This window comes from Manihot esculenta, chromosome 7 (assembly GCF_001659605.2).
Source record: "Manihot esculenta cultivar AM560-2 chromosome 7, M.esculenta_v8, whole genome shotgun sequence".
NCBI classification, from domain to species: Eukaryota; Viridiplantae; Streptophyta; class Magnoliopsida; order Malpighiales; family Euphorbiaceae; genus Manihot; species Manihot esculenta.
Genome location: NC_035167.2, coordinates 31,086,302 through 31,230,051, shown reverse-complemented (window position 1 = coordinate 31,230,051; position 143,750 = coordinate 31,086,302). Strand labels below are relative to the sequence as shown.

Sequence of the window (143,750 nt, the reverse complement as noted above, 5' to 3'; positions counted from 1 at the left end):
GTTGTAAAGGTTTGCTTGCTTGTAAAGAAGGAGAAGAGAGAACATAAAGAATCTTGAAATGACTTGATCTTACTAAAGCAGAATATTTTGAGGAAGTGGAAGTGGATTTACTTTGAGAAAGAAGGATTCCTTCAGCTTTCAATTGTGGAAATCTAATCTTTTTAACTGTGCATGAGCCATTTTATAAAAAAAATTTTAAATAAATTCTTATAAAATCATATAAAAATTTAATTTCTTTTAAAATAAAAATTTTTTAAATTAAAAAAATATTAAATTTAAAAGAAAAGAATTGAATTCTCGTAAATTTTTTTATTCTAAATAAGGATTTAAAAGTAGTGATCAACAATTAAAAAAAAAAAAAAACCAGTTTTAGCATCATTACTCAAAGATGAACCTTAACTTTAGCCATTGCCTAATGACCAGCAGTGCACATCCAATTGTCATAGGCGCACTAGAGCACTGTGTGCGGCACTTGAACATGCCTCAACAAAGTACGCCTCAACAAAGTACGGCCTGTCAGGTTCAGCCTATCGAGGAGTTTTGCTGTTAGGCTGACTTAACTCGACGAACCGAGCTGAGCGCCACACTGCTGGGGTGATTTTTGGGGTTGGGGTCTCTCGGCACGTAACACAATGATTCCATTATCAGTTGCGGAAGATCGTTACATAAAAATTAAAAGAAAAAATTACTATATAGTCCCTTGATTAGGTTAAAATTAATAATATTTCTATTATTTTCAAAATTACATTTTAGGCCTTCATATTTAATTTTGTTAATTATTTATTTAATCCTTTTTTCAATTTAACCGTTAGTCAAGAGATTAAAAGGTGATGAGCCAGGAACAAAAATATTACTTCTAACAATAGTTGAAAAAATGGACAAAGGAAGAAAAGAGTATGACAAATTTACAAAATATAAGAATTAAATCATTAATTTTACTATAATACAGTAATAAATAGGTTTTTTTGTCAGAATTTAACACTTGGGCTGCATAGATTGTGGAATTGCACTTATAGCAAAGAAACCTATGGTGCAAACAGAATAGAACAAGTTTTTAGATAGGGATCAAACTATAAAGAGATTCAAATTTGATAATTGTGAATTGAGATCATCATTCAATCAGTTCAGTTTAAATCAAATTGAACTGATTAAATCAAAAATTAAAATTTTAGTAGTAGTAAAAATGAAATCGAATCGATTTTAAACAGAAATCAATTTGAATTGAACTGATCTGATTAGATTCGATTCAATTTCGTTTGATCCATAGGACTTTTTAATAGATTTTTAATAAATTCGACTTAAATTTTAAAAATTTTAACGAATAAAATTTAAAATTTTCTAACTCTGCATTGGCTCGATTTGTTTACACAAGTTAAAAGTGTAAGCCTAATTCTATAGATGATAGGTACAAGGTTCAAAGGTGTTCTTTTAAGTCCAATAAATTGAGTTACCCAGCAATTCAAGCCCAGAACTTTGGCTTATGTGTGATATATATTGTATGGTATAGCAATTTTGTTGATAGATTTTATGTTTCGGATTGAGATTGTAGGGTTTGAATTTATTTAAGATAAATTTTATTTATTTTCACAAATAAATGTTTTTGATTTTATTTTATTTTTTATTTTTTTTATAGTAATTGATTATTTGAAAATATAATAATTAATATTTTATTATAAAAATATAAAAAATAGCTAAAAATTGGGATAAGCTTGAAAATTTTCAATTTTATATATATATATATATATATATTTTATGTTTAGAGCATATTAGTTTTAGAAATTTTTTTCACACAAAAAACAATTTTTTTTTTAAACAAAAATTATCTTTTACAAAGAAAAAGTCATTTTCCCTACTTTAAAAATTTTTATTAATACAACTAAATATATATATATTTTTTTTTGAAATGGGAATCGAGATTGGAGGAGTAGAATCTGAGATAGTAAAATCTGAAATCTTTCAAATTTACTTAGATATACTTAGATACACTTACCATCAGACTAAACCTGTGAGTGTACTACTAAATTATATATATATATAAATGTATTAGTATCTTTTTTTTTTTTCCAAATTGCAGCCAAACATTGGAAATAAGATATTTCCTTAAAAGAATATTTCTATAAAAAAAATTCACATATACATGTGTTTAAAAGTCTGAACTTTTAAGAATTGTTGCATCAACTATAGGAAATCAGATAAATACTCTATTTGCTAATAATGCATGAATCTAATCTTGGAGTAAAGCACACATCAACAGCTTCCTGACAAAGAAACTTCAACTTATTTTGTAACTTACAATGCATAACTGTGTCATTCTTCTTCAAAGGAACACTAAGAAGCCTGTCCTTGAATTATAGCACAATGAAAAATTTGATGTGGCTTTGACATAAACTTCTGGATATAGCAGATCTGGCAAGATTCAATCTTTGGAAATCAGAGAGATGCAGATTTCCAGAAATCAATGGGCTTCCGTTGCTGAAATACAAAATTAGATTTGATTACAAACATAAGAATTTGCCATCGCATGACATATACCCTCCATTTGATATTTCGTAAGAATTAAATTCAATTGATTTCTTTTCTAACAATTCTCTTACTTGGAATCTTGGAATGAAAGACACAAAATTGAACTTTTGCATGATTTTGCAAGAATTCTTTTGAATTCTTTTCTTACAAAATGAACCATGTCAAACGAAGGGATATATTTCATTTAGATCACATCCATTCCCATCAACAGAAAATATACAGTGGGCAGTCTACAGTGAAGATTATGAAGAAGCCTATGAGGGAAATTTATACTTGGATTAGAATTCTTACTTGTGCTTCATTTAATTTATAAAATAGAATTACAATTCCATTCCCTTGAATATTTATTCTTACATAGAAAATATTTTCCACAGAACATATTTTCCAAATATAAGTTATTTTCTGCAAACAAACAGTGCTTTAGAATTTCTATGAAAAGTTTATAGTGTTCCACAGAATAGTTAAATGTGAACCAAAGATAAGAATAGCAATTGAACTAAAAGAAGATTTAGATTTTGGTACATTGAAAAATCTTTTGAGTATGCTTTTGATATTGTGGAGTCCATGGCAATGAAATTATCACCTTTTGTACTTGGCCTGCATCCCCTCAAACAAGGGTAACAACCACATTACTTGAGCTGGCTTAGCCAGCCTGGCTAAACCCCAACCAGGACCACCAATAACTCAACTCCTGCCTAATAGCATTTGGAGCTAGATCATGACGTATTTAATGTCTTTTAAGAAAAAGAAAGAAAATATTGATAGGACGGTGGACCTAGAATGGATTTAAAGTGTTTGTCTCTCAACTGCTAAGCAGACAGGTATTGAACCCACAGTAGATGCTATTCGTTAATCGCTGGACCCAGAACCCGGTCCGGAGTTTGGTATCTTTCATAGTCCACATTCATTGCTGTTCCAATTATTTTTATGATTTTATATGACTTCGTTAAATGAAATGAACAGAATTTACCTGGGCAATTGGTATCTTCGCTCTGACTGAGTCGATAAATGCAAAATCAATATCAGCCACAGTAATTCCAGTTGAGAGTCGATCTGCATACGAAAATAGAATCATATATAATTCATAAAAGTTGCAAAGGACGGGGAAAGCCAAGTGGACAAATCTTTTATAGCAAAAGCATCAAGTTGGTGAAGTAGACAGCGAGGAAAATAATAAAAGAAATGGTTGAATGTAATGACGTCAAGTAAGATTTATCAATCCCAGTAGTTAGATTCAAATTTACAATTTTGGGTCTTAGGAAAGAGGGACACCTATTTTAGTCAATTGGCCTATGTATAGTACTAGAGATGCTAGTTCTCACCTGGCAATCGACCAACAACTGTTCCCCAGGGATCAATTATTAATGTCTCACCATGGCTTTCTCTTTTATCATTATGTTTTCCAGCTTGTGCAGCAGCTATCACCTGACAAAACACACATTTAAGCACAAAGATTATGTGAGGTGGAGAAGCTGGAAATTTGTCATGTGAGGCACCATTCGTATGAAGAAAATAAGTACATAACTATTGAATATAAAAAAGAATATTCACATACCAAAAAAAAAAAACAAAAGCTACATCAATTGAAAAATGTAAAAAAGTAGCAACAAGATAGTAATTTCATAAAGACAAATTTTGAAATATTGATATTTTTTTTTTTTAGCTTTTAGAGAGAGTGAAATTGTATGGAGTAATGTTGTTCCCTTCCCCTTTTTGTGTTTCATATTATTGATCGATTCTCAATTCTTGGCAACCTTTACTTGATTTTTACATATGATACTTTACGTCTTGATTTTTATTCTAATCTAAAAAAAAAAAAAAATTATAGTGAGTCTTCTACATGAAAGTTTCAGCAAGCCTTGTTGGACCTAGCGGTTTTGATAGAAACATTTTTAAATGTACGAGAGGGAAAAATTTAGCTGGGGCAACAAAAAAAAAGTCTATAAATTATTTGAATTAATTATTCAAACTCTCACAAAAGATCTCAAACTTTTCAAAATCTCAATGGGGATACTTGCCCCACTTCTTATTCATGGTTCCATCCTTGATTTCATAAAAGATAGCAAAAGACAGATTGTCAAGAAACTAAGATTATCCTACAACTGTCAACTAAAATGTATTTATGCAATGATTGATTTAATGAATTATCACCAATCACATCAATCAAGGCAAGCTTAGTTCAGCTAAAGTGAAGGGATTTCACACATAGCATTGAGTCTCGATTGCACGAGCTCGAAGCAGAATCTCCCAGTGTGCCTGACCAGTAATTTTTGTAAAAGCTGCAGGTACCAATAGAACCTGCAGATAATGATAGAAGATTCAACATTCAAGGGTGACAAGCTAAAGACTAAGTTCTACGGTCATGTTAAGATATTAAATAAACCTGTGCTTCTTTTTGGAACCTGAGCTGCTGGTAAAGCTCTGGGAACCTTAAATCATAACAAACTGACAGACCCAAGCGTCCAACAGGGCTATCAACCGCAACTATATCCTTTCCTGGAAAGATAGTTGATACAGATTGATTACATATATAAAAAGTGTGACAGCATACAGTAATTAATAAAACAAGAGGCTAAATATCATAGAAGCTAAGATATTTTCTGAATGCATTGATTCACAGGCAAGGCGACTAACCATTATACTTTGACCCACAAAAATATAGGTTCATAAAATCTTTGTTCAGACTCAAGATCACTTGGCATGCATCTGACATTCAGTTAAAAACATATAGACCAGTAGCCAACTTATCTTCTCATATATTCAGAAGCAAATATTGAATTAAGAAGGAAATAATGTCACTATGTGTGTGTGTGTGAGCGTGTTAATTACAAGAAAAATCAGATACATAGATAGAAGAGCTTACCAGCTTCTGTAAAGCTGCTTTCCTTGTAGACTCTTCCACCAGGAACATCTACATCAAACCTTCATTTAAAAAGAAATCTTCTGTTTAAAATTTAGAGTGTTAATTAAGCTTAAATCACAGAGGTATTAGGTTTATGTTAAAATCAATTGAAATCAGAGACAATGATGTGATATGGTACATCTACTTTGGATAAGCTTTTCAAAATCATCAACTCTACTATTATTTTGTTATTATTTTAATTCCTTTTTGGATTTGAAGAGATGAAGTGTTGATTTTAGTCAATTTCTTCTTAGTCTGTTATTGAATTCTCTGTTTATTTATTTTATTTGTCGACTGTTTGATATGCGGCTACAACTGTAATAAAATTGTATGTTTTTGAGCAATTTTGTTACAACCTAGTTTTCTATAAATCAAATTTACATCCACATCCATCAATTAGACCACCACAAATTTGTCATCTATTCTGTTTCTGCTACCCCAACCAAATTACCACCAGAACTTTCTTCTTAGCCGACCAAAATTGCCAGCAGAATTTCAGGTATAGGAATTGGGAAAATCATCCCAAACCCAATGAAGAGGGAGGAGATTCAGCTTTCGGCAATTATTATATGAATGTTAATGATTCTTCTTCCAGCACTTTCATTTGCACACATGCATGAGCTATGAGATGCAGCATTTCCATGTTGTGATGATGTGTGTGCTGCTTAAAATTACTAAATACTGTTCTATTTTAATAAAGAAAGTGCACAAAGTCAACCTCAACATGAACGTGTTTCTGCTTTGAGAAAATGTTGCTTCTTCATAATTCTTTTATGAGATTAATTTTATTCTCTTCTCAATGTGAAAACGGGAACAAAGTCATCTACTTGTTCAGGTAGGGAGGTTATGATTACGTGTGAGAACATGGGTAAACAGCAGGAACCTTTTGCACTTGTGAGGATGTGAGAATGTGCAAGTCCATATGTATTTCTTGACAACTGCTTTATGCTATGATTGCTATCTTTCAACAACTAAACTACCCGACAAGAATGAGTCACTGAACATGACATATTTTTCCCTATCACTACCAGAAAATAAAAATCTTAAGTTCTAGTAACCCAAATTTTAAACCAAAAAAGTGCACATTTTCACTTGTAAAAAATTGCATTTAGAAATTTTCATAGAACAATAAAAGATGGGGGGAAAAGCATCGCACTAAAATAACAAACCAATTTATCTTACAAGAATATTTTCCGATACGTATCAATAATGTTCCCTCTGTCATCAATGATAACATGTGTGTTGCGCAGGTGCTCATCATCACATCCTTTTTCTTGGAAACCTCCAAGTGATAACCAAATGCCAGACTCTCTGTGATCCATGAGCGCAAGGGAATTACAAGGCAATAATCACAGGAATTATACACTATTCAGCAAAGAAAACCACAATGTTACATCAACAAAAGGGAAATATAAAACAGAAATGAGCAAAATAAGCAGTGATTGTGACAAACAAATCAAGGGAAACCAAGTAATTTATGCAATAAAGCAAGATCCCACCTTGCCAATGAGCAATACTGTTGCATGATGGGACCATCCAAAGGTTCTGCAACCTTAACACTGTCCCCATCCTTAGCCCCAATAAAAGAGAAACTCTCTGGTAAACAAAGCAATTTTGCCCCAGCAGCTGCTGCTTCCTTTGCACATACAAATCACAAACTATAAAAATTAGCTTATAACAGTGCCTTACTGCCTCACCACTATAATCAAGATTCCTACTTTTTCATGCCATAAAGTAATATTCATGCAGTAAAATTCAAAATTAGAGAACCCAACTAAAAAATTGAAATTTAAACTGCAGGATTGAGCAAAAATCTCATTTAAAAATAAAATTCAAAATTAGAGAACCCAACTGAAATATTGAAATTTCAACTGCAGGATTGAGCAAAAATCTCATTTAAAAACATGGAAAGGGGGTGGGGAAGGGAGAGGTGAGTTACTTTAGTAAGACGAGAGCAGGTAGCGAAATTGGCGGCGAGGTCGTTGATTGAGGTCATCTGAGCTGCAGCGACTCGGACTGTGGAGGCCGCCATGTCTGACTCGGCACGTGACTGAACGGTCAATGAGCGAAGCCGCAAGCTAGTGATTGTACAATGGTGAGTCTGGTTCCTTATTGTCGCAGTGAATCGGCCACAGTTGAGAGTGAGACTAGTTGGCATCGTTCGCTGGCGAAAGATCCTTAGAGATGTTAAAAACGGAAAAAAATGACAAACGACATCCCGTTTTCATTTTCCCTTTTTTGTCTTTGGCCATTATATTTTTCTAGGAAGTAATTATTTTTACCCCAAACTTTGAGCGATATTTAATTTTCAATAAAAAATTAATTAAATTATCTAAATATTTTGACATATTTTATGGATATAAATATAATTTATTCTTTATTTAATATATATATGTATATATATAAATGATGAGGTTGAGATCGAGGGATAATGAGATTGTGAAATTTGGACGATGTGGATTGATTAGAGAGAAAAATTAATGAATTAAATCAGTCTGAAGTGTAGTAAATGAGTATAATGGAGCTGGTATACGTTTGGAGAGATTACAATGGTGAGTCGGGTTTAGTAAGGATACATATATCTATGGTCATATAAGGTACTCTTGTAGTACATCCCATCAAACAAGATAAGAATGTTTTTGAAATGCTTTTAAGACGTTTCATTAATGGCAAGTAATTAGCTAATAAATAGTGAGTCCGGTAAACTCATGCTCCATCTAACATACATACTACAACGGTACTGGTACCATACATAAATTTAAGATTTTGTATGAGTAAGAGGTGAAGAAGGTCAGACTCTCGACTAATGATATAACAAGGTCAAGAGGGTGTTGATATCCGATCTGATCTTCTACCAAGGGCTTCTTTCCACAAAGACCTATTATATCAAGGCTCCCAATGTGGATGAGCGTATCGCTCTATTTTCTTTCCATTTTCCTCTTGATTTTATTGATACTAAAACTGGAAGAAAACTTATTTTCTTCCTCAAACAATTTGACTATGGTATTCTTTTTTCCTCTTTCTGAGTTCTTCCGCTCGATTTTTAAATTTTATAAAGTATCTTCTCGAATATTAACTCTCAATTCCATCTTGTTTATAAATGCCTTTGAGACAATGTGTTGAGAGTGGGGTTTTGCACCCTCAATAGGTTTGTTCCATACATTTTTTAAGCTCTTTAAGGCAAATAATGAGTTTTTAAATGGACTGGTTTGACTATATTCATCGGCCATAAGGATTCTATAAAGCATTAGGTTGAGCATTTTGTCATCACCGAGGTTAAGAAAACTTATGATTGGAACCTAGAGCTAGGATGGAGGGGTTACCAATTCTTTCTTTAATGCCTTTTCCCTACTTTCTGAATGAGAACAATTGTATTTTGCCCGAATAACATCCCTTTCTTTCAAATATGATGTTTTTAAATGTCTAGTTATTGTACGGTGTTGATAATCTGAGATCCAGAAAGAAGTAGAGTTTCTGTGTGTATGGGAAAACTTAGCCTGAATGGATCGTACTCCCATCTTTTATTCTTTTTTTTCTTTTCCTCTAATGACGCATAACTGCCACTTTGCTACAGTGCCACCTGTCGCTGTCACACAGAGTCGTATGTACGGGTATACCTGCCAGCCCACTATCGTCAGGCGGCCATTTAATTCCCTTTCAGCGCTCGTGCTGATAGGGTCACAGCATAGCTGGGCTTGCTCTCCTACTCCCCGTCACGTTAGATGAGCTAGGTTCCTCTCTGGTGAGCCCGAGCCCTCGGTCAGTCCGGCCTACTTCAACTGCGGGTTGGGTGGTGTGCTGATGGGTTAGCTTATGTAGTGGGCTATGATGGATAGTGGGCTCTGATGGTTTTTGGACCTGCCTCTTCTTCCAGAGCTTGACATCAGCCTGGGTGCCAGCGGCCCAGCGGCCATCATGTGTGCTTCTTTTCCACAAAATTTTGCTTGCTTTATCAACTTTTATGCTTAATTTCTTCAATCATTGTTTTAATTTCAATAGTTTCCATAGAAAATGTTTCCACCCCACAAAACTTTTTCTTGAATAGAGATGTCGTAAGGCAAGCAGTTGAGGCCTTTTGGACCCGGAAGACTAAGGATGTGATGGAGGAGCTACTGAGGCATTTTGGACCTGGAAGACTAAGGATGTGATAGACGAGCTACTCGGGATTGAGCCAGTGTCGATCAGGTCTCTTCTCCTTTTAGGACCTGCGGGGGCTAACATGGACCTAGCTATTGTTGAGGTCGGTCAGACTAAAACTGTCTTGCCTCCTATTGAGGATTCTCATAATCAAGGGGAATGCATAGAGATTCCCATTGTGAAGGTAGTCAGCCCAAGTCATTCCTCTCCAACTAATGAAGCTTATGAGGGTTTAAAGAAGAAAAATTCTAAGCAAGCCATGAGGGCTTAAAGAAGAAAAATTCTAAGCAAGCCACCAAGCCATCTACTGATCCTTCTAGTGTACCAGCAAAAGGAGAAGGCTCGTGATGGAATCCAATCGGACTCTTCTAAATAAGGGGATCACTATCCCTAGTTTAAAGAGGAAATCGAGTTCGAACCAGGTGGATAAAGGTAAAGGGAGCTCATCTCAAAACTCTGGCGGTGATCTTCCTATTGCTCTAATACTCAATGAGTTTGGGTTGCACTTTTAGCAAAAGATACAGCCAGAATTTCTAATTAAAAAATAATAATTTTAATTTAATTTGAACTCATAAACTATTAATAAATTTTAATTTCAAAATTTGCTGACTGGATATAGGTTGCTATGTGCTGTAATTTACTGGCAATTTATTTATTGTATTTTTTTTTATTGATTGCATTAATAAAATTTTATCAAACAAATAGATATATCATCCCAAATAGAGAGACGATTATGCCTAATAGATTCTCTAGTCAAAGTATGAGCAGTTAGAGCAGCATTATGACGACCTATCTAACAGAAATATCAGTTATAGAATATAATAAATATTTATAATTATTCAAAATCAAACCACTGCATAAAATAATTTGATAAAAATGCTCCTCAAATGCCTGTCTAAACTCCTGCATAAGATAATTTGGTAAAGATACTTCTCATTCTTTCTCATCTCTCGAGTATAAATCATTAAACTCTCCAGAACAAAACCATGGAAGAGAGTTTCTATGAGATAAAGCTCGAATAAGGTTCCAAGATTGACGTCATCGTTGCGATTCTGGAAACCCATAATAACTAGTAAACTTCCATTAAACATTACCTTCCAAAACAACTGAATCAATAAAATTTGAAGAAAAACCAACTATAGAAACAGACCCATGACTCTTCTACATTAATGAAAAGTCTCCTTCCGATCCTTGTCTATTGACTGAGAAGTAACCATCAAAATGTAAAAAACTACGAAAAAATTTCATACGAGAACTAAGAGCTTTTGTTTCCATCAAAAATAAAATGTCGAACTTGTAACTAGGAACCAAATCCTTCAATACATTAACTGTCCGAGAATTGCCGTCATAAGTTTGTCAAAGAGGTCTGCATATTCTGAAAATTAATTGGATTGTATGTGAGAAATATTTCCATCATACAGAAATCATAAATGACGATCAGAATATTTCTTGAGCTCGTAATAGGGACAACAACATCTTTTTCTTCATCGATAGTCAATTAACGCAGATTGTCTTCCAATGAAAAGAGGAAATAAGAAGTTAGGTTTAAGAAGGAGGAAAAAATGAGAATATCGAGTTATAAAGGATCAGAGAGTATAACTTCAAAAAAATTAATGATATTTATTTATTGTATTAAATGGTTAAAAATGGCCCTGGGTTTTTTTATTATTAAGCTCTTTGTTTGAAACTTAGTGTCTCTATTCCTGCAATTTATCAATAAGCTTAAAAAATAAAGACAAACTATCAATGAGCTTAAAAAAATTAATATATTTTAATACGGTGAACATTTTGATAATAAATATTTTTTTCTATTTTATAATTTTTATTTATATTTTTTTATTATCTTAAAATTATTACTTAATTTTTTTAAATTATAATAACATATAAATTATTTATTACAATTTTATTTAATTTTTAATTTTTTTTAAAATATCTTTTAATATTTAATAAAATTTAATATGTTTAAAATAAATATAATTAAAAAATTTAATAGAAAAATATATTTTTTAATGTGTGAAATAATAAAATAAATAAAAAATTATAAAAATTTCCACCGCTTTTTAAAAAATATAAATTACTTTTTAATTGTTTAATTATATCAAAATTAATATATGTTTCTTAATTTATAAAATTTAATTCTTTAATCTATATATTATGATCTTGTTAATTTAAAATTTTTTCTAACCAATTTTCAATAAATTCTTCATTAGTAGTCTATGATTATAAAAAATACCCTTGTAATAAAGTTTTTTCTTTAAATTATATAAAAAATTATCTGATATTATCAAAATAATTTAATTTATTTATTTTAACTTTATTAAATTAAAAACTATTTTATTAATTAATTTCTCAATTTTTAAAAAATCTATTAATTAATTCTTTTATATTAGAAATATTTTAAATTTTTTTATAATATTTAATAAATAAAATTAATGAAAAATTAACTAATAAATTTTTTTAATATTTTGTAAATATTAAAAAAATCTTACAATTATAAATAGTTTTACCTATTAAAAATTAAATTACCGGATACTTTTTTATTATTTTGTAAATTCATATTTAAAAAATATCGGTGCATTAAATTACATTTTAATATTTTGTAAATAATATTTTAAAAAAAAGGGAAAGGCTCTTATCAAACAAACCGTAAATTTATATAAAATCCGTACAATAAATTTCATATAAATAATATAGAAAATAAAAATATTGTTGAAAAGGGAAGTTTAGGATTTCTATAATAAGGATAAAGGAAGATGAGAGGAAGTTGCCTAAAATGGTGGGTTCGTTGCAGGTAAAAGTCAAAAAACCAAAATAAATAAATAAATAAATAAAACAGAGGTGAAAATCCAACAATAATAATAAGCACACGAAGAAATCACAGAGAAGAGAAGGAGAAGGAGAAGAGAAGAGAACCCTCTTATCATTGATTTCCAAGACACCATCTTTATATGTTGTTCAATTCCAATCCTCTCTTTCTTTATAAACCAATTACAACAAAAAATCTATTAACCAATCACATCTCCACAATCTCCTGCCCTCTTTCTCTCTTTCTGTCTTTCTCTCTCTCTCTCTAGATCTGCCTTTATTACAACCTTTTTTTCCCTGTTGGAACGCCTCCCCTCCCCAAACCCCCATTGATTCTCTCCCAATTAAACCCTTCAAATTTATGGGCTTTTCTCAGTTCAAGCCCTTTGATTGAAGGATTTTGCAATTTTTTTTCTGAGATTGGCAAGGTATGTTTAAACCCCACTTTTCAATTTTGTTCTGTAATTTTTTTGTAAACCCATGTGTTTACATTTTTTTTTTTCTGTTCACTTGGTCTTCTAGTTTATATCTTACTATTTCTGGGCTGTGCACACGGTTTTTTTTTTTTTTTTTCCAGATTGGTGTTCTTTTAAGTTTTATTTTGTGAAGCATCCATGGAGAATATAAGTTCACAAGGCATGTTAGAGAATTGCATGTTACTTGTTCTTGTGCTTTGGGTCTCGTTCGATGCATTTCATCAGAAACCCTCTAAAGCTTGATAGCTTCTTGCATGTTCTTTATCATTGAGATGATTGTTTTGCATTTGAATTATGTCATTCTCTATATATAGTTTCTGGGTCTGCCTATTAACATGTTATGATATTTTACTAAACAGATTGATAGTGTCTGTATTCTGATTTTTGTCTCAAAATTCATTGACTTTCTAGGTAGAGTGGAAATTTTCTTCAAATGCTGTGGTGTGCTATTATAGTGTAGTTTGATTTTTGTTTTTCGTGTATGTGTGTATGTGTGTCTCAAACTTGATGTTAAGCAGTTTATGGATATGCCCATGAATACAGCTAATTTGTTTGATGGCTTTTTATTTTTGCATTAAATCAAGATTTGATTTTTATACCTATCCACAATCTACTTGATACTCGATTAATGCTGCTTTCATCCTTGATCTCTTATTCTTTAGTTTGACACATTTCATTCGTTTATCAACTTACTATTGCTCCACATTATGGTCCATATGCCTTAAAATATCATATTCCACATTTATCGAATGTACTCCTTTAACTTGTGTACTGATGTGTTTGTGCTGCAGATTAATAGTTTCTTGCATATTGATATGTTTATTTGGTTTCTGAAACTTCTGATGTGGGGTTGGGGATTAAGGAGACAATGACTAGAACCAAGATTAGCTTTTGATAGAGCTGTTGGTTTCTGAGGACTAGTTTGATTGCTGGTCATTGGGGCGCTAATATGTGAGTAATGGTATCAAATACACTGATGAGGATTGTTGCACCTTGTTGGAAGCCTTCTGTTGAGGGTGATAGTTCTAATAGAGGTGGAGATGCTAGCGGTCGTGCTGATGGATTGTTGTGGTACAAAGATTCAGGTAACCATGTAAATGGGGAGTTCTCAATGGCAGTAATTCAAGCAAACAATCTGTTGGAAGACTGTAGCCAACTTGAATCAGGTCCAATGAGTTTGCTTGAAACAGGCCCTCAAGGCACTTTTGTAGGAATCTATGATGGTCATGGAGGTCCAGAAGCTGCTCGATTTGTAAATCAGCATCTTTTTGAAAATATCAAGAGTATGTTTTGTCTCCCCAGCTTGATGAATTTCATCAGTCGGCTGATATTTCATGTTGTTTTATACTATATTTGTTTTACTAAGGTCATCTTTGTCGTTTTCATTATCCCAGTTGGTCACTTAGAGTTCCTATCATCTGTCTATGCTTGTCATTATATTTTGTGCAATATTCCCATGCTTGGCATTTATGTTGATGTTTGGACTATTTGAAAGTTTGTATGAGCTTGACTCTAACTTTTATACCATATATGGTTGACTATGATTATCCGTGCTTTTAGACTGGTGACCTGGAGTTCTATTATTTGTCTATTCTTGTCATTATTCATTAGTTAAATATTTCTGTACACTACGAATGCTACTGATTAACATTTGCATTGATGTTTGACTTTTTGAAGTTATGAGCTTGACAATCACTAGTTGATCAGGATTATCTGTGTTGTTCTCATTCTCTTGGTCTGGTCCAAATCCAATAGAGGTTCAATTATTTTTCTATACTTGTCATTAGTAGAATGTAATTTTCCCATGGGTGGAGATGGTTACTGTTTCACATTTGTGTTTTTGTCTGGAAAATTTGAAAGTTTTTGAGCTTGGTCATACTGTCTTCTGTTTTGCTGCCACACGTTTTGTATAATCATCTTCAAGATTTTATGGCCACATCATCTTGGAAACTCAGTTTCTTGCTCCATTGAGCTAAAATAGAAGAGTTTGAGTGCGGAGCTTTGCACTCTAAGGTGCTTTTAGAAGTCATATACCATTCATATTTCTATCTCTATAACACAATTTGGAATATGGATTTATTGCTTCTAACAATGAACCATGCATAATGAAGGAATATTAGCAAACTTTTTGAACTGGTCAATAAGAAAAGTCTATGTTTGTGGTTGAATAGGAAAAGAAACATAAGTTGAGGCATAATTTTTCCCAATAAATGGAAGGTTTTTGCTGAGAATTTAGACCTTCTTTGAGGATATTGGACATTCTAACTGGCCATTTTCTATCGGAAAATAAAGTGGTACCGTGCTTAGTTGGAAATGCCTTTTCTGGTAATTTTATAATTAAAAGAAGTGGGACACCACCTTTAATCTAAACAATGACAATCTCCTTGGAAAAGACTATCAGCATAATTTTAATAAAGAATACAGTCACTTCTCATTTTAGGTCCACATCACGAGAATTTTTATGAAAGCCTTTAATTTGCTTCATGTATCCTAATTTTTGGCCTAATTCTTCTTCTGATAATGGATTCAACCCCTGATGAGGGCTTTATACTTTTTTCTGTAACTCTTCAATTGGTCGTTGGCCCCTGAAAAGCCAGCAACCTGTTAGGAGTAGGTTTTGTCTTCACCAGATCAATGAAAAGTTTAATATTATTGAACATAAAATATCCTCCAAAAATTTGCAACAGCTGCATGAATACTTTTGTGCTTGAAGAGCTTGAGGAATTTCATTTGTGTCACCCCCTTGACAGTGAGTTTTTTCCCTGTATGTATTGTCCATGCTAATTCAGAAACCATATCTTTTGTGTTTTTTAAGTGATCTATATACTCTATTCAAATGTGCAAGCACAACCACTTTTGGTTCTTTTCCTCTCCAATTAATTTTTCAATGTTAATGTAGCTAATGCATATCTTTACTGACTTGACAGCTATTCATGGTGCAGAATTTACATCAGAGACTCATGGAATGTCTGCAGATGTTATCAACAAAGCATTCTTGGCAACAGAAGAGGCATTTCTCTCTCTAGTACAGCAGCAGTGGCAAGATAAACCTCAAATTGCTTCTGTTGGTTCATGTTGTTTAGTAGGTATAGTGTGTAGTGGACATCTATACATTGCAAATGCAGGGGATTCTCGTGCGGTGTTAGGAAGATTGGATAACAAGGAGGTCAAAGCTGTTCAGCTATCATACGAACACAATGCAAGTATTGAATCTGTGAGGGAGGAATTGCAGTCATTGCATCCCGATGATCCACATATTGTGGTTTTAAAACACAAGGTTTGGCGTGTGAAGGGCTTGATCCAGGTGATGTTTCTCAATAGTTTTGAAATATCTTTCTCTTCTGTGATCTCTCTTTTTAAATTGCATATTACCAGTTTCTTCATTGTTTTCTCCCCTTTTGATTTCAATGCATCATGTTTAGTTCATGATACTATATAAGACTATTTCATTGAGGTGTTGGAGCTTCTTTTACTTCATGATGTCATTATTTCAGTCTTCTACTAGGTTGTCGAAGTTTTCTATTATTTATATAATGGCAGGTTTGATTGTATTATTATGGTAGAGTTGAAAATTCTCATAATGGGTAGCTAATAAGTTTATGGTGATATTATTTCAAAATTTCAAGAATCAGTAGGTTACATGTTATGAATACACAAGTACAAATCTTAACAAAGAATTTGCTTGGTTTAAGCTAGGGGTGGCAATATCGGATAAAACACAAACCTAGCACAAAAGTAGAGGGTTTAGTTTCAAGCTTATTATGCTTGTGTCATTATCATAGTCAAATCAGTTGTAACGTAAAACTTATCATATCATGTTACTGGTCAACCCTCTAACTTGCTAATGATAATTCTAACTTGTAAGTTGTGAACATTTATTACCTATAATAATTATATATATAGATCTAAACTTAAAATATTATCTCTGTTAAATTTGGGTCAGGCCTAACTCACCTCAAAGGCTAGCTCAAGAGGGAGGAGTGCTTATAGCTCATATAAGGGCCACATTACCCCTTTCCACAACCGATGTGAGATTCAACACACCCCCTCACGCCCAGTAAAAATCCCCTCATGCCCAGAAATTTTACTGGTGCGTGGCACATTTATGGGGCGCCCAACATATTATGGGAGGCTCTGATACCATGTTAAATTTGGGTCAGGCCTAACTCATCTTAAAAGCTAGCTCAAGAGGGAGGATTGCCTATAGCCCATATAAGGGGCACATTGCCCCTTTCCACAATCGATGAGTGATTCAACAATCTCTTTATATTTTATTATCATTAATCTATACTATAACTTAATTATATAATGATACACATAATTTTATTTATTTAGAATTATATTAATCTGTATAACATAATAGTTTTATATTAAGAGATTAACATGCTGAATAAGTATCATAAAGTATTAAATAGGTTGCATCAATGTGTTAAACATATGGTATGAAATCGAACGAGTCATAGCGCTAAATGGGTTTTGCATTGTTCTCTTATCTATTTAAAGATGAGTGGGATTTCTAACGTGATTAGTTTATCAGTAAACACAAAACCCTACTTTAATCATGAAGTTCTTGATTTTTCAAATCACTGGTGAGTTAAATGAAAAATATAAGGAATGGATTTTGTCGGGATTTGCTTATTTAAGGAATGGATTTTGTTGTGATTTGCTTATTTAGAAAGTCAAGTGAGATTAGTGAAGAACATGAAATGATTAAACATTGCAATCTGATGACTATATCTCTTTATACATCTATAGGAGATATATTAAGAAATTGTTACAAAGAGAAGATTATTGCATTGCCTGCCCAACGGTAGTATGCACAAACGGAGGCTTAATCAGTTGACAGAGTTTTGCTACTTTTGCAGATCTCAAGATCGATCGGTGATGCCTATTTGAAGAGGGCAGAATTCAATAGAGAGCCTCTGTTAGCTAAATTTAGATTGCCTGAATCCTTCAATAAGCCGATTCTTAAAGCTGAGCCAACAATTTCAGAACAGAAACTCGATCCTGAGGATCAATTTCTTATATTTGCGTCTGATGGCCTATGGGAGCACCTAAACAATCAAGAAGCAGTTGACATTGTCAACAATTGCCCACGTAATGTAGGATTTCCTTATACGTCTTTTTATTCTTTTGTATTTATGCGACGCATCGTGATTATGGCTATATGCTTATAACCAAATTCAGGGATCTCCTTTCATATTATTTGGCAATAAGAATCTGTATTTTGTTTCCTTTTTTCTTCAGATGGTTATCATTTCACCAGGTAAACAAACAGAAGGTGATTCTACCTCTGGCGTAGTATTTATCTCAAATGGCGGTGCTGGCTATTTTTCTTTCTTCCTTTATTTTCTTCTAGAATTTTAATAATGCACTACTCTAGTTGGTGCATTGTACTGGAGTTGGTTATTTTGAATTTTCACTTGCACTAAATTTTCTCGTGTTATTTTATTTCTGAGTTGCTTCTGGATAGACTTCAATATTCCATGTATTTGCAGGGTGTTGCAAGAAAACTGCTCAAAGCCGCCCTTCGTGAAGCGGCAAAGAAAAGAGAAATGAGATACTCGGACCTGAAAAAGATCGATCGTGGCGTGAGGAGACATTTTCACGATGATATCACTGTTATAGTTTTGTTCCTTGATTCAAATCTAATCAGTAGCAGCAGCTCCTGCCGGGGGCCTCTGATTTCGATCAGAGGAGGTGGTGGTACTCCGGGAAATTTCATCACATAGGTAAAAGAGGTTTGAACTCCATGATGCTTAATCCTCATTTCTTCATTTGTATCAAGAAATTTTTTCCCCCCAAAGAGGAGAGGTTAAGGAAAGAATTTTCGCATCTTCGTTTTACGATTCTCTATTGTATAGCCACGCTCCTTAGCTGATGAGAGCCTTCCATAGATATTAGACTTGATGCTTTAGGAGAAGGAAAAGAAAAAAAGGAAAATTCTGGTTATTTGCATATGATGCTTGATAAGCTACTACTCATTACAGCTATGATTTTACTCAGTCTTGTCAAGAACTACAAAAAAAAAGAAATATTTGCCATTGAAGTGAAATTCATCTGATGAAATATCAGTTTCGTTCATTCAATTTGCTCATGTTTATTGTGTTTTGGTTCTTCCATTTGATCTTTCTCTTGTGCTCTTCATATTCGTTTCCCCTTTATCCCCTTTGATTAATCATGCATCGAGATTGAATGGGGTTGATGATTCAAATCGATTCATTGGACTCCCACGATTCAAACCAGTTTCGGTTCGTTAAAAAAAGAAAAAACCTAGTTTTGGTTTGGTCGCTGTTCCAATTTGAAATGTGTTATGATTGAAAAACGGTTATGATTTCTGGCTTAGCTTTAGTTCGAATTTTTTTAAAACTACAATAATATTAATATTTATATATTAGAATATATAAATTTATAATATTTAAATTTATAATACATTAGTTATTTAGTTTATATAGGAAAAGAAATTAAAGAAACCAAATCAATCCATATGAATTTTATTTTATTTTTTTAAAAAAGATAAGAGTCAAACCGATTTCTTTTTGGAATAGATATTTCGATCCAACCGAACCGGGTCTTAAAAGGGCCAGATCAGAACTATTCAACTTATTATGTTTAAGGCATACCATGGGAGATAGCGGCTGTAGTTCATATGATGTCACTGTCTTGCAGTGAGAAATTAATGAAAATTTAATTTACTGCAAAAATAATTAAAATATAAAAGTCTGAAAAAAAATCCTTGAATTGCTTACCATATGTCACCTCATTTGTAAAACTCAAACATGTTAGTTTGATAAAGTCAGGTGTATTTATGAAAAAAAAAAATAGGTTTGATAAAATTAAAATACACTAACCGTTCATTTTTAAAAATTGATAGACATAAATATTCATATTAACATAGTTTAAAGATTAAAAAACCATCTATTTAAATATATTTTGATCATTTTAAACATAATTAATGAAAATGATGAAAGGAACTCCTATTTAAAATAATCAAAATATAAGAATTAAATAATTAAATTTTAAAAATAAAAGAATATGTGAATTAATTTTGACATATCTCATTGCATGTAATTTATTGTTTTTTATAATTTATTCTAAATTTGATATCATGCAAGTAATTTTATTAATTTAATTCATCAAAAATAAACTAATCATTATGATTAATATTGATGAATGACATCCAAAAATGGGTATAGGATCAGATGCGGTTTTTTTAGCTTAGTCTTTGTATTTTCTCCTCTTTATTTTAATTTTTTTTATTATTATTTTTGGGAGTGCCTTTCCGTCCTACAATTTTATCCGTATGCTACCTTTACGCAGGCAACCTATTATGAGTATGAAATACTGATTCTCGTCATTTAATTCCTCTTGACCCATTTGGACACAATACTTATTATTGTATGTCCTCGTGCGATTATTGGTAATTGGTCGAGCTTGTCTGTATTGATCTTCTTTGAACTTTATCCTGTCCGTGGGCTCATATCTCAAAGGTCTACGCTTCATCTCATACAACGTGTTGTAGGCCTGTATCGAATTTCTCAAACTCCCTTAAAATTTGTGCTATAGCATGTCTTGATAGTTCGAGACTCATTAATCATCAAGTGCTCTGTACTCCCTTACTAATTATTCTATGATTACTAAGGGAGTAAATTTCGAGGCCTCCATTACTTTTACTATGCTTGAGGAAGGGATTTCGATAAGTGCTACTTCTCTTTTCTTTCCCAATTTCGAATCTGCTTCTCTCTTCTTTCTCAATTTCAAATTTCACTTTTCATCCAATGCTCTTGTTCTTGCATCGTCTTTGCTAATTCGCTCTCTCTCTTTTTGTTATTTTAATTCTCCATTTAGAGATATGTTCCTGCTCTTCTCATGGCTTCTACTGAAATGTCGACAATGGACGATCTAACTTCTTCTTTCACTCCATCCTCTTTACTTCAAAATCTTCTTTGCAGCCTAATAGACACTGAAATCTTTAGGATTAGGACGCCCCTGAGCAATGAGAATAGTCCTTTCTGACCCATCACCCCTAGGTTCATTAGATGCCCAATAGAGAAGCAATTTGTTTTTTTCCTCAAACAACATGAGTTCGGGTTGACTTTCTCATTTACTCCTTTTTTTTTATTGAGGTTTTCCAGCGTTTTATGGTAACTCTCTGAATGTTGACACAAATTTTATCCTATTTATGTATTGTTTCGAGTCTATTTGTTTATGCTGGGGTTTCACCCCTTTCGTCGAATTATTTTCTATCTTTTTTCGTCTGGTGAAGTCTATACACGGGTTTCATGATTTTGGTCCCCGAGCTGGGTTGTCCATTTTTTTTTGCTACAAGATTCAATTAAGAGTTGGGTAGAGCATTTTGCTGTTGTCGAGCTAAAAGAAAGTTCGGGGGTCGAGTGGGACGTCGACCTATCTTGAAGGAATATATCTTAGGACTACAACGAGCTCCCTAGGTTGAATTTTATAAATCATATCTACCTTCTTCGACTAACCTCTGTGGAGAAACAATATAATGTCAAAAAGTGCTTGTTCATGTCCTCCCTTAAGGACTGTCATCAAACCAGTACTTTTGAGTTTTTCTCTTGCATTTTCTCTTTTTCTATACTGAATTCTAATTGAATCTTTTTTTTTTTTTCCATTTCTATTGTGCCATTGGACAAGAATAAATTACTTAAGAATTTTACCTTGTCCCAAGAGAATCTTAAAGAGACCCTATTGGCCTTTCGAGTTAACAAGTCTGTTGTCGAGGTTATCGGGGAGGTCTTCCATGCTGCGACCCCAACGTCATCCATCTGACCTACCACTCGCAGTCCCGCATCTTCATTAGCTCTAGTGCCAGTTCTAAGAGGCTTTCGTTCTGCTGCCTCTAGGACGTCTGCTCCTTCTAAGACACCGAACCCCTCTATGACACCTGTTGCCCCCAAGACGGTCCTAAAGACCCCCTCATTGTGAGCAAATCAAGGGAGGGTAGCTCGAAGGATGGCTCTAAATCTTCAGTTGTGAGTTTTTTTTCTCTTCAGGCAATTGGAAACATCACTATTGAGAGCCGTGCTGCCAAATGAGCTAGGACCTCTACGCCTGCTAGGGCCAACCCTTTCCCGTCTACTGATATGGGGTGGAAACTCTATCTTCTACCCCTGAAAATGATGTGTTGAATTTTGTTGAGGTCGGTGTTGATTCTATGCTGGCCTCTATAACTAAGATGCTATGTAGCAGGGTATTCAGTGGAGTGGTAGACGTCTCTGACCATCAATTCCTTGGAGTTATTTGTAACCTGGCTTGCTCCACTAAGCAGCAATCCACTTGCAGCTCGCGCTCCTTAGAGACGCTTAGGGACAATTTGAGAGAACTGCTTCTTATGGTGAGCTAATTGCCTTTCCTTTTCATATTTCCAATTTATGGTTTGCTGACATCATTCCTCTTTGTGATAGTCCTTAGGTACATTTATGAAGATTGATGCTCGAAACTGGTCCATCCACATCTTTATGGACCGTCATGTTAAGGAGGTATGATGAGATGAGAACTTGGCTGCCACGACGATGTGTTGTGAGCATATCATAAATTTCAAAGGGCAAGTCGCAGACCTCACCCGGCAGCTCGAAAAGTTAAGGGAGAAGGCCATTCGATCATCCCAATGGGCCTCTGCAGTAGAGTTCCAACGGGATGAAGCTCTTGCTCAACTGTCACTTCTAGAAGAAACTCACCGACAGTGGGATGAGGCTTTGGCCCGTGTTACTGTACTTTAGCATGAGCTCAACAAGCAAGCCGAGGACCTGAAATTCCTAACTCTTGCAGTGGAGAATTCTTAGCTTCAGCAGTAGTAACTTCGCCATGAGATCTCCACTTGGGAGGACATGTGTGTTTCTCTGCAGAGGGACGCTAAAGCTATCGAGGACAGGGTTCGCTAGGCCTGTGAGAAATAGGTGCAGGAGTTTAAGAATTCAAAGGAGCTGCAAAAGAAGATTTATGAAGAGGTCTTCTGGATGTTCACCACAGGCTATAACTAGGGCCTTAAAGCTGCCTAAGACACCCCATCCGTTCCATTGGCCAACCTGAGAGCTCCTGAGTTCGACTCTGATGGTAAGGCGGTTCGCTATGGAGAAGATGACAACCCTCTTCTGAAGGATCCTCCTCCTTTGCCCCCTACTTAGCCAAGAATTGACACCTCCCAGACTCCTAGCGGTAACGACTTGATTAGCTCTCTCCCTCTTCTCCTGCTATTTTTGTAATGAATTCTAATGGTGTAGCTAAATGATGGATAATGTTTCGACTCTTTCTTAGTTTTTTGTTTGAGTTTTACTTGGTTTTGGTTTAACGTGCTTTGAAACTTTATTTATGGCCTTAAACTAACCTAACGATTGCTTATCAGTGTATTTTATTACTAATTAATCTTAAGCTAGCTTTTCGAGTATTCGACCTTTGTCGTTCATTGACAGGAATGCAATTTGTTAATTCATGTAATTACCACACTATAGATTTTATCCCCATAACTTAGATTTTTTTCCTTCTTTCTCTACCACCGGTACCTCTTTTCGAGGTCTACTGTGTTTAGGCTTTTCTTTTTTTCATTTCTCAACTTGAATTTCTTGGTGTCAGGGGTTAATTTCTGAGGCTGGCACTTGCCTTGGTTAGGCTCTTCTTTCTTTTGTTCCTTAAATCGGCTTTCTTGGTGCCAAGAGTCAATTTTCAAGGTCAGCACCTGTTGTGATTGGGCTTTTCTTTCTTTCATCCCTCAACTCAGCTTTCTTAGTGCTAGGGATCAATTTTCGAGGCTGACACCTACCGTGGTTGGTCTTTTCTTTCTTTCGTCCCTCAACTCAGCTTTCTTAGTGCCAAGGGTCAATTTTCGAGGCTGGCACCTACCGTGGTTGGGCTATTATTTCTTTCATCCCTCAACTCGGCTTTCTTAGTGCTATGGATCAATTTTTGAGGCTAGCACCTGTTGTGGTTGGCCTCTTCTTTCTTTTGTTCCTTAACTTCGGCTTTCTTGGTGCTAGAAGTTAATTTCTGAGGTTGGCACCTGCCGTGGTTGGGCTCTTCTTTTTTTTGTTCCTCAACTCGGCTTTCTTTGTGCTAGGGGTCAATTTTTAAGGTCGGCACTGCCGTGGTTGTACTCTTCTCTCTTTTGTCCCTCAACTTGACTTTCTTAGCACCATGGGTCAATTTCTGAGGCTGGCACTTGTTGTGGGTGGGCTCTTCTTTCTTTTATTTCTCAACTCGACTTTCTTGGTGCCAGGGGTCAATTTCGAGACTAGCATCTACTGTGGTTGGGATTTTCTTTCTTTTATCCAAAATTTTGAAATCGAAAGATTTGAGGAGGAGAATCAACTCATAAAAAGAATTTTATTTCTTTCATATTAACATTACATCAAATTTTCTATTGGAAATACTTCTTTAGGTGTTGGATGTTCCAAGCGTGGGGCTTCGGGTTTCCCTACAGATCTTCGATCCTATACACCTTGGCTTAATGACCTTCGTGACTCTGAAGGGGCCTTCCCATGATAGCGCTAGTTTTCCTACAATAGCCCTTTTTCCAGTTGCTTCTAGTTTTCTCAGAGCTAGGTCACCTACCTTTAGATTTCTTTCATGAACTTTCTAGTTATAATACCTGGTTGTTCTTTGTTGATATGTTATTGTCTGTATTTGCACTTCATCTCTGTTTTCCTTCAGGGCGTCCAGGTTGCTTCTCAGCTTCTCACTGTTGAGGTCTTCGTCATTGAACTGTACCTAATGTGTCAGGATCTGCAATTCCATGGGAACTATAGCTTCTGTTCCATATGCCAACACGAATGGAGTCTCTCCTATAGGAGTTTGGGGTGTGGTCCGAAATGCCCACAAGATGCTGGGTAGTTCAGACGCCCAATGTTTTTTGGCCTCGTCTAATCACTTCTACAATCCTTGGAGGATAGCCCTATTCGTTACTTCGATCTGATCATTCGTCTGCGAATGGGCCATTGAGGAGAACTTGTGCCATATTCCCATATTTCGAGTGAAATCTCTGAATAACTTGCAATCAAACTGCTTGTCGTTATTAGAAATAAGCATCATCGGCAAATGATGTTTCCCTATATGAAATCTATCATTTTTCTAGCTGTAATGTTGGGGATCGCTTTTGCTTCAAGCCATTTGGAGAAATTCCACAGTTACTATCACAAATTTCTTTTATCCCACAGTTTTCAAGAATGGTCCGAGTATATCTATTCCCCATTGTGAGAATGACTAGGGGCTGGATATACTTGACTATGGTTTTGCCGAAGTGTTGATCGCATTTGCAAATCTTTGCTAGACTTCACTCTTTTTACAAAATCTCTTGCTTTCTTTTTCACTGTTGTCCAATAATATTCTTGCCAAAAAATCTTGTTGGCTAGGGTAGTAGCTACTTCATGAACCCCACAAATTCCTTAGTATATTTCTTTAACTATCCTCGATGCCTCCTTGGACCGTACACACCTTAGCCACAGGCTGGACTTCCCTCTTCGGTACAAAGTCTCTCTTACCACCTGATAGTTGGTTGCCTTAGCTGCAATTCTCCGAGCTTCTATTTTGTCCTATGGTAACTTTCCTACCTTGGGGTATTTGATAAACGAGCTCATCCATCTTCGTTCCTCATCTATCTGCATTATTGAAGCTGGCTTTTTGAAGGTCTGAATATTTACCTGCTGTATATATACCTCGTCTGTGAGTTATTCTAATTTTTTTGCTGATAATTTACTAAGTAGGCCTGTTTCTTCATTTTCATCTCGGGGTATCTGCTCATACCGGATTACAATTTCTTGTTTGCTCAATTCCCTTCCCAGTGCCTGTACCCTGTCTAGGTACTACTGCATAATTGGGTCCTTCGCCTAGTACACTCCCTTTATCTGATTTACCATTCACTGCGAGTCGCTATTTATTCGGAGGTCGGTTACTCCCACTTCTATGGCTATTTGCAGGCCATTTAATAGGGCTTCATATTCAGCCATATTGTTGGATATTGAGGAGTCAAACTGTAAGGCATAACCTACCTTAAGTCCTTCAGGCCCCTTCAGAAGGATTCCTGCACCACTGCCCATTGATCCTGATACCCCATCCACAAATAGGTTCCACGTAAACTTAGACTCAGGTTTGTTTTGATATTGTTGCAACACTAGGAACACTTCCTCCAGATCGGCTAAATGTTGTTCGAAGGTTTGGCTCTTGACTATCATGTCGTCAACATATACCTCCATACTCCTCCCTATTTGTCTTTTAAAGATTTTATTCATTAGGCGCTGATATGTGGCCCCTGTATTTTTCAAGCCAAAAGGCATGGCTTGGTAATAATACATCCCGTCTTCTATAATGAAAGAAGTATTTTCCTCATTATTTTTATCTATCGGAATTTGGTGGTATCCCAACATGGCATCCAAAGATGACAAATAATCAAAGTCGGCCGTGGAGTCGACCAATTTATTGATGTTTGGAAGTGGATAACAATCTTTAGGATAGATCTAGTTCAGGTCGGTAAAGTCTATTCATATTCTATATTTCCCATTGGCCTTCTTAACTAGCACAAGATTAGCCAACTATTGTGGATACATGATTGCTCTAATGAACCCTGCTTCTTTTAATTTTTCTACCTCTTCTTTCATGGCCTCTTGTTTCTCCCTGCCAAATACTCTTTTTCTTCTACTTTACTGGCTTTGCATCGGGAAAAATATTGAGCTTATAAGTCATTACTTCAGGCTTAATCCCTGGCATATTTGAAGGCTTCCAGGTGAAACTTGGTGCATGCTTTCTGATCAAAGCCATTGTCGTTGCCTTTTGGCTTTGTTCTAGGCCTGAACTTATATTGAAGACCTTTATGTTCTCCTGCTCCAACAATGGGAAGGCTTCTAGTTTATCCACGGGTTCAGTTCTAGTCTCTTTTCTTTCATCTCGAACTCCCATAACTTCAGGGTTAATCTCTTCCTCCTTGGTACTCTGCTCTTCTACCGTAGCATAGTAAACAACCCTAGCTTCCTCCTGCCTTCCTTGGACAACTCCAACCCCTTTATTAGTTAGAAACTTCATAGTTAGATATTTGCTGCTCGTTACGGCCTCAAAGTCATACAATGTTGGTCTTCCTAAGATGGCATTGTAACTTAATGATAATTTTACCACTAAGAATACGACATAGTGTGTGCGAGACAGAAGGGGTTCTCCCAAGGTGAGAGCTACCTTCACCTTCCCTTATATCGCCACAGGGGTGCCTCCTATTTCCTTGACTGAGGCTTAGTCTTTCTAATTGCTTTTCTAATATTCTCATATGTTGAAATACCCGATATGGGAGAAAATTCACCTTAATATCGTCATCCACCAGCACCTTTCGAACTATGAAATTATGGATTACTGCTTCGATAATTAGGGCGTCATTGTGGGGCATCTGTATTCTTTGTGCATCCTCAGGGAGAAGGAAATGGTCATCGGGGTGTGCTCCACAATCTACACGACTTCCATGTTGTTTTCATTTCCATTCCTTCTCTTTTTTTTTCCTTTTCGACTCATCCAACCTCCGGTTTCTTCCACTATCATATTGATCATGCCACTGGAGTTGTCGTTCATGGGCGCTCTGATCTGTCTCCTTGCTCTTTCTTTGGTCTCTCTCCGTTGTAGCCTTTGTCCTTCCATTTTTTTCATGAAGTTTTGAAGATGACCTTTCTTAATCAACCTCTTGATCTCATGTATCAATTGGTAGTAATTGTTTATATCGTTGCCATGAGTCTTGTAAAATTGGTAATACTTATTTGAGTCCCTTCTTTTTAATCAGCTTTCAGAGGCTTAAACTATTGTACGTAGTCTTTGTCTTGGATTGCCATGGATATCTCGACTCATGATACATTTAACGGTATAACCTCCACTGGCATGCAGGTTTGATATAGTCGTTGATCTTTCTTCTCCCATCTATGCACGCGGGTTTGACATATCTCATTACATGTAATTTTTCATTCTTTTTAAATTTATTCTAAATTTGATATCATGCAAGTAATTTTATTAATTTAATTGATTGAAAATAAACTAAGTGTTATAATTAATATTGATGATTGAGATCCAAAAATAAGTCTAGGATTAAGTGTCTTTTTGAAGAGTTTAGTCTTTATATTTACTTTCCTTTTTTATTTCAATCTCTTTTTTTTATCCTTTTCGAGCGTGCTTTCTCTGTTTTATATTTTTACTCTCTATCATCTTCATACGGACAGATTGTTGTAAGTATAAGATATTGATTCTCATCAAACCACGATTTAATTTCTCTTGACCCTGTTTAGACACTATCCTTATTATTACGGATTTTGTCTCGATACAATTATTGGTACTTGCTCAGGCTCATCTGCATCGATCTCCTTTGAATTTTATTCGGTCCGCGGCTCAAACCTTAGAGATTAAGTTTCATCTCATACAAGCTGTGGACCTGTACCAGATTGTCCTAGACTTCTTAAAATTTAGGTTGTAGCAGGCCGCGGTCCAAATTCCATTAATCATCATAAATAATAGAAATTATCTCAATTAAAAATTTTAATTATTCTTTAAAAATTTATATTTTTGATCATTAAATTAAAAAAAATTATGATGACTTCAATTTTTTTTCCTTTGAAAGGGAAAAGCCAAAAAAAATTTATTTTCACAATTTATTATCATTCTTTTTTTTAATGATTGAGGTGGGAAAAAAACCTAACTATTTTTTAAAATTTTTTTTAAAACATATTTTTATTTCTCCGTAAAAATAAGAAAAAAAATCATTCGCATGTTAATAATAAAAATTAAAGAAGTCATATATTTTATAATAGAAAACAAAAGATTAAAAATATATGTAATATTTTATTTTACTTTAAAATATTTTAGTATGTGTATTCATGTAATTTATAATAATATGATTAATGAATAATTATTTAATTTTTAGTTATAAAAAATTATAATATAATTTTAATTATAAAAATTGATTGTTATCTATTTGGAAAAGGGTTGAAAGTAAATTTTTTATTGTAAAAGAAAATAATAAAAATAACTTAAAACTATTCCCTAAAGATTAATTAAAAATTTTGAAAAGCTATAAAACTAAGAATTTTATTTAAAAAAATTGATATATGTGAATATAAAAGTTTCATTTTTTAAAAAAATTACTCTATTTTTTTTCCAAATCTAATTGAAAAAAAAAAATTGTTGTGAATGTGGCCGTAAGTAATTCATCCCGTCCCTTTGGACTCTTAACCAACAATCCAGTGGACTCTGAGAAGCTAACCAGAAATGGCGGCATTGGCAGTTAGCTACTTCAATGTTTCGTCACCACTGACGTCTTCAAGGGATCTTTCTACCCATTTCTCTTTCTCTTTCATCTCCAACAGTTCTGCTAGCTTCGCAAACGTTAAAAATCCCATCAAATTACACTCTCATTCACTTCAGTTTCATCAAGTTGCTTCCTTTCTGAGGAAATCAAGAGATGCACCAGCACCCACATCGGCTTCTATGGCTACTGGGTAAGCTCCTAATAAGTTTGTTTGGTAGCTGGGAAAATTAAAGAAAAAGATAATGAAAAATCCATGTCCTTTTCACTTGTTTGTTTTCTGGGAAATCAAAGAGAAACTGGATTGTAAGTTCTAAACTCTCTCATTGTACAGAAGTTGGAAAGAGGATCTCCCGCCAGCTCTAACTTCTACTTCAGACCCACCTCCTATATTTGACGGAACAACCAGGTATGGCCCAATTCTTATTGCTTGCATTTTTGGAAATATGCCGTGATATCTTTTAGTTGATTGTTGTGAGATATATGCATTGTACGTATTTGATTTAAAGTGTCACAGATAGTAAATTTTCTTATCGTTGGGTGAATGTTTAAGGTTGTATATATCGTACACATGCCCATATGCCCAGCGTGTGTGGATTACTCGCAACTGTAAGGTTGTTTCTCAAACTTAACTTGGGTTGTAGTTTTTTTAATCTGTATAGTGTATATCCAATATCAATTCAAGTTCAAATATAGTTCTTTCTATAATTGTGAGGTTTCTTCTTTACATTGGCCTATGATCCCGCTTTAGAAATCGGATATTAAAGATATAACAATCATATCTTGGCCAATTGGTTGAGTGGGAATTCATGTTCCTAAGTGTATCTAATCTAAGGCAGATAAAAATCTCAAAGTTAATGTTTCTCTTTTGGTCTATTTTATTTTATGCTGGACTCTTTTTCTGGGAGAGCAGGGATTGCAGGACAAGATAAAATTGGTTCCTGTTGATCTGCAAAATAGGCCCACCTGGTATAAGGAAAAAGTCTACCCTCCTAACAAGGTGAGTTTATGTGAAGGCAATTTGTTTAAGTTTTTTTTTTTTTTTTTCTTTTTTCTTTTTTCTTTTTTTTATTTCTCATATACCAGTGAATGCAGCAATGCACTAATCGGTCCTAGGATGTGGAAAACAAATACATATAAGTGTTACTACAGAACAAGAATGATTGTTTTTAATAATAAAATCCCAGTTGTATTAGCAATTTTTGATGAAAAATTAGTAGGATTATTTATTCCATGAATTTCTAGTGCCCGTCTATACAAGTATTTAGAGCTTGTAAGTTTCTCATTCTGTTCTCCTCAAATTATTTTTGCTTTCTTCTTTACGGATTGTTTATGCGTGGTACTTATGCAGGTACCTTCACTGGAACACAATAATGAAGTTAAAGGAGAATCTCTTGATTTGATCAAGTACATTGACAGTAACTTTGATGGGCCATCACTTTTCCCTGATGTAAGATTCGCAGCATCTTCAATTCTTGATTTAAGCCTTTATTACGATAAATATATCATGTTCTGATTCACAGGATACTGCAAAGAAAGAGTTAGCAGAAGAGTTATTTGCCTATACTGGCTTATTCAACCAAGCTCTAGTTTCCTTGTTCAAAGGAGATGCAAGTGAAGCTGGTAGGTTTGGTGCCTGCTTTGCTGCCTTCAACTATTCTTAATCCACTATTAACATATATAAACTGACGCCAGTGATGTACTGCCCCAGGTACTGCACTTGACTTCATCGAAACTACTCTTTCCAAATATGATGATGGACCCTTTTTCCTTGGCCAGTTCAGTTTGGTAAGGATAAAAAGATTCCTATACATGTGGATTAGTATCTAGTTTACACCAATTTCTGGCTTGTTTTTATTTTAATCACAGATTATAGGTAACAAAATATCTGGCTGTGAGATTATAAAACTGGGATTTTGTCTTTTACTTCTGTTTGAACTAACCAAGTAAGAGCTTTTGCTACATTTGCCACAGGTGGATATTGCATATGCTCCATTCATTGAAAGATTTCAGCCTGCCTTGTTGGATTTAAGGAAATATGATATCACTGAAGGCCGGCCTAATCTATCTGCTTGGATTGAGGTATGACAAAACTGTCTTACATCCATTTCCATTCGAGTATATGAATTCCTGCTCCAGTAGGATATTTATTTTGAAAACCAAAAATTTGTAGACTTCCTTATCCATGACGAGTTCCAATTAATCTTGAGTTCCAATTAAACATCAGGGGGTGAATTCTCGTTTATACTATATGAAAGTATATTTACTTTGTGTATTTTGATCACATCAAATCAGATCATATAATGATAAATGATTTGTTGAGCAAAGAAAAGATTTGTTTATTGGAGTAAATCAAGAATCGACTGTCTAATTGAATATTATTTTCATAATGTCTATTTTCATCATAAATATGGATTCATTTGTGATTGTATTAGTTTATCACCGTGTCTCAATTGTGTTCTCTCCCCTGTTCTCGTCTTCTTATTTGCATTCATATTAGAAATTTGACATATGGCTTCTGTGATTTCTGTCTTTGGTTATATCAGATACCTGAAGTATAGACAACATAAATTTGGTATTTCAATTTTAAAGCATTGTAACTCGTTATCAGCTAATCTAGATATATGAGAAGTCATTCAGCTCTGGGATACCTAGGCAAGCATACAGATTAAAAATAAGGAAACCTGAATGTGATCCTCATCAACCGGCTTTGTTTTACTTTGTCTCTATAATACCATGCCTGTTACTGGTTGCCACTATAGTGGTTCAGTTGATAGATGGCAATTAATTATATGTTGTACTGTAGTTAATTGAGTCAGAACTTTTTGTTTGCACATCAGAGGAGGCTGCAAAAATATTTCATCAGAATAATTAATTGTCTTTCGAATTTCCATCCAATTGCTTTTCAAGTGAATCAGAAGCAACTTTCTTGTATAGATAAAAAGTAAGTTCATGTGGCTTTTCTGAAATAAAATTTGGCAAAGCGGATTGGTGTTGCTCCCATGAACTCCTATATATATGTGTGTGTGTATGTGTATGTATAAGTATTTTTAACATAATAGTGGAAACATGGTAAATGTGAAGTTTATGCATACTGATTATTTACTTGCATATCATGTTATAAATTGTTGGTGTGCAGGAAATGAAGAAAAATGAGGGTTACAATCAAACCCGGCGAGATCCAAAAGAGCATGTTGAAACCTACAAGAAACGGTTTTTGGTATTTTTTTTCTGTTTCTGTCTGCTTGCTTGTGACTTTAAATTTTGGAAAATCACTACAGATTGTAAGAAATGATAGGAGTAACTTTTTTTTTTTATCTGATCTTATTTCTGGTGCAGGCTCCTCTCTGAACTCTGCCTCTCTCTCCAACTATGAAATCTGATAATTGAAGTCAGAATTTTCCTACTACAGTTAGGAAGTTATACATTTACATCTACATATCTTCTTCCTGGGAAGTATTATAATTTGACGAGATTTATCCCATGTTTGATATATTTTTGTTTTAGAATCATGTAGGTTTGCAACGCCAGTGTATTCTGATATCAATAAGCACTGATTCACACTTCTCTGTTATCAATGTGGTTGGCTATTTGGATGGACATTCCATAGTGAGCCTTTATTACCCTGCAGCCATATAGAACAACCATATCCAACTTCCTGCTCATCCTGGTTTCTGCTGCACCATTTTTCTGTAGGTCTATGGTAGCATCCCAAGCACCCCGGTAAGGCTTACATCCTAGTGCCTCGGCAGTTGCTTTCACAAACCCAACATTCTTCAATTCACAGGCTTCACAAACTTCTTACAGGCCTTGACAAAAGCCTTTATACGGGCCCCATATAAACTAGTACAGGTCTTGCATATCCTGTGATGGTGTAGGAAGCAATTTCCAATCTTACTTTTTCCCTGAACTCTTAAGTTCAACAATCTGAAGATTCTGCTATTTGCTTTATCTTCGTCACCATTTACCAATTAAACAGATTATTCCTTGACAGTGCTATGGCCAAATTAACTTAGATCATATCGTACCTCCACACTCCTTACTGACGCACTGAGGCCTGTGAGAAAAGCAATCTATCCCCATGTGAAAAATCTGAAGGTTCAGATTCAAACCTTGCCTTGCTATGAAGAATGTGGATTCTGAATTGTTACAGGCATGGAGATTTGAAGACTTCTCAAGTCCATAAACAGTATAATGCTGATAATTTTATCTTTGGTGATTTAATTTTGGTTTGCAACGGAAAAACTCACAAATAAGATCATTATCATCTCCTGCATGATCATATTTGATACACCTGCAAAGCAATTGTTGATGCACCAAGGAATCATTCATCTGATAATCAAGCGTCTCACATAATATTGAAAGTCGAGATTCAAATCCTAATCCTCTCCCGCAGAACAAAAAAAATATCTTATGCTAAGATTCTATACAGTATGGAGAATATATCGAGCACAAGCTCCTAAAAATCTGCCCAAAAAAAAAAACTCTCATAAATACTTGATGTTGCATATTCCGTTAGTATACACATCAAACTTAATCGGAATTTTCCTTCAGCTCCATCAGCAACTAAATCACCCCATAATGTGTATCTACCGAGATCCACCCACTGCATCAATGATACAGGAAGCTCCAATCTGCCTCTTAACAACACCAGTGGCTCTTAGCAACAAAGTGAAAAGGACTTTTTGTTTGGCCATGTACATACTAACATTTCTTCAGTATCGTGGGAACATATTTTCAGAAATCAGTAAGCCTTCGAGAGCCATCATAATAGCTATATCACTAATTTCAATAAAAAAGAGTAATCTAAACATGGGGAGTTCTTCAATAAAAGAATAACCTCCCCTTTCATAACATATCCAGAAACCTTGGCAAAGAGCAAATACACAAAGCGGGCCAAGTCAACTACTTCAGCAACACTCTCCATATCTTACTCATGTACACAGCTAAAGACCATACAGAAAGACCTGCTGAGATATAAAGCAAAATAACACCAGTAGGAACCAAAATCCCAGGTCCTCCAAGACTGCAGAAGAAAGAAAGGGCAGAAACAGAGAAAATCTGAGATCTCAGAGAATGATCAAATGATTATTTTGATGCATCACCAATTTGTAATGAGACTAGGTTGCAACAGCAGGAAGAACAATATATTTGGGAAACAAAATTAGTTTAAGGTACCTGCTGTCTCTGGTAGCCAGGAGGATGGTTAGTGCAATCATCTGTATCGCAGTTTTCCACTTTCCCAAGTTATTAACAGCAACAGCCTGTAAACATTTCATTCTTAAGATTTTAATTATAGCTAAGAATGAAGCATCTCTAGGATGAAATTCAAACAAAAGTTTTGGATAGAAAGAAAGACATGGTTAAAAAGCACAGGGAACAGCAAACAAACCTCTAGGAGTTCACTATTCTGTGAAGCAGCCCATTCTCTTACTGCAGACATAGTTATCTGCAATTAGGCAGGAAATTGATTTGTCAGATCAAATAACAAATCCTAAAATATCAAACAAAAGTATCCCACATAACCCCAAAGCAATTAAAAGCAAAACTCTAAAGAAAACAATGAAAAAGAAAATAACTGCTCCAATGGGAAAGCCCGCTCAAGTGGAAGTGCTAAAAGCCATTACAGTTAAAGCAAAATAATTCCAAGCAACAATATTACCTCCCGACCAATTATGGCTATTGATGGTACAGTCAGTAGCCATGGTAATTGTCCAAAGAATGCGACTTCCAGAGGTCTAGTACACAATAAGACCAACGAGGCAGCAACCATAAGCTGCATGTAGCCAGCATAAGAATCAAATATGAATTCTCAAATCATTCTTACAAGTTAAAATTAATCAAAATGGTTACTTCGCTATGCTTAAGCAAAAACTATATCGTTGAAACACATACTTTATCAGCCACTGGATCCAAAAATGCACCAAAGGCAGAGCCTAACCTCATCTGAAAAGCATTTAAGCATTTACTTCAATTAATTATGAATAACATTATCTGGTGGTTATAAACTGCAAAGAAATATCCTTGACTGGATTATACTCCATTTTAGTTATACCTTTCGAGCTAGGTATCCATCAAGCCAATCAGTAACTGCTGCAGCAATGAAAATACTTGTTGTAGCAGTTCTCCCCCAACAACTATCCACATAGAAAGCTAGAGAGCAAAAAATTGGTGTTAGATCCCCTCAAATCCCAGCCCATCTATATTAGCTTTTGGGTTTTTTAGGAAAGAACACTTTTCCAAGTCCAGAACCCAAATGCCGTTAGGTCCCATTTGATTCATCCTGCAAATGCTATGGAAATGGAAGTCACTTAAGACATCTCATTCCAGGATTCCCATTCCACTTTTCAGTTTTTGGAGGGCAAACTAAATGGGCTAAAAATAATTTTGATAAGTATATCAACAATCAAATTTCATTTCCACCTGAAATTAGATGAAATGAGTGACAAACCCAAAAATGAGATTCTATAGCCTGATTCTCTAATGGCAAAGGATAGGTACAGCCAACCCCATTTCCATTTGATTTCTAAGATGAACCAAATAATCCCTAAAGCCAATGCAGCTAGCTGGATAAAGCCAGTTAGATCTTACAAATATAGCATCATTAATTTTGATAAGTACATCAATAATCAAATTTCATTTCCACCTGAAATTAGATGAAATGAGTAACAAATCCAAAAGTGAGATTCTATGGTCTGATTTCTAATGGCAAAGGATAGAAAACCACAGCCAACCCCCACTTTCATTTGATTCTAAGATGAACCAAATAATCCCTAAAGGCAACGCAGGTAGCTGGATAATGCCAGTTAGATTCTTACAACTATAGCATCATTAGCAGAGATCATACAAATACTTTGACACACCAAATCAAATATTGATGCCATACAGTGCATAAACCCCAAATAAACATTAGATATTACAAGTATGACACCTATAAATTAGACTCACTTCCTCATCACCACATCAACGTGGACAAGAAAAAAAAATCCGCAATAAAAAGAAGAAATGCAGGCGTTCAATTGAATTGGAAAACCCAGACAAACGAAGCAAAGAAATGCCGCCAAGATCAAACTATGAAACCATCAAAATTCACCAACTGGCCATTGAAAAAAAATAGATACAATACAATAACAAGAAGCAACCCAGGCTTAATCAACCAAAAAAATCAGACAATTAAATGAATCAAAATTATGCTCATTATACAAATATGGGGCAAAGAAAAATCTAAAAAATGGAACGTACTGCTAATGAGAAGCGGCACAGCAGCGACACGACCGAGGGTTAAAACGGTAGGCAGCGTAAGCAATTTATTATAGGAGTCTTGTTGTTTATGATGATTTTGCAAAGACGGCGATGGCGGCTGATTCCGACTGCTTAAATTGTTATTCTCGTACCAATCAATCTCGTCAACCTTGTCCTCGGATCCCATATCTACTAGACCCGATTCGGTAGACGACGAATCGGACCCAGAGAAGCCTCCAGTTTTTGGAGCGTTAGAGGAGGAGCTAGAATTGCAAAAAAATAGAGAAAAACGCTTTTGGCCACAAAAAGCAAACCCTAATAAATTGTTACCATTGCTATTATAATAGGTACTATTAGAGGTAAAGGACGGGCAGGGGGTTAACCTGCGCCAATCGCTTCTATTCCTGTTTAGGGCTAAATTTAGCGACGGAGAAGAAATGTGAGGTGTAATAAAGGGAGCGGCAGTAGCGGCGGAGGAGGCGGTGGTGGAGGCAGAGGGGGAGGTGGCAGTGACAGTGCGGGCCCATTTGTAGGGTTTGCAGCAAAAGGAAGATGCCATGGTCAGTTTCAGGACTGCCATGATGGAAGTGGTCGGGTGGTATTGCTGTGAAACTTGATTGTCTCTTATTTTTTGGTTTTCCTTTCATTTTTTTTCAAAATCCTTTAAAAAATATTATTTGGTCTCTAAATTAATTTAATGTATATTTTTAAACTATACGGTATAATTCTTCATATTTAATTTAATTACATTTTTCTACCTTATTTTTTTTAATAAATTAAAAAAGATAAATACGCAATAAAAATATAATTAATAATAACTAATTAGAAATAAAAATATATATATAATTATAAAAATTTTAAATTGAAAATATCTATAAAAATTTAAAAAAATTAAAATAAAAAACTATGAGGTTCGTATAATTATAATTGAAATATTATTTCTTAAAAATGTTCTTTGTCAATGGCTATTGGACTCCAAGTTCTTCCATACCCTCAACAAAGTTATTTCTTAAAAATGTTCTTTGTCAATGACTATTGGACTCCAAGTTCTTCGATCCCATCAATAAAGGTGGTTGAGTTCTTTAATCGGAGTTTCTACTCATTTTGTTGGACATAGTTTTGATTTAAAATTAAATTTAATTAAATAAAATAAAAATAAAAATTTTAATACTTATGAAAATTAAATTAAATTAATTTTAAATATAAATTATATTATTAAAAATAATATATTATTATCATTAATTAATTTATTTTTTTAATTTTTTTAATTAAAATTAAATTAAAATTTTTTAAATTAAAAATTAAATTAAATTAAAATAAATAAAAAAATCAAACTAAATTATATTTATATATTTAATATGGTGATAAATATATCTAAATAAATCTGAGAAATCTCATGTATTTATATAATTAAATTGTCATATAATATTTTTTTAAATAAAAATTAAAAATTAAAATAGTAGAATTTGAAATCCCAGATTTAATCAGATGCATTTACCATTAGATTGAGTTTGTAAGTGTAAATTATTAAATAAATTATTAAATTTAAAAATTTATAGATTAATTAATTTTTAAATAGATCAATTAATTTAAATATTTAATATTTATAAAAATATATAATTTTCAATTTTTAAATAAAAATATATAAAAAATTATAAATATTGTTATAAAACATATATTTCATACATAAATTAATTATCAATCTAAACGCGTTGAAAAAATATATACCCACCATTTAAAATTTAAATCTAAACTTATCAGAATCGAATCCCTTCTAATTCTAATTTTATAGTATCTAAATTTATTTTATTAAAATTTAATTAAATTAAATATTTAAAAATATTCTATTTATTGCCATTTCCACATGGATTGATCGAGAAAACCGGTGAACACAATAATTTGCATTGAAGTAACTTGTTATGGGCTTATTGTTGAGCAGACCATCTGTCGAGAGCCAATTTGGTCAGCACAAAAAAGTGAGTAACTTTTTTTTTTGTTCTTTTAGCCGATGGAGTGAGCACATGCGCCATTCATAAGACTCCAAAGCCCTACTTGTCTGGTGAGAGTGGACCCACTATTTTTTATGTTATTGTCAATTGCGGTGTCACCCCTTTTGCTTTTATGATCCGAGATTTGCAGTTGTAAGTTCATTAATTATTAAAAATTAGGAAAAGGAAAAAGAAAATTATATAATTTCACTCTTTTTATTTAAAAATTTATAATTTAATATATATTAAAATAATCCTGTAATATTATTCAGTTAGTTAATAATAATAATTTTTTAGTATTATAAAAAAATATTAGTATAATAATTAAAATATAATTATTAATTAAAAATAAAAAAATATAAAAAAATATTATATAATTTCATTTATTTTTATTTTTATAATATGTAGTTCAATTTTTATTAAATTAATATTTTATGATATGATTAATATTTATTTAGTGTTTAAAAATTAAAGCTATTTATTAATAATATAATATTATAATATTATTTTAATATAAATTAAATTACATTTTAAAGTAAAAAATCAATAAAAATACAGAATATTACAATACTACAAATTATAACTCCAATCACATAATATCTACCATTTAATATTTAATCATTCAAATCACTAAATTAATTAATAGTTTTAATTTTAAAAAAATATATAATAATTTTTTTAAAATATCCATTAAATAATATTATTCTTTTATTTATTAATATTAAATGACTCAAAAATTAATAAAAAAAGTAAAATTACCTTAAAATTTTTAAATTGGCATATGATTTGAAATAAAAAAGAATTATAAAAAATGACTGATATTATGAGATGGAAGTAATATTTTATATTTTAGTTTTTAAATATTATTATTATTAATAAGTCAGTTTCTGTATTTTCAGAAATCTATTAAAAAGTTATTAACTTTTTTCTTCATTAATAAAAAAATTTTTCAGTCATTTTTTCCGTTAAAGATAGATAAATAATGAAAGAGAAACTTTTTAAAATTTAATTTTTCTCTCAAATTAAACTCTTTTCTTTGATATTATTATTATTAACAAGTCGGTATCTACATTTTCAAACATCTATTAAAATGTCCTTGTTTTTTCTCATATCTATTAAAATATGTTTATCGTTTTTTTTGGTCAACGAAATAGTCCATTCTCCTCCTTTCCTGCTCCTCCTACTCCTCTCCTCCTCCTACTTCTTAAAAAAAAGAAAATACGAAGAATAAGATGATGATGACGAATAAGAAAAATAAGAAAAATAAGAAAAATAAGAAAAATAAGAAAAAAAAAAAAAATCTTTCTCCTCTCCTTAAAGAAGAAGAATAAGAAGACAAATAGAAGAAAAATAAAAAAAGAATAAGAAAAAGAAGAACTGAAGAAGAAGAGGAGGAATAATCAATGAAAAATAAGAAGGAGAAGGAGGAGGAAAGAATGAGATAATTTGATCTTTTATTATATTTTTAACTGCAGAAATAGATGAAAGGACTATTTTGTTGACGAAAAAAAAAATAATAATATTTTAATAGTTTTTTGAAAATACAAAAATTGATTTGTTAATAATAGCGAGTATAAATCTTTCTATTATTTAATATATTTATTTTAATAAATTTAATTACTTAATTTTTTATTTTAATATATATATGTCCGTTATTTCTATTTTTTAATTTTTAATCGAATTAATTAGTTTTGAAGGATAATTTGAATTTAATTTAATAAATGTAATTTAAAAACACAATTATGTAAATTTTTTTATTTTAAGCCATGAATTATTTGATTTTGTCTAATCATGATTTTTTCACCTTTAAGCAGTTTAATTAATGAAAAATTAATCTTGATAAAAACTTGAATTCAACTAAATGAATGGATTAAAAAATAAATTAAATAAAAATATAAGAAACATTAAATTTTGAAAAAAATTATGTTAAGAAAAACTCATTAATTAAATACTTTTAATATAAATAAATTAATTAATAATTTTTTAAAATTTTAAAAATATTTTAATATATTTTTTAAATTTATAAAAATAACAGAGGTTATTAAATAGTATATTTACTGATTAAAATTAATAGAAAAATTAATTAATAATTTTATAGGTATTTTAATATATTTTTTTAAATTAAAAAATTAATTAATAATTTTTTCATATTATATATATAAAATAGTAATTTTATAATATATATCGCGAAACCAAAATCGTTTTACTGTGTATTTCGCTAATGGGACAAAGAAGAAACTGAACGGGAAAAAGAAAAAACTTTGGTTGCCGACACTATGATAATCTGATTGTTTGGTCTATAAGACATTACTCATATAGTTCAATATAAAAGATAAATTAGATATAATTCTACATGAAATCGTAATCTATTAAAATTTTTAACAAAAATACTTTATTAAACCTCAAACATGTAAATAAAATATAATTAAAAATAAAAAAATAACCCAAAAAAATAACTTTTGAATAGCTTTTTTTTTATCTTATTTTTCTTAATAGTTGAAAATATATATAATGGTAATATTTTATAATTTTTTATATATAAAATTATTCAATATATAAGTAGTGAATTATTAAATAAAAATTCGGTCAATCTTTTAGTATTATAAAAATTTTATTAATTAATTTTTCTGTATTAAAAAATATTTTAAATTTTTTATAATATTTAACTATTAAAATTAATAAATTAATTAATTAATAATTTTTTAAAATATTAAAAGTATTTTAATATATTTTTTAAAACTTGAAACAAAGTAATAAATGTTCGCATAGTATAAAAATTAAATATTAAAATTTTCAATTATTTATAACCTAAAACTCATTTATAGGAAAAGGAGGCGCTTTCGCTGCCAAGTCATATGGCAATGGCTCTAGAAGTTCTAACAAGTAACAACCACAAGTCGGGGTGAGTAATTGGTTTACTCGGTTTAAAATCAAAGCGAACTGAATGAATTGAAAATTGAAATTTTAATATTTATAAAAATTGAATCGAATTGATTTTAGTTAAAAATCGAATCGAATCGATCTGATTCGGTTCAATTTGATCTGTTTCGATTTTTAATAATTTTTTTATTTTTTATAATTTATTTTTAATATTTTAAAATTTAATTAAAATATTTTAATCTTAATATAATTTAATTTCTATATATTATTTAAAAAATATATTATTATCACTAATCGGTTTGGTTTGATTTTTTTCGATTTTTTCTAATTAAAATTAAATCAAACCGAAATAACTGAAATTTTTGAAATTAAAAATTAAATCGAATTAAAATATATAAAAAATCGAATCAAATTTTTAATTTAATTCGATTCGATCGCTACCCTAACCAGAAGAGGAGGAAGAGAAGCAATTGACTACTTCATATGCTTTGCCTATCCTTCTCTATCTTTCGCAATTTAAATAACAAATTATAATTGAAAGAGGTAAAAAAAAAACTGATAATGGTGAATAAAATTGTAGCTTGATTTATTATTATAAACTTGTCTTTCCAAGCATTCATTTATTTAAAAAAAATAATTTGTATTTAAAAAATATTTTGTGAAAAATAATTTTTTATAGAAAATATTTTTAATAAAGTAATTTATTTTTTATTATTTAATTTTAATTAAAAAAACATATTAATAAATTTATATATAAAGGTTTTAATAAAAATATTAAATCGTGAAAAATAACTTAATTTTTTATTTGATAAAAAAATATTTTTTATTAACTAAATTTTTTAAATTATTTGAATGTTAAAAAAATATGAAAAAAAAATTGTGAAAGAAATGGAACTAGAATTTATGCCATTTTATTTTCTCTCACACTAAAAAAATAACATTTTAAAACTCTAGCCTCCAACTTCTTTTTTTCACATCCAATTAGGAAAAGAAATAGCAAGCTTACAAGAAATTTGTTTTGAAGAAAAAAAAATACTATTTAGTTTATGTATAAAAAAAATTATTAATTGGTATTTTAGTTTTAAAAGATATATTAAAATATTTATGGGATTTTATGGATTTATTTATTAATTTATTTATTAATTTTAATAATTAAATATTTATTATTTAATTTTTATAATATGATGAAATAAAATATTTTAACTGATAAATTACAGTTCATTTAAAATAAAATTAATAATTTTATGATAAATTATAATAAAAATAAAAATATAAAAAATAATAAAAATTTACTATTTAACTTATATAGTACGTGAAAATTTATAAGTTAATTTTTTGATTTTAAAAAGTATATTAAAAATATTTTTAAAATTTTAAAAAATCTATTAATTAATTATTATATTAATTTTAATTATAAAATATTTTATTATTTAATTTTTAATATAAGAAAACTCTTAATTTTATCAAAATATATACTAATTAGACTTTATTTATTTTAAAAAATAATTTATATTTAAAAACTATTTTTTGACATAATTTCTTTTTTTATTGTTTAATTTTAATTAAAATATAAAATATATTAACAAATTTTATATATAGAGAATTGTGGAAAATAAATTTTTCAAAAATGATTTAATTTTTCTTTTAATCATAAAAATAATTTTTATTAACTAAATATTTTTTAATATTTCAAACATAAAAAATTAGAAAATATTTTTCTTAAAAGTATTTCCCATACAACATACGGGATTTTAATCTCTCTATTTTAATGATGTTTTAATTTTTGATAATATTTATAATTAAAATAAATAAAAAGATTAATTAATAAATTTTTTAAAATTTTAAAATAATTTTTAAAATAAAAAATTAGCTAATAATTGTTTTTTATAATTAATGAACTAAATAGTAATTTTATAAAAAATAAAGTATATAAAATCTAATATCCGAAATGCGGATCCCACCCTCCAATAATTCGTCTCCTTGCAATTGCACTGAATCAGAATTCTCAGATCTACGCATCGCACAGTGCTTCTCTGAAACACTTAAAAGAGTTGAATTACCAAAAAGGACAGGCTCAACGGTGATCATCCTCGGTTTTCAAGTCTCACATTCTCCGTTACCCTTTTTGATCGACTTACTAAAAAAGTCACCCACATGTAACAATAACCTGACGCTAATCTCGGCTCCTTGCATGTGCCTTCTCCTTCTTCACTCCCTCTCACACAAAACCCGTTCTACTAGAGTAGCAGCGTAGCAACCACATCACCTCTGTCTCTCTCTCTAAATTTAGTTGCAGAGATTGAAGGACAGCATCCTCCTGAGATCTCTCCTAACAGACCAATCAAATCGATCCAGCATGAAGGCCCAAACCAAGGTCGCCAAGCCCGGGAACCCTCTCATCGCCTTTGAGCACAAGAGGTATTTGTAATTGTACTCTCATTTTTTACTAATTTTCATCTTTAGACACGCGTCCTCACTCCTTGCTAGGTGTATTTCTTTGATCTGTCAAGTTTGGTTCCCTACTGTATATGTAGTTGCTGGCCATTGGTTGAAGTTCTCTGTAATTTCATTTGATCGCTGTTGATTAGTGTTGTGTTTTACGAGGATTCGCGGTTTTGAATTTTTTTTTTGCTTTGATCTTTTTTTTTTTTTTTTTTTTTTATGGGAAATGAGTGATTGATTAGAGATTTTTATGATTTTTGTTTCGGATATTGATTAATGTTGCTGACATTGTGTGATATTGAGATTAGTTTAGGAAGTAAGTGTGGTTTGTGGAATGTGGCATGGTTTTCTTTGAAGTAGTTGAGTTTGAGTTGGGGCAACGGGGAACGATATGGGAAGCAGAATCTGGGTTTTCAGTTGAATATGTTGTTGTCTGATTTGAGTCACCGATTTTGGAGGCAGATTGCAGGTAAGTGGAAATTCTATAATAATCCACATTTTTGTGTGTGTTATTTTTACTTTTGTTTGCTATGAAGAATTTGAATGGTAATTTTACGGATGGAGGAGGTATTATGTGTGTTTCAGTGTTTTGTCTGTTTTCGAGAAATCTTTTGAGTTTTTTTTTTGGTTATGCGGTTATAGATTCATGTGGACACGAAGATATTGAAGCTGAAGAGTTAATGAGTATTGGTTTTGTACAGGGATGCATATGGATTTGCAGTGAGACCCCAGCATGTACAAAGATACAGAGAATATGCTAATATCTACAAGGTTTTGTTCCCTTGCACTTTATTTCCCATTCAAATTAGTATTGCTAGTGCTCATTTTAGTTTCTGAGAGTTGTTGACCCTTGCTTTTGGTCACTGGTATCTTCAATAAGAGGATAGGAAACTCTCATTTGGCCTCATCTGAACTAAGCCATAATCCTACCAGCAATGAAAAAAAAAAGTGATTCTATTAGGCAATAGCTGCACTAGTTGGATTTTCTTGTTATCTTGATTGTTAGGTTAGTATTTAAGGAAAGTGGTCTAAAAGTTGATTGTTTTATACTCTATATTTGGTTGCCAAACATAGAGTAAAGAAACGATTCCAAATTTCCAATAGAGGGGAAAGTAATGTCCTTTTGTGATGCATTTTAGGAGGAAGAGGAGGAAAGATCAGATAGGTGGAAGAGTTTCTTGCAACGGCAAGCGGACTCTGAAAAATTGTCTGCAAATGGTTCATCTTTGGAGGAAGATAACAAGGCATTGCGTTCAGAGCAGGAGACCAACAATGGTTTAGCGAAGGGTGTGGAAGGAGATGATTTAAGCAGTGAGAAGACTGGCTCAAATGTTTTTCCTGAAGATCTTATAGAAAATGAAGAGAAACAGTTGAATGCCAATAAAAAAATTCATAGGGTCCAACTATGGACTGAGATTAGACCATCCCTTCATGCCATTGAGGACATGATGAGCATTCGGGTCGAAAAGAAGGGCAATCAACCAAAAGGTCAGCATGAGACTAAAAAAGAACATTCTATTGAAGATGCTAAATCAGCAAAAGGAGTTTCTGAAGAGGACTCAGAGGATGAGTTTTATGATGTGGAACGGTCAGACCCGGTTCAAGATGCCCCTTCAGGTGGCAGTGTTAGTGCTTCTGCCACAGGTGCTACTGCTGCTGATGTAACCCCTCTAGAATCTTTGTTCCCCTGGAAAGAAGAATTAGAGGTTCTTGTTCGTGGGGGTGTCCCAATGGCACTTAGGGGAGAGGTGGGCTTTGCACTTATTATTTATTTATTTATTCCATTTTAATTTTTGGCACATGAACTTTACAATTGATTTCACTCTTGCATTTCTAGCTCTGGCAAGCATTTGTAGGTGTGAAAACACGCCGTGTGGAGAAGTATTACCAGGATCTACTTGCTTCAGAAACTATTTCAGGAAATCATGTAGAAGAGAAGTCTGAATCTGAAAGTGTTTCTAAGGGTCCAACTACTGATCCTATAAGCATGCCTGAGAAATGGAAAGGGCAGATTGAGAAGGTCATTACATGGATGATCTTTCAGTTTTGGTGTGGATCCTGCTTTTATCCATTTGGCATTGTCAATACAAGTTTGTCAATTATTGGTGTTAATGCAGGATTTGCCACGAACATTTCCAGGTCATCCTGCTTTGGATGATGATGGTAGAAATGCTTTGAGGCGGTTGCTGACAGCATATGCTCGGCATAACCCCTCTGTTGGGTACTGTCAGGTGCTTGAAATGTATACCGCTTTCAGTGCTTGATGATATAAAATTTTTTTGTGCGACTAATTCTTATTTATTTTGTTGGGTTAAACATGTATGCAGGCAATGAATTTCTTTGCTGCCCTGTTGCTACTTCTGATGCCTGAGGAGAACGCCTTTTGGTAGGTCTCAAAGCTTGGTGAACATAATGTCTTTGGAATTGGATGCTATGGAGTAATGCGCTACTGTAGCAGCTATCCTATTTTTCTAGAGCAAGTTTAGCATCATATTTCCTTTCCAGATTTCTTGTCTGTGCATGCTTCTTAACGTGGTCTGAATTTTCAGGGCATTGATGGGCATTATTGACGACTATTTTGATGGCTATTACTCAGAAGAAATGATAGAGTCTCAGGTAATGCTTGCTACAGTTCTGTTTACAAACTGTCAGTCCTGTTTAGTGCATTTGTGCTTTTCCTCAGAAGATGGGAGACATAGGGTTAGATCAATTGACAGTTGTCAATGGATGTTCTGATTTGATGTTCCATTTTTTCAGGTTGACCAACTTGTTTTTGAGGAGTTGGTGCGGGAAAGGTTTCCTAAATTGGGTTTGTTATTTATTTATTTTGTTTTCATTGCTTTATTGCATATTATAACTTTCCTCTGGATGAAAATCTTTTGGTGATTTCTTATGTCAGTTTAACTTCTGGTACAGTAAATCATCTGGATTACCTGGGAGTGCAGGTTGCATGGGTTACTGGACCATGGTTCCTTTCAATTTTTATGAACATGCTTCCATGGGAAAGTGGTCAGTTTTTATGCTTTTAAGATGTGAACTTAGTCTTGTTTAGAACTGCATAATAAAGTTGGCTAATAAAGTATTGACTGTTTCTCCAATTTTTAGCATTCCTATTTTCATGGCATTTTTATTGCTCTGGTTATGAGCTTGCCTGTAATATATCATCCTTCTTTCACAGTTCTCCGAGTTTGGGATGTTCTTCTTTTTGAAGGAAATCGTGTTATGCTTTTTAGGACTGCACTTGCTTTGATGGAGTTATATGGTACTGGGTAAACTGTGTTGAAACTTTTATTTTTTACTGTGGCAGTTTGCTCTCCCTCATTTTTCATGACAGGTGTTTTTCTTTCTGAAACTTGACTGGGTTCAATTTTTGTAGGCCCCGCTTTAGTTACCACTAAGGATGCTGGGGATGCGGTCACTTTGCTACAGTCACTGGCTGGTTCAACATTTGATAGCAGTCAACTTGTATTGACAGCTTGCATGGGTTATCAAAATGTGAATGAAATCAGATTACAAGAGTTGAGAAATAAGCATCGACCAGCTGTTATAGCTGCAGTTGAGGAAAGAACAAAAGGGCTTCAAGCTTGGAGAGATTCACAGGGTCTGGCATCAAAGCTCTATAATTTCAAGCATGACCCCAAGTCAATGCTACTAGAAACAAATAAGCAGACTAGTGGTGATTTATCTCGTTCAGGGTCTGGATCCACTAATGCAGATGAGGTTCTTATAAGCTTGGCGGAGGACGCGGAGATAGACAGTGTTCCAGATCTTCAAGATCAGGTGGCTTCTCACCTCCACCCTGCCCCTCCCTTTAGCATAATAGAAAATTTGCAAATATTGAATGATGCATTGTACATTTGCTGATGCATAAATGATCTAAATTCATTTTGGTTCTATTGTAAATATGGGAATGATATATTGATTACTACTATTTTCTTCTTTTCCCTTTTATGCCTTTTTATTAAATTATTGTTTTGAACAAATTTATTCTTTGCTTTCCTTTGCTATGATGCCTGAGGCAAGTTGAGAACATGGATTTAATATTCTTTTCCTCAATAACATTAATTCATGCAGGTGGTGTGGTTGAAGGTCGAATTGTGCAAGTTGTTGGAGGAGAAAAGATCTGCTGTGCTGAGGTTAAAATTTTTTCTTCGTTCAATTTTGCTTACCATAGGGTCTCTACATGCTTCATGCCCCTCAAATTTTTGTGCTTTGTTGGTTATGTGGTAACTTTTTGCATCTTTTGTAAGTTAGGGCAGGCCTGGACCTTAAAATTGAAAATTTGGCAACTTTTGCATCATGGGGTTTTTGCACCTCTTGAAAATCTGAAGATGCTATTGAGTGGAGATTTGGGTTTTTGCATGTCTTGAAAATCTGAGGATGCTATTGAATGGAGATTTGCATTCTTCTTCTTTCTTCATCATGCAGTGGACACCTCATATGAAATCACAATGAATTTATTGAAATCAAGGATATTACAAACAAAAGATGAGAGGAAAATTTATGTGAACTATTTTTTCAAAAATTTTTTAACCATTTTCCAAAATGTTATAGTTCACTAGGATTCAGGGGAATGCCATGTAGCTTGATTGTGGCTTAGTACATAATAGCTTTTGGTTGAAGAAGCAAGGACTGGTGAGACCAATTATGTTGTATGGGAGTGAATGCTAGACATTTAATATATAACATACGCCAATGTATGGCAGAAGTGCAGATATTAAGATGGATGTTTAATAATCTAATAATTGATAAGCTTAGGAATGACCACATTCATAAGACAATGCATGTAGTATATACATAGTTTTTAAATGCTCAAGTCACACGAAGGCACCAAAGGCCTGGAGGTTAGGCAGGCAGGCACAAGCACACGCCTGAATGAAGCAAGATGCAAAAAGAAAGGGAATAATTTATTAAAATTTAAATAACATAGGATAATAATTTAAGTTTATCTACTCTCATAGTTGAATAATTTTGAGTTTTGGTGATATGATGATATTTTTGTTACAAATTATATTTATTTAATTGTCATTTACTTTTAACATCTTTAAATAATGTAATAATCAATTTAATGGCCACAATAAATCATATAAATTTAATCTACTGGAACAGTTATATGACACTATGCAATTTCATTTGATAACTTAGTGGCGTTAACAAGATTTTTTTTTGTCAAAAAGTAATTGAAATTTGAAAATACCTAAAAATTTTAAATCACACATATAAAACAAATTATGCTTAATTTTTAATATTAAAAAAAGCATGAAATAGAACACATGCAAGGACTGGCACAAAATTCCCAATATTGGCAATCAAAGAAAAATGGGCAGCATGACAACATAGAAGAGAGAGATTAGAGAAGTAACCAGAAGAAGAAAGAAAGAATAAAGAAAGACAAGAACAAAGAAGAAAAAGAACAAGAAAAAAAAAAAAGAATAAAAGGCGACTGAACTGTACTTCTTTGACCTAGAGGAGACTGGAGCAGATAAATGTAAGTGGTTGTTCTTCCTTCTTCTTCTTCATGTATGCTGCTGGGTTGAAATTCTTCCACATGTAACACGGAGGCGGACCTGGGATACACCTTGTGCTTGGTGTTGCCTTTTCAACATCTCCGCGTGGTGGCCTCTTAGGCACTGACCTTTGTGCTCTACTCACCTTGTGTCTCAGGGCGCACCTTTCACAACTATGAGTGCATATTGGATATAAAATGTGAGAGGGTTGTTAAAGATAGCTTGGTCGTATCCAACATAGAATGCCAAATGCCCTAGTAGGGAAAGGAAAGAAAAGGGAAGGAGGAGACTTAGGATGATAGGAAGGAAAATAGTATCAAAGGACTTCAGGAGTCATGAATATTAATGCAGATTTGGTATCTGACAGAGTTCAATGGCAGCAAAAGATCCATGTAGCCAATCCCAACTAGTTTGAGGCTTATGCTTTGTTGTGTTGTTGTTGTTATTATATTACTAACCCTCTACTAACCTTTTAGATCCTCAATAAATTTGCTTTAACTGTAGGCAGATGCAATCAATAGTTCACATGTGACTGAACTTATTCTATATTTTTTGATATGTGGTATCACAGTTGAGAAATTCTTTGCCGTCTTTTGACTGCATTTTACTGATACATGGATTGTTTTGACCATGCTCTGTCATTTTTTGCTGAATTGGGAGCGTCACCTCAAATTTTAGAATCTTTTGTTGATTCATTTTTGTGGGCATGTGTGTGTACGTGTGAGGGAGAGAGAGATAGGGAGAGAGATTCTCTGCACATGCCCTATGTTTTAATGGGTAGGTAATTTGGGTGGAGGTTACAAGAATGTTTACGACCACTATATGCAGTCATTTAGGCATAGATTTTTTTAGGTCTTGTCAGTTTGGTGTGGGATGCTTTTCTTTTGTAGAATTCAAGTTATTTTTATGGCTGCTTTCTAGTGGGATTGAGAGCCCTTTTCTTGTTGAAAGCATGCTTTTATTTAAAAATAAATTCTTAAAGGGCGAAGATGCCCAAAGATCCTGTAGAAAGATAATATTTGTTGTATATCACAATAAAAATTACAACCTATTTATACATGAGAGACGGTATCTAAACAGGAAGAAAAATCAAGCCTATGATTATGCAATCCCTAAGATTAAGTAACTAACCAATCTATCAATATTTACTTCCTATATTAACATATTTACTTCCTATAACCTATAACACTCCCCCTCAAGTTGGAGCATAAATGTTAATCATGCCCAACTTGTTACATATATAATCAACTCGAGTTCCATTTAGAACTTTAGTAAAGATATCTCCTAATTGTTCTCCAGTTCGGATATGTCCTGTTGATATTATCTTTTGTTGGACCTTTTCACGAACAAAATGACAATCAATCTCGATGTGTTTAGTCCTCTCGTGAAATACTGGATTGGAGGCAATGCGGATAGCTGCTTGATTATCACACCACAACTTAGCAGGCACCGAATTTGTGAACCCAACTTCTTCTAATAGTTGACGTACCCACAAGACTTCACAAACGGCTTGTGCCATGGCTCGATATTCAGATTTAGCACTAGAACAGGAGACCACATTTTGCTTCTTACTTTTCCATGAGACCAAGTTACCTCCCACAAAAACACAATACCCAGTAGTTGACCTCCTATCAACCTTCGAGCCGACCCAATCAGTATCAGAAAAACATTCAATATTTGAGTGCCCATGGTTGCCATAGAATAGCCCTCGCCCTGGGCCCCTTTAAGGTAACAGAGAATCTGTCCCAAAGCATCCCACTGGGCAACAGTAGGAGATGACATAAATTGACTTACCACACTCACTGAATATGCAATATCAGGACGAGTCACTGTCAAATAATTCAACTTGCCAATTAATCTTTTATACCTTTCAGGATCTGCAAATGGCTCACTGTCTTCTGTGGTAAGTTGCAGGTTAGGGGTCATTGGGGCACTACAAGGCTTAGCACCCAATTTTCCTGTTTCTGCTAACAAATCAAGAACATATTTTCTTTGAGACAAGAAGATGCCTTATACCGCATAACTTCGATTTCCAAGAAATATTTCAATAAACCCAAATCCTTTGTATGAAACTGTGTTTTAAGAAATTCTTTTAGGGATGTGATGCCAGTAATATCACTTCCTGTGATAACGATATCATCCACATATACTACAAGCAGAATTACTCCACTATCAGAATTTCTATAAAACACCGAGTGATCACACTTACTCATTTTCATTCCAAACTGTTGGACCACCTCACTAAACTTGTCAAACCATGCCCGAGGACTCTGTTTCAAGCCATAAAGGGATTTTCGAAGTCTACAAACCTTGCCTGACTCCTCCTGAGCAACAAAACCAGGTGGTTGCTCAATATAAACCTCCTCCTGAAGATCACCATGAAGAAAATCATTTTTAATATCCAGTTGATGCAAAGGCCAATCATGTGTAGCTGCCAAGGAAATAAACAATCGAACAGATGCGAGCTTGGCAACCGGGGAAAATGTATCAGAATAGTCAACTCCATAAGTTTGTGCATAACCTTTGGCCATTAAACGGGCCTTGAGGCGAGCAACAGATCCATCAAGATTTACTTTTACTGCAAACACCCATTTGCACCCAATAGCCCGCTTTCCTGGAGGCAAGGACATTAACTCCCAAGTACCATTAGTGTCAAGGGCTATCATTTCCTCTTCCATTGCAGCACGCCAACCAGGATGGGACAAAGCCTCAATAACAGTTTTGGGAACTGAAATAGAATCTAAAGCAGTGGCAAAACAACGAGAAGAAGAGGATAATTGATCATAAGAGACACAAGCTGAAATAGGATAAGTGCAAGTACGATTACCTTTACGAAGAGCAATGGGCAAATCCAAATCAGACAGTGAAGGATCAGTGGGAGTAGGATCTGTCGACGAAGAAGCGGGTAGCGGAGCGGAGTCAGAGTCCTCTAAGCGTCTGGAATACACATGAAAGATGGGAGGGCGACCTGGCACATGAGCGAAAGGTGTAGGAGTAGTCTGAGGAGACAGAGAGCGAACAGTGTATAACAAAAGGTCATCTTCCTCACCTTGGGTGTTTTAAACAGAGGATGGTGAAAAAAACGGAGTGGACTCAAAGAATGTTATATCTGCAGACATAAGATACCGATTCAGATCAGGAGAAAAACCACGATACCCTTTTTGACGTCGAGAGTAGCCAAAAAAGACACATTTGAGTGATTTGGGATCCAATTTAGTAACCTGTGGACGAACATCACGAGAAAAATAAGTACATCCAAAGATACGTGGCTCAATAGGAAATAAAGATTTAGTGGGAAACAAAATATTATAAGGGATATCACCATGAAGGATGGAGGAAGGCATGCGATTAATAAAAAAACAAGCAGTGGATACAACATCAGCCCAAAAGCATTTAAGTACTTTCATTTGGAATAAGAGGGCTCTGGCTACTTCAAGAAGATGTCGATTTTTTCTTTCGGCAACTCCATTTTGTGAAGGAGTGTCAACACAAGAGGACTGATGAAGAATCCCTTTTTGTAACAAATAAGATTGAAATTCTCCAGAGAGATACTCTTTAGCATTATCACTTTGCAATATACGAATGGGAACACTGAATTAGGTTTGGATTTCAGCATAAAACGCACAAAAGATAGAAAATAATTCTGAACGACTCTTCATTAAAAATAACCAAGTAGTACGAGAGAAGTCATCAACAAAAGTAACAAAGTACTTAAAGCCAGATTTAGACACAGTAGGACAAGGACCCCAAACATCTGAATGTACTAACTCAAAGGGGGACGAAGCCCGTTTATTGACTCGAGATACTGAAGGCAAACGATGATGTTTGGCAAATTGACAAGACTCACAATCTAAAACAGACAAAGAATGAAACTGTGGATATAACTTCTTCAAAGCTGAGAGAGAAGGATGCCCCAAACGATAATGAACATCAAAAGGTGTTAAACACGTGGAACATGCAAGTGATCTAGGTAGTTGCTGATCCAAGACGTAGAGACCCTCTGACTCACGCCCTCTACCAATAATCTGCTTCGTCGAAAGATCCTGAAAAATACAGTGATCAGAAAAGAATGAGACACAACAATTCAATGCACGAGTGAGTTTACTAACAGAAAGCAAATTAAATGCGAATTTAGGGAGACATAACACAGAGGATACAGAAAGAGAAGGGGTTGACATGACCAGAACCCATGACAAAAGATTTAGTACCATCAGCAAGAGTAACATAAGAAGTCGATGCATGAGACTCAAGATTGGACAAAATGGTAGAATTACCTGACATATGATCGGTAGCACCAGATTCAATAACCCATTTGGAGGATGAAGACACAAGACATGCAGTAGAGTTACCTAACTCGGCAATTGCAGTGGTAGAGGAGGAATTAGAGGATCTCAGAGATGCTTGGTATTGGGTGAATTGTGCTTACTCATCTTCAGATATCAAAATCCCCTGATCTGAAGGGGCCTCAACTGCCATATGCGCCATTTGTGTGCGCTGATTCTTATTCTGTAGTTTTTGACATATCTTCTTAGTATGTCCTGGTTCGCGGCAGTAATAACAAATGATTCCTCCTGAGTCAGAAGTAGAACCTGTTTCCCAGAATGCTGAGACCTTTTACCAGCATTAAAACCTCCCCTTTGACCACCTCTATTATTTTGTCTGCCACTGTCATTGCGGCTAACAAGGGCACTAGTGGGGTGTGAAGGAATTGGAGATTCTGTACGCAATACCTTAGTGAACACATCATGTAACGATGATATTTCAGAGTCAGAAAGAATCTGAGATTTAGCTGTCTCAAACTCTGGAGGGAGACCTGCAAGAAAGCTCATAACAGCCATTTGCTCTCGTTGAGCTTGTTGAGTTTTCACATCTATACTAAAGGGCATCAATACATTAAGTTCTTCATAAACTCTTTTAAAATCCATAAAATAGGATGTCAAAGTTCTATCATTTTTTTGGGCTCGGTAAAACGCCTTACACACATCATAAATACGGGAAATATTCCCTTTGCCAGAATACAGAAATTTCAAATACTCCATTAATTTTTTAACAAATTCACAGTGATTAATAAGACTAATCACCTCACTATGAATAGAATTTCGAATCTGCAGAAACAAACGAGCATCATCCCTCATCCAATCTCTACGAGTTTCATCAGTTGGAGGATCCTTGGTAAGATGATCATCCATTGCAATACTTCGTAAATAAATACAGAGTCTTACTCCAATCTAAAAAATTAGATCCATTTAATTTGTGTTTCGTGATTTTAGTCATCACAGGAATCACATCAGTTACAGTGGTTTTAACTTCAGCCATCAGAACAACCAACCCAAAACAATCAAAATAGCAAAGGATCAGAAGAACAGTACCCGTGAACAGTACCGATGAACAGTACCCGTGAACAGTGCCGATGAACAGTACCAAATAAAACTCCTCCACCCAACACCCGAACGGCAAACAAACTTCAGATCTGACAAGGGGTCGGTGTGGCGACTCCAGCGATGGTGAGATCCAAATGTTACCCTTTATGGATAACCCAAATGAACGGAGCCCTAAGTCTCCAAAAAAATTTTAAAACTTTACGAGAGAAAAGAAAAGAAAAATCTCTACGAGAAAGGCTCTGATACCATGTAGAAAGATAATATTTGTTGTATATCACAATAGAAATTACAACCTATTTATACATAAGAGACGGTATCTAAACAGGAAGAAAAATCAAGTCTATGATTATGCAATTCCTAAGATTAAGTAACTAATCCATCTATCAATATTTACTTCTTATATTAACATATTTACTTCCTATAACCTATAACAGATCCCAAGTAAGAGTGTTAAGCTTGAACATATGCAATTTTCTAGGTAAACTGTAAATCTAGAAGAATGAAAAGAAGGATTTTTGTCAGGTGGAAATCCATTTCAGAAACAATGTGCATAATTTATCTCTAGGTGATGCTCTATTTTTGGGAATAAAATTGTGTTGTCCTTTTCTCTAGGAAAAGGAAAATTCTAGTGATTACTACTATGTTATTGAGATCTGTCTTCTTTCTCATAATCAAGCAGTGATTTAATGCGGTTAAATTTTGCAGGGCAGAAGAGCTGGAGACTGCTTTGATGGAGATGGTCAAGCAAGATAATCGGCGGGAATTGAGTGCTAGGGTATATCCAAAATTACTTTCTTTGTCTCTTTCCCCTTTTCCTTCTTGTCCTCTCAAATGAGATTGTTCATTTCTTGCAATGAGAAAAGTGGTGAAGCAGGCTTAATGGTGAAAGATATTTTGACATTTCGGTTAGTTTTACCCCAAAATTGCAAAATTAGCTTCGTTTTGACCCACTGGTCAAAAATTAAAATTAGAAAATACAAAAATTAAATAGAAAAAGTCAATTTTTAGTGATTTTTAGGTTAGGAAGAGGAGACAGGAAAAATGTAAGAATTTTTATTAGATTAATATTAAATTTTTATGAGTGTTACTATTATTTTCAATTTTGACTAATTTAAGTCCGATAAAATTTCTCAAATTAAAAGTAAAAGATTTTAGGTACTTGAAAGAGCTTGAGAAGTTTGGGTTAGGCCTTGTTCTCTTGGAAAGTTCAAGGACAATGGTTAGACTGAAAATTATGCTGTATGCTATCTTTAGTGCAAGGAACTTATCACAAATGAATTTCCATTAAGGTTAAAGTACAATTACATTAGTGCAAAGGGACAAAACTGTGCTGCAGTCATCAAATGTCAATGGTCAACTGATTGTACAAAATTTTTTCCCCTTTAAATCTTGAAGTTACAAGTCGTGCTGCCATCCTTGTGTGGCTTTCTTCAAGGGTCATCCATATGAAAGAGGAATTTTGTTTTGTTTTGTGGTTTCGTCTTTTTTTGGTGGAGATATGGAATATGCAGAGATTGTGGAGGATTTTTGAAAATGAAAATGGAAAATTTTTTTTCAGGGAGAAGGAAGCACAGGAGCTTATGGCATGAACCATATTGGTTGTGCTCCTAAGTATTGGCTGACAAAGAACTTTGGGGTTCCTTGAGAACCATTTTCCCTTTATACATTTGTACTTATTGTGGGGCATTTTTCTTTTTAAGCTTTTTTTCGCCTTTTCCTTATGCTGGGCGCTTTTAAAGGTATTTCTAGCTAATGGTTTGAGCACTTGATACTTGTATCAATGAAAAAAGGATACAATATCCTTCTCATTGTATATTCCCCTTTTCTTTTTCTAATGAAATCTTCAGTTATACAATCCCCCTTCCCCCAAGATTATGATCATATAGTTGGTTGAGGGAAACATTTTGATGCAATACATAGTTATTGCATTAATGCATCCTAGCCAGCTCACTAAACTTCAGCCAAATGCATTACTCATTGACTTATTTAGGATCTGGTTGTGATCTATAGGTTGAACAGTTAGAGCAAGAGGTTTCTGAGCTGCGGAGGGCCCTTGCTGATAAGCAGGAACAAGAAAATGCGATGCTTCAGGTTTCATTGTTGCCCAACTGGGAGAGGGTGTTTCTTGTCTCTGATTGTTCTTAGGAATCTATGATAACTTGCTACTTAATGTAGGTTTTAATGCGGGTAGAGCAAGAGCAAAAAGTAACAGAAGATGCTCGCAGATATGCAGAGCAAGATGCAGCAGCACAGAGATATGCTTCTCAAGTTCTTCAGGTTTGTAAATTTTTTTTTCTTATTTTGAATGGTCTGCTGTATTTTCATGTATTGAAAAGTTCCGAAATTCTGATGGTTTCCACTCCCTTAATATTGAAAATAGCTATGTAAAAGTAGAAACTTTTCTTTTCCTTGATATTTTCACTATGGAACTTAGTATGGAAAAAGGTTAAATTGTAATGAGTTCGTGCAGTTTGCCATAATTAATGAGCCAATCCTTGTATTTTGAACTTGAATGATTTAGTTCCCAGCGATTATTTCGATTAATACTGTAGAATCCCACATTGGTTGTGGAAAGGGGTAATGTGCCCCTTATATGGGCTATAGGCACTCCTCCCCTTTGAGCTAGCTTTTGGAGTGAGTTAGGCTTGACTCAAATTTAACATTGTATTAGAGCCTCCCCATCTGATGTTGGGCGCCCTATAAATGTGCCACGCACCAGTAAAAATTCTGGGCGTGGGGGTGTGTTGAAACCCACATCGGTTGTGGAAAGGGATAATGTGCCCCTTATATGGGCTATAGGCACTCCTCCCCTTTGAGTTAACTTTTGGGTGGGTTAGGCCTGGCCCAAATTTAACAAATACATTGGTCTTTCCGTCTAATTTAGCTATTAGAGACACTTAAAAATTTTTACCCTTCCAATCATACAAAGTTTACAAAATTTGTCTGTCCCTCCCTCCCTCCCTCCCTCCCTCCCTCCCTCTCTCTCTCACATGTGCATGCTTCATCTCTCACAAACACACACACAGAAAATCGATCCAAATCTAAGAGAAATTTGCAACTTGCCAAAACAAAATGAATACAGAAAAACTCAAAATCAATATCAACAAGGGAAAAGCAAAGTAAAATTGCATCAATTGAATAAGGAAAACAGTCAATGAAAATTTAAATTCTTTACAAATGCTAAATAAGCAAAACCCCAAATGGCAAGAGATGATTTAAATTCTTTCAATCCCTCTTCACAATGTTGTACTCATTCCTCTCAATGCCTTCTTTTCCCTCTGGTTGTGCCAACAATCAACATCTGGAGCTTGAAAGTCGAATTTCTCTATTTGCCCATGAATATCCCTTTGCAGATCAAAACACCATGGACTTGATGCCATGCCAAATTTCTCCATTTTCCAAAGAACCACCTTTCTATTTTTCAGCAATTTGGCTAAGAGTGTTGTTGGGATCAACAGCGCTGGAAGAGCATCAAGTGTTAATTCGAATATTCAGTTGAAAGCAATGGCAGATAAGACTGAATGAGTAGGGCAATCTTTGGGTTTGATTGTCTCATTGTTATAGCAGCAGTTGCCATGAGGGAGAGAGAGGTTGGACAATCCAAAGTGGGTGCAATCAAAGATGATGACTTGTTCTTGAGGACCTGAATTTTGCATGGGAGAGATGCCTATGCTTTCTTGGAGAAGGACCCATCTCCCTCCTTTTGTGCTGGAGAAAAACAGATACACATTGAGAGAGAGGTTTCTGGGTTTTGATAATTTATCAAGAGGAGGTAACTCATTGTGAATTAGCACAAATTAAATTTGAAGGCAGCGGAGCAGTTTTTTTTCTTTTTCTTTTGTGTGCGTTGGCCGGGGGGTGAGGTTGGCTGGTTGAGGAGAGAGAGAGAGACTCAGGAGAGTGAGTTGGGGGTGTTAGGGATAGTGATGACAGATGAGGGTATCTAGGGAATAATAAGGTGCCTCTCTCGTTTAACTAGCTTGTCTGGTGAAATATACTGAAAAATTTGGAAGGAAGGAGGGATATATTTTCAAAATATATGGACCAAGTCATTTATTATGGGAAATTACAAGCGCTGTATGTAATTTACCCAAAAAAGTAAAAAGGTTTTTTAAAAAGTAGTCTCTTTCCATCTAGTTGTAGCAAGGAGCTTTATATATATGATATTAGTGAAGGCTGCTTGCATAATGGATCAGTTTTGTGCCTTAGCATGGAAGATTGCATTGGTTTTGTACAATATTTCTGATGGATTTTCTCTGTCCTGAATTTTCTTGCCTCATTTTATATCTTATATTTATGCAGGAAAAGTATGAAGAAGCTGTTGCATCATTGGCTGAAATGGAGAAAAGAGCAGTTATGGCAGAATCAATGTTGGAGGCTACCTTACAGTATCAATCTGGACAGCTTAAAGCCCAACCTTCACCTCGGTATGTAGTCAGTTTTGCTAAGCAAGAAGCCTCTAATGCGGCATTGCTTTGGCATGGATCTATGGGCATTCTTAGTATTGTAATTGGTCGTTTTCTTTAAATTTTTTAATGCATGGAGGTTAACTTCACAATTTTACCTTATATCTTTTTGTTTTCAATATCGAGTGCTTATCTACTTATCATTGCAGCCTCACTTGCGAAAAGAATAATCAAGCTAAGGAAAAACTTGGAAATATTTGCTTATTTGCAGTGTTCAATGTATATAAACAAGCAAGCAAGATGATTTATCTTATGCACATTTTTTGCCTAGTCATGTCAAGCACATAAGAAATACATGTTTTTTCCTGTATAGATCTTCTAATCCAGATTCACCACGGAGCAACCAAGAGCCTGTACAAGATATTCCTACACGAAAGATTAGTTTGCTAGCTCGGCCATTTGGACTTGGTTGGCGTGACCGAAACAAGGTTTGTCTTCAGTAGCTTAATTTTCCCTTGAATTCTTGGGTGCTTGCTTTGCCAAATAGATAGCAACTGACAAAGTAGTTACATTAGCAAAAATGAATTTGTAAGCTCTCTGAGATGGTGGAGAATTACAATAGGCAAAGTAGTTACCTGGATTTCCACCTTGTTTCAAAATTCATGGTTATGATTATTCACCCTGACTCCTGTGCTTGTGTTTTTCCTCAATCCAATGATTGTGCTAAAGAAAGGGGTTAGTCCGTAGCCTAGTATACCAATTTTTATTTAGGGAGTTTTTGCTTCCAGGCATTACTTTACCACCTAACCTAGGCATCCTATTCGTACTTGTCTCTGCTGGAATATTGTAGCAAGCCTTCTTCGCTGGAATAATGTTCACTGGGGCCCTTCGAAAATGGTATCCGAGTCTTGTTCAATCTTGTTAAATATCTTTTAAGAGCCATGATTCAATTTATTGGCTTAATGCCCAATTTAAACCCTATTCTTGTTAGGAAAGTTCAATTTATCCAATTTTCAACTTTTTTATCCAAATGAGTAGCCTAAAAGTATCAATTTAAGCTCAATTCAACTTAAAAATCAAGAATTCAAGAAATTTATCTTTTTTAATTTTTTTTTTTATCTAGATCAAGAGGTTTAGCGTTTTTTTTTTTTTTTTTGTTTAATTTTCGGGCTAAATTGAGCTTAATTTGAACTAATTTGGACAAGGTTGAAAATGGACTAAATTGTTCCCCTTATCTATTTATGTATTGATCCAGACTTGTTCAATGCATGTTGTTTTGCTGCTTTTCCTCTCTCCTTATTCTCCCTTTCTAGGTGGGTTGGTAAAATCCATCTTGCAATGTATGCGTTATGCATAACGGATAGCCCAAATTTATAACAAACAAGTTATATTTTATCTGCTAGTTTCTTATCTCTACTAGCTTATCTTATATCATTAGTTTATTATTAGATTTTGATCATCTTATCTTAATAATTTATTATCTAAATAATTATTTCTTTTAGTCTTTTATTTTAATTAGAAGTTGTGTGATTGTATAAACCTTCACTATATAAAGGGTTTATTTTTATTTAATAAAATAAGCAAAACAATTACAAACAAATCTAAGATGTGAGACTCTCTCATCAACGAGTCCGTAAGGTTAAAAGCTCCCTCTAATGAGCTCATTTTCCTCTATCCTCTTGTGATACGATCCGTGATCCGGAACTTTAATAACTTGGTATCAGACCAAGGCTGTCATGGGAGATCAATCCAGTTTACAACAGAAATTGAATGTCACGAGCAAAAAGAGATATGACCTTTGCTTGTAGCCATAGCTAAACATCTAACCTTAGCAGAAAATGCGGAAGAAAGATGAAATCTAGAAAGCTTAGTTGGAAGAGATAGTCACCAGTAGAATTTTTTTTTCCACTCAAACATATGAAAAGATAGACACCATACCTGCAGCAACAATGGTTCCAGACTATGCCAAACTTGACTTTTTCTTGTGCGATGGCATGGATGACCCATTATCTATAAGATTGTGGAGATTGTAGATCATAGTTTAAAAGACATGCATGAAAAAGTATGATGATAAGGGACACTCAGATGTTGCCTTTAATCCTGGCACCTGGGTTTGGGAAAATTTTCATTAGCTGACAGGCCTATCCTGAATCTGATGCTACGTGGGAGTATATCAATTATTTTCAAAATGTATAGCCTACTTTGAGCTTAAGGACAAATTATATTTGTAGAAATATAATATTTTGTTGTTGTTGTATTTCATAATAAAGATTACAACCTATTTATATATAAAAGACGGTATCTAAACAGGAAGGGAAATCAAGTCTATGATTATAGAATCTCTAAGATTAAGTAACTAACCCATCTATCAATATTTACTTGCTATATTAATATATTTACTTCCTATAATCTATAACACTCCCCCTCAAGTTGGAGCATAAATGTTAATTATGTCCAACTTGTTACATGTATAATCAACTCGTCCCATACAACTTAGCAGACATCAAATTTGTGAACCCAACTTCTTCCAATAGTTGATGTACCCACAAAACTTCACAAACGATTTTTGCCATGACTCGACATTCAGGTTCAGCACTAGAACGGGAGACCACATTTTCTCAGCTTGATAAAACGCCTTATACACATCATAAATACTAGAAATATCCCCTTTGCCAGAATATAGAAATTCCAAATACTCCATTAATTCTTTAACAAATTCAGAATGATTAATAAGACTAATCACCCTACTGTGAATAGAATTTCGAATTCGTAAACAGTACGCGATGAACAGTACTCGTGAACAGTACCCTATGAACAGTACTCGTGAACAGTGCCCGATGAACAGTACTCGTGAACAGTGTCCGATGAACAATACTCGTGAACAGTGTCCGATGAACAATACTCGTGAACAGTGTCCAATGAACAATACTCGTGAACAGTGCCCGATAAACAGAGCCGTAAGTCTCCAAATGTTACCTTTTATGAATAATCCAAATGAACAGAGCCCTAAGTCTCTAAATATTACCCTTTATGAGTAACCCAAATGAAAAGAGCCTAAGTTTCCAAATGTTACCCTTTATGGATAACCCAAATGAACAGAGCCCTAAGTCTCTAAATATTACCCTTTATAAGTAACCCAAATGAACAGAGCCCTAAATCTCCAAACGTTACCCTCTATGAGTAACCCAAATGAAAAGAATCCTAAGTCTCCAAATGTTACCCTTTATGAGTAACTCAAATAAACAGAGCCCTCAGTCTCCAAATGTTACCCTTTTATGGGTAACTCAAATAAACAGTATCAAAAAACGCCTTCACCCAATACCCAAATGGCAAACGAACCACAAATCTGACAAGGGGCTGCAAGGCGACTTTGTTATCTCTTTAGATGAACGATGAGAAACAAATATTACCCTAGATGGATAACACAAAAGAACAAGAGTCCTAAGTCTCTAAAAATTTAAAACTTGACGAGAGAAAACAAAAATAAATCTTTATGAGAATGGCTCTGATACCATATAGAAATATAATATTTTGTTGTTGTATTTCATAATAAAGATTACAACCTATTTATATATAAAAGACGGTATTTAAACAGGAAGGGAAATCAAGTCTATGATTATAGAATCTTTAAGATTAAGTAACTAACCCATCTATCAATATTTACTTGCTATATTAATATATTTACTTCCTATAATCTATAACAATATTTTATCTGCTAGTTTCTTATCTTTATTATCTTATCTTATCTCATTAGTTTATTATTAGATTTTGATTTTCTTATCTTAATAATTTATTATCTAAATGATTACTTGTTTTAGTCTTCTATTTTAATTAGAAGTCTATAGTTGTAAAACCTCCACTATACAAGGGGTTTAATTTTATCCAATAAAATAAGTAGAACAATTACAAACACATTTGAGATTTAAGACTCTCTCAACAACAAGTCTTGAGGTGTTAAGAGCTCCCTCTAATGAGCTCATTTCCCATCTATCATCCCGTGATGCGATCTGTGACCCAGGACCTCAACAGTATGATCTCTTTACTGAGTGCCAACTGTGTACTGCAAATCTATAGCCACAGGTTGCATTTTGTTTTCATGATGAGAATTCAGATTTTCTACGAGATTAGATTTATTATTTGGAGTTTTGGACTTTATTAACCTTAATTATGCTTGTTTGAGCTTTCTTGTCCATTTACTGAAGGTGCATGTAGTTTTTTTGAGTATGCTTGTCTTGAGATTGTTATTCTTATTGCTAATGCCATTATTATCTTTCAAGATTCGGGATTATCATCTGATTGAAGAGAACTCGTCAGTTAAATTTGTTCTTTTGGCTTAATCAAGGCACTGTATTTGAGACAGCTATGCTTTCATGGGACGTATAATTTTCCCTTGCCTTCAATGTGCTAATGAGGACAAGGATGTCCTCATATTTCAAATATAGAAATATCTGCAGTTATAGAAAACAGAGAAAATTATCCTTAAAAATCGCAAGCAACTAAATGCTGTTGTTCATTAAAAAACAAATAAAAACAACTTTTAGTCTGTTACTAGCGAGTATTTGTTTATATGCTGCTAAGTTACAAGTTGCTTGATGTTTTCAACTGAGGGTTGTAATTCAAATCAAATGCAGCAGGCGAAACCCGCAAATGTCGAGGAGGCAAACAATGGTAAATCGTCCAATGAGGTACAGATTCCAAGCACTGAGCAGAAGGATGCAAGTGGCGATTCAGTTCAAGAGTAGAGAAATTGCAGGTTTGCCATAGATGATACTACACGTAGATGTTGAAATCTCTAAGTAGATGTCGGCAAGGTAGATATTTTTTGTGTAGCAGTGCATTCTCGGTGAGAGAATAATAGAATAGATTTTTTTAATCATTATTTTTTATTTTTTTGATCTGTAATTTTTGAATCAGACAAGACTTTGTAGAGTTTTATCCATTGATTGTCTGTTCATTTAAACTGTAATAATAGTTGCAGAGGGGTGTAGAATGTAAAACAGACATGAGGTCCAAATAGTGAAAAGAAATTGTATAATCTTTTCCATGAGCGTCGCTTCCCATTTTTGGAGTTCTTTATTATCCTTTTGAATTTTTGTTGGATGGAAGAATGAATATGGAATGAACTAGCAAATTGCCCCAGGCTTTCAACAATTCATTTATTTATATTTAAACTTTAATATGTAATGGGGAAATTGATTTGTTATTGTTAGTAAATTCAAAGTTTAGTTATATGCAATGATAAGTGTATAATGCATACCAAATTTGTTATATTATATGATATTTTCTCAAAATAAAAAAACGTTAGGACTAGTGGAGAAAAAGTTCCAAAATCTTGAAGTTGAAGAAAAGGAAAATTGCTTCTTTATTATTATTATTATTATTATTTTGCATTAGTCAAGTTGACTATAATCATTGGATATCTTTTGTTGTTATTCTCTAATATATATATATAAAAGAATAGATTTCAAAATGATTGGATTTTTTTAACAAATAATATTAATTTCACAAAATAAATCGTGCTTAGCAATTAAGTGCATGTATTAAACAATATAAATAGCCTTTTAGCTAGTTATGAATAGGTTAAAATTAAATAGACGAAAAATATTTAGCCTTAAATACGTCTCATTATTTATGTATAAAAAACGGTGAAAGGTGAAGGCGATGGCGATATAGAGAAAGTGTTGAGCTCCGATCCTTTTGCCTCTGGACAAAGGGTGTCTGTTCTTTTTATTTTTGATAAATAATTATGGTTTTCTTTGTTTTGCTTCTGTACAAAGGGTGTCTTCTTTTTATTTTTGATAAATACTTATGGCTTTCTTTATTTTGATTTGATTTTGCTTGTGTCACCATTGTCGGACATGTCGGATATGAAAGACGGGTGATTATCGATATTAGAGTACTGATAATACTTTTGAAGGTGGTTTCATGGCTACGTTAAACTAAAATTATCATGGGCAATCTCTTTTTCGGTGTTTGCTGGCATTGATTTTCTAGAATTTTTTATTGCATGTTGCTATTGGAATGGTAGCCGGACGACCTGCTGGTTTGGTCGAATTGTGAGGGGATTTATTTATGTTTGATCTTCTGGCTTTATTTTTAGTTGTTTTGTGTTTATGGGGTTTTGTTTAGTCATCGCTGTAGCATTTGGAATGAGTTGTTGGTGTGCCGTTGACGTGCTGTGTGGGTGAGCATTCGGTGTATTTGCTATTGCGGCATGCTTTTAGGCGGATTCTCAGTGGCCGGTCTGTTGGGTTTGAGTTGGTTTTTTCTGGATTTGGACTCCTGTAAATCTAGCTATAGGCTTGATATTGGTTATTTTTAGTAAGCGTAGTCTATTTTGGCCAGTTTAATAATGCAATCTCTTGAATGATTAAAACGAAAAAAAAAAAACTTGTGAATAGATAAATATAAATTTTTCATATGTAGTGTTAAATATCTACCTGGACAAAGAAATTTTACATATTATATTAATATCATATAGAAGAAAGATTTGGGCAGAATGGGTTTTTGAAATCTTCGCTCCTTTAATCTTGTTATGCTTGGTAGACAGGGTGAAGAATATTAATCAGTTTAAACATTTGTTTTAATAGAATCCTCAAAACTAAATATTTTTGGACTTTTTACAGGCCGATGTAGAGCATAATCCCAGTTTTGTCTAAAAGAATTATTGTAAGCCCAAGTGTTGTTAAACAAAGGTGTAAGGTGGAGAGTTGGAGATGGAACTAATATTAGAGTCTGGGGTGGTCCTTGGTTAACAGAAATGAGAATTTCTATTTAGACACCCATCTGTAGATGGTTTAGATGATTTTAAAGTCTCAGGCTTGATAAATGCAGAGGGCACATCTTGGAACATGGACCTCCTTACTGGGCTTTTCTTACCTAATGATGCTAGTGCTACAACTATCTCCCGTATACCTTTGAGTGTGGTGCATAGAGAAGATGTGCGTATTTGGTATTTCACAAAATCTAGGAATTACATAGTTAAATCTGCTATCATACATGGTTCGCCTATGTTACCAATAATCCCTTAGTTTTTAATCTTGGGTTATGGAAGAAAATTTGGAAGATTCAAGTCCTCCCAAAGATTAAAAATTTTCTAAAGTTTAAGAAATATTTTAGCTGTTAAATTAAATCTAATAAGAACAGTTTGATTCGTTTATATTCTTATAAAAAAAATTTAATAAAGCAAGTATTGAAATCACTTAAAACAATTATGCAACTCTTACTAACTAGTTAAAAATTACATCATCAATAAATTTTTATATTATAATTTTTTATTTTTATACCTTCAAGATCTTGATGCTATATCCTAAACAAGGATTGAGAATTCCGCCATTATGCTACAGTAGGCTATTTTGAGAAATTAGCGATATTTATTGTCCTGGAGGATTTAAGGAAAAAAGGCATTTTCTTTCTTCCTTTTTATATAATTTCTGCTATGATTGCTTAAAAAAAATCTTAGGAAGGATTGTAAAGCATATATGTACAAAGTAAAAACTAATATAAAATGATGAAACTATTCCAACTGGGGAACAGGTTTTCTTTTTTTTTTTTTTCCTCAAAGAACTAGGAGAACAGGTTACTGAAGAATAAAGGCATGCTTGAATCTACAGGGAAAGGGTTAGGACTCAAGTGTTGCTTTTATAAATCATGGAACAAATAGATAATATCAATAATTGTAGATATAAAAAACCAAAAAGAAGCAACACCAAGCAAAAGCTGATGATCTTTAAAGTTGAATTCAGTTTCTATATGAATACTAGATACAAAGCCCCAAGCTCAATTGTACATGAAAAAATCTTGTAAAAGAGAGCAAGAAGATGGGAAAAAAAATAATAATCAATAACAAGGTCGAGAGAGAGAGAGAGAGAGAGAGAGAGAGGAATCTTCTATAGAAAAAACAGAATTGTTCTTGGGCATTGCACCTGCTATCTGGAGTAATGCAAAATCTGATCTACTGGCAAGGCCATAAATCATATGCAGCAGCTGACAATTGCCTATAACTAAACGCCATTCCAATGATCTTTGAATCATATAAATAACTCCGCTGAGAAATGCATTCTGTATTGCCACAGCCTGAACCTGAATGGTGACAGCAATATTATCATTGGTTCCAGGGAATGAACCTTCTCAGATTACTGTGCCTCCTAAATCCTTCTCTTACTGGCTACAAAATTCACTGTTCCCTTCTAGTTCTAGGAGTTGATGAGCCTGGACGATACGCTTGGACTGGTTGCGTCTCGGGATCATACCTTTGGGAAGCAAGATAGGTAAGGGCTGTAACTACATCAGCTATAAGGGGTCGCATGTTAGGCTGTTCCTGAACACACATTGCAGCAACAGCAAGAGCTTGGTACAAGCCCCTCACTGGATATTGTCCTTGTAATAATGGGTCAGCCATCTGCGCAAACTTCCTTCTATCTTTGAACAATGGCCGTGCCTGCATCACAGGAGCAACATCAGTCAGATTCGATTAACTAAATCCTCAGTAGTCAGTAAATGATATGCTATTGCACTAATGTTCTCCGCTAATTATAGTTAATACACAAAAACAACAAGAATTAATCCTTGATTCTAAACTAGCTTACTAGCCAAATTGCGATAAATTTAAATTTTGTGACCATATCATTTTCCATTAGAAACTTCCGTTGCATTTTTTTTAACTTCTATATATATGTATATATGTTCTAGCTTCATCCCAAAAGTATTTAACTCCATCTTTTTCCAACTTGATGAACTGAGCCTTCTTTTGATATTCAAGAAAATTATAATTAGAGCAATTAGAATATGACATCATTGAACTTTGCCCAAAAGGGGAGCTGCAGGAAAAAAAAATCACAAGTTCACAACAGCTAGGACTTGTCTGCAAAGGTTAATATTAGCTAATGGGTTATCTGATGCACTGTGTGTAAAGTTTTGAAAGCAGCAGTAAGACTGGTGGTTAACTCTGTCAAGAAGTCCTTAAGCATGCAGTAGTTGATCGGTGGCTAACCATGTTGAGATTTTATGTAAAATTTGAAGACCAAAGTGGTCAGACTTTATGGACATTGTAATGCTATATTACTCCAATCAAGAGTATCTTCAAAATGAAAACATAAAACTGCATACAGGAAGACTTAGCTCTCTTACCCATGCAACGAGATTATGCTCCCCAGCAGCTCTTGAATTGTCAATAGCTTTCCTTCCAGTAATAATCTCAAGGAGCACAACACCAAAGCTATATACATCTGATTTAAGAGTAAGCTGACCTGTCATTGCATATTCAGGTGCACAATACCCATAGGTTCCCATCACTCTGGTGGATACATGGGTTTTGTCTCCAACAGGACCCAGTTTTGCCAAACCAAAATCAGACAGCTTGGGATGATAATCTTCACCAAGTAAAATGTTTGAGCATTTCAAATCACGATATATAACAGGGGGATTAGCTTTGTCATGCAAATACTCCAAGCCCTTTGCAGCACCCGCAGCTATCTTCATTCTTGTATTCCAATCAAGTCGTTTTTTGTCAGGAGGGAGGTCTGAAAAACATAGCAGATAAAAGAAACATCACTAAAACACATTAAGGAAGCTACATGAAGTTGTGCATAACTACTGAACAAGAGAAGGCAATCTATCAGATAAGATTTTAAAAGACATAGAATGACACCATACTTCCATCTTTCCTGCGTAATGGTTGGCAGGATGAGTGAGAAAATTAAAAAAGCATGATCAAATGATTTGGAAAACTAGTAAATTTTAAACCATATCCAAGATATGAATGAATAAAAAAATCCAGCAATCAGATAGTAAATGAAAACTTAAATGGCTCAAAGTTGTTCAAATCTGAGATCAGCAATTAAGTAATACATTAAAACTTAAATGGTTCAAAGCACTTCTAACCTGCAATCTCTTTTGCCATGGAAATTTCTGCTTTGAGATTTAAAGAATCTTTTCTTAACCTTTTCAATGACATGTCAAATACACAAGGAAGATGAAATTTTAGTGGTCTAACAGCTAGAAATCAAAATTTATGCATATACCATGTAAATGGTCTTCCAAAGATCCTAATGGCATGTATTCATAAACTAAGAGTCTTTGATCTCCATCAGCACAATAGCCAATCAAGTTAACAAGATTAGGATGGTGAAGTAGGCTCAACATTAATACTTCAACAAGGAACTCCCTATTCCCTTGCAGCCCATTACGATCAAGTTGCTTGATAGCTACAACCTACATAAAACCAAAGTCAAGTTTCAAGTCTTACCACAATATTATGCAAACTGCAGCATAAAAAATAAATCAAATGCTGAACAAGTAAAACAAAATAAGCATGGTTAACAATAGTTCAAGTTAAAACTGACAAGCTAATGGTTTGAATACCCTTGTGTGTTTTTCAATTGTCTACTAAGTTTTAATTTTATCAACTTGATAAATTGTGTTAATTGTATCCAAGGGATTTGATGCACATGCTTATGCTACATTGTAATAAGGTGCAAAGCAAACACATGCATAACTTATTAACTTGTCAACTTGGGAGAATTAGGAGCCACTTGACCCTTGATAGACACCTAATAGTGGTGTTTTGAAAGATCCACCACCCCTCTCATGAAGTAGCATGAGATCTATATTTTGCAAAATACCAGTTTGGGACTCTTGGTCAAGTTAGCAATTTTATTCCACATTGGTTTATGGTAGTCTATCTCATCAGCAAATTAGCATGGGTATATGCCCCACAATGCATACAACAACAGAACACTAGCAACTAAGCCTCAATATGGATTCTTTGTCTCCACTTAGCTATGTTAGACTCCAAGCTAGCAAAAATGTCCAAGACATGTAAAACCTATAATATTCTTCATGTAAATCCAGTAAACAATTTGATTGACAGCTAAAGTTGTCATTGAGCCAATATGTCAGTAGTAACATGGTTTTAAATCGCGGTCGGGGTTATGGGTTTTAGAAATAGGCCTATAATGGCCGTAATACAACAGTAACAGCCTGATGCTATGCAAATCTTTTTTGAAGAAGTTACAAAGTTCATGAAATGAATAGATGTTGGTAGATATAAGTAAGATCAAGTTACACGACTATTTAATAAACACAAATTCATTAGATAAAGAATACAAATCTATCTTCTCAAACATCATTATCATTACTTAATCTATAGTTAAAATAATTATGTAGACAATAAAATTTAGAAGAGTTAAATTATTGATAATGGTTGTACTGTTAAGTAACGGCCGCTTGCAAATTGCGAGGGGCCTGAAATAAATAATGATGAAATGGGTAACAGCCTCCCAAAATCCCGGCCATTATTTGATTGTGTGAGCAGTTCTCAAACTTGAACTATTGAAATTTAGTATTGTTGGATAGAAAAGAGAAATGAACAAGGGAAGGAATTACATAGTTCATTTACAGAAGCTTACATTCAACACAAAACATGGAAGGACCATGTTTTATTCACTTGTGTTGTGTATTTTTCGTAGTACATAAAACTCCATAGGAAGATAACTTATATGGAATGTTGTCAATACATAATAAATCACTCCTAAATTTTGGTAATCAATCAAATTGTTGTAAATAACTTATTCCACGTTAAGGAAAAATCTCATTAATTCTAACAAAACCAGTTGATAATTTGAATCTATTGGAATTTAGAATTATAGAAAAGAAAAGAGAAATGAACAAAAGAAGAATTTATGTGGTTCGGCTATGGAAGCCTATATCCACGACACAAAACATTAAAAGTATTGTATTTTATTCACTTGTGTATTTTTTTTAAACTACATAGAACTCCATAGAAAAATATGTAATATATATGGAATGTTATTCAATAAATAATAAATTACTTAAGAGTATGGTCATCAATCAAATTGTCATAAATCATTTTCTAATATTCCTCATTAAGGACAAATCTCATTAATTTTAACAGGATCATTTGATTTGTTTATTTTCATTTTGAGCTCGAATCTAAATCAAGCGCAACCTATTCAACCTTGGTTTGTTAGTCTTTAAATGAGCTTGAGCTAGTTCACGCCATAGTTGTCAAAATCGAGGTTCAAATTGGGAATCGAAAATTAAATTGAATCATAAGATTCGATAAAAATTCTTAGAATTAATTAAAGATAATATATATTCTAAAATAAGTAAAAAAAAAACTTATTATTGGCATGTTTTAACAAATATATAATTATCATTTATATAATTAGAAATATTCTTTATAATAGAATACTATGTATTTGCATATAGTTTTATCTTATAAATTATAAACTTTGAAATTATAGACAATAGTTATCATTATAAATAAGTTGAAATTCTTATTTAAATTTGATCAAATAATTAAATAGTAAAAAAATTTTTAATATTAGTAATATAAATTGTCATAACTTGACCACTATAAATAGTTAAATAAATTAACTGAAAAGAAAAAGGAGGGAAAGAGAAAAGAATGGGTGGTGGAAGAAAAATAATGAGGAAATGTTTTAAATACACTTTTCATGGCAAAAATGAATGAGATCTTAAATTTTAAAAATATGAGGTCTGACAAATCTTTTATAAATAATTGATTGAATAGAGTGAGGACTCGGTGGATTCATATTGATTTACTTGATCCATTATTAATTCTTTCTTTTAGTAACAATTCAGGTATATTTGCAATTTATTCAATATATTTGAATCACTAGGATGCGGAATCGAATCGTGAATCATAAGATTCAAATCAAGAATCATAAACTTTAGGTACATTTAATATTCAGCCTATAAATTTGAATCGATTTGTTGGAAAATTGAATCATAAGATTTTGACAACAGCTTCATGCAGTTAACAAGCTAATCAAAGTTAAACAATTTTAATATTATTCTTATTTAGTGATGCATTTTTGCTTAAATAATGTAAACCAATAGTGATTTTATACGTTCCAACAAAATATATGTTTATTTTATAATTATCTCTATAGAAATATTATTTTCAGTAACATTTCTATAAAAATATTTATGTTGAAAATTAATGTTAAGCTGCCCAAGAGCTTTCAAGCCAAGTTTATAGTTGTTTGATATTATTCAATAAAATTAATCAAGGCTGAATTAGTGATCACGTTTGGCTTGTGTAACAATCTCAAGTTAGTGTTCTAATGAGCTATATTCAAGTAGGTTTTTTTTTGCGGACCCATGCAGCCAACGGGAAGAAGATGTTTATGAATTAACCTTTTAGAGATTATATCAAAGTAAATTTTCCTAGGAATAATTCAAGACAAAAGATACATATAATAGAGTCAATATATCTGTTACTTTTTTTTTTTTTTGCAACAAGTAAAATCTAAAAAGTGTAACTAACCTTATTGGTACTTTCCAATCTCCCTTTATATACTCGGCCAAAACCACCTTCACCCAATAGACAATCAGCCCTGAAATTCTTTGTTGCAGAAGCCAATTCACGAAACATAAATGTATGTACTGCAATGTGATCAGAGCTAGCATCTGTAGGGGTCTCCTTCTTCACATCCTGTCCCAAGTTTGGCTTTGTTTTACCTAAGGTAATAACAAGAAAACAAACATTGCAATTAATGCTACAAATAAATGAACCTGAAAAGTGTAAAACTACGTCAGCAAAGCTTGAAAACAGTTTCACTGCTGCATAAGTTTTATGTCACCATTCATAGTTTAGAAAGAAAAAAAGAATCGTAAAAGACAAACAAACAGTCAGCAAAGGCGTTTAGGCTTGGATCTTCTAACACCACAAGACAAGAAAACAACCAATCTCCATTATCAGTGTTGCATATTGCTTCCATAAGCACCACTAATCATGCAGCAGTAAATGAACTACAAGTAGTTTCCAATTATGTGGAACTCTGACATACTCACAAAAAGTAAGATACCACGCATTTAACTAATTACTTAAAAATTAAAATAAAATGAACCTTTTACAACCATCATAACAATAATTAAATATTTACATTTGCAATTACCTAGAAGTATTAGCTTCTAGAAAATAAAAATTTCATAGAGAATGCAAGACATTAAGATGACAACACAGAGAATTAACAAATCCACTGACAACACAAATTTACAAGAAATCAATCAACGATTATCCAATCAACATGGACACAATAAATGAAAATTGAAAAAGAAAAAGTAATATCGGCTTAATAACCTAATAGTATAGGGATTCTGGGATTTTACATTGTGAGAAATTATTGAAGGTAATTGAACACTGAATGGATCAAAAACCCTAGTAGCAATAGCAAAGACTCTAAAACCAGTCTAAAACTTGAACAAAATCCAAGTAGCTCAAACAAGTTATGAAGTTGAGCAAATAACTCAACATCCCCACATTGACCTAAAGAAACAATTAAACAAGCATCAACGAAGAAAATCATCCTCAAATTATATATTCTAGGTCATTCCAGATCAATAATTATTCCAAACCCAGAAAAAACTGATACACACAATTATGAAAATGACTCATTCCCATTAATTCCTATCATCTTCAAAGGGCACAAGCGCATTAAAATCAGCCCAAGAATATAAAAATCACAGCTGTCTGGGTTAGCAATAAAGACTGAAAATTTTTAAAAGCTTGATAGTATGTTTCAGAATTTTTTTTTCAATGAAATACCTGAAGAAGATGGGATCTGATCATCAGGCCTCTTCTTCAGAGTCTTCTTTGCATTTTTGCTTGACTTCCCAGCACAGGGAAACCAGCCCATCACTTGTTCTCTTTCTCACTTCAATGAGTATCACTGCAGAGGGGGAGAGAGATAGCAAAAACAGACCAAACACTGCAGAGAAAAACTCGGACAGGAGGGCTATTCTTGTATTGTATTATCTTTCTCACTCTTATGTCATTTTGCAACTATGCCCTTGTGTCTTGGAAAATTGTAAATCCAACCTCAAATTTCTTTTTTTTTAATAAATTTCCCTAAATTTGAAGATTTAATGAAAATCCCTCCCCATTATATGATAATAAATAAAACTCATTTTTAGCCTTTATTTTGAAAAGTATTTTTCATATTTTTTAATATTTGAGGTATTCAAGAAAAATAATCAATAAAAAATAATTTTTTAATTAAATAAAAAATTAAATTACTTTTTATATTTTAAAAATTTTATTAAAATTTCTATATATAAATTTATTAATATATTTTATTTTTTAAATAATAAAAAATAAATTATTTTATTAAAAAATATTTTTTAAATATAATTTATTTTCTAAAAATAAACTGAGCTGTAGAAAGAATAGTATTTACAAAAAATTGTTATTATTATTATGAGCATTTATAATAAATTATGAATGTGATGAGTTATTACATATAAGTAATTTTTTCTTTAATATATATTTGGTGAAATCATATTTTAAACACTCATAATTAATTATTTTTTCTTGTAAAAATTAATTTTTTAAGGGGTAAGAAAAGAAGAAAAAATGATTTTTGGGGTTGAAACAGAAATATGTATAAGAAGAATGCCACATGAGCAAATCCATGCTTGGTCCGGGGAAATACCTTGATTAAAAGCCAAGCATCATCAAAATAATTGTGTACATGCATTCTCATCGGTTGGAGCAATAAAGCTTTTATTTTTATTTGGTAAGTTACAAGCTAGTCGCCAGATTTATTACTAAAAATATATATAATTAATTTCTCTAATTATAATTTTTTAAATATTTTTTATTAATATAATAATTATTCATTCAAATTCTAGTGACCCACTATTAATTATAAAATGATTAAAAAGGTAAATTTATCACTTAATTATACAATGGATAAAAATATTATTTTTTTTAAATTTAAATTTACTCATAAATATTATTAAAATACTAAATTAGTTTAAATAAAACCTAAGTTTACTGAGAGGAGAGTAACACCTACTCCCTTCATATACAAATTATTTTTATATGAATTATAATAATATATAATTAATATAATTAAAAATAATAAAATATTTTTCAGTCTTCTTAAAAATATGTTTCACTTATATTATTTCATTACTCGTGTTATTAAATTACTTTTAAAATTAATAGATTTTATTTTTAATATATATTTAAAAATGTATTTTAATAAAATAATGAATAAATTACTATAACATATGATTTAAAAAATATTTTATAGAAGAAATAAAATATTTTAATTTATTATAGTCAATAAGCAATTGCATGGTAATTAAAAGAAAGATAATATTTTTAATCAAATCCTCATTAGAAAATAAACAATGGTCAGTGGTTGAATTTAAAGTCGAATGAAATAAATTGAAAATTAAAATTTTAATATTTATAAAAATTAAATTGAATTGATTTTAAATAAAAATTAATTTAAATTAAATTAATTTAATTCTATTTCATCTGATCAATTAAATTTTTTAATTGATTTTTTAATTTTTTCAACTTATTTTTATATTTTAAATTTTAATTAAAATATTTCAAATGTTATTATAATTTAATTTCTTTATATTATTAAAATAATATATTATTGTAATTAATCGATTCAATTTAATTTTATTAATTTTTTTATTAAAATTAAATCGAACTGAATTTTTTAAAATAAAAAATCAAATAAAAAATAAAAAATTATATCAAAATTTTAAATTAATTCAATTCAATTGATTTTTTTTTATTTAAATAAAATATACTCATCTCTATTATTGAATATGACAATTATTATTCTATTTTATAAAAAGATTTTATTTTAATTTTTATATAGTTTAAAAACAGTTTTTTAGTGAAGGTAAACAAACACTATATCGAGATGATTATTCAGTCGGTTCGATTTAAAATTAAATCGAATTAAATAAATTAAAAATTAAAATTTTGATATTTATAAAAATAGAATCAAATCGATTTTAATTAAAAATTAAATTGAATCGAACCGTTTTGATTCAATTCAATTTGGTTTGATCGATTTGAATTTTTAATAACTTTTTTATTTTTTACAGTTTATTTTTAATATTTTAAAATTTAATTAAAATATTTTAATTTTAATATAATTTAATCTCTATATTATTGAAAATAATATATTATTATCACTAATTGGTTCGATTTTTTAATTTTTTTATTAAAATTGAACCAAACTAAAATAATTAAAATTTTTGAAATTAAAAATTAAATCGAATTAAATTTTTAAATTAATTTGATTCAATCGATTTTTTTAATTTAAACCGAATACTGCACATTCTACTATTCAGTCATTTTACTAATAAATGATAATGCAATTTTTCATATTAGTGGAATACATTAAATGAATTTTAATAAATACAAATATTAAATTAAGAAAAACATAACAAAGTGCATATTTACACAATAATAGAAAAACCATTAACAAATATAATTAAATAATAAATTTATTTAATATTTATAATATACTTACCATATTTCATTAAATTGTTATTGTAGAAACAAACAAATTTTATTTTTTATGTATATTATATAACGTTGTATTAGTGAGATAATAAATAAATTATTATTTGAAAATCATATATTTTATAATTGAGGGAAAATTATATTTACCACTAAAAAAATAAATTATTTGTTTTTCTTTTTTATTTTATAATAATATATAAATCAATTATTATAATATTTTAAAAAAATTTATTAAAACCCATTTCAAAAAAAATAGTAAAATATATAAGTAAAAAATTAATAAAAATTATTTTTTAAGACACGTGAAAAAGCAATTATGAAAGGAAAGAATTATTATTATTATTATTATTATTTAAGTAATACGCGCAACTACTCCTTGAAAAAGACAGATTTGACCCTAATCAAAAGGTCTATGATCTTATTTTATTGTATATAATTGTCTTCTCATTGCCCTTTAAAAATAATTGGAATTTTTTTATTAATAATTATAATTCTTTTTTAAAATCATATCAACCAAACTAGCATTTTAGCGGTAAAATCGAGGGTTTGAAAAGAGCTTTTTGTAAAACCGTGTCTTAAGGTTTCATTTTAAGTATAATATTAATTAATAAATCGCACAGACAAACAAATTATATATATATATATAAAATAAAAAATAAAATTTTTATAATTAAAAAATATAAATTATTTTAAATTTTTTAATCGTATTCAAAGTTACAATAAGAATAAAATAATTCAGATTTCTCTTATAAAATTCAAAATTAAAATTTTCAGTTAAAATATCTTTAGAGTTATTAAATTTTTTAATGTATTGTATTTTATTTTTTTTACTTTTTAAAAAAATAAATTAAAAAATATAAACAACATTTTTATGTATTTTTATTTATATATTTTATTTTATCAAATTACATATATTCTTATAAAAAGTTTAAAAAAAAAAAAAAAACACATACATCATAAACATAAAAAAATAACAAAATTTAGAAAAAAATAATAAAACAATGTGAATGTGTTTTTTATTAAAAATTACCCATAAACAATAAATATAAACAATAACAAATTTTGTGTTGTTTTTCCATTAGCAGCAACTGGATAAATTCAGCAAAGATAAACTTCCAGTGTACAGGCGACGGGCTCCCTTCTGCTTCTTTCAGCTGCTCCTCAGTATCTTATCCGCAACTATTTTGCTCCCTTCAGCAGCCAAATGAATTCCCACCCCGGCAAAAAGCTCAACTTTTCTAGACAATTTTCAAGTCAGTAATAGTCTTCTCTACTCCACAAGAGAATCAATTTCATCCATGAAGCTGAATGAAGTGACTGTAATGGCTAATCTTTGTTCAGGATATATGGAAATAAGAGATATTCATCCATCTACTGACAACCACTTATCACAGGAGAGCTTACATGACCACAACATGAATCCTTAATCACAAATAAATTCATTTGAACAAGTCCATTTTAAGAAACATAAACAAAGTGCTAAACTCATACAACATATTAATATGACTAGCAATTCTTTTCATGCATTTCATTTCATCATCATACACAACATGTTCAAGCACAAGGGTTTATCACAATGGCTTTGTTTAGAATGATTCATAATAGAAAGAAATCAAAATAATTTGAATTTTTCTGAAATTCTTGATTGTAAACACCGGATGTATGTGAACTAGTGGGGTTAGAATTAGACCATTTATCTAAAGGGTCAAGTCAGGAGTAAACCAAGCAAGAAAGGCATACTTAACTATGGACAGAAAGCTTCCACACTGTCAATAGAAGCCTCACCAATTTCATGCATGTGAGATGGCAACCTTAAATTACATAGTTTCACTCAGAAATATTTTTCACTTCTTTTTTTATTTAACATTTTTTTTCTTCACTTCTGGACCTCAATAATTGCAATTTTTTTATTTAGCCTTGTGCCTGATCAAACCCTTCCACTCACTCTATAAACATGAATCATAAAAATGGTATCCAACTCCTTTGGGACGATTACTTTGGATTGAAGCAGGCAGGAACACTCGTTGATGCAGCTTGCCTCAAGGGCAGCTCATGAGCAAGCTAGAACGGAAGCTCTACCTCTACCTTTGAACCTTGTTCAACCTGAAACCATATTGAATGGTAAGGATATATATCAAGACATAGTTATTACAGTCCACACTTATACCTCCAACTCTCACTTAGAACTAATCCTCTTCCAGTCCATTCACCTTCTGGTGAAATGTTACCAGGACAAACAAAGCTTGTAGTAACCCCAAAGCTCCCTAGTCTCCTTAAAACAAAGCCTATATCAGTCTCAATACAATCACTTCATAACATCAGCTTTCCACTCACTCTATAATATGAAACAGAACAATGGCATCCAGATCCTTTAGGACTATTAGTTTGGATTGAAGCAGGCAGAAACACTCATTGACACAGCTTGCCTCAAATGCAGAAAGAAGCTCTACCTTTGAACCTCGTCCAACCTGAAACTACATTGAAGAGTAATTAAGTATATGGAAACATACTTACTACAATCCACACTTCTCCCTCCAATTCTGCCTTTCCCTCTATGCTCATTTCCTTAGAACAAATCCTCTTTCAGTCCATTCACTGCATTGTGAAATGCTACCACGACAAACCGAAAGCAAGAATCAATTATGGGTTAATCTAAGTGCATTGATATTTGGGATTATTCAAATAAAGATCAAGGCAATCGCATTGAGCTCTTCTCCACAAGATAGTAATTTCTCAATCATCAACATCATAGTAATTTCTCATTCTTTGTGCATGCTCTCATCAGCAATTCGATATCTGAAATCTGAAGATATGCAATCAATGAACAGGCTGGAAATTGACGGATAAACACCGGGTAGTTAACACTTTATGCTCCCACTTACACATGCATATATTGTTGCAAACATGTTCTCACACAAGAGAAATTAACTACTCTCAATTGAGGCAATTTGACAAGCAAATCATGAGCTATGAACTAATGATTTCTATTTCTAAAGCAATAACAAATCCAATTGAATTGGAAAAAAATACTCATTGAACATGTCTCAGCTGCAATCAATGAATAATTAAAATTTCTAGTAAAGAAAAAGGAAACGAAAATAGTGATTTTTATCTTTTTTTTTTGGCACCTGTAAATGGCCAAATTCTGAACCTTTACAGCTTAGGGATGAATCAAAGGGCAATTTGCCGGTGTTCAGACTGGTGAATAAAAAATGGAGCTAAATCTGAAACAAAATGAAAGCTACAAACCCACATCGAACAAATACAAGAGAGAGTGAAGTGCCATGCCTATAAATCAGAAGCTAGAAGCAAAAGGCTACATACTTACCTGGACGGGGTCAATGTGTGATCAGGAAGGTCCATGGCCTAGGTCAGTGACCTCCATTGCACTTAGGAGGGGTGCTGGTCTAAGGTCTCCCCAAGTTGGGAGAGCCTACGTCGTAATTTGTGGCAGAGGGGGCCTGCGTTCGCGCGGCCCCTACCAAATCTCAGACCAAAGTTATTTTGACGTTCATCTGATTACCGATATGTTCTCAGACAACGGAGTTCATGGCCGTCTTCTCCACTTTGCCGTCAACCTCTTCTATCCGCATTACTTCATGGTTTTATTAAATGGATTGGAAGCCCAAGCTTCTATATGCCCCCGACTCCGTTATGCTCCTTTTAACAAATGGGTTAAATGAGAGCCTAAATTTAAAATTTTTGCTTTTGTCGTTTGTTTTAAAGTGATTAAATTTGGATATTTTATTTTTTCTTGAAATTTCGAAGTGGATTTGAAAAAATTAAGAAACTTGATCATTTCGTCCCAAGTCTTTTTTAATCACGTATCATCCAGCGCAAGTAAATCTAACACCTTTAACTTCTTTTTTTTCCCGGATAATTTGCTATACTGTGCTCATGCAATTATATATATGCCTTAAATTCGAGTTTACTGTAATAATGTGCAGTAACATGAAATTTAATTTATATTTTCCATTCACATAGACATAATAAACACCCTCAGCTATACAAGCTTAAATCTTATATTGCATGAGCTATATTAAACATTATTAACAACATTAGTGGTTACGTTGTAACTATTTCAAAAGTAAAATTATTATTCTTTTTTACTTCTGGACCTCAATAATTGCAATTTTTTTGTAATTTAGCCTTGTGCCTGATCAAACCCTCCTCATCAACTGAGAACAGCTTCGAAAAGTGATGTGTGTTGTGTCAGAAGAGTCTAATTTCCAAATATATAAAGAACAAACACCTCATATTCTTCTGGCTAAAGTTCATACAATGTCATGCATCAAAATTTACAGTAAGAAAGAAGAGTCGAATATAAAGCATTAATCAAAGATGCTATGAAATATAAAATTATGTAAATACGTATCTAAGAGCTGAACTAGAGAAAATCTTTCGATCTACATTTCTTGTAGTAACACCATATAGTTAAAACTTAATACTCCCACTTGCCCATGCGTATAGTTTTGCAAACAGATTCTCATACAATAGAAATTAACAACTCTTCATCGAGGCAGTTTAACAAGCAATTCATGAGCTATTAACTAATGACTTCTATTTCCAAAGCAATAACAAATCCAGAATACAACATCAATTCGAAGAACTCAATTGAATTGGAGTAATATGCATTGGCCATATCTCACTTGCAATCGATGAATAGGGAATTTTTACCCAAATATTTATGCTGCTCTAAATGTCCAGATTCTGAACCTTTACAGCTTGGGGGTGAATCAAAAGGCAATTTGAAGGTGTTCAGAACGGGGAATAAAAATGCAGCACTGTCTGAAACTGAAGGTAAGCTAACAATCCCACATCGATGGAATGCAAGACAGAGAGAAATCTGACAGCTATAAATTAGAAGCGAGAAGCAGTTTAGAACATACTTACCTGGACGGGGTCAATGGGTGATCAGCAAGGCCTATGGCCTAGGTCAGTGACCTTCATTGCACTTTGGAGGGGTGCTGGTCTAAGGTCTCCCCAAGCTGGGAGAGCCTACGTCATAATTTGTGGCAGAGGGGGCCTGCGTTCGCGCGGCCCCTACCTATTCTCAGTCCAAGAGTTATATTGTTGTTCAGATGCCAACTCGTTTCCTGTTTACCGTGTCGTCGAGGGCGAGAGACAACACGGTTCATCGAGCTCTTCGGCTCCATTCTATTGTTAACCTCTCTAGCCCGCATCGTTCTGTGCTTTGCTTAAATGGATTGGTAGCCCAAGTTTCTGAAAGGTTTAAATGAACTTATTTTAAGTTCTTGCTAGTGGAATGTCTCTTCTCTATTCTCCTCTATGGTTGTCAAAATCGGACTTGCCGGTCAAACCGGTTGAATTGAGAACTGAATTATGAATCAGCAGATATTCAATTCAACCGAATTATGAACCAGCGGATATTAATCAAATTACAATATAAAAAAAAATATTTAAAATTTAAATTTTAATAGTTACAGGTAATGACCAAATTTGTGTGGGTGGGGGCGCAACTCCACAACACCTATTCTCCCAATTGATTGTGAACGAAATGACCAGATTTGTGTGGGTGGTGGCCATAAGTGTCCAGGTGGCGGGCATAAGTGTCTACCAACTTCTTTTCTCTCAATCGATTGTGAATGAGAAGATGGTTATACTCTCTCTAATTTTTTTAAAAAATAATTTGCTCTCTCTTTTAAGTTTGAAATTAAGTAAAACAAATTTGCTCTCAATTTATTTTTTGTTAACTATTTTCTGTGGATCGAGGCTATTTCTTCTCCTATATTGGTGTAGGACTAAAAGGCGATAATTATAGAATATATAGATTCAGTGAACATTGCAATTTCAAATATTTAGATTTAAATACACAGTAATTTTAAATAGTTAGAATTCGTTGATAATACGTGATTATGCATATATTATATAATATAATATAAAGAGAACATTTAGTGTATTGTTTAATTATTTTGATTCTAAAAAATTTATGAGTTTATAAAATATTTAGAACCATTTAACCACTTAAATTTGAACTTAAAATAAGTTTATACCTAATTCATGAAAAATAAATAAATAAAATTAATCAACACCAACACAAATAATAAACTTCATTAAATTTATGAAACAAATTGAAAATTGAAATGAAATTTACTTATAGCAAGTTTGTAGATACTTAAATCTTTAGCATTCACTTTGAATTTATTTTCTAAGAAATATCCATTTTGCTCATAGAAATCATAAAAAAATTTACAAAAATATTTGGATTATATTTTATACAATTAAAATATTTGATTTTATTAATATTTTTTTTTCTCTATGGAATGACTTTTCTTGTTGAGCTTAATCTTTTATATTCCATACCATTTACCATCTTTATATTTTCACTGGTTCCTTTTTTTTTTTAGAATTTAGAGTCAGTTATATACACTTACATCTATTTATTAAAAATATATATAATATAATTATTTTTATAATTATACAATAATAATATTTAATTAAAAATATTTTATATATTAACTATTCATATAATTAATAAATATTTTTAAATTTAGCATTTCTTATTTTATTGTTGTTTTTGCGAAAAATGTAAAAATTTTATTTTTTTATAAATAAATAAATTTCTATGTTCATAAAAGAAAAATATAATATTTCAAAATTATATCAACCCAATATAAGAATATAAATAAATATAAAATGAAATTAATAAATAAACACATATTAATTTTTATTAAAAATCTAAAAAACAAATTAAATGAACCTAGTCAAAACACTTATCAATAATAAATCTAAAATATATAAATGAACCAGTAAAAATTTAAAAATATTAAAATAATTCAAAAAATAAAAAAAACTATTTTTTATCCTCTTATCCTCTCTAAATTATATATATATACTTATTTATAAAATAGATAATAGATTACAGAATTTTGTGATTTAAACACAAAATGGCAATCATTAAAGGGGAAGAAATGCACTCTGATGTGTCCTAGCTATGCCACGTGTCAAAAAAAATTGTTGCATCATAGTAACTGGTATAATGACTCTTGAACCAGAAAAATTAATTTTGATTTTGAACTTAAATATCTAAATTAATTTAATTCGGCGATTAAAAATATATTATTAAAAAATTTAAATTTAAATTTTCATATCTTAAATTTCCATTCAAAAATATAATATTCATACTTTTATTTAGGAGAAAAATTGCATTTCTTCCTTATTTTACGAGTGTACCCAAACAAGGTAAAATAAATTAAATTTCTATTCTATTCTTTTCCATTCATTTCTACTCTTTAATTTCTCTTTATTTCCTCTCGTCGACTGAGTATCCAAACACAGGGTAAGAGTGCCAGCTGGATGAAGCTTTATATTTTTATACTTTTTGTTTGGTTAGAATTGATATTACTCTGAGTTATAAATTTTAATTTATGCTATAAATTATGAATAATTTGACAAGTATAATAAAAAAAGTAATTTACAATGGAGTAGGCTTAACAAAATTCATAATTTTATCTCTTAGTAAATAAATCAGTTTTTAAAATTTTGTTTTATTAATAAAATATATTTTTTTAAAAATTTATCGTTAACTAATAACAAATTAAAGCAATTAAATTAAATGACTTAAATTATTATAAAAATTAAAAATAAATATATTGTCTCTCGTGCTGTTGGTTGCTTTTACTGTAGAGATCGAGACCTCTAGTGTCCACGAGTCGTATGAGTTTAGCCAAAAAAAATCTCTGGATGATAAGCCTGGTCAATGAAATTTGTCTGGAAAAGAAAATTAGCTGAATTTGATTATAAAATGAGTTTTTTATAATTATTAAATTCTTAAGCAGTATTCATATAAATGAAAATATAATTTAATTATAATTTAAATCATATGTATAAGTAAAAATATCAATTTTTATATTTTTAAAATTAAATATTTAAATTTTTATATAATTAATTCATTTATATTAAATGTCATTTTATTCATAATTTTATTAATTAATTTTATATATTTAAATTATTTTTATAAATAATTATTTTTTTAAAATATAAATAAATAATTTTATATTAAATAAATTATATTTTATTTATTAAAATAATGTAATTGATGAATTTTTATATTTTTAAAATTAAAATTTAAAGTTTTTATATTTATTTCGTTTAAATTATAGTTTTTTTTATTTATTATAGATATTAATTTAAAATTAGTGAGTAGTCAATTTTTTAAAAAATTTTTAATTTTTTAGAAAACATTTTTATAAAAATTTATAAGATAAAATTTACTTAATACTATTTAAAAATATATAAAATTATAAATAGTTTTTAAAAATTTTGAAATTATAAATATAAAAGTATTTTTAATAAATAAAAATTAAATAATGAAAAGTATTAAAAATTAGTTAAATAAAATATTATGGATAAAAATTAATAAAATTTAAATATTTTTTAAATAAAAATAAAAAATAAAAATATTTAAATTATAATAGATAAATATAAATCAATTATAAAAGAATATAAATGTATGTTTTTAAAAATATAAAATTAATTTATTAATTATATTAAAATTTAAAAATTTAAAAATATTTTATTTATTTAATTAATTATAAAAAATTAAATATTTAATTTTAAAAATATAAAAATTAATTCAAAAATTAAATTATAATTTATCCAAATAATAAAATTTATATACTGTAAACATGAGCAGCCAATTTTACTTTGTTTAAATTATTAAAACCAAAATTTGATAATTGCTAACGGCCAAAAACCCTAAACCCATCAAAGAAAAATAGGGTGGCTGAAGGAAATTGATGGTAGCAATGGAGAATCGGAGTTTGAATCTGTTGGACGAGGCATTGAGTTTGGAGCAGAGGATGGAGCCATGGCCTCTGAGAGGGAAACTGCTTCTAATAGAGGATTGCGTCGAGACGAGTGGTTCCTTCGTGCTTCACCATCTCGTCAAGCGAATTCTCTCCCCCAACTCTTCCAATATTGTCATCTTCCTCGCCTTTTCTCGTCCCTTCTCGCACTACGATCGTATTCTCCGCAAACTCGTACCCTCTCTCTCTTTTCTCTATTATATGCGCGCGTGTCTATGTGATTTTTTTGGGTGGGTGAATTTCTTTATGGGAATGGAAGACTAGGAAATGAAGTTAGAGGATGTTTGTTTTCTCCTATTCTATCTGGTTATCAGAAGTGAAAGGTTAGATGTGTTTAATTCTGATCTATTATTAGGAAAATGGCTTTGAAAGGGCCAGTGGATGATTTCATTTGTTGGAATTGATCATGGTTGGGACTTTGGAAAGGGCATCATAATTTGGTGGAGTGTGTGTGTCAACTTAGTCGATTTCGTTTTGGTCATCGGATACAGTCACTTTATTTGTTATCTGGTGTGAAAAAGAGACCTTAATATGGGAAAAAAAAACAACTGTGCGAAGGTGAGAGGTCGTGAATTTGTGGATGCATTGTGATTTTGTTCTCACATCATAGAATTCGTGGATTTATAAGGAGTTTTGTGTTTCTGAGTCTAATTTATACATGGTAGCAATAGCATAGATAAGATGTTAATTTGAGGAGATGCTTTTTGAGTTCTTTTGGTCATTAGCGCATGTCTGCAAATATGAGAGAATGGAGTTCCTGGTGCAATGTCTAAAATATTTCATTACATTCTTTTTAATTTATTGATCTTTATATTGTCCTTTAATATGCATTGAGCAATTTGAGATCATCTAAACTGTAAATTGATCTTTTTTTTGAAGTGAGAAACTGCCCATGATGCTCCTCATTCATGTAATAGCAACACCTCTATTTCTGTTATAATGCAGTGTAGCTTACAGCATCCTAGAAAAAAGAAACTGGCAAACTCTTTTCCTAGGTCAGCCTCTTATCATCAACGATATTTCTTGTCTTTCCTCCCTTCTATGTATCCAACATATGTATGTTCCTCGTAAAGTTCCGAATCTCTTTTCCTTTTAAACCATGCATTTGGGATTTTGGGTGATTGGTTGATTACTTTATCTAAATGTTCTATTCATAGCCACATTAATGTATGTTTAATAACATTACTTGCAGTAACAGTATTACTCTTTTAAAGTGATAGTTTATCTATGTTTTCTTTAACTAACTCCTGTTTTCAATGTTTATATTTCTATTAGTAGTTTCTCCCTTTTTCTTCTTGTTGCTTAATTTGATTAAAGTCGGATTTAAGTTTACATTTTAAAAAGCTAGTATGACCTTTTTTCAATTCATATTTTATTGTGACCTAATTGACCCTTTATTATATTATAATTGGTTTATACATTTGTGTTTTTGCATTAGATGATTAAAAAAAATCATAAAAAAAGAATCCTAGAGGGACAATTTTTAATTATCTTTTCTAAGCATCATAAGTTAGATGCTGATGGATTTATAGGAATAACTTTTTCAATCTAATTTAGAAGGTAATGAATGTGGAGTGCAAATAGCATCACCTATCTATGTTAGGTTTTGTCTTGCCTTGTCCAAACCAAAGATGTGAACTATGGGAATATTGAATAATAGTTATCACAAGAAATGAAGAGCCATGAGTTTCTTTCCATTATGATGCCTAATATTACTTGCCAATAGAAGGAAAAATATACATCAATTCTTGAGTTTGCATGTTTACATGTTCTTGTAGCATCTGTATTCTGTCAAAATTTCTAGTCATTTTTTGAGTTGTTTGTTTGTTTTTTTCCCCCTTCAGGGTTGCAATCTAGTTGCACAAAGGGATAATAGCAGATTCTTTTTCTTAGACATGCTTATGCTACAGTGTCCAGGTGAGAAAATCAGGTAGTTGTTTTGGCTTGACCTTTTTAATCATTAATAAATTTGTTTAAGATGAAGCAACACGAGAAAATTCCAGGTCCTAGAAAACTACTAGTTTGACCAAATTACTCAAATATCTCTTTTTTTTTTGTTTATTTTTAAAAATCTAACATATTCCTTTTGGTCTTTTTTTTAGGTGAGAATTTTTTTTCTCCTTTCTAGGGATGTTTACCCTTCTTAATTGAAAATTGTCATGAACCATGATGAGAGATATGATTGTTCTAAACATGTTTTTGTTGGACTGATTTCATGACGAGGAGTCCTTTTGATTTTTATTCTTGACTAGATGGAAATGAAGAAAAAACTAGTGAAGGTGGATTTGCTGATTTGTATGGAAAAATACAAAAAATTATAAATGCCCTACCAGAAAACCACAGGAACCATGTTACCATCATGATAGATGATGTGTCTCTTATGGAGGTGGCTGCTTATGGCTCTTCAGATCATGTCTTAGACTTCCTGCATTATTGTCACACTCTAACATCAGATGTTGTAAGAAATTTTATGGCAATACTCCCTTTGTTTACCTTTTCCCATAATTCTAACTATTTGTTTCTTTTTTGTTGAGTAATACAATGTTTCCTGTGTCCTTGTTCTTCTCAAGGGTTGTTCATTAGTAATACTTAACCACGAGGATATATATTCAAGCATGGAGAGGCCTGTATTCATAATGCAGATGGAGTACCTTGCAGACATTTTGATAAAGACACAACCTTTAGCCACTGGTTTGGCTGCTGACGTGCATGGTCAGGTAAGTTGTGGTATCATATTTTAGTGTCTAAATTCTATTAGTAGCATCAGTTTGCTGTTTGTCTAAGTTGGTATGCTGGACATCTAATGAAACAAAAAATAAAGTTAGTTTAGCATGCTTTTTTTTTTGTGGCTAAATATATGTTTGCATCCTGAATTTTACCAAAAAAGTTTTGTGGCATCCAAACTTTGAAGACGTCCCATGACATACTGAGCTATTTAAAAGTGTAATTAAGATGATTTTGCGTTCTTAGTACAAGGTAGCATTAACTACAAATGCACAGTGTATATCTATAAGCCCCAAATCAATGGCCAAGTTTACCGTTAACAGTCCATAACCTAATAATAATACTCATATATAATTTCAAAGTTTTACAATTAAATCTCACTTCATATTTTCTACAGTCAAAGAATCTCCTCTACAAATTCAAATTGCTCTAGGAATGCTTTAGAAGATTTATGCTACTTACTAATTGTGATTGTGAAGTTATTTTAATTCCATTTTTAAACATTTCAGGCGAATTATAGGGTATCTTCAAAGTAGGGTGTCACAATACTTATGTAATAAAGTTTAAGGTTGTAAATATGTATTTTGCCTTTTCCAGTTCAAGTTTATTTATTTGACTTGTCTGTGGTTGATTGTGCCGTGATCAAATTCATGGCTGCATAAAAAATGAAAAGAGTTTATCTGCAGTTTAAAATAGGATTTGTGAATGTCTAATTTAGTTCAGCACTTTCTGTTCTGTTTCTAATCTGTCAATATGGCTGTAAATATGTTATACTTGTTTTGGAAAAGGGATATGCTTTCATATCAAGATTCATTCAGTAGACTTAACCATAGGATATGTCCATATTTTTTGCTGATACATCTCTAGTCTATAGTCTGGTACGACCATTTGTGTATAAAAACATCAGTCTTTAATTAGTTTGAACCTGCACTTGATGATTTTCCTATATCTTGTACTTGTGTTCTTATGTACGTTCATGCAACTACTTTTTGTGTTTTACTTCTCAAAAATAGCAAAATGAAGACAAATTTTAAAAGGACGCCACAATTGCTTTCATGTTCTTGATGAGCTTTAATGATTTGCTGTTGTACTTTTTAGGTTCCTCATATTGATATATTCTTTGGAAACTATCATGCTAGTCTTTCTACTATTATTGCTTCATCAATTACAACCAAGTCAGCACTTTGTTGCAAGAGTAGCATTTTAAATTGTAGCATTGTGATCTTTGGATTCATGTTTCCAACCGTTGTGTATTTTTGATTAGTTGCTGACAAGCATAGATTAGGTGTGGAAGCATCTTTTCAAACTTAAAAAGAGAGCATTCCTTTTTGATCTAATGGTTTTAAGATTGCAAATTATATTTTAAAGTATTTTCATGTGATGACTAGCTGGTTCTACATTCTATATTAACACTTTGCTTCAACTCCTTTGTTGCAGTTGACAGTTCTGAACACGGGAATTTGTAGTGGGAATGGGAACTTAAAGAACAAGATAAGCAATTTACAGTTCATGGTCAAGGAAAATAGTGTTGAATACTTCTATCCTGGGAGTCGAAGTTGAGGGGCCTGCCAAATCGCTTTTTGGAATGACTACAAAAAGAATAGACTCCTTATTGACAATTGACAGAGCTGCAATGAAATTTCAAATTTATTTCATGTTGGAGATGTGTCTAGCAAGGATAATTACAGGAGGACAGATGATATCTTCCACCAAGAAAGAGAAAAAGGTAGGGGGATTGAATTTGAATGGCTGGTATAATGAGTGGATTTTAAATTTATGTTTAGGTTTTCATTTTTGTAACCAGACTTGAAGAATGAAATGGCAAAAGTCAACACCAGTACATTTGGGTATTTGTAATTGATTTCATGGTTAATCTTCATTTCGGAACCATCAAGCATTGAAGAGTCATTGTATGCAGATTTTGCTGTTTTACTTTTATGCATCTAGTGAAAATTCATTTGGATCAGAATTACAGAGGATTGGAAGTTATGCAGAAAGAAAGATTTATCGGAGAGTAGAAGTAATGAATGATCTTCCCTATCATTTGTTCTCCTGGGTGTCCTGGTGCTAAACAAGCTGGCAATGGCATTGCGTCACCCCACAGCCAAAGGAATTGAACTAGGATCCAGCTCTGAGTTTGATGGCTTAATAAAATTCGAGTTATTTGGGTGAGGGGTTTAATGCTCCATTTGGGAAAATGTTTCTATTACAGTAACAGAGACTTGGGCAGTGCTGGAAGGTCTGAAGTTAGTGTAGAGTTTTGGTATTAAAAAGCCAATGCTGGAATGTGATAAGTTGGAGGTCCCTGGTTTTCAGGTGAAACAGTTGCTTAAAAAGGATTGAATACTTTAGCGAAGCATGTACTCAAATTATTTTGTAAAAAACTATCCATTAATTTACTTAGCCTACACCTATATCCTAAAGATCAACCCTAAAAAAACCAAGGAAAATTTTGACTATTTCAGTACTTCCCAACTTCAAAATTTTCCTTTGAAGACCCCAAAAAGACTGGAGGTGAAAAGAAAAAAAAAAAAAAGAAAAGAGAAATCTCCCTTGAAGCAAGCAAAAACATGTTTGTAATGCATCCCCCTGCATGGTCGGGTTGGCAAGCCATTTGGAGTAAATGTTAGAAGAATGTTTCCAACACTCTCCACCCTTAAAAAGTATTTATTGTGTTTTCTCTCTCCTTAATTAATAATTAATTATTATATTTTTTCACCAATAAAATGAAGAGTGTTAAAGTCAACTTCCTCAACAAACCACTGCCATTTAGATCCAACTATCCCCTTGGATAGCTTTGTGTGTGTTTGTCCAGAGGCATCTTCACCGAGGGAGAAGGCTACAGGACTTGACATACCTTGTATTTTACGTAGATCTGACAACATTATGTTGGTGTAGCGAATTTCCAGAGCACCTTCAACACCTTTACAAAGCAAACCAGGTTAAGGCCAAAACAATAAACAGAATGTTAGATCAGAAAAACAATGTTATTAAGGACTAAAGAAGCAGAGTCTTTCAAACACTCGTTTATGGAACCGGGTTCATGAAGAGTCTTATAAAACCACAGCACACACCATGTCTGAGTTTCTTTATTATTTAAGGTTACCCTTTCAAGGGTTACCTTCTGGTCGTAATAGTACACAACAATAGGGACCACATTAGTCCATATTCATAGGTTCAAGATGTTCTTCTAGGATTTGTCTTTTGCATAGTCTTGATAGAGAGAATGCTGCAACTTTTACCACTTAACACGCAAATTGCCCAGATGGAATCTAAATGCTACTCCCATGTACAGCTATTACCAATCTCATGTACATGATTCCACAGCACAATCTGGGATAGGGTCTGGTTAGCTACGTGCATCCTTATCTTTAATTTCTTTTGCTGCTTGTCGCATAAATTGACCTCGAAAACGTGGTCTTTCTTCTGCCAGCTTCTTTCTACTATGATATCGAACCTGGAAAACGATGATATAATATAGGCTTCATTTAGAATAAATCATTTACATGAAAAATAATTCAAATGGATTCTCACATAATCATATGCATGAATGCTACTTCTTTTGAAACAATTTTTTTAAAGTGAAAAAAAAAAATTTCATTCCAAACATGAAAATTGATAAAAAAGAAATAAACTAAATTGAATTAATACAAATTTCTTGATTTCAAATACGGGGATAAGGAGGAAAACAATCCCGTCCACTTCTCTCAAATTGATCATAGAAAGAAATTTTAGTACAATGCAAAAAGGATGGGTGCAACATTTTTGAGTCTCACAATCTACTTAGCTTACTCATATAAAATGGATAGGAAAATATGATGGTTGCGATGATCAAATATGGCTAAAGAAATTGGAGAATTGTTGCAAAAAACTTTTCATTTAGGTACATATTTGACCACTAAGTGCTGCTATTATAGGAATACTTTGTTTCTTGTAATAATGTTAAATTTTGGTTAGACCTAACTCACCCCAAAAGCTAGACTTAAGGGGAGGAGTGCATGAGACCCTTATAAGAGGCACATTAGCCCCATCCGAAACCGACGTGAGATTCAACATACCCCTTCACACTCACGATTATACTAGAACCTGACATATTTATGTACAAAGGTAATATTTGTTATCTATTACAATAGATATTACAATATAAATTGAGAGACCGTATCTAGAAAGGAAAGAAATCAAGCCTATGATCATGCAATCTCTAAAATTAAGCAACTAACACATCTATCAATATTTACTTCCTATATTAACATATTTACTTCCTATAACCTATAAAACTCCCTTCAAAGTTGGAGCATAAATGTTAATTATGCCCAACTTGTTACATATATAATCAACTCGAGTCTCATTCAGAGCCTTAGTGAAGATAACTCCTAATTGTTCTCCAGTTTATATCCTGTTGAGATTATCTTTTGTTGGACCTTCTCACGAACAAAATAACAGTCAACCTCGATGTGTTTAGTCCTCTCGTGAAATACTGGATTGGAGGCAATGTGGATAGCTGCTTGATTATCACACTACAACTTAGCAAGAAGCGAATTTGTAAACCCAACCTCTTCCAACAGTTGACGCACCCATAAGACTTCACATACGGCTTATGCCATGGCTTGATATTCAGATTCAGCACTAGAACGAGGGACCACATTTTGCTTTTTACTTTTCCATGAGACTAGGTTACCTTTCACAAAAACACAAATATCCAGTGGTTGACCTCCTATCAACCTTCAAGCCTGCCCAATTAGTATCAAAAAATTATTCAATATTTGAGTACCCATGGTTACCATAGAAGAAACCTCGTCCTGGAGCTCTTTTCAAGTAGCAAAATATATGTTCCAGAGTATCCTACTGAGCAACAGTAGGAGAGGACATAAACTGACTTATTACACTCACTGAATATGCAATATCAGGATGAGTCACCGTCAAATAATTCAGCTTGCCGACTAATCTTCTATACATTTCAGGATCTACAAATGGCTCACTGTTTTTTGTGGTAAGTTGAAGATTAGGGGTCATTGGTGCATTATAAGGCTTAGCACCCAATTTTCCGGTTTCTGCCAACAAATCAAGAACATATTTTCTTTGAGATAAGAAAATGCATTTCTTACACCGTATAACTTCGTTGCCCAAAGAATATTTCAAGGAGCCCAAATTATTTGTATGAAACTGTGTTTTGAGAAATTCTTTTAGAGATGTAATGCCAGCAACGTTACTTCCTGTGATAACAATATCATCCACATATACTACAAGCATAATTACTCCACTATCAAAATTTCTATAAGAATTTGTTTCAAGCCATAGAGGGATTTTCGAAGTCTACAAACCTTGTCTAACTTTCCCTGAGCAACAAAACCAGGTGGTTGCTCAATATAAACCTGCTCCTGAAGGTCACTATGGAGAAAAACATTTTTAATATCCAGTTGATGCAAAGGCCAATCATGTGTAGCTGCTAAGGAAATAAACAATCAAACAAATGAGAGCTTGGCAACTGGAGAGAATTTATCAAAATAGTTAATGCTATAAGTTTGAGCATAACCTTTGACCACTAAACGGGCCTTGAGGCGAGCAACAGATCCATCAGAGTTTATTTTCACTGCAAACACCCATTTACACCCAATAGCCCGCTTTTCTGAGGGCAAGGACATCAACTCCCAAGTACCATTAGTGTCTAGGGCCATCATTTCCTCTTCCATTGCAGCACGTCAACTAGGATAAGATAAAGTCTCAATAACAGTTTTGGGGATTGAAATAGAATCTAAAGCAGTGGCAAAACAATGAGAAGAAGAGGATAATTGACCATAAGAGACAAAAGACGAAATGGGATGAGTGCAAGTATGTTTACCTTTGCGAAGAGCAATGCGCAAATCCAAAATCAGACGATGAAGGATTAGTGGGAGAAGGATATGTCGACGAAGAAGTTGGTAGCGGAGCGGAGTCAGAGTCCTCTAAGCGTCTAGAATAAACATGATAAATGGAATGGCAACCTGGCACATGAGCGGAAGGTGCAGGAAGAGTCTAAGGAAAAAGAGAGCGAATAGTGTATAACAAGAGGTCATCTTCCTCCCCCTAGGTGTCATAAACAGATTATGGCGGAAAAAATGGAGTGGACTCAAAGAATGTTACATTAGCAAATACAAGGTACCGATTAAGATTAGGAGAAAAACAACAATACCCTTTTTGAAATCAAGAGTAGCCAAGAAAGACACAATTGAGTGATTTGAGATCCAATTTAGTAACTTGTGGACGAACATAACGAACAAAACAAGTACAACCAAAGATACGTGGCTCAATAGGAAACAAAGATTTATTGGAAAACAAAATATTATAAGGGATATCACCATGAAGGACGGAGGAGGGCATGCGATTGATAAAAAAAAGGCAGTAGATACAGCATCAGCCCAAAAGCATTTAGGTACTTTCATTCGGAATAAAAGGACTCTAGCTATTTCAAGAAAACGTCGATTTTTTCTTTCAACAACTCCATTCTGTTAAGGAGTGTCAACATAGGATGACTGATGAAGAATCTCTTTTTATGACAAATAAGATTGAAATTCCCCAAAAAGATACTCTTTAGCATTATCACTTTGCAAAATTCGAATGGAAATTATTGAGATTTTTTCTATAAATAGCCTAGATTTGTAGTGATAATTAGGAATATAATTATGTGATATAATTGGGATATGATTAGGCTATAATTAGGGAATTAATTTATTTTCTTACCTAGTACTCTTGTAAGTAGTATATATACCCCAATTGGCTTGAGAGGAATAATAAAGTATTTTCTCTCAAAGCTTCTGCTTTCTTCTTCTTCTTTTCATCATTAGTTTCATGGTATCAAAACCAAGAAACTTGGTTCACTTGTGAATGGCAGATCTACCACCTTGCTTTGGAGACTTTCTGGAAATCAGTTGGTCTCACCACCTAGCCCATCCTCCTTGCCGGCTTCCAATCGGCTTCCCGGTGAAGCACCGCCACCAGAACCGATGCCACGCACCTCCATGCCCTGCTCAAAGCAATCTGTCTCCGGTACACGCGTCGGCGCGTGAATCATCCTCCGGCGACCGTCTCACGCTGGCAACTCTTCCTCCAGCATCGCCTGGCGCCGGCGACTCCAACCCAGTAGGTTCGGTCACCTGCCTAGCCCGTCTTACGCCCTTTGTGAACAGTAGCATCGAATTTACTGTTCACAAGCACAAATCCTTCTTTTTTGCCAGATTTAGGTCCCTATTCAGTCCCTTGTTCCATAATCTCTCTTGACATGTTTGAGAAGCAGAACACCCTCAATACAGGTTCTGAGTCCCTTAAACCTTTCTTTTCAATTGCTAAGGTGAAGTTGCAAGGAAGTAATAACAGTCATTTACTCTCGTTGAGCTTGTTGAATTTTGATATTTGTACTAAAAGACATCAAGACATTAAATTCCTCGTATACTCTTTTAAAATCCATAAAATAGGAGGTTAGAGTTCTATTATTTTTCTCAGCTCGATTAAACACCTTACACACATTATAAATACGAGAAATATTCCCTTTACCAAAATAGAAAAACTCCAAATAATCTTTTAATTCTTTAACAAGTTCACAATGATTAATAAGGTTGATTACCTCACTATGAATAGAATTTCGGATCTGTGAAAATAATTGAACATCATCCTTCATCCAATTTCTCCTAGTTTCATTAATTGGAGGATCCTTGGTAAGATGATCATCCATTCCGATATTTCGTAAATAAATACGGATAGTCTTACTCCAATCCAGAAAATTAGATTCATTCAATTTGTGTTCTGTGATTTTAGTCATTACAGGAATCACCTCAACTATAGTGTTTTTAACTTAAGCCATGAGAATAACCAACCCAAAACAATAGCAACAAAAGAAACACACAATTAGAAACCAGGACGTGAACGGTACCAAAAACGCCTCCACCCAACACCCAAACGACAAACGAACCACAAATTTGACGAAGGGGCTGCAAGGCGACTTTGGCGAGGGTGACCGGAGCAGCAACGGACAGGACGCGCCTCCACGCGCCGGCAAGTGGGACGGCGTCAGAACCTTGTCGCAACGAGTGAAGAGCACTCGTCGGCCGGACACCCGTCGGCTCTTTAGGGCAGCTTCGCCGGGACTCCGGTGTTCTTCCTAGGTGGGGCTATAAGAGACAAATGTTATCCTAGATGGGTAACCCAAAAGAACAGGAGCCCTAAGTCTTCAAAAAAAAAAAAAACTCTATGGGAGAGAAAATTAAATTTCTACGGGAATGGTATGGCTCTGATACCATGTTGGAAGGTAATATTTGTTATCTATTACAATAAAGATTATAACATATTTATAAATGAGAAACCGTATCTAAGAAATGAAAGGAAATTAAGCCTATGATCATGCAATCCCTAAGATTAAAGGGCTAACACATCTATCAATATTTACTTCCTATATTAACATATTTACTTCCTATAACCTATAACAGGATTATACTGGAGCGTGACATATTTATGGGAGGTCCAATATTGGTGAGAGATTCTGATACCATGTTAAATTTGAGCCCGGTTTAACTCACCCCAAAAGCGAGATCAAGTGGGAGGAGTGCTTAAAACCCTTATAAAGGGCACATTACCCTTATCTCAAACCGATATGGAATTCAATAAATAAGAAAAAGAACAATTGAGAAGTTTTGTGTGAATTCCCTATCAAAGTATTTTTATATACAAATTACAAGACCTTGTTAAGACAACTCCTAAGAATCCTTGTTGACTTTTTTGCTAATTTCTAATGATATGATTTGATTACGAATTCTAGATATAAATTAAGATCCTTAATTATCTCTATAATTATTTACTTCCTATTTAGTTGTAATTTTTTTGTGTATAAATAATCATGTAAATCTCTTGTAAAGATTAAGAGCGAAATACAAGAATACTCCAACGGTCCCCCTGATTTGCAGGCTTAACGGCCGTTACGACCGTTACGTAATGGCTATAACCAACCGTTATGTAATGATAACGACCATTACCAGTAATTGAAATTCTTTTATATCCTTCCTCTTCTGCCTTCTATTCTCATTTTCATTAGTTTCTACACTTTTCAACAGCTTCAACTATATTTTTTAAGTTCTCTCTTCCCTTTCTCTTTCAAATTTCAATCTTCCCTACATATTTCTCATATAACCTTAGATCCATCATAAACTATTATATTTCCAAGCTTAATTCTTCTAAAAAGTTGGTTAAATTTATTTTTATCGATAAAAGTGTTAGTTTTGAGTTAAAATTGTATTTTGAGCTATTAGTTGACTCGATCTATAAAAATTATATTGATTTATTTTTCTTATTTTAAACTATATGATGTCTAACTTAAGTTAAATAATCAAATATTTCATGTATTTATGTTTATTATGCATTTGTGTATATTGTTCTGAATTAAATCTAATTAATATCATTTCATTTATGAACTTTGCAAATTTTTTTAAAAAATTTTACGTAGCGCCAAACCATTACCGTTACGTTACAGCTGTTACCGGCCTGTTTCCATTACTCGTTACTGCAAATGCGGCTGCGACTGCAATTTAAAACCATGATATGATCCAATTCGAGGCCAAATGTTGGGAAAAACCTTTTTCCTTCAGTAGAAGAGGCCCATGCCCATGTTCAACAAGAGGAAAGTCGCTAACATGGTATACTCTATACTGCACCAGTTGAAAAGGTTAGGTTGGCTACTAGTTTGAGCACACCGCAGCCTCCTAATTATGAGAGAGATCACCTGCATTGTGACTATTGTGGGAAACCGAGCATACCAAGGAGACTTGCTAGAAATTACATGGTCGTCCCACTAGAGGCTGTGGGGGAAAACAAAGTACCTCTAGAGCTCAAGCTAATTTATCAGAAACTGTAGACGAGCCCTTTAAGAAGACAACAGCTGTTGACTTCCTTTTCCCTAATGAAATTCAGTCTCAAGTGCCTCCTCTCTCATATTAACACCTCTTCCTCCTTTGGTGTCACATCTAACTTTGTAAAGTCAGATAATGCTTCCTCTCTTGATACTGTTCCATAGATTATTGATTCTGGAGCGAATAGACACATGACAGGCTTTTCTAAAGGTTTTCTCAATTATTTTCCTTCTCCAACTAAAGACAGAATCAGAATCACTGATAGCTCTTTTACTTCCATATCCGAAACAGGTTTTGTTATTTGTACATCCAATATTAAATTATCATCTGTCCTTCATGTTTCCTGTTTTCCTATCAACTTTTTATCTGTCAGTGCTATCACCAATGGTCTTAACTGTAAAATTTAATTCTTTTCTGATTATTGTGTTATTCAAAATCGAAAAGGATTGACAATAATAGACTGCATGATGACTTATACATGTTGTAAAGTGACCCAGGTTCTCCGATATCTCAAGCCTGTTTTGGAGAAAATAAGAATGTCAATCAATGGCATAGGGGCATTCATTATTTTTTATCTTAGAAAAGCTTTATCTTAGTTTGTTTGTTAGAACTCAGTTTGGTTCTTTATTTTGTGATGCTTGTGAGTATGCTAAGCAAACTATAACCTCCTATCCTTTGAGTCATAATAAAAATCAAATTTCTTTTATAACTATTCATTTTGATAAATAGGGGCCTACTCAAACTGTTTTATTATCTGGTAATTGATAGATTGTCACTTTTATTGATTGTTGCATTTGGATGACTTGGGTATATTTGGTTAAAGCGAAAAATGATGTCTTTTCTTGTTTTCAATCTTTGCACAAAATGATTTGTACTCATTTTAATACTAAGGTGAAAGTTTTGAAAACTGATAATAGAAGAGAATATATGAATAGTAGGTTTTCTAGTTATTTGGAGTCTAATGGAATAGTACATCAGACAAATTGCTCCTATACTAGTACACAAAATAAGATTGTTGAAAGGAAAAACTGGCATCTATTAGAGATAGTTTGATCTCTTTTGATCATCATGAACCTACCCAAAGCATATTGGGGTGATACAGTCCTTGTATTTGTTTATCTTATCAATCGAATGTCCCTCAAGGCCCTCGACTTTATGAGTCCTCTAAAGGTCCTACAAGGAAAGAATTTATAAATTGTTCCACTCAAAGTATTTGGATGTATTTGCTTTATCCATACTAGGACGGCGGAAAATTTGGACCTAAAGGTCCTTTAATGTGCGTTTGTTGGGTATTTTCCGATACAAAAGAATACAAGTATTATCACCCTCCATCCAGAAAATACTTTATAAGGATGTTACCTTCAGAGAAACTGAATCCTACTTCAGTACCACCCACTCACCTCTTCAGGGAGAGAATAATGAGAAAGAAGAGGTGATATCTAATTATGTGATTCTGAATGATCCAGTTCACGAGAGTTCTAGTAGTAGACAAAGGGAGACGTCTTATCAGAGGGAGAAAATTGGACGTTTGGATAAGTCAGATTTGAGGAGATATTCGAGGAGAGACAAGGAAGAAGAAACCATTATGCAGCCTACTCAGGGTCAAGAATCTTCCTCCTCTTTTTCTGATGAGTTATCCTCAACTCTTGAGATTTAGATAAACCCATTGCACAAAGAAAATGTGTTAGATCTTGTACTAAACACTCAATTTCTAACTTTGTTTCTCATGAATCCTTGTCTCCCTACTATAAATTATTTGCCTTATATATTTCCTCTATGCCTATTCCATAAGATTGCAATGAAGCTCTTAGAGATCCTAAATGGGAGCAATGATTGAAGAGATGAAAACACTAACAAAAAATGAGACATGAGAGCTTGTCTCTCTCCCACCCAGAAAGAAACTAGTTGGCTGTAAGTTGGTATTTACAGTGAAACACAAAGCTCATGGTACAATTGAACGGTTTAAAGCCAGATTGGTTGCTAAAGGTTTCACCCAAACCTATGGAGTGGATTATCACGAGATATTTGCCCCAGTTGCAAATATGAACTCAATAGTTCTGTTATCTTGTGCAGCCAACTTGGACTAGGACTTACAATAGTTTGATGTGAATAATGCATTTCTCTATGGAGACTTAGAGGAAGAGGTGTTCATGGATATCCCTCCTGAGTTGCTGATGAGAAGACCTTTGCAAACTAAAAAAGGCTTTATAAGGGTAAAGCAATTTCCTAAAGTTTGGTTTGACAGGTTTAATAGAGCAATGTTGATCATACTCTTTTTGTTAAACATCATTAGAGTAAGATCACCCTTCTTATTGTGTATGTTGATGATATAGTGGTAACAGATGATAACAAAGAGGAAATAACTCAACTAAAAAAGTTGTTGGCTCAAAAAATTTAAAATCAAATATCTAAGAAAGCTTTAATATTTTCTAGGTATTGAGGTGGTCAGATCAGAAAAAATAAATTTTTATTTCCCAAAGAAAGTACATTTTGGATCTTTTAGAAGAAATTGGTATGTTGGGGAGTAAACCAGCAGAATCTCCCATTAAAAGTAATCACAAGATGCAAGCAGAAACTGATGAGTTGGTGGATATTAGAGATTGATAGGGAGGTAGATTTATTTCTCACACACTCGACCGGATATAGTCTATGCTGTTAGCTTAGTCAGCCAACTCATGCATAACCCTCGCGAGACTATATGCAGGCTGTCTTTTCCATCTTGAGATACCTAAAGTGTGCACCAGGGAAATGACTTCTTTACTCCAAATATGATCATCTTCGAGTTAAAACTTTTACAGATATAGATTGGACAGAATCTCTTAATGACAGGAGATCAACCTCCTCCTACTGCACAATTATGAGAGGGAATCTCATCACTTGGAAAAGCAAAAAAACAAAGTGGTGTTGTTCGATCAAGTGCTGAAACAGAACACAGAGCAATAACCCAAGGAGTGTGTGAACTTTTCTGTTTGTAGAAATTATTGGAAGAGTTGAGATTGCTCGAAAGGGACAAGATAACTTTGTATTGTGACAATAAAAATTCACTCCAACATGACCGAACGAAACACATTGAGATTGATCGGCATTTCATTAAATAAAAATTAACAGATGGTGTCTTGAGCTTAGTTCATATGACTTCTACAGGACAGCTTGCGGATGTGTTTACTAAAGGACTTAACAATATGACCTATCACAATCTGACTTGCAAGTTGGGTATGTGCGACATCTATGCACCAACTTGAGAGACAATGTTGACTTATGTGTTGATTTCTAGTGATTTGATTTGATTATTGATTCTAGACACAAATTAGAATCTTTAATTATCTTTATAATTATTTGTTTTCTTTTTAGTTGTAATCCTTTGCGTATAAATAGGCATGTAAAAAGATTAAGAGAGAAATACAAACATATACTCAGAAATTCTCTAAATTCATCATAAACTACTGTTTTGTTAAAATTGGTTATGTTGTATTTATAAAAAGCGTCGGTGTCTTCCATGTTTCTGCCAATCTAACATTTTCTTGTGAAGTAATTGCTTTACAAAAAATAGCACCGCTTCACATATAATTGTGAGATAAGATGTATAAATTTCCTAAAGTTTGAGTTTTATCTATTCATGAAACAAAGTAATCGTACTTCCTTTAAAGCAAAGCATAGAAGCGAACTTTCTAAGTTTTTTTGTACTTGATTATTTTAATGCAATTTTATTTACCTTCTTATCAAAGCATCTCTGTTTTCTCTTCTGGCGAAATTTGTCCAAAGCAGCCTCTCTTTGTGCAGAACGGTTTTGATCAATTTTAATTATGCTCCCAATTCCACTTCCTGCTCTGAGTTTTCCAGCTGCCACATTATCTCTTTCTATGTTTGTTCCCCTGGGATTTAGAGCAATACTGCTTCCATTCAGTCCATTGCTTCCATGGTCACTTCCTGATGCACTCCCATTCAAACTGTAATTTCCAACACTGCCTATGGGTTTGTTCAACATGTTAGAGGACCCACACTGGGTAGCTGTGGCTGCCATAGCCTTCAATGATGAATCATCATGGGTGGTAAGCTGCTGCTGCTGCTGCTGCTGCTGCTGCTGCTGCTGCTGCTGCTGTGTGTTACGAACATGGTGATGGTGGTGATGGTAATGGTAATGATGATGGTGGTGTTCCAATTGAACCTGGTGGTTCGTGTCTCTTGCTTGAGTGAAACTGGTGTTAGAAAATGCATCATCTACCTTACCCTGCATTGTAGGTTGAGGGACAAGCATATGGCCATTCTGCACTGCCTGGAAAGCAGAAGAGGGATGTGGATCTTTAATAGTGGATTTGGGTGCAGGCTTATCATTGGATGCTGCTGGTTTGGTGAATGCATTATTGGTAATGGAACCCATGTCATTGTTGTTACTAGTGCCATTGGAATGCTGCTTGGGAGGGTTACTATTTGAGTTGGATTGAAAATTTTGCGTCGAGCCTGTTTTTAATGCCTCTGAACTATTATTAAGTGGAGAACAGCTGCCCGCATTCCCTGTTGGAGCCTGATTAGCAGTTGAAACAGCATTATACCTACATGACAATGACGATATTCTGGCTGTAAAATTTTGGTTATGTTGAAAAGGTCTAATGGTGAAGCAATCAGAATATAAAAAACATACCTTGAGAATGCTGAGAGGTCTGAATGTCTAAGAACATTTCGATCATGAGCACTGGTCCCGGTATCTCCAAAATCTCTAAGCCTCTTCAAACTAAGCTCGAGAGATGGGATCACATTATTTTCATCGACAACCTTATCTTTTTGATTGGACACCTTAGAGCTACTGTTTGGGATGTTAAACACCGTACTTCCTGTTTGAGGATCATTACTGTCAGTGATGACACCCATACCATCAGTAGCTCGGTTTCCCGAATCCCCCTTGGGTTTGTCACTGTTGATAGTCTCTAGTTGTGCTTTATCTATTTGCTCAACATTGTTCTTTGAGTTCATTTGAGGAAGTTTCTCTCCGTTATTACCCGGTACAAAAGCCACTTCTTTTCCACTTGAATGCTCAATCTGCAAATTTGGAATTCTAGGTACTCCAATGTCCAAGTCCTTGCCTATAACAACATTGCCTGAATGGATTGCAGAATAATTTCAAAAAAGTGAAAGCCGTTAACAATTTCTGCAAGCTAACCATGCATACCATGATCATCATCCTGCCCTTCACACTCTGTCATGGTCGCAGGCACCCAGTTGTTGCCAAATGCTTCAGGCCTTGAGTGTAGAACTTTGGCACAAGTGCTATCAGGCGGGGCAGCCACCTGGTCCCATGGAGACATTGGTTTTGGGCTGTCAACTTCTACGGGTCTTTTTGTCCAAGAGATCTGTAAAGATAAAAAATAATCATGCAGAAATTTCATGGCCTCACTATAGGATCCAACTTTGGTGTAGAAATCTGTCAATTATATTTCTTTACTGCCAAGTATGCACATATGCTTGCACTTGCAGACACAGATGCATGATGCGTTAATGGATCAATATATACACAAAAAGTTGCTCATCCTATAAGATTATAGTTGGCTACCTCTCATTTAACAATATCATAGCAACATAAAATTTAAGCATGACACTACCATCCAGGCATTTGTTGATTCTATCTAATACTAACAAACATACATAAATATAGCACAACAGGCATTGTATTTACGTGTTAAAGTTAAATTAGAAGAGAAAAAATACATAATAAAAAAGATTTGTGCGGTTTAGCTATGAGAGTTTACATCAAAGGACATAAAACCTCAAAGTGCTATATAACATAAACTTCCATATTTATAATAGAAGATCCATAATATATATGGCATGATACTATAAATTAAGGGATTCTCCCACTAAATGGGAATATATAATATCCCCAAATGGGAATATATGAAATTGTTAACTTATTTAGTGTTGACCAATATAGAAGTTCCTGATTAGGAGAATTTAGATATTTGGGATCCTAATTAGGCTTGATTATAGAGATTTTATATTTATAATAAATATTCCTAAAAATAGATTGATTTTGTGTGTATAAATACTCAAACCTTGTAAAAATCAATTCAATTGAAATAGAACTAAAAATTCCTCCCAAAATTCTTCATCGTGATTTAGGGTTACAATTCAATTTTGGATCATCAAAACCCTAGGCAACCAAATTTGGTACTCTCCTACCTGGGCTTATTTTTCTTCGACACTGCCACCTCCACCTCCAGAAGACTCGCCGCCTCCTTGCTGACCGTTACCCAGAAGCTGGTGCCATTCTGCCGGCGGTGTGTGTGTCACATGCCACCTACTGCCAGCGCGTGATGCTGTTTCCAACAGGATTTGTCTTCCGGTCTTCTGTTTCCGGCCTATTCAGCTAGGTTCTTGCTGAGTTGAGTGTTGATTGGGTATTTTTTTGTTGTTGGGCAGCCTCCTTCCCATTGTAGTGCTTGCTTTATTGTCTTTTACCTCATATGGCATACAAGAAAATGACCAATGGAGGTAAATGTGCTTGTGACAGTGCTTTCTCTTTGTCTCTCAATATTGCTCCATGAATTATTAATTCTAGTGCAAATAGACACATGACAAACTCTTCGAAAAGCTTCCTTAATTACCTTCCGTGTCTACAAAAGGACACAGTCAGAATAGCCAATGGCTCTTTCATTTCTGTGTCTGGAACTGGATCGATTGTTTTTACTTACAATATTAAATTATCATATGTTCTCCATATTCCTCATTTCTCTATTAATCTTTTATTTGTCAATGCTCTTACCAAAGCTCTTAACCGTAAATTTGAGACCATTGTGTTATTTAAGACCTTCAAACTGGCAAGTGTATTGACTATGGTAGACGGTACGACGACTTATATATGTTAAAAAGGAATCTAGGTTTGAATTCTCAATCAGGGAATGATATTGTGGCATTGACAGTTAGGATACCCATCCTTCTTTGTTTTAGAGAAACTTTATCCTGATTTATTTTCTAAGCCTTAATGTGGTTCTTTAGTTTGTGATGCTTGTGAGTATGCTAAGCATACAAGAGCCTCGTCCCTCAAGTAACAATAGGAGTACAATTCCTTTTGTGACTATCCACTCTAACGTTTGGGGACCTATTCAAATAGTCTCACTATTTGGTAATCGTTATTTTGTTACTTTTATTGATTGTTGCACTCATATAACTTAAATTTATTTGATAAAGGCAAAGAGTAATGTAGTTTCTTGCTTTTAATCTTTTCACAAGATGATTTATACTCAATTCGATGCTAAGATAAAAGTTTTGAGAACTGATAATGGCACAAAATTCTGCTATCGTACGCTGCCAATCTTGGCTGGGACCTACAACAATTAATGTAAAAATGCAATACTCCACAGAGACTTAGAGAAGGAAGTATACATGGAAATCCCTCATGGATTTGCAGATGAGAAAACACAAGGGTATACGGGTTAAAGAAAGCTTTGTATGGGTTGAAGCAGTTACCCAAAACTTAATTTGACAGATTTAGCAGACCTATGATTTTTTTTGCCTACCAACAGAACAATGCTGACCGTACTCTATTTATTAGATATCATAACAGTAAAATTACTCTTCTCATAGTCTATGTTGATGATAGAAAAAAGCTTTTGGCTCAGGAGTTCGAATTAAGAATCTAGAAAAACTTCAATATTTCCTAGGAATTCAGGTTGCCAGATCAAAGATGGGTCCTCCTTTATTTCTCAGAGGAAATACATTATGGATTTTTTGGAAGAAACTAGTACCTTAGATTGCAAACCAGCAAAAACTTTCATTGAGAGCAATCACAAGCTACAAATAGGGATAAGTGAATTAGTGGATGGCAGATATAAGAGATTAGTAGGCAGACTGATAATCGAAATTTGAGTCCAATTGGATCTTCCAACGAAGAAGTTGTTGGTAGTTGGCTTGAGCAATAGTCTCCAATCTCCTAGAATAAATATGAATAATGGAAGGACGAATAGTCGTTGGAACAAACAGGCTTGTAGAAGTTTGAGGTATAGACACTTGTTTAACAGAATATACTAATAAATAATCTTTTTGCCCCTGATTTTCATAAATGGGAGACATAAAGAAAAAAAGTATACTCAAAGAATGTACATTGACAGACAAAAAATAACAATTAAGGACTGAAGAGAAACATATGTAGCCTTTTTGAAGTCTAGAATAACCAAGGAAGGCACATTTAAGATATTTGGGATCTAATATAGTGATCTATAGACGAACATCTCGCATAAAGCAAGTACAACTAAACATACGAGGTTCGCAATGAATAATGATTTGGGCGGAAATAAGACAGAATAATGTTTATCACTATGAAGAACAAAAGATAACATCCGATAATTAAGAAACAAGATGTAGAAATAGCATTAGCCCATAATTCTTTGGAACTTTCATTTGAAACAGAAAAGCTCAAGCTACCTCAAGAAGTTGCCGATTTTTTTTCTTTTGGTAACACCATTTTGAGATAGTGAACTGTTTGAAGCTCCTAAAAGGTACAAAAGACTTATTGGGAAGTTGAATTATCTTGCAGAGACTTGTCCTGACATTGCATACAATGTTTATGTTGAATCCCACATCAGTTGTGGAAAGGGGTAATGTGCCCCTTATATGGGCCATAGACACTCCTCCCCCTTGAGCTAGCTTTTGGGGTGAGTTAGGCCTGTTCTGGGGATGTGCAATACCATGCTGGGAAAGATGTTGCCATGAAGATTGGGTGGGGAGTTGCTCGAAGGGCCGTTGTGTGTGGGATCACCATTCCTGCACACCCTGGTCGGGGGCTAGAGTCGCTCCCCTGATGAGCCCAAGGCAGGGCGAAACCAGTTAGCGTGGCAAGACTCCTCGATAGACTGAACTTGGCAGGTTGTAACCTCGTTGGGGCCTGTCCAAGTGCCGCATAGGCGCAATGCTCAAGAGCGCCTGTGACACGTGGTATTAGAGCCTCCCCATCATCCGATGTTGGGCCTCCCATAAATGTGTCACGCACCAGTAAAAATTCTGGGCGTGAGGGAGGTGTGTTGAATTCCACATCGGTTGTGGAAAGGGGTAATATGCCCCTTATATGGGCCATACGCACTCCTCCCCCTTGAACTAGCTTTTGGGGTGAGTTAGGCCTGGCCCAAAATTTAACAAATTGTATTGTGAGTCAATTCATGTTTTCTCCAACATTTAATCACTAGGCAGCACTAGAAAAGATCTCATGCTATTTAAAGGGAGCTCCAGGACAAGGTTATTATACTCGAACCATGGACATTGTAATTTTGAGTATTTTTTCGATGCAAATTGGGCATGATCAAAAGCTAATAAAAGATCTACTACACAGTATTGCATTTTTGTTTGGGTAAATCTTGTGTCATGGCAAAGTAAGAAGTAAAATATGGTTTCTCGGTCTAGATCTATGATCAATCAATATGTGAGGTAGTTTGGATATATCAGTTATTGAATTAGCGGGGTGGTCTTAAATTCTTCTTGCCAGCAAAGTTATGGTGTGTGCACAATTGTGGAAGGAAATGTTATCACTTGGAGAAGTGGTGTTGCTCGATCGCATGTTGAAACTGAATATAGAGTGGTGGCCCAAGTTATGTGTTAACTTTTGAAGTTGCAAAGGTTATTATAGGAACTGAAATTGTTCGAGAAGGACAAGATAATTTTGCATTGTGACAATAAAGCCGCCATCAGTATAATACAAAATCTAGTTCAACATGACTGAAAGACGCACATTAAAATTGATTGACACTTCAGTAAAGAGAAAATAACAAACAATGTCTTGAGCTTAGTTCATGTGACTTATAACGGGCAACTAGCTAATGTGTTTACTAAATGACTTAACAATAGGACCTACTATACTTTGATTTGCAAGTTGGACATGTGCGACATCTATTCACCAACTTGGGGGAGTGTTGGCTTATCCTTGTGTTGATTACATGCTAATTTGATTGTTGATTCTAGGCATACATTAAGGATCCTTAATTGTGGGAATTGATCTTAGAATTATTTGTTCCCTTTTTTGGTTGTAATCCTTTTGTGAATAAATAGTCATATAAATTAGCAATTTTGGAAAGATCAAGAGAAAAATATAAGAATACACTAAGAAATTCACCAAAAACTTCACCAATACTTCAAAATCTTACACTTTTCACTTATAGTAGTATAAGGAATAAATTATTATTTTTCAACATAATTATTGGTGTATCATAGGAAAAAGGCCTAAGCATTATCTAGTTATTGTCTTTTGTTGGATTATACTGAAAAGCATTTGAGTATTAAAATGTTAAAAGGTTTTTCGAATTCTCTCTTTTTTTTTTTGCACCATAAGTTACTTCTAGTTTTCGCGGGAGAAATAGTATTCTTAGTTTCTCAATATAAGTTTATGCCTTGAGAGCTTTTAGGGGGTGTCTTTTTTAAGTGTTTGGCCTGGAGACTAGAAAGCATGAACTTTTTTGCTCTCCTTTATGGTTTTTGCTTATATTTGTGCGTTGGGTGGTGTATGAGGATAATTAACAACTAAGTACATGAATAAAGTTTAACATAACATACATGAAAATCACGAGAAACAGAAATTGAAAGATCAAACTAATTGCAAGCTTGTTCATAAGCAATAATTGCACGGGTGCTACTTCCATAAATAAACTGCAGGACCAAGGTACTGCGCGGGTGAGCTACTGCATAAAATAGTTTAGTCACATTGAAGCAACTAAAAGATCAAAATACTTGCAAGAGTGTTCACAAGTATTGAAATCAAATGAATGAAACTCAAAGATCAAACTATCTGCATGATTGTTCATAAGTAATACCTGAGTGCCACTTCCATCTCTCGCGTTCAAACCGGTGTTTCCAATATCATCCTCATCATTGCTGCCAGTGTTGTTGTCTGACTCTGCACTTTTTGACTTCATGGGTTTTTGAGTCCATACACCGCTTTCACTCCCACTACCACTAGACTGATGAAAGGATGAATAGTGAATCCAAAACAGAATAGCAAACTTTTGCACTTTTATTTGATCCTATATCCATGAGTAGTAAATGAATAATGGAAGCATAAGCAAAGAAAACAATGGTATAAAGCTTCTGAAATGGCAACAGTTGAAATTTAGCTCACAGTGCAAGTAATTAAAAGAAAAAGGGAAGGGAACTCGACGCCATATTTCAGTTAGAATTGCTCCACATATTGACATTTCCATACATATACAAAGAGAACAGATCTGCAGTTCAGAGTGCAAAATTGGTCCCCAACAAAGTTTCATACATAGAGTGGGATAACTATAGCAACTCACGCTGTGGCATTTTCTCCAAACGTGCTGCCAAAGGTTTTTAAGCTCATTCTTTCGAATAGGCTTCACTAAAAAGTCAACTGCACCCTTTGACAAACACTTAAAGACTATATTCATGGAATCATGAGATGACATCACTGCACATAAAACTCACCAGGTGTAGCAGTTAAAAGTATCAATTTGTTAAGAAGAATGTGGTAAAAAGTGTTAGTTTTCAAATGGACGAAACATAAAATAGAGGAAATATACTCACTAATCACAGGAACATTCTTGCAAGTTTTGTGGTTCATAATCTTGCATAAAAGGCCAATGCCTGATAAACGAGGCATGACTACCTCGGTTAAAACCAGATCAATATGATTGGTTAGAGCTTCTAGAAGCTTCCAAGCTTCAAGACCGTTTGCTACAGCTGTGACTGCCAAAATGTAAAAATAAAAATAAAAACACAGTAACTGTTAACTTCATTGATTGGGAAAAGAAATAGCAAAACAGGGAAGTACCATACAGAATACTTCCAAGTAAAAACTCACATTAGCAATCCAAAAAGGTAGCTCATATTGAAAAAGATGAAATCTAAGTATGATACATCTTAAGGAAGGCCTCTTAACAAAATTGTATAATAAAGAAAGAAAAAAAATACTTTACGTTATATAATTAGAGAAATGAACACCTATTTAGGTTGAGCATGAAATACTGATAAACATCCTATTAGAGCTTCAACTCAAACAAAAATTTACTAGAATTAGTTTCAATTATCCATTGAGTTTTTGAAGCTCCTAGTAGAGAAAAACCAAACAGAACCACTTCTCATCATGCAGCATAAAAATTTATGAAAAATGCTAGTCAATGTTTGCACTGAAAGAACTCAAGTTGAATTTCTAGCTCTCAGAGACTTCTTACAGCAAAATCCGACTGAAAAGATGGAAAGCAAATCGACACTCCATAGTAACAATGAAATTCACTTCTCTACCACTGTCAAGCTAACACTATCTTCACTGGACGTACAATAATGCGTGGTACTATGATGAAGAATTGGAAACACCAGCCAAGTTAAGTTTCCTTAAATAATGTATATAAACATTTTGTGGGTTTGCTATTTGTTGCGCCTAATATTTAGCAATTCTTAGGAGCTCTCTATTTGAACTCAACATATGTTACTTGGAACTGGAAGGAACACCATGCTTATGGCACAAGCAGGCTTCTCAAGAACTAGAATCAGCATGCTAATTTAGCAATTCATGAGAGTAGAATAACGAAGGCAGAAACACAATATTCTTAGGCGCTGCTGGTGCAAAACCATTTAAATTACACATATTTCTTGAATTTTGTTTCTTTGTGGAATAACCAATGCAGAAACACAACATTCTGTGATATGATACTGAAATATTGCGCATTAGAAAATCACAAGATTTAGGGCAAAGAAATATGTAGAGGATTGTACTATAGAGCATCAATTTCAGCAATTGCATAAGAAAATCACAAGATTTAGGGCAAAGAAATATGTAAAGGATTGCACTATCGAGCATCAACTTCAGCAATTTTTCCTTTTTTTATGCTGGAATATAAAACCAAAGTAATTCTTTAACCAGGTTTTTTGTGACCTAGATTGTGTTGATAATATGACAGCAATGTCACAAGGAGAAGGAAAGTGGAATCATCAAAGCAATGCAAATAGGGAATCCTTTAGTTGGAATATCAAAAGAATCACAAACAGCAACAATATTTAGGGTTCCAAGATAAAGCTTCTTAAAAAGGTTGCCCCAATATAAATCTTTATAATAATTCCATTAGAAGCCTAATAAGCAATATTGGCCAGTAAATTATTTTCCTTCGCACATAACTCACTTGGGATGTATTTCTTAATGGACACAAATATCCACCATGTAAAAGGTGACCAATATCATCATAAAGATGCACATCTAATCCTTAGCATTTATCTCTTCCTAGTCACTAATACGGAGCACTTAAGCCATCTTATGACCATGAAAAGCCATTTGCAATGCTCTAACAACTGGGAATAAATGATTGCCTTGACTAACTTTTTTATGAATTACATCACCACTAAAGAAATATTACTTCTATTCTAAGAAACAATATCCAACTCCATTAATGGACTAAAGAATCCTTATCCACAATTATATTTGGCTTAACTCAAGGATTGTGCAAAGTTCAGTTCCAAAATTATATCATTTATTCAATAGAGTCCAAATATTGAATAACTCTATTAGTTATAGCAGATTATAGTTTATCTGCAACAAACAGATTGCATTCATCTAGCAGTTTCTTACCTCTATTATCTTATCTTAGTAGTTTGTTATTAGATTTCTATTATCTTATCTTGGTAGTTTCTTATCTAATAATTTCTTGAATTGAACTTCTACTTTAATTAGAAGTAGAATCATTGTATGAACCTCTACTATATAAGAGGTTTATTTTATTCAATAAAACAAGCAGATTAATAACAAACATATTTCATATTTAAGACTATCTCATTAATGAGTCTAAGGTGTTAAGAGCTCCTTCTTATTATCAATCGTCTCGTGACGTGATTCATAACCCGAGATCATAATAAATTGCAAAATAAAAAGAGATATTTTAAGAAGTTGCAAAATAAAAATCAGAAGACTCCAACTGATAATATTGTTGCATCTAGCAACTATTCTGGGAACATTGTCATGATCTCAGCTGATGAATATGCTCAATATCAATCACTACTGAAAGGGTACACTTCAGTCACTACTATTGCTGATACAAGTAGAACATGCCTCATTTCCTCTTCAATTAAATGGGTCATTCATTCGGGTGCTATGGACCACATGATAGATAATGCTCATACATTCTCTAATTTTCAATCTCATAAAGCACTTTCACATAGCTAAAAGGTTGCAATATAATGTTGAGTATTCCAAGACTGTTAAGCCTACTTCTTCCATCACTCTATCATCCATGCTAAGTCTATTCAATCTTGCCTTCAATTTAATTTTTGTGAACAAATTTACCAAAGATCTAAGTTGTTGTATCTTATTTTTCCCTGATCATTGTATTTTCTAAGATCTTGTGATGAAAAAGATTATTACTACTAGTGAATACAATATCCCGACCACTCGCAATTTGTTATGATATGTTGAAGAATTTTGGGAGGAATTTTTTATTCTATTCCAATTGAATTGATCTTAACAAGGTTTGAGTATTTATATATAAAGAATCGACCTAAATTAGAAATATTTATAATAAGAATAAAATCCCTTAAATCAAGGCTGATTAGGATCCAAAGATTTGAATCCTCCTAATTAGAAACCTTCTATGTTGGTCAACATTCCCCCTCAAGTTGGTGCATAGATATCACACATGCCCAACTTACAAACCAAGATATGATACGTCTTGTTGCTTAGTCCTTTGATACACACATGGAAGTCACATGATCTAACCTCAAGGCACCATTTATTAACTTCTCTTTAATGAAGTGTCGATCAATCTCTATGTGCTTCGTTCGATCACGTTGAACCGGATTGTGAGCTATACTGATAGCAACTTTGTTGTCGCAGTATAAGACGAGTTTGTCTCTCTCCAATAATTTCAATTCCTCCAACAATCTCTGCAACCATAGGAGTTCACAAACACCTTGCGTCATCGCTCTATATTCTGCCTCAGCACTTGATCGAGCAACAATACTTTATTTTTTGCTTCTCAAAGTGACAAGGTTTCCTCCCACAAGTATACAGTACCCACTAGTCGACCTTCTATCATCAAGGAATTCAGCCCAATCTGCATCTGTGAATGAATGTATGAATGAATTTATGCAAAGATGATCGTGTTTAGAGAATAGAAGACCTTTTTCAGGAGCAGACTTCAAGTATCGCAAAATGTGAAAAACAGCTTGCATGTGAGACTCACGAGGATCATGTATAAACTAATCGATTAAGCTGACTACTATGCTATGTCTGGTCGAGTATGGAAAAGATAAATCAGTCTGCCTACCAACCTCTGATATCTGCCCATATCCACTGATTCACCAATCCCTGCTTGTAGTTTGTGATTGCTCTCAATGGGAGTTTCTGCTGGTTTGCAACCCAACATGCCAGTTTCTTCTAAAAGATCCATAATATATTTTTTCGAATAAATAAAGATTCCTTTCTTTGACCTCGCAACCTCGATTCCTAGAAAATATTACAGGTTTCCTAGATCTTTAATTTCGAACTCCTGAACCAAAAGCTTTTTCAATCGAGTCATCCCCTGTCATTACTATGTCATCCCCTGTCATTACTATGTCATCAATATAAACTAAGAGTAATTTTACCCCTGTGATGTCTGATAAATAAAGTATAGTCCGCATTACTATGTTGAAAGCCAAAAAAAAATCATAGCTCTACTGATTCGATCAAACCAAGCTCTGGATGGCTACTTCAACCCATACAAAGCCTTCTTTAGCCTGCACACCTTGTATTTTTTCATTAGCAAATCCAAGAGAGATTTTTATATACGCTTTCTCCTCCAAGTCTGCATGGAGGAATGCATTTTTCACATCAAATTGTTGTAGATCCCAGTCAAGGTTGACAACGCAAGATAGCAATACTCTGATTGAGTTCATTTTGGCAACAGGAGCAAATATCTCCTGGTAATCCACTCTATAGGTTTGAATGTATCTCTTGGCCACTAGTCTAGCCTTGAATATTTCAATTGATCCATCTGCTTTGTATTTCACAATGAACACCCATTTACAACCAACAAATTTCTTTCTAGGTGGGAGAGTGACAAGCTCCCAAGTCTCATTTTTTGCCAGTGTTTTCATCTCTTCAATCATTGCTCCCTTCCATTTAGGATCTGCAAAAGCTTCCTTCCAATCCTGTGGAATAGACACAGAGGAAATAGACAAGACAAAGACTTTATAGAATGAAGACAAAGAATCATAAGAGTGAAAACTAGAAATAGAGTGCTTTGTGCAAGATCTAACTCCTTTTCTTTGAGCAATTGGTTTATTTAGATCATCAAGGGATCAAGGTTTAGAGATGACTCACTAGATGGAGAAGAGGAAGATTCATAACACTGAGTAGGCTACACAATGGCTTTTTCTGCTTCTGTTTTGTCTCTTCTTGAATATCTCCTTAAATCTGATTTATCCAAACGCTCAAGTCAATCACTAATAGTCTCCCCGTTATAACAGTCTCCTAATCACCAATAGTCTCCCCCTGTATAGTAGTCTCCTCTAGAGTTAAATGTTCTGAAGTTATAGGACTAGGAATCATCTCTTCTCTCTCATTGTCCTCCCCCTGAAGAGGTGATGGGATAGTACTGAAGCAAGATTCAATCTCTCTAAATGTAACATCCATCTAAATGTAACATTCATACTGACAAAGTATTTTCTAGATGGAGGGTTTTAACACTTATAACCCTTCTGTGTGGGAGAGTACCCAACAAACACACATTTAATAGCCCTCGGATCGAGCTTCTCACCTGTTCTAGTATGAACAAAACACATACATCCAAATATCTTTGGTGGAACAATATAAGCATTTTTCCCTTGTAGTACCTCTAAAGAGTTTTTAAAGGCAAGAACTTTAAGAGGCATTCTATTAATGAGATAAGCTGCGACTAAGACTGCATCTCTCCAATAGATTTTTGGAAGGTTCATGGTGAAAAGAGAGATCGAGCTACTTCCAACAGGTGTCTATTTTTTCTTTCAACAACACCGTTTTGGACACTAGTATAAGGATAACTAGTTTGATGCATTATCCCATTAGACTCCAAATAAGCAGAAAAACGGCCATCCATGTACGTTGTACCGTTATCAATTCTCAAAACTTATATCTTGACATCAAATTGAGTACAAATCATCTTTTGAAAAGATTGAAAGCAAAAAATCACATCACTCTTTGCCTTTATCAAATAAACCAAGTCATGCGAGTGCAACAATCAATAAAAGTAATAAACCAATGATTACCAAATATTTAGACCATTTGAGCAAGTCTCCAAACATCAGAATGGATGGTCACAAAAGGGATCATACTCCTATTGTTATTGGAGCGATAAGAGATTCTTCTATACTTAGCATACTCACAAGTATCACAAACTAAAGAATCACATAGAGCCTTAGAAAATAAATCAGGATAAAGCTTCTCTAAAACAAAGAATGGTGGGTGTCCTAACCATCGATGCCACTGCATGATTTCCTTATTGACATCCTGAATTCTTTCAAAAATAGCCCAAGGTGAATTCAAACTCAGATTCCCTTCCAACATATATAAGTTATCGTGCAGTCTACCATTACCAATCCTCTTTCTAGTTTGAAGGTCCTGAATTACACAATGATCAGGAAAAAATTCAATTCCACAGTTAAGTGCTTTGGTGAGAGAACTAACAGATAAAAGATTAACAGGGAAACAAGGAACATGAAGAACAGAGGATAGCTTGATATTTGGAGTATAAATAATAGAACCAGTTCCAGATATAGGAGTGGAAGAACCATTTGTGATTCTGACGGTGTCTTTTTGTAGACATGGAAGATAATTAAGAAAGCCTTTAGAGGAGCCTGTCATACGTCTATTTGCACCAAAATGAATAATCTATGGAGCAGAATCAAGAGACGAAACAAAAGCATTATCAAAATTCCTTACATTACCCACACAAGTCATTGCTATTTCAAGAAAAAACCGCCTTTTCTATCAAAAACAGTGAAAAAATAATGTTACTGAAGAAAGAATTACTATTCACGGCAAAAAAGTCACGGGTCCACACAGGTTAGAAGCGCAACTTGAAGGCGAGTCTACCGAAAAGGATTGCCGTCAAAAAAGACCACCAGAAAACATCACACGCGTCGGCGCGTGGGAAAAATGCAGAATCTTGTGAAGGTGCGTGGCTTTCCGGTGTCGGAATTGGATGGCTGGCCAGTGACGGTCCGGCAACCTTGCTGGTCGCGACGGTGAGATAAAAAAAAAGGCTAAGAGAAAAAATGAATTTAAACCCTAAAATCAGGAGAAAAGCTCTAATATCATGAAGAATTTTGGGAGGAATTTTTTATTCTATTCCAATTGAATTGATCTTTACAAAGTTTGAATCCTCCTAATTACATAGCATAATTAGAGACATAATGTTAGGAATCTGATTCTAAGATTGACTTTAGGAGATTGATTGTATTTCCACTTAGAATGGTAGCCTATATAAAGATGATAATTCTACCTATGTCACGCCTTTAGCTCCAAACTGACCACCAATTGTTCAAGTTTACTCTAGAAGAGATACGACCAAGGATTCATGTTCCACTAGAGTCTTCTTCGCTATTGAATCTACTATTGAGTGACCATGACCTCCCCATTAGCCTTCAGAAAGGTAAACGCCAATGTAAGTCTACTTATTGCATCTCTTCTTCTACATATTCAGATGATGATTCTACCAATATTCCGCCTTCACTCCAAACCGACCGCCAATTGTTCAAGTTTACTCAAAAAAGATACAATTGATCATATATGTCTTTCACTAGTCTTTTTTACTATTGGATCCACTATCGAGTGCCTTAACCTACCGATTAGCCTTCGAAAAGATAAACATCAATGTAAGTCTACTTATTCTATGGCCAATTTTGTTTCATATAATCACTTGTCTCCCTTGACTGGTTCTTTGAATGTTTCCTTAGACTCTATTTCTATACCTAAGACAGTCAAAGAAGCTCTATCTCATTCTAGTTGGCATACTGCAATGCTTGAGAAGATAAAAGCTCTAGATGATAATCATACATGGCACCTAATAGATTAACTATGGAATGCAAATAGGTTTTTACAATCAAAGTCAATCCAAATTGTTCTATGGCTCGCCTCAAAGCTAGGCTTATAGCTAAGAATGTGCGCAAACTTATAGAGAAGATTATTCACACTTTCTCTCTTGTGGCTAAATTAATTTATGTTCAGCTATTCACATCCATAGCTGCCTTTCAGCGTTGGTCCTTACATCATCTGGATATCAGGACTACATTGCTTCATGATGATCTCCAAGAAGAAATATATATGGAGCAACCACCTGGATTTGTTGTTCAAGAGGAGTATGGAAAAGTTTGGCGTTTGAAAAAAATCCTTTTTATGGTTTGAAGCAAAGTCCTCATGAATCTTCCAAAAAGGATATCAAGACTACATTGCTCCATGATGATCTCCAAGAAGAAGTATTTATGGAGCAACCACCTGGATTTGTTGTTCAAGAGGAGTATGGAAAAGTTTAGCGTTTGAAAAAAATCTTTTTATGGTTTGAACCAAAGTCCTCATGAATCTTCCAAAAAGGATATCAAGACTACATTGCTTCATGATGATCTCCAAGAAGAAGTATATAATTGTTGTTCAAGAGGAGTATGGAAAAGTTTAGCGTTTGAAAAAAATCTTATTATGGTTTGAACCAAAGTCCTCATGAATCTTCCAAAAATCCATTGGGAGATGTAGTTTTAACTGCAGCTTATCTCATTAATAAAATGTCTCTCAAAGCTCTTACCTTTAAAAGCCCTTTAGAGATGTTGTAAGGCAAAAATGTTTACACTGTTTCACTAAAGATGTTTCGATGCACGTGTTTTGTTCATACTAGGATATATAGGAAGCTTGATCCAATGGCTTTTAAATGTGTGTTTATTGAGCACTCTTCCGCACAAAAGGCTTACAAATGTTACCGCCCTCCATCTAGAAGTATGGATGTTACGTTTAGAGAGACTGAATTTTACTTCAGTACTATCCCACCACCTCTTCAAAGGGAGGACAACAAGAGAATAGACGATTTTTTAGTCCTATAACTCTAAAATGTTTTAGACTAGTCTATACTATACAAGGGGAGACTATTGGTGACCAAATTGGGCGTTTGGATAAACCAGATCTAAGGAGATACTCAAGAAGGAGCCAAAATAGAAGCAGAAAAAGCTATTGTGCAGCCTACTCAGTGTTTTCCTCTTCTCCATCTGGTGAGTCATCCCTAAACCTTAAACCCATTAATAATCTAAATAAACCAATTGCTCAAAGAAAATAAGTTAGATCTTGCACAAAGCACTCTATTTCTAACTTTATCTCCATCCTATAGAGCTTTTGCCTTATTTATTTGAATCTTTTTCTCTATCTGGTGAGTCATCCCTAAACCTTGAGTCTATTGATAATCTAAATAAACCAATTACTCAAAGAAAAAGAGTTAGGTCTTGTACAAAACACTATTTCTAACTTTCTCTCTTATGATTCTGTCTCCATCCTATAGAACCTTTGCCTTGTCTATTTCCGTTGTCTATCCCACAAAATTGGAAAGAAGCTCTCAAAGATTCTAATTAAAAGGGATCAATGATTGAAAAAATGAAAGCTTTGGCTAAAAATAAGACCCAGGAGTTGATCTCTTCCACCTAAAAAAAGCCAGTTAGTTGCAAATGGGTGTTCACTATGAAACACAAAACAGATGAATCAATTGAAAGATTTAAGGCCAAACTAGTTGTCAAGGGATACACTCAAACCTATGGAGTGGAATACCAGAAGATATTTACCCCTGTTGCCAAAATGAACTCAATCAGAGTATTGCTATCTTGCGCTACCAATCTTGACTAGGACCTACAACAATTTGATATGAAAAATGCATTCGTCCAGAAGACTTGAAGGAGAAAGTGTGTATGGAGATCCCTCATAAATTTACTGATGAAAAAACACAAGAAAAGGTGTGCAGGCTAAAGAAGGCTTTCATCGATTCAACAGAGCTATGATTTCCTTTAGCTATCAACAAAGCAATGTTGATCATACCCTATTTATCAGACATCACAAGAGTAAAATTACTCTTTTTATAGTCTATGTTGATGACATAATAATGACAGGAGATGACACTAAAGAGATGACTCGGTTGAAAAAGCTTTTGGCTCAAAAGGTTATCAGATCAAATAAGAGAATCTTTATTTCTCTGAGAAAATATATTCTAGATCTTTTGAAAGAAAGAGCTATATTAGGCTGCAAACCAACAGTAGGGAGTGGTGAATCAATGAATATTGGCAGATATCAAAGGTTGATAGGCAAACTGATTTATCTTTCACATACTCGGCCAAACATAGCATATGCAGTCAGCTTAGTCGGATAGTTTATGCATGATCCTTGTAAGTCTCACATGCAAATTGTTTTTTGCATTTTGCGATACTTGAAGTCTGTTCTAGAAAAATGTCTCCTTTCTCTAAACACGGTCATCTCCACATACACACATTTACAGATACAGATTAGGGTGAATCCCTTGATGATAGAAGGTTGACTAGTGGTTATTGCACACTTGTGGAAGGAAATTGTGTCACTTGGAGAAGCAACAAGCAAAGTGTTGTTAGTCGATCAAGTGTTAAGGTGGAATATAGAGCAATGGCAGCTATATTAGGCTGCAAACCAGCAGTAGGGAGTGGTGAATCAATGAATATTAGCAGATATCAAAGGTTGATAGGCAAACTGATTTATCTTTCGCATACTCGGCCAAACATAGCATATGCAGTCAGCTTAGTCGGACAGTTTATGCATGATCCTTGTAAGTCACACATGCAAATTGTTTTTTGCATTTTGCGATACTTGAAGTCTGTTCTAGAAAAATGTCTCCTATTCTCTAAATACAGTCATCTCCACATACACACATTTACAGATACAGATTAGGGTGAATCCCTTGATGATAAAAGGTTGACTAGTGGTTATTGCACACTTGTGGAAGGAAATCGTGTCACTTGGAGAAGCAACAAGCAAAGTGTTGTTGGTCGATCAAGTGCTAAGGTAGAATATAGAGCAATGGCACAAGGTGTTTGTGAACTCCTATAATTGCAGAGATTGTTGGAGAAATTGAAACTGTTGGAAAAGGACAAACTCCTGTTGTGCTCTGACAATAAAGTTATCGTCGGTATAGCTTACAATTTGGTTCAACATGGTCGAACGAAACACATAGAGATTGATTGACACTTCATTAAAGAAAAGTTAAGAAATGGTATCATGAGATTAGATCATGCGATTTTCGATGAACAGCTAACTGACGTGGTTTGCAAGTTGGACGTGTGATATCTATGCACCAACTTGAGAGGGAGCGTTGATCAACATAGAAGGTTCTTAATTAGGAGAATTCATATCTTTAAGATCCTAATTAGGCTTGATTATAGGGTTTGATTACAGAGATTTTATTCCTATTATAAATATTCCTAATTTAGATTGATTTTTTGTGTATAAATAAATTCTATCCCAAAATTTTTCAGTATATCCTCCTTGATCGTTACTTTTTAAGAAGCTTTCTGACTGTTAGAATTGAAGAGATTTCATGCTACAATTAAGGGGAAGTGTTATGAAAAGCTATTCCTATTTAATATATAATTTGTATTCCTAAATAAATAGAATAATATATATCCATATATTCCTAAAATAGAAGGATTTGATACATTCCTGTTATAATTGGAGAATCCCCTAATTTATAGTATTATACCATATATGTCTTGAATCCTCCATTATAAATAGGGAAGCCTTTGTATTATGTGACTAATAATCCAATTCAATAAAGATGTAGCCATGTAGCCCTTTGAGTTTTGTGTTTGTAGGGTCTCACAACCAAACCACGTAAATCTTCTTGCATTATTTTTTTTCTCTTCTATTTTTCTAAATTTAATACCGACAATTCTGTTTTACTAGAGCTTGGGTCATCCTGTAGCCATAAATGGGCCGAAACAGATGAAGGTCTATTCAAGAAGAAAATTAAAAAGGACCGTCAAGCATCTCCAGCAGAAATATTCCAAAAGTATAGGAAGTTGTTACAGCAGCGGGAATAAAGGAAAGGACGAGACAAATGTCAGAGAGAGAAAATCAGTAATCATTTATGTAATAACTATATATTATAGAATTGGACAGAGGAGCGGATATTGAGATTATTATTTTGTTTTCAGCTTATGCCGGTCTCGGAATTTCATACTGGGGAGATTCTTAGAGTATTTTGTCTATAGAGGAAGCTTGAGAAATTCAATCATTAGTAATACAAACTATTTTCTCAGTTCTATATATTTGTGCAAGCTTGTTCCTTTAAAACTCTATCAAAGTACCCATAGAACTTCACATACATCTTGTATCATGCTTGATATTTTGATTCGGCACTGGATCAAGAGACCACAGTTTGTTTCTTACTTTTCTATGACACTACATTGCCTCCCACAAAAATGCAATATCCTGTTATTGACCTCTTATCAATCATTAATCCTTCCCGGTCTATATCAGAAAAATATTTGAATGCCCATGATTACTATAGAAGAGACCACGCCCTCGAGCTCCCTTCAAATAATAAAGAATTTGTCCCAAAGCTTCCCAACAAGCAATGACAACTGAATATGCAATGTTTAGACGAGTCATTGTCAAATAGTAACTTGCCACTAATCTCCTGTACATTTCAGGATTTGTAAACGGCTCATTGCCTTTTGTAGTGAGTTGGAGATTCGGAGTCATTGATGCATTGCAAGCTTAGCACCTAACTTTTTTTGTTTCTGCCAATGGATCAATGTTATAGTGTGAATATAATCTGTAAATAATTAGAATAGATTGCAAAATCATAGGTCTAATTGATATTAATTGATAGATAAAAGATTTTTAGGAGAATGATTTGTTACCTTAACAAGGTCTTATAATCTAATTGATACTACAAGTCTAGCTTGTTACAATCAAGAACATACTTTCTTTGAGATAAGAAAATACCTATTTTACATCTTGTATGATTTGTTACCTTAACAAGGTCTTATAATCTAATTGATACTACAAGTCTAGCTTGTTACAATCAAGAACATACTTTCTTTGAGATAAGAAAATACCTATTTTACATCTTGTAACCTTAATACCCAAAAAGAATTTCAAAGATCCCAGATCTTTCGTATGAGACTATGACTTGAGAAACTCTTTTAGAGATGTAATGTCTACAACATCACTACCTGCCATAACAATATCATCCACATATACTACTAACAAAATTCATCCACCATCAAAGTTTCTATAGAAAACCAAATGATCACACTTACTCATCTACATACCAAACTTTTAACTACCTCCCTAAATCTATCAAGTCATGCTCGAAAACTTTGTTTCAAGCCATAAAGAGATTTTCAAAGTCTGCAAAACTTTTCAGACTCTCCCTAAGCAACAAAACCAAGCGGTTCCTCAATATAAACTTCTTCTTGAAGATCACTATGGAGAAAAGTATTCTTAATGTCCAACTGATATGGGGGCCAAGCATATATAGCTACCAAAGAAACAAACAGCCGAACAGAAGCCAACTTGGCAATTGGAGATAAAGTGTCAAAATAGTCAACCCCATAAATTTGAGCATAACCTTTAGCAACAAAATGGGCCTTGAGACGAAGAATAGTCCCATCAGGATTAACCTTCACCATGAATACCGATTTACAACCAATCGCCCGCTTTCTGGAGACAAAGAAATCAATTTCCAAGTACCATTAGTGTCCAATGCCACCATTTCCTCCTCCATTGCAGCATTCAGCCAGGATGAGATAATGTCTCACCAACAATTCAGTTCCAGGATGAGATAATGCCTCACCAACAATTCGAGGAACTGAATAGAATCTAAAATAGTGGCAAAACAATGAGAAAAAGAGGATAACTTTTCGTAGGAAACAAAAGAGGAGATAGGATAGGTGCAAGAATGTTTATGTTTACGAATGGTGGCTGAGTCTTATAATGAAGAAGTTGTTGATGGATGGCCTGAGTCAAGAGTCTCCAATCTCCTAGAATAACCATGAACAATAAGTGGACGAACAGACGCCGAACTAGATGGACCTATAGGAGGTTAAGGTATAGACACTTGTTTAACAGAATAAACTAATAAATCATCCTCCTCCTGACTTTTATTAATGGGAGATGGAGAGAAAAAAAATGGTAGACTCAAAGAATGTAACATTGACAGGCACAATATAATGATTAAGGATTGAAGAGAAACATATGTACCTTTTTGAAGATTGGAATAATCAAGAAAGACATATTTAAGAGATTTGAGATCCAATTTAGTGATATGTGAACGATCATCTCATACAAAGCAAGTACATATGAGGTTCGACAGAAAACAATGATACAGAAGGAAATAAGACAGAATAAGGAATATCACTATAAAAAACAAAAGATGGCATCTGATTGAATAAGAAACAAACTGTAGAAATAGCATTTGTCCTAGATTCTTTTGGAACTTCCATTTAAAATAGAAAAGCTTGAGATACCTCAAGAAGATGCCAATTTTTTCTTTCAGTAATACCATTTTGAGATGGTGTGTTCACACAAGAAGATTGATGAAAGATTCCATTTTGTGTCACACAGGTCTGAAAGCTTACTGAAAAATATTCTTTGGCATTGTCTCTTATGCGAGACCCAACACCAATTAAAGAGGATATGATACATCTACGAAAAAAGACCTACACCTAATTCAACTCCATAAGTTAGTTCAAGAGGGAAGAATTGTCCAAATCTTTATAAAGGGGCATATCATCCACATACATTAACCAATATAGGATAGTTAACAGCCATCTTCCAATATCGGTTAGCAAGGCTTTGATACTATGACAAGCCATCTTCCAATATCGGTTAGCAAGGCTTTGATACTATGACAAGCCATCTTCCAATATCGATTAGCAAGGCTTTGATACTATGACAAGAAAAAACTCTGATACTATGATAAGAAATATATTTGGGACTAATTCACATTCAAAAGCTTGCTCAATGAGGGAGGATTTCTTAAGTCTTCCTAAGACTAGGCTACAACTATGATAAATTAGAAAACTGGATGTTAGTTTTCTAATTGGAGAACTTTTACAATAGGAAAACTGAATATTAGAAAAAAATCTTCTAAAAATCTATGCTAGTTTTCCATAATTAAGCACAACCTTACCAGGTCAAAAAAAAAATAAGCACAACCTTACATGTCTTTTGGGTAAAAAAAAGGAGTCACAAAGTATTTGAGAAACATATTGTATGGCTTTGTGACTGAGAAATAAAAAGTTCACTACACAAGAAAGGGATTTGGAGTATTAAGAACATAAAACTAAAGAACCAGAGTAAAAAAAACAAAGATCAATGCAAATATCAAAAATTTAATACCTATAAGTAATATAAGGTAGCTTTGATTGGAAGTGTTATCTACCTAGGGAAAAGAGAGGGTTAAAGAAAAATTAAACAAGATAACGTACTTCGAGAGTGCCAAAGAGAGCTAGGTTGATAAGATAAATGTATCACTTTCTTAAAACATGAAAAACAGTAAACCATTAAATGAGAAATTTCCCTTTGAAGATTTTTGGTCCCATTTCACAAGATCACATTGTCCCATTACGCCAAAGGCACGTTGTCCAAGATCAACTTGAAATGTTAAGGCAAAACATCCAAAAATCCATCAAGTAATTATTTCTGCAAAAAGACAAGAATACCTAGTATTTCAAATAGAGATATTAAACTGAATGTAAGACCTTGGCTTTCATTCAAAGACTCCAACCAAACCTTCAACAGCTATGTAGAGGGCCAAGTGTTCCCCTACTCCTTCCTCATAACAAGTTTGCAAAAGTCCCATCAATCATAGATCATATACCAAGTGCAACTTCATTTCATGATGCAAAAGTGCCCTTAGCAAAAGTGAAGTAAAAGACTCTTTCTTTCTTGTATATTGTTAGTGTGTGAACATAATTTATACATAATTAAATGAGATTACACAATCATAGACTAATTGATACTAATCGATTAATAGAGGATTCTTAGGAGTTGTCTTAACAAGACATTATAATCTATATATAAACACACTTACTTCAATAGAGAAAACAAATAGAAATTATCCAATTGTTCAATGTTTTATTACATGGTATCAGAGCCTTTAAAGCTAATTTCCAGTATATGTTCTTTGGATTTCTCCGGTTGAGAAACTGGTTGTTGGGTCACCAAGTTTGGGTGCCCAGTTGGTCTCACTGCCGACACAAGGAGAGACGCAACGTTGTTTCCGGCCGCCCCCAAAAAATGGTGACCAGAGCTGCCGCGAGTGGTGCTCATGCTCCGATCCAAGCTTCGACTCAGTTTCACGCAAAACCACATGGGAGTGCGTGTGGCGTCCATCTGTCCTCCGATTTCTTCTTCGACGATCGATCGGCCATTTCTAGCACGTCTCCAGTGGAACTCCAGCCATTTGATGTTGATTGGGAAGTGTTCTTCAGTGGTAGCATACTGTTCACTGGGTTAGGTGTTACTATCGATAAGTTTGGCCTCCTTTTTTGCTACGAACAGGTTATGTTATCTTCTTTTAATTTGTAAGGTGGTGTAGAAGTATAGCATTTTGGTTGAAATCGCTTCCAACAGTAAGACCTATATTACTGAAATTATTCTAATGTCTCGAGTAGCAACTCAGACAGGTAAAACTTATCTTATTTCTTCTTCACATAAATAGATCATTGATTCTGGTACCACAGATCACATGACAGGTAATCCTCGTATTTTTGCCAACTTTTGATCTCATAAACCACTTTCTCCTATTACTATAGTTACTATAGTTGATGTCAACCTATACTATTGAGGATTCTAAAATTGTTAAACCTACTCTTTCTTTACCCTATCATTTGTGCTAAGTTTATCTAATTTTGCCTTTAATTTAATCTCTGTGAGTAAACTTAACGAAGACCTAAAATATTGTGTTTTCTTTTTTCCTGATCATTTGTCTCATTCAAGATATTGTGACAAAACAGATTATTGATAAAGGACATGTATCTGGGGTCTCCACATTTTGGATGCATGGGTGTTTCAGTCTGCTCCAATGTCATGTCTTCGTTCGAAGCACATTGGTGGGACATCCTTCTTTACCAGTTTTAAAGAGGCTATGCCCTCATTTCATGAGGTATCTTCATTAGAATGTGAGTCATGTCATTTTGCAAAATATCATCGAAGCTTTTAAAGTCCTAGAGTCAATAAAGGAGCCGAGTCTGCTTTTGAATTAGTTTATTTGGATGTTTGAGCCCATGTCTGGTTGCGTCTAAGACTGGATTCAAATATTTTATCACTTTTGTGGATGATTTCTCTAGAATGACTTGGATTTATTTAATGAAGCATCATTCGAAAGTATTTTTTATTTTTCTACCTTTTGTGTTGAAATCAAGACTCAATTTAATATTTCCATGCAAATTTTGCAAGGCGACATTGCTAAAGAATATATGTCAAAATCATTCTAACCTTATATAACTCAATATGGTATTCTTTACCGATCATCATCTGTTGATACACCCGCTCAAAATAGGGTAGCTAAAAGGAAGAATCGACATCTTCTTAAGACTGCTCGAGCTCTGTTGTTTCAAATGCAAGTTCTTAAGCAATTTTGGGCCGATAGTATCTCCATTGCATGCTTTCTTGTTTATCGCATGGCTTCTACAGTACTAAACGATAATACTCCTTATAATGTCCTCTTTCCTAAGAAGCTATTATTCCTCTAGAACCATGACTTTTTTGCAGCACTTGCTATGTTTAGAATGTCAGACCTCATGTGACTAAACTTGATCCTAAAAATTTAAAGTGCATGTTTTTTTTGGGATATTCTCGCCTTTAAAAGGAATATCGGTGTTACTCTGCAAATCTCAATAAATATCTGGTCTCAACAGATGTAGCCTTTTCCGAGCAAATTTTTTTTATCCTATTACAAAAACCTCTACTGGTCAAAAGGAGGATGATGAGTAGCTCATCTGTAGAATCATATTTGATGGCGGGAACTCTTCGAGTATGCCTTAACATATCTCCTAGTACTCAGCATCTTGATAAACCGTCAGTTATTCAAGTTTACTCTCAGAGACCAGTACCTAATAATACATGTCATGTGCCATAATCTTCTTCGCCGTCGAATCCACCATCAAGTGACCTTGACCTCTCCATTAGTCTTCGTTAAAGTAAACAACAATGTAAGTCTACTTATTCTGTTGCTAACTTTCTTCCTTATGGTCACCTGTCTCCTTCTTCTACCTCTTTAATTATCTCTCTAGATTCCATTTCTTTACCTAAGACAGTTAAAGAGGCCCTAGCCCATTCTAGATGGCGTGACACAATGTTTGAAGAGATCAAGACTCTAGATAAAAATCATACTTAAAAACTAGTTGATTTACCGTCTGGCAAGCAGGTTGTGGGCTATAAATGGATTTTTTTCCATCAAATTCAATCCAAATGGTTCCGTAGCGAGACTTAAGGCTAGTCTTGTCCCCAAAGGTTATGCACAAACCTACGAGAGAGCATGGGAAAGTCTGTTTTTTGAAGAAATCTTTGTATGGTTTGGAACAGAGTCCCCGTGCATGGTTTTGCAAGTTCAGTGAAGTTGTTCAAGAATTTGGATTGAAAAAAAGCAAGTGTGACTGCTATACTTGTATTATTCTCCTTGTTGTGTATATTAATGACATTGTCATTATAGGGAATGATAGTGCAGGGATCTCTTCTCTCAAAAACTACTTGCATACAAGTTTTCATACCAAGGCTTGGGTCAGCTTAAATATTTCTTGGGAATCGAAGTCTTGAGGAGTAAATAGGAAATGTTCCTGTCTCAAAGGATTGCAGAAATTGAAAAGATGGAAGCTAAATCCTGTAACACACCAATGATTCCCAACATATATCTCACAAAGGATGACAGAGACCCTTGTGATGATCCAGAGAAGTACAGGAGGTTGATATCTTCCTTGGTCAATTGAATCACCAATTCTTGAGTGTAGTTTATGATTGCTCTCAATAGGAGTTTCTGCAAGCTTACAACCCAATATACTAGTTTCTTCTAAGAGATCTAGGATATACTTTCTTTGAGAGATAAAGATTCTTTTCTCTGATTTGGCTATTTCAATTCTCAAGAAATATTGCAATTTTCCTAGATCTTTAATCTCGAACACTTGAGCAAGAATCTGTTAGTCAAGATATTTCTTCTCAATCATCTCCAGTTACCACAATGTCATCAACATAGATAATGAGTAGTGTGATCTTACCTTTGTAGTGTCTAATAAACAAGTATGACCAGCATTACTCTGTCTATATCCAAAGGAATTCATGGCTTTGCTAAATCGCTCAAACCACACTCTAGCATATTGTTTTAAACCATACAAAGCTTTCTTCACTCTACAAACTTCCCCTTATGTGTTCTTATCATAAATCCTAGAGGATTCTCCATGTACACCTCCTCTAAATCTCCATAAAGGAAGGCATTTTTAACGTCAAATTGATGCAAGTCCTAATCAAATTGGCTGCACAAGATAACAATATCCTAATCATGTTCATCTTAGCAACAGGAGCAAATGTCTCTTGATAATCTACTTCATAAGTCTGGATAAAACCTTTAGCCACCGGTCTAGCTTTGTGTCTCTCAATTGAACCATCAGCGTTCCACCTAGCTGTATACCTCGTGAAGAGCGTTCCACCTCCGCCCAAAAAATTCTAGTGGAGACTAGAGACAGCAGTGGCAGTGGTTATCTCTCCAAAAGTGGCCGCCCACTATACGAGGTATACAGCTGCATGCAACTAAGAGCCCTCAAACTTCCTCTTGCGGCTGAGAAAAATGATTAATTAATTGTTTTTAAAATAATACATTATTAAGATGGCAGACGGCAAAATGAAAGTGCTTATGTGACTCCTTATTTATTAGTTAAGTGGCCGCCACTTTTAAATTTGTGTTTAATTTTGCTCTTTCTTTACAAATATTTCGCATTCAAATTCAAGCTCCAATGCATCATTTTCTCTTCCCATGCGTGATTGAAGACTAAACTTCAAATTTAACGTGCCAAGCTATTAACTACAGTACTAAAAATGGGTTACTGAAACGGCAGTAATATTAATGTATAATTAGAATATATTAACAGTGTCGATTTAATTATGTTTTATTTGGTTGTATTTTGGATATTGGTTACCTTTAGACAATGGTTCTTTTTGCATACTTTTATTATGTCCTTTAGTTTAGTTTATTATATAAGCATATCCGAGTACCCGTGTCTGAATTCGGATCCATATCCCCACATCTTCTATTTAGGAAGTTCATGAATCTGACACACAAATATGCATTTGTATCCGACACCCGTACCTGAGTCCCAGTAACATAGAGTATAAGTATTAACCCCTTGTAAAACCTCTAAAAGACTTTTGAAGTCAAGAGTCTTAAGCGGCATTTTGTTAATGAGATAAACAGCAACAAGAACTGCACCCCCAATATGTTTTTGAAAGATTTATAGTGAACAAAAGGGATGGAGCTACCTCTAACCCCCAATACGTTTTTGAAAGATTTATAGTGAACAAAAGGGATGGAGCTACCTCTAACAGATACTTATTTTTCCTTTCAGCAACACCATTTTGAGCACTGGTATAGGGCAAGTAGTTTGATGTATATCCCATGTGACACTAGATAAGTAGAAAAACTATGATCCATGTACTTGGTGGCATTATCAGTTCTTAAAATTTTAACCTTAGCATCAAACTGAGTGCAAATCATGTTATGAAATGATTGAAAGTAAGAAAACACATCACTCTTGATTTTTAGCAAATAGACCCAAGTCATCCGAGTAAAACAATTAATAAAGGTAACAAACAAATGACTACAAGATAGTGAGACAATCTGTGTAGGTCCCTAAACATAAAAATGAATAGTCATAAAAGGAATTGAGCTTCTATTATTGCTCAATGGATAAGAGGTTTCAGTATGTTTGGCATACTCACAAGAATAACAAAATAAATAGTCAAATTGAGTCCTAGAAAATAACTTAGGATATAGTTTTTCAAAGACCAAAAAGATGGATATCCTAACCGTCTATGTCACGGTATCATTTCCCGATTAAAATCCTTATTTGCTCCAAAAAAGGCCCGACTAAGATCTAGATGCCCTTCAAACATATACAAGCCATCATATAGCCTACCATTGCTAATCTTCTTTTCAGTTTGAAGGTCCTGAATAACACAATAATCAGGAAAGAATTCAATTTTACAATAAAGAGCTTTGGTAAGAGTACTGACCGATAAAAGATTAACAGGAAATTGAGAAACATGAAGAACGAAGAAAGCTTAACATAGGGAGCACAAATAATAGAACTTGTCCTAAATATAGGGCTAAAAGAGCAATCAGCTATTTGAATACTGTCTTGATTTGAACATGGAGAGTAAGTAACAAAGTCCTTAGACAAGCTTGTCATGTGTTTATTCGCACCAGAATCAATAATCCAGAAAGCAACATAGGAAGTGAGAGTATTACTTGACTTCACAAAGTTTAACATTGTGCCAGAAAATGAGTCAAGGTGAGACAACAAGCGTTTGAGACTCAAAATTTCATAAGGAAAGAATCTTGGTGGAGATATCCTTGGGTGGAGGAGCTTGTTAACTCCTTAAGTGCTTCCTCAACTGCCTCTGACAGATTAGCTTGTGGCTTTGTGTTGCTTTGTTTGCCCAATGATCCTTGGTAGGACGCCTATGCAACTTCCAACAAGTTTCTTTGGTGTGCCTTGGCTTTCCACAATAATCACAATGCAAGTGATCTTTCTTGGAAGGATTGGCCTTTGATAGGACAGAATTAACCATCATACCAGCTTTTTTTACTGGTGCGTTGTAGAGGATGGCGCCTCTTCGGCTTTCTTCCTGCTGAACATGGACATGAGCTTGTTCAAGAGAGGGAAAAGGGTCATTACCGAGTACTTGAAGCCTAATAAGGTCATATTCAATGTTCAGACCGGCTAGGAAGTCAAAGTTGCGCTCCTTTTCAATCAGTTTTTGAAACTTGACGATGTCCCCAGTATAATCTGCCTGGAAGTGCTTATAGTAATCAAGTCCTTGCCACAATCCACCTAGCTCGGGAAAAATATTGAGAGACTGACACTTCTCCTTAGTGCTATGGATCTCATTCCAGATCTCAAAAATCTAAGCATCAATCCCAATCTTAGAATAGGTCAAGGAAAGTGCTCGCTGTATCATTGCAACAGTATCTAAAAACAAATAAGATTTAGAGATTTGGGGTAGCATAGAATTGATAAGCCATGTCCACAACAAGACAATTGTCTAAGTCCCTCTGGGGAAAGGTTGGATTTGTGCTATCTGGCTGCTTCTCGATACCATTGATATAACCCTACAATAAAAAGTTTGCATCATGCCTTTCCAATAAAAAGTGTTTGCCAATAGTCTGTAAGTTCTGAAGGCACCTGAATGACCTGCCATGGGCGTGGAATGAAATTCAACTATGAATTGGGGAACCCATTTAGACTGAGCTGGAATCACAAGCCTTCCTTTAAAGAATTACAACTGCTGAATTAAAGAATAAGAAGGATGGCTAGTAGAATCCAGCTGGAAATCATCCATGATCACTTTTAGTTCAGGATCATTTTGGATTGCAAACACCAATTCATTGAAATCCAGCCAACAAGGATGACTCTAGGCTGTTAATTCAACTAAATCCTCTTCTCTATGGGATAGGGAATCAGCACCTTGATTAGAACAGCCCGGATTGTCTTCCACCACAAAACGATATCCCAAAAATTTCAAAACCCAACCTTCCTAAGCTGGAGTGAGAATCGACTGCTCCAAAAGGTGTCAAAGGCTTCGTTGATCCATCCAAAAGATAAGGGCGCCAATGCTGAATTGCTAAAACTGCCATTAGTTCTTTTTCATAAGCTGAGCCCCTGTTGTGTCAAAATGGCACCAATGCCACACCCTGACGCGTCACACTCCAATTCAAACTGTCAAGAAAAATCCGGCATGGTGAGAACACGGGCAGTACTGAGGGCAAGCTTCAGAGCATCAAATGCAGATTGGGCAGAATAGTCCAGTGGAAATTCTGCTGAGCTTCTTTGGTAGTAAGTTACATTCAAGGATAGGCTATTGTTCCATAATCACAAATAAACCGCCAATAATAGCCTATGCGCTCAAGAAATCCTCGAACACCCTTGATAGATTTAAGAATTGGCCAACGCATCACAATAGATATTTTACTGGGATCCATAGCTATGCCATTGAAAGAAATGATATGACCCAAGTATTCCAAAGATTTCTTCCCCAAGACACACTTCTTGTAATTTGCAGAAAACTTCTAATCATGGAGTGCTTTCAAAAGTAACTATAAGTGATGAAGATGTGCCTCCCATGTTTGGCTATAGACGAGGATATCATTAGAAAAAAAAACACAGAACCAACCGGCATAAATACAGTCGAAAGATATTATTCACGGTAGCTTGGAAGGTGATCGAAGCTTTGGTAAGTCCAAATGGCATCACAACAAATTCATAGTGCCCAGAATGTGTACGAAAAGTTGTTTTCAAAATATCTGCCTCCTTGACCCAAAACAAAGATCGATCTTAGAGGAGTAAGAAGCACCATGGAGCTTATCGAGGAGTTCCTGAATAACAGGGATGGGATATCACTACAGTATGGCCACTTTGTTGAGTTGACGATAGTCCACACAGAACCGCCAACTACCATTTTTGTGCACCAACAAAATAGAGCTGGAGAAAGGGCTTGAACTTGCCTTGTTAATACCCGCAGCAAGTATTTCAGAGACCATCTTCTCTATATAATCCTTCTGGTCATGGCTATAGCGATACGGTCTCACAAAAATAGAGGTCACCCCTAGCTGTAAGGGAATGTGATAATCAAAATGCCGAGTAGGAGAAGACTAACTGCATCAGAGAATACTGTTGGGAATTGGTTGATTAGGGCAGATAATTGTTGAGATCGGGGTCCGAGAGAGAGAGGAAGAACCATTGAGAGGTTGCCTTCGAAACAGAATAATTCTAGAATAGTAAGCAAGCAGTGTAAAGGCACAGGAGTGCGAACTAAAGATGAGTTACCCTGCAAAGTTACAAAAACTCTATTATGACGATACCACATGGTGAGCCATTGCCAATTGACCTTAACATCTCCCAACATTTCTAGCCAAGAAATTCCCAAAATTACATCAACACCACCTAAGGGAAATACATAACAATTTAGCGCAATAGATAAGGAACCCAACTTGATTGAGAGCGTCGGACAATAACCCGAAGAAGTGAGGCATTGCCCATCCCCCTATTTGACACTGAAAGAAGAAGTGGATTGAACTAGTAAGGAGAGATTTTGCACCATGGTTTCAAAAAAAAAAAAACAGTGACTAACACCACTATCAATCATGAAGATGATTTGTGTATCAACTATCTGGCCATGCATCTTCATTGTTTTTGGGCGAAAAATTCAACCCATCAAAAAGAGAGAGAGATCCAGTTGAGCAAAGTAAGACTCAATAATCTCGGGAGAAGTAGTAGGTGGTAGCTCCGGAATGGAATCCAACATTACGCCATCCATCTGGGTCTCATCATCAACTGCAATCACCATACGCAAGGATTTATTTGGGCATTGGTGTAAGGAAGAGTATGGTTGTTTACAATGGAAACATAATCCACGAGAACGAAGATCATTATATTCTTAATGAGAGAGAAATCTGGTATTTCTAAGTTTGGCATGTTCAGGAGGAGGGTTTGATTTGCTGGAAGCAGTGGAAGAAGAAGGGAGAGGACGGGTGGTAAAGGATGTGGATTTATTAGGTGGCTTGGGTTGTAGTGATGATGGGCCAGAAGGAGTGGGGTGAGAAGAAGTGGTTAGTGAAGAAAAGGTGGGTCGATAACCAAGCCCCATTAAGGAGTAGGCTGAGGGTGTGAAGAGGAGATTTTATATTGTGAGGAAATGTCACCTGTAATTCTCGTTCCACTTCTCGAGCTCAAACCATTGTCCAAGAGAGATCGACAGTATCCTAGCTGCGCAACCAAATAGGAATCTCTTCACGTAAGCCATTGAGGAAGAAACCCAATGAATGGGAATCAGAGAGGCTAGAAACCTGTGCAGCTCTCGTGACAAACTCATCAATATAGGAATCAATTGAATCAGTTTGTTTCACAGCGACAAGCCTTTCAAAAGGACTCATCATCAAATCAACATGTAACAATTCACAAGTTCTAAGGAAAATTGTTCCCAAGTGAGGTGTGGTTGTCGATGCTGAAGCCAACGGAGCCAATGTAGAGCACCCTCTACCATACAGACCATGGCCATCATGACCTTAAACTCCAGCTGACTGCGATTTAATTCGAAGTATTGTTCAGCCCTAGTAAGCCACCCAATGGGATCAATACCATTGAAATTGGCTATCTCCAAGGTCTTTGATAATGGAGGAGAAGATAAAAGAGTGGAGTGAATGAAGGTGTTTGGTTGAGAAAGGGTGAGAATATTTGGGGTAAGCTGAGTGGACACTTCTCCTTCATTGACCACATATTTGCTGCGGAGGAGGGTCTGTAATAAGGACTCAATGGAGGACAATTTGGAATGAATAGTTTCATTATCGGTTTTGAGTTTCGAAAAGCCATCTTTGAGCAGGAACAAATTCCTCTCTACCGACTCAAGTCTGGCTTCTATTCTAGTTTGGAGCATTCGGATGGCAGGCCAGACCAAATGATAAAGAAAGGAATTTGTATGGTTAAAGAGAGTAAGAGAAAGAAGAGAGATCACTGGAAGGAAGAATTTCTATTAATGGCTGAATGGATACATAGAGTAAACAGTCTCTCCCAGCATAGAACTACTAATAGAACAGTAATTACTACATACCTCCTTCTATCATACTCTATTATTTATACACATAATTGATGCCCTCCTCACATGCTTCATGTATTCTGGTATAACAGAATTTATGCCAGCTCATCCACTGACATCTTGGGTCTTCTAGAATATACTTTACATGTGCTTCTACCCCTTCCTTTAACATGCTGTTCTTTTTCCATCTCCTTCTGTATATGCTCATCATACTTCAATGCAGCAAAGAACTTGAAGGAATATATAGGTCAGCAATCGACGAAAGAGAGAGCAGCTGTTCAAAACAGATCCAATAAAGAATGGGAAAAATAACACGGTAAAAGTAATTGTAGCTACATTGGGTAGAAAGTTACTATGCATGGATCAAAAAAATACGTAGGGGGATTTATTAAACTTGAGAGGAACAAGAAGCAGCACTAGGAGGAAAAACATAATCTCTCACAATCTATTTTGTTTTCTGATCAGTTAACTGAGAAGTCTACACTACACCATAAGATGTCACTTATAGTGATAACTCATGCATGCCGCGCCTTAAGATTAATATTACCTTGTGCATCATTAAATTAGTCCCACAAAAATGACCACTTCAAAAAAAGATCAGGCAAGCAAGAATCATGTTCACTGTTTGAAGCCCTATATTTTTGGTAAAATATATCATAAGAACAGAAAAGTTATATTTTTGTTAAAGAATAATGGAGTTTATATGATAATAAAATACACAGTACTTCAATGCAGCTAGGGGAGTTTGAAAAACCGAAAACCGATTCAAGTAAAATGCTAACCAAAAACAAACTGAATATAGAGAAGAATTGAATTGAATTGAACCGAACCAGTTCGGTTAAGAACTAACGGTTTGTAGCCCAACATGCAAAATGCTATCGTCGGATTCTCACCCTCAATTGCTCACAATTCCAAAGTCCAGAATCACAGTGGCCGAGCCCCAAATCCTCAACAGGAGAAGAACAAGAATATCAATCAACTTAACAATCTACAAATTTACAACAACAAATCCACAAGTTCAATGAACAATTACAGTTTCCACAACAAATTCCACCACGAAATCTCAAATAGCAATCAACAATTACAGGATACTATCCTAGACATTCTTTGATGATCCGATGCAAGGAGAGGCAGGACAAGCATGGCTTCTAATGGCACCAAGGTACAAGGCATGCATGGCCTTTGATGGTGTCCAGGTGGAAGGCGAGCATGACTTGTGCTGCCATGGCCAATGGCCATGTCTCTGATGGACCACAATGGTGCAATGCGCCAATGGGTCTCATGCATCTTTTGTGAAGTTGCAATGGCTAGTGGTTACAGCCAATGGTCTTTTGACTCTTTTATGGGTCTTTGACTCTTTGCATCTCTAGGAAGCGGGGGACAAGGGGGTGGACTGGGTGAGGAATATAAACATGTATACTAATAACCTCAAAACAATGTAATATTGAATTTCGGTTCAGCTCAGTTTTGGATATAAATAACCAAACCGATTAACCAAAATTATTATAAACTTCGACTGGAACCAAACCATTTAAACCAGAAAATCAAGCCGGTTTCGTTTTTCAGTTTAAACTGAGAACTGCACCCCTAAATGCAGTAAAGAACTTGAACGAATACAAAGGTTTCTCCACAAAAGTGAGAGCAGATGTTCAAAACAACTACAATAGAAAATGGAAAAACAAACCAGCATTCTGGCTACATTGCAGACAAGTTAGTATGCATAGATCAAAAAATAACTAGGGAAAGTTAAACAACGTAAGAAGTACAAGAAGCAGCATTAGGAGGGGAAAAATACTCACTTAAATCTAATTTACTTTTGTTGAAGGCTCTGAGCAGTCTAAAATACATGATAACATGTCACTAGTAACTCATGCATGTTCTTTTCACATTACCAAAATTTATATTATGATCCTCTAATCAAACCATAAAATAACCATAAGAATTGATATATTACCTCATGCAATTGTTAATTTAGTCCTACAAAATAACCACTTTAAAACTAAGATCAAGCAAGCAAGAATCAGTTAGTGGCATAAAGATGCTTACCTTCATAGCCACAATTTCTTAGCAACGCACTAACAACATGGCGAGTTGAATCATCATTTTCCACCAGCAGAACCTTTAGCGACCGAAGCGGCAGAAACCTCTCCCAGCGAACCAAAGGCCGTTGAGGATGTTGCTGCTGCCTAGAAGGCTGGTCATGAGCCTGGACCTGCACTACTTTCATGCACCCATCATTCACATCTTCTATTTCCTCATTAATCCGTGACTCATCTTCCTCAGAGAGCTCCTGACCCTCACCAATGATCCCATCCCTTGTTTCCTCATGCTCATCTTGAACATCACGATTTAGTTCTGCCAACCCATCAGTCATAGGACCATCACTATTCATTTGAACTATCCACATCAACCGGATTCCAGAAAAACAATAATGAAAAACATGCTAGATTCAGCTAATGAAAAACCTCCCTTATTCCACTAGAAGCAACCAGATCTCAACAAATCCTGCACAGTCCATATAAGATTCTGCATAAAGGCCATTATCTAGAAATCCATAAACAATAGAAAGTATTTTCAAAACTAACATTATGATAGTTGACTAATGTAATACATACTGGTTGATGAGTTGCTGAGAAATTATAGGGAAAATTGAAAAAAAAAAAAAAAAAAAAAGAAGAAGAATTTCTGATCCTTTTATTTATTTTAAACTGTTTGTGGTAGAAATATTTAAATTAAGCAGTATTACTTGGAGAATTGTTGACAAACACGAAGTAGACAAATTAAACACAAATTATCAAAACATCAAGGATTCAAAATTTTCATCTTCTATCTGTACAGCAAGCAGACGATTGAGCAAAAAAGAAACGTGTTGATTTCTCCGTCAAGAATAAAACATTCAGACAGAAAATGGAAATAGAAGAATCCGATATTGCATATGAAAATGAATCTGATTCCATACACTTAAAATTAAATGTCGAAAAAGGAAAAGAAAATAGAAGTTTAGATCTTGAACTTTAATCCACTGAACCAAGGGGAAAAAACTCATACAGTTCGCACGTACTACCCCAGTTAATTCCAGTAAAACTGCATAACTACTGCGTTTTTCTTCTTTGTTATGCTATGAAACTTTGATAATATGAAAGCAGTCGATTAAAAGAGAATCCGTTTCTTTCCCTAATTCCTGAGGGAGTAAACAGAATCTCACAGCATCTCAAATATTTTCTTGAAAAAAAAAAAGTTGGTTTAAATTTCTAGAAGAGAAGACAGCAAATTGGAATTGAATCTAATTTTACCAGTTTAAATCCTGAGAAAATTTACCTAAGTTTAAGGGAAGAAGAAGGAGAAGAAGAAGAGGAAGAGGAATAAATGTAACAGTAAAAAAAATTAATATCGTCATTTAAAAAGAAAATCATATTTTGCATGAAATTTGCAACGGCTAAAAACTAGCCTCTCTATTTTCAACTTATCAGGCTTAATCGAGGCGCCTCCCTTGAATCCTAAAACTGTATATATTATATATAGATCGTTTTTCCCTAAATTGTTTCGAAGCCCAAACAGATTTATAACTATGAAAATCTTCCAAATTTTTACCTGATAATCAATCTCACACCTTCAAATAAACTAGAAAGAAGACATCAATACAGTCCTCATAATCAGCTTCAGAGCAACGAAAATGCATGAGAAGAAACATTTAAATCCAGAACTTTTCAAAATTTTAATTACCAAGTTTCTTTTTATTTTTTTCAATCAAAACCAATATAAAGAACAAAATGCTAAAATTTTTTCTTATCATCAGTTGTTAGCGGAGATCAATTTCCGAAATCCACCATTCTCAGTAAAAGAAAAATTCAAAACTTCACCGGGGAGAAAGAAAATGAAATAAAGTTCAATGCCTGTATAAACTTCAAGAAAAGAGAAAATTAATTAATTTCTTTGAAAAATAAAAATTAACATTTCAGGAAAAAAACAATAAATTAAATAACTCTGAGTTTCCTCTCGGGAAAATAGTTCTTTCATTTTCCAGGAAAATTTGAGAAAGTTGCTTTTTGTAAATAACCAAATAATAAGAGATTATTATACCTTATAAACTTCAAGCGAGCTCGATTCTGTAACCAAGTTCGTTCCAAAAAAATTCTTTGAACGAAGAAATTGAAGATTACTTAAGTAAAGCTTAAAGACTCAAGCCATTATTTTCTGTGCTTTTCTAGGGCTTGTTTGAAAAGAAAAGAAACTTGGAAGGAAAACTGCTTGACTGGTCGGGAAACGGGGAAGAGGAAGGTAATTCGCAAAGATACTTCAAAAGAAATATGTTTTACGGGCGAACCCAACTCGTGCTGATGTGGAGAAGTGGGGGTTCAAAATTATGCCATGTCATCCACTACGTGGATTGTAAATTTGCTGAGATGGCATGAGATCAAAAGCCGGGCTGTGGATAGGTTTCGATGGATCTGAGGCGATCTTGTCCCTTTTTCTCGTCACTGAGGTAGACAAATGAATGGGCCACGTGATGTACCACGTGATATGATCGATCTGACGTTGAAACGTGGCGCGTTGTGGAACAAGTTAAAGATGCTTGTGCTTCCAAAGGACCAAGTTGAAACTCGAAACGTGGTTAGATTTTTGGACAGGATAAAAGTTCAATTTTACCCCTAACTTTTGAATTAATGTCCAAATAAACTCATTTTTATGTTTTAGCTCCAATCAATCCGAACTTCTATATTTAAGTCCATTTATACCCAAATCACATCGTTTACAATACACACGCTTTATTAGAATTAAATTAATAAATTTAAAATAGAAAATTAAAATCTATCTTTATTTCAAGCATTCTTTCCCATCTACTCAAATTTTAATTCAACTTTATCTTTTTTAATAACCAAAGAAACCTATAAATTCTAAAAGAAAACTTTTTAAAAATAAACAAATTAAATAAAAGCCAAATTTTAATATTTTAATTTTCTTTAGGCCTAAATCTAAAATTTTAAGATTTTAGGGACAAATATCAATATCATTCTTTATTACATTAATAACAACCAATTATTGGTTTATTCATCCTCGTCCCAATCATTATTTTCTTTTTTCTCCTTTCTCTTTTTCTACTATTATTAAAAAATAAATTCCTTTAATTAAAAATCAAAAGAAAAATGTTTCACAGTAGTACGATGAAAAAACGGTAGAAGGATCACTTCATATCCTTTGGTCCATATTGTGACCATGTAGTCAAAAGGTAATAATTTTTAGGTTCAAAATTATTGGTGATTTCTAGTAGTAAAGAACCTCTCTATAACCTCTTTTTTGGAATGAATTGTAAGGTAATGAATTACTTTCTCATCCCAAAAGCATGTGGATTCACTTGAAGAATAAAGGAAATAAACCAACTAGTTAACAAATGAAGGGGAATAAGAGGGAAATCAAAGCAAGGGAGAAAGGTTGTTTATTACAATTGCTTTAATTAGTGGTATTGGTGTGAATTGAGGGGAGCAAGAGATTTCTGGATTTTAGTTTATAATTTTTTTATTTTTTAGTTAATAAGATAATTCTTTTTTTTATTCAAAAAGAGGTAATTGTTTATTTACATGAAAGAGTTATTGTGTTCTGTTCAACGTGTATAATTCATTTGCTCAAAATTTGAGTTGATTGTTTGGATTGAAGGAATTGTAGAGAAAATAAAATTATAAAAAAAAAAAAAAAAAAGGAAAATTCTTTAATGATTACCCTTTCAACTAAGGCTCTCTTTTTTAGATTGTGAGGGTATAATAGTCACTTTATTAACAGAAATTATATCTTTTTCCTATTCTAATATCCTATTCAAGTAATAAAAAGAAAATTAAATTTATACTATTTTTCTCCTTTTCTCCTCTTTAATTTAAAATTAAATTTTTATTATTTTTTCTCTATTCTTCCATCTTTATCGAAAGATAAATGTTTAGATTAATTGAAGCTAAAACTTAAAATCAAATTTATTTTGGATATGAATCGAAAGTTCAAGAACAAAAATAAACTTTCTTAGGCAAAAGTCTTATTAGAACCATTAAAATATGGGTAATAGCTATATAAAATTTTAAATCTTTAACTATTAAATTGATTAAACAAGAATTTTAAATTTTAAAAATAAATCAAATAAGTAATTATATGACATATAAACTCTTTCAAATTTAAAATGTAAGACATAAGTCCTTCTAACGATGGATGACAAAAAATTGGATTAATTATAGTTTGATCCCTATTAAAATCTAACAAAGGTCATGCACAAAAAACTTTTAATACAAGAGTGCAAATAATGTCATAGAATGTGGATGTAGAGGTTTGAAGTCTTGACCTTGTTCACCCACTTTAAATTAGTTTACTATTAAGACATATTATGTTTACTGACCTTTAAATATATTTATACGGTTTGGTTTGATTTTCTAAAAATTTTAATTTTTAAACTTGAATCAAATTAATTTAATCGAAAATTTTAAAAAATAAAGTCAAAACTAACCATTTTATTAAACAAATCAAATCAAATTATAAAATTAAATTAGTTTGGTTGGTTTTCTTTATCTAAATGAAATATTACTCACCTCTAAATGTGAGTGAAATGCTAAAGAACTCTACCACTTCAGCATCATCTTCCCTTATTGATTTGTTGTTCCTCCTCTATAGTTAAGTCTTTGAGTTTTGGTCGCATTGAGGCCAGAGATTGAAGATTCATCTGTATTTATGCTTTGCTTGTACTTTTCTTGTTTGGCTACAAATATCTCCATACCTCATTCTTTTTAGGCTCACAGATGTGCATTTGAAGCAATGGTTCCCAACCAGTCTTAGTAGCGACACATCTCGATATGTTCTGCAGATCCTCTCCTTTTGGGATACCGAGTCATCCCTCTCAATCCTACTGTTCTTCAAGGCTGGTTTAGAGCCTTTAATTGGTGTATGGATTGTGCCTAATTTTCTATGGGTTTGAATTGTTTGTATTCATTTTAATGTTTGCTTTTAGGTCTTGGACTCCTATCTGCTTTATAATTAGGCACGTAAACTTCTTCTATATCAACGAATTACTCTTATTTTTTTAAAAAAAAAATCACTTTCAGCTTCTTGTTATCATCTTTTTAATTACTCAATTGTATGATATTTTGTTTTATAATATATTTTAAAATCGGAAGGTATTTGATATACTTTTAAGATTTAAAAGATTATATGTTCTAATAACTTATTTGATCTATTTTAAAATTTAAAAAATTTATTTAATCTATTTTAAATAGTTAAAATATGGAAAAAGTATTACAGGTTCTTTAATTTAATGAAATTAAGTAATTAGTATTTATAAATTTTAATTTCAAATAAAATATCCCTCATTTTTTTCAAATATATCTATAATATTTGTAATAATTAATTAAAAATTTTATCAGTCAAATGATAGAGAATATTTGAAAGTTACAAAATTAACTTTCAAAAATTCATTCATTCATTTATCAAATTCAGAATCATTCAACAAAATTAATATCATTCACTCATCCCAACCAAATTCATTCAAAAATTAATGTAATTAAACTATCAAAATCAAATCCATTATACCCACATACATCAAAATCCAAATGGAAAATTGTTTGTTGATGAATATCTTGAGAAGCTAACATCTCTATGGAACCCAAATTCTAAAATGAAAACGATTGTGATGGGTGAAAACTGTGATGGGGATGAAAAAGCTAAAACTCTAGCGCGTTGAGAGAACAGACGATTGCTATATTGATGAGTCCACCATACAAAATAACCTTGTTCTTTCAAAAATATCAAATGTTTTGTTTTATTTAAAAGGTGTATTGGTTTAAAAAATCATATTTTTATAATTTTTTATATTTATAGGTAAAATTTTTAATTTTGAATCAAAAAATTTTAATTTTTAAATTTATAGTAATTACAATAATTTTTTAAATTAATTTTAATCAAATTTAAATTAATTTATATGTAATTATTTTTACTATATAAATAATTTAATTAATTATAATTAAATTTTAATTAAGATTCTAAATATTTAATTATATGAAAATTTTAAATTATATATTTAAAATACTTAATTCTCTATTACTTAAATAATAATCTTAATTGAAAAGTTAAGATAATCAAATTTTATTAAAATTTAATTTAAATTAATTAAATTACTTATACAATAAAAATAATGACATATGGTGTATCATATGAGTTAATTTATATATAATTACACTCACATACTCAATCTGATGGTAAGTTCATTCGAATAAATTTAGAGATCTCATATTCAACTCTCTTGATCCTCAATTCTTATTGAAAAGAAATTTATATACAGTTAAAATTAATTTAAAAAATTATCACAATTACAATAAATTTAAAATTAAATTCTTTTATTTAAAATTAAAAATTTTGATTATAAATATAAAAACTTATAAAATAATAATGTTCTTTTAGCCAATAAACTTATTTAAAAGGGAGAACATTACGATTTTTTTTTTCAGAGCCTTTGACCAAAACGGCGTCATTTTATCAGTGCCATTGTTGACATTTGCTATTAATTATAAATATAATGGCAACGACATTTTCCTCTTTTTGTACACCGGTTCAATGGCATTGTCCTTTAAAATGGTTCATGTGCATTTATTTTAACGTGTCTAGGGATATGGACTAATCCCAAATTCCATGTGTTGATGGTGTGGAATTGTCTTGTACAAACAAAAAGGAAGTAACCAATCCATATCCCAAAGATGAGACCATACAACTTGAAAGAGAGAAACAATCATTTTTTTAAGTGATTTGTTCAATATTTTCAATTTTATTAGTGGAAAAGTATTATTATATATTTTTATTAAAAAATAAAAAATATGAAAACTAAAGAAAAATATAAAATTTAAAAATTAAAAAAAACGCTATGAAAGGTATTTTTTTCAGTGATTATTCAACACTTTTATTTTATTAATAGAGAAATATAATAATTAATAATTAATTGGAATGAGAGAAAATATAATAAATATGAAGAGTGTTTGATAATGATTCTGGTTAACGTTTTTTCAAAGAAGAATAGTACTACTAGGGTTGGGACTATTATGAAGAGGAGTAATCAAAGAAAGAGAAATTAGGACTGACTGAGATTGAAAACTAGAGTTTGAAAATGAAATATAAAATATTAATTACAATGTTAACTGCCAATCCTGCCTAAATGGAGAGAACATGAGCTCCACCTGCCTAAAATTGGCAGAAAAAGCCACTCGCCAGCTGTGAAAGAAGACTTGCTC

General features: G+C 33.6%; 8 protein-coding genes and 2 non-coding genes across 27 annotated transcripts; 6 read left to right on the top strand and 4 right to left on the bottom strand.

The window, feature by feature from the left end:
* Positions 1–2,095: 2,095 nt before the first annotated feature.
* LOC110618525 (deaminated glutathione amidase, chloroplastic/cytosolic) lies at positions 2,096–7,614 on the bottom strand. The gene is made up of 9 exons (XM_021761669.2): positions 7,365–7,614; positions 6,925–7,061; positions 6,608–6,736; positions 5,387–5,445; positions 4,907–5,019; positions 4,729–4,821; positions 3,846–3,948; positions 3,494–3,576; positions 2,096–2,472 (listed from the first exon to the last, which is right to left on the bottom strand). Exons 1-9 carry the CDS (start codon positions 7,581–7,583, stop codon positions 2,431–2,433), a joined length of 978 nt encoding a protein of 325 aa, XP_021617361.1. The 5' UTR covers positions 7,584–7,614; the 3' UTR covers positions 2,096–2,430.
* A 4,791-nt stretch (positions 7,615–12,405) lies between these two features.
* On the top strand, positions 12,406–18,927 carry LOC110619269 (probable protein phosphatase 2C 38). 11 transcript variants are annotated; one of them, XM_021762588.2, is made up of 6 exons: positions 12,406–12,795; positions 13,635–14,126; positions 15,771–16,147; positions 17,709–17,940; positions 18,091–18,109; positions 18,342–18,927. In XM_021762588.2, exons 2-6 carry the CDS (start codon positions 13,802–13,804, stop codon positions 18,400–18,402), a joined length of 1,014 nt encoding a protein of 337 aa, XP_021618280.1. In that variant the 5' UTR covers positions 12,406–12,795; positions 13,635–13,801; the 3' UTR covers positions 18,403–18,927. The 11 variants fall into 11 exon arrangements, 10 of the variants coding, with proteins under 10 accessions (XP_021618280.1, XP_021618282.1, XP_021618281.1 ...); XM_021762590.2 differs by having other exon boundaries at positions 17,709–17,945; XM_021762589.2 differs by having other exon boundaries at positions 17,709–17,945; positions 18,091–18,124.
* Positions 18,928–28,981: 10,054 nt separating this feature from the next.
* LOC110619286 (protein IN2-1 homolog B) lies at positions 28,982–32,718 on the top strand. 2 transcript variants are annotated; one of them, XM_021762627.2, is made up of 10 exons: positions 28,982–29,309; positions 29,454–29,525; positions 29,670–29,730; positions 30,030–30,116; positions 30,468–30,566; positions 30,640–30,739; positions 30,828–30,904; positions 31,091–31,198; positions 32,256–32,336; positions 32,456–32,718. In XM_021762627.2, exons 1-10 carry the CDS (start codon positions 29,080–29,082, stop codon positions 32,465–32,467), a joined length of 927 nt encoding a protein of 308 aa, XP_021618319.1. In that variant the 5' UTR covers positions 28,982–29,079; the 3' UTR covers positions 32,468–32,718. The 2 variants fall into 2 exon arrangements, with proteins under 2 accessions (XP_021618319.1, XP_021618318.1); XM_021762626.2 differs by having other exon boundaries at positions 28,985–29,309; positions 29,451–29,525.
* On the bottom strand, positions 32,455–36,989 carry LOC110619285 (CDP-diacylglycerol--glycerol-3-phosphate 3-phosphatidyltransferase 2). The gene is made up of 7 exons (XM_021762625.2): positions 36,359–36,989; positions 35,172–35,269; positions 35,012–35,062; positions 34,779–34,892; positions 34,509–34,565; positions 34,295–34,380; positions 32,455–34,142 (listed from the first exon to the last, which is right to left on the bottom strand). Exons 1-7 carry the CDS (start codon positions 36,936–36,938, stop codon positions 34,022–34,024), a joined length of 1,107 nt encoding a protein of 368 aa, XP_021618317.1. The 5' UTR covers positions 36,939–36,989; the 3' UTR covers positions 32,455–34,021.
* Positions 36,990–43,189: 6,200 nt separating this feature from the next.
* Positions 43,190–64,006, top strand: LOC110619284 (GTPase-activating protein GYP2). 3 transcript variants are annotated; one of them, XM_021762624.2, is made up of 18 exons: positions 43,190–43,644; positions 44,370–44,439; positions 44,808–45,416; positions 45,506–45,688; positions 45,786–45,899; positions 45,996–46,054; positions 46,218–46,284; positions 46,426–46,477; positions 46,585–46,677; positions 46,847–46,930; positions 47,045–47,448; positions 47,743–47,804; positions 55,262–55,331; positions 56,567–56,647; positions 56,732–56,833; positions 58,859–58,983; positions 59,336–59,450; positions 63,597–64,006. In XM_021762624.2, the coding sequence occupies exons 1-18, from the start codon at positions 43,583–43,585 to the stop codon at positions 63,702–63,704; spliced, it is 2,460 nt and encodes an 819-aa protein (XP_021618316.1). In that variant the 5' UTR covers positions 43,190–43,582; the 3' UTR covers positions 63,705–64,006. The 3 variants fall into 3 exon arrangements, 2 of the variants coding, with proteins under 2 accessions (XP_021618316.1, XP_021618315.1); XM_021762623.2 differs by having other exon boundaries at positions 63,594–64,006; XR_002488635.2 differs by lacking the exons at positions 58,859–58,983; positions 59,336–59,450; positions 63,597–64,006 and adding an exon at positions 56,115–56,295 and having other exon boundaries at positions 56,732–56,834.
* A 2,655-nt stretch (positions 64,007–66,661) lies between these two features.
* On the bottom strand, positions 66,662–73,743 carry LOC110619708 (probable serine/threonine-protein kinase PBL7). The gene is made up of 5 exons (XM_021763254.2): positions 73,559–73,743; positions 72,278–72,471; positions 68,985–69,174; positions 68,092–68,483; positions 66,662–67,402 (listed from the first exon to the last, which is right to left on the bottom strand). Exons 1-5 carry the CDS (start codon positions 73,647–73,649, stop codon positions 67,139–67,141), a joined length of 1,131 nt encoding a protein of 376 aa, XP_021618946.1. The 5' UTR covers positions 73,650–73,743; the 3' UTR covers positions 66,662–67,138.
* A 5,871-nt stretch (positions 73,744–79,614) lies between these two features.
* On the top strand, positions 79,615–79,776 carry LOC122724272. Its single transcript, XR_006351536.1, has one exon. It is a non-coding gene; the product is annotated as a U1 spliceosomal RNA (small nuclear RNA).
* Positions 79,777–81,179: 1,403 nt separating this feature from the next.
* LOC122724270 lies at positions 81,180–81,341 on the top strand. Its single transcript, XR_006351534.1, has one exon. It is a non-coding gene; the product is annotated as a U1 spliceosomal RNA (small nuclear RNA).
* Positions 81,342–84,978: 3,637 nt separating this feature from the next.
* On the top strand, positions 84,979–89,740 carry LOC110618483 (elongator complex protein 6). 2 transcript variants are annotated; one of them, XM_021761621.2, is made up of 5 exons: positions 84,979–85,296; positions 86,967–87,039; positions 87,375–87,580; positions 87,693–87,839; positions 89,284–89,740. In XM_021761621.2, the coding sequence occupies exons 1-5, from the start codon at positions 85,054–85,056 to the stop codon at positions 89,404–89,406; spliced, it is 792 nt and encodes a 263-aa protein (XP_021617313.1). In that variant the 5' UTR covers positions 84,979–85,053; the 3' UTR covers positions 89,407–89,740. The 2 variants fall into 2 exon arrangements, with proteins under 2 accessions (XP_021617313.1, XP_043814292.1); XM_043958357.1 differs by lacking the exon at positions 86,967–87,039.
* A 1,077-nt stretch (positions 89,741–90,817) lies between these two features.
* Positions 90,818–138,801, bottom strand: LOC110618481 (two-component response regulator-like PRR37). Of its 4 annotated transcripts, none has more exons than XM_021761620.2 (9): positions 138,586–138,801; positions 136,552–137,010; positions 109,230–109,391; positions 108,980–109,113; positions 108,500–108,646; positions 102,880–103,060; positions 102,355–102,793; positions 101,428–102,265; positions 90,818–91,303 (listed from the first exon to the last, which is right to left on the bottom strand). In XM_021761620.2, the coding sequence occupies exons 2-9, from the start codon at positions 136,910–136,912 to the stop codon at positions 91,196–91,198; spliced, it is 2,370 nt and encodes a 789-aa protein (XP_021617312.1). In that variant the 5' UTR covers positions 136,913–137,010; positions 138,586–138,801; the 3' UTR covers positions 90,818–91,195. The 4 variants fall into 4 exon arrangements, with proteins under 4 accessions (XP_021617312.1, XP_021617311.1, XP_021617310.1 ...); XM_021761619.2 differs by having other exon boundaries at positions 102,355–102,808; positions 136,552–137,031; positions 138,586–138,800; XM_021761618.2 differs by having other exon boundaries at positions 102,355–102,808; positions 138,586–138,800.
* Between the last annotated feature and the right edge of the window lie 4,949 nt (positions 138,802–143,750).

What these genes read in the sequence shown, in the direction of transcription:
- LOC110618481 (XM_021761619.2), bottom strand. Translation starts at nt 136,912, where the DNA reads ATGTGGATAGTTCAAATGAATAGTGATGGTCCTATGACTGATGGGTTG. An exon ending in GAGATGGAAGTGGCACTCAG is followed by an intron (nt 103,061 to 108,499) that starts GTATTACTTATG and finishes TTATCTTTACAG; the next exon opens with ATCTCTTGGACAAAAAGACC. An exon ending in GACCTCTCAGCATTCTCAAG is followed by an intron (nt 102,266 to 102,354) that starts GTATGTTTTTTA and finishes ATTGTCATGTAG; the next exon opens with GTATAATGCTGTTTCAACTG.
- LOC110619285 (XM_021762625.2), bottom strand. Translation starts at nt 36,938, where the DNA reads ATGGCAGTCCTGAAACTGACCATGGCATCTTCCTTTTGCTGCAAACCC. An exon ending in ATGGATACCTAGCTCGAAAG is followed by an intron (nt 35,063 to 35,171) that starts GTATAACTAAAA and finishes AATGCTTTTCAG; the next exon opens with ATGAGGTTAGGCTCTGCCTT. An exon ending in CTGGCTACCAGAGACAGCAG is followed by an intron (nt 34,143 to 34,294) that starts GTACCTTAAACT and finishes TTTCTTCTGCAG; the next exon opens with TCTTGGAGGACCTGGGATTT.
- LOC110619708 (XM_021763254.2), bottom strand. Translation starts at nt 73,649, where the DNA reads ATGGGCTGGTTTCCCTGTGCTGGGAAGTCAAGCAAAAATGCAAAGAAG. An exon ending in GATTGGAAAGTACCAATAAG is followed by an intron (nt 69,175 to 72,277) that starts GTTAGTTACACT and finishes GGTTTTATGTAG; the next exon opens with GTTGTAGCTATCAAGCAACT. An exon ending in AGCATAATCTCGTTGCATGG is followed by an intron (nt 67,403 to 68,091) that starts GTAAGAGAGCTA and finishes CCTGTGATGCAG; the next exon opens with GCACGGCCATTGTTCAAAGA.
- LOC110619269 (XM_021762585.2), top strand. Translation starts at nt 13,802, where the DNA reads ATGGTATCAAATACACTGATGAGGATTGTTGCACCTTGTTGGAAGCCT. An exon ending in GTGTGAAGGGCTTGATCCAG is followed by an intron (nt 16,148 to 17,708) that starts GTGATGTTTCTC and finishes CTACTTTTGCAG; the next exon opens with ATCTCAAGATCGATCGGTGA. An exon ending in TCAACAATTGCCCACGTAAT is followed by an intron (nt 17,946 to 18,341) that starts GTAGGATTTCCT and finishes ATGTATTTGCAG; the next exon opens with GGTGTTGCAAGAAAACTGCT.
- LOC110619284 (XM_021762623.2), top strand. Translation starts at nt 43,583, where the DNA reads ATGAAGGCCCAAACCAAGGTCGCCAAGCCCGGGAACCCTCTCATCGCC. An exon ending in CCTGAGGAGAACGCCTTTTG is followed by an intron (nt 46,055 to 46,217) that starts GTAGGTCTCAAA and finishes CTGAATTTTCAG; the next exon opens with GGCATTGATGGGCATTATTG. An exon ending in GTTGGCGTGACCGAAACAAG is followed by an intron (nt 59,451 to 63,593) that starts GTTTGTCTTCAG and finishes AATCAAATGCAG; the next exon opens with CAGGCGAAACCCGCAAATGT.
- LOC110618483 (XM_021761621.2), top strand. Translation starts at nt 85,054, where the DNA reads ATGGTAGCAATGGAGAATCGGAGTTTGAATCTGTTGGACGAGGCATTG. An exon ending in ATCGTATTCTCCGCAAACTC is followed by an intron (nt 85,297 to 86,966) that starts GTACCCTCTCTC and finishes TTCCCCCTTCAG; the next exon opens with GGTTGCAATCTAGTTGCACA. An exon ending in GCTTATGCTACAGTGTCCAG is followed by an intron (nt 87,040 to 87,374) that starts GTGAGAAAATCA and finishes ATTCTTGACTAG; the next exon opens with ATGGAAATGAAGAAAAAACT.
- LOC110618525 (XM_021761669.2), bottom strand. Translation starts at nt 7,583, where the DNA reads ATGCCAACTAGTCTCACTCTCAACTGTGGCCGATTCACTGCGACAATA. An exon ending in ACGTATCGGAAAATATTCTT is followed by an intron (nt 5,446 to 6,607) that starts GTAAGATAAATT and finishes TTTTAAATGAAG; the next exon opens with GTTTGATGTAGATGTTCCTG. An exon ending in CGAAGATACCAATTGCCCAG is followed by an intron (nt 2,473 to 3,493) that starts GTAAATTCTGTT and finishes TTTGTATTTCAG; the next exon opens with CAACGGAAGCCCATTGATTT.
- LOC110619286 (XM_021762626.2), top strand. Translation starts at nt 29,080, where the DNA reads ATGGCGGCATTGGCAGTTAGCTACTTCAATGTTTCGTCACCACTGACG. An exon ending in ATATTTGACGGAACAACCAG is followed by an intron (nt 29,526 to 29,669) that starts GTATGGCCCAAT and finishes TGAATGTTTAAG; the next exon opens with GTTGTATATATCGTACACAT. An exon ending in GGCCATCACTTTTCCCTGAT is followed by an intron (nt 30,567 to 30,639) that starts GTAAGATTCGCA and finishes TCTGATTCACAG; the next exon opens with GATACTGCAAAGAAAGAGTT.